Source organism: Myripristis murdjan, chromosome 17 (genome assembly GCF_902150065.1).
Source record: "Myripristis murdjan chromosome 17, fMyrMur1.1, whole genome shotgun sequence".
Lineage (NCBI taxonomy): Eukaryota > Metazoa > Chordata > Actinopteri > Holocentriformes > Holocentridae > Myripristis > Myripristis murdjan.
The window spans coordinates 31,495,699-31,617,636 of record NC_043996.1 but is presented as its reverse complement, the minus strand read 5'-3'; the positions used below and the strand labels follow the sequence as shown (position 1 = coordinate 31,617,636).

Sequence of the window (121,938 nt, the reverse complement as noted above, 5' to 3'; positions counted from 1 at the left end):
TTTGTTGTGGCTGCAGCTTCCCCTTTACGCACCGTCTCCGCTTCGCTGGAGCCGGATTCGCTTCGAACGCACGGAGAAGCCGCGCCGGTGCGCCCCGCCGCTCCGAGTCACGCCGACGGAGGCTCCGCTCGCACGGGATCGCCTGGGTGAAAAATCAAAGCTATACGCCGTGAGAAACAGCAGAAATCGCGTCGGCAGATCCAGAGGAAGGACGGAGGCTGAGGATGCTGCTGCTGCTGCTGCCATCCTGGGGAAACCGGAGCGCTTCCAAAGCTTCCTAAAGGCAAAGCCGGGCTGAAAATCTGGAGAAAAACCAGTCACACATTCACCAGTCCTTCTTCTTTTTTTGCTCCACCCCTTTGTGCTTCTTTTTTTTGATTTTGACTTTATTTTTTTATACACACACACACAGCACAGGCGTTTCGGGATTCATTTTCTCTGCGTGTTTGTTAACGCGCCTCCACCCGTGTGGGCAGCCGAATTGAGAAGCCAGTGTTTGGTGGTCGCTGGAGGAGCGGGGCTTGTCGTCTCCATCGCCGCCGGTATGTTGGTCGGAGGCCCGGGGAGGCGTCCCGCACGCCGGGCTGGAGGCTGCCTGGTGCCCGCCTGCCTGCTGGCGCTGCTGCTCTGCCTGCCGGGGACGCGGGCGTCCTACCCGCAGAGCGGCGAGTGCAAAGGCAAAGGCAAAGACTGCACAGGTAGGCTCCTTACTGTGTGTGTGTGTGTGTGTGTGTGTGTGTGTGTGTGTGTGTGTGTGTGTGTGTGTGTGTGTGTGTGCGTGCGTGTTGGGCTTTGCATGGCCTGTCTGGTGTGCGCGCGCGCTCTCACCGTTTAACCCGAGCGCAAAAATCTGCGAAACAGTCACTGTAAATCAATATTCTGCGGCTGATTAGATCAATAATCGACACATGGAATCATAGTTATGCTGTTTTTTCGTGGCCTGTTACGAGGCTAATATTGCTGTCAGTCTTTTATTGTGTTTTTGCTGCTCAATCATCAGTTACGTGCTCAACAAAATGCTCAAATATTTATATAGGCTAATATTCCCATTGGACTGTGTGTGTGTGTGTGTGTGTGTGTGTGTGTGTGTGTGTGTGTGTGTGTGGTAAATTATAAATGCTCTGGTCGTCCTTGTTAAGTTTAAAGTTGACCATTTAACTCTGTAATATTGAAAAGCCAATATCATTCAATATTCTTATAAGGTTGGAGAAAAAGAAAAAAAAATCAATATTGTGTTATGATGCGCGATGGGATCATTTCTTTAATCTCCCGGGAGATCGCTGATCATATCGCTGTGACGCTCCTCCGGGGAGCTCGGTAATGAGTTTACAGTGACCTTATTGTACTGTGTGCTATTTGTTTTTACTCCTGCGGTGTCACACTGATATTGCCGTAATATTCCTAGATTAGATTAGATTAGATTGGATTAGATTATGTGCAGGGGCGTGTTCGCGCTCTGCCACATGGAATAGTCTCACCTGTCACTGTGACTGTAAACTGACCGTTTAACCCTGAACGCAGCCCCTCTGCACCGCTCAGCACACACACACACACACACACACACACACACACACACACACCGTTCATGTGTCTGAGCTGCTCCTCTGTGTGTGTTTGCACTTTAGATTATTTTTGTAATTTTCTTATAGGCTCAGAATCAGAAGCAGAAATAATTTTTATTGATCCCTGAGGGGAAGCTGGTGACAGGGAGTGTGATTGGCGTGCTCTATTAGTACCTTTCTAATATTTACTACGACACTGTGGTACATGCCGCTCTCTTAAGTACACTTATCAAATATTTAAAAGAGGAAAACACACACACACACACACACACACACACACACACACACACACATGTAAATGAGTGTTCGCTGTCACTCTTGGCTTGTCTGAAATAACCTGGCTTGTTGATGTTTTATTAATGAGCAGGAGAATTGCCTTTTTGCAGTGCTGCTGCATGTTTGCATTAAAAATGAAGGGTGTTCATCATCGTAGATCAATGCACCGTGAGGCTGATCCCCGCTGCCGCACGGCGACCCGACACAGCCCGGCATAATCAAGGATTCTGCTCCGGCAAATGAAAATGTTCCAATTCACTAACCAAACCAAATACCTTGTTTTTTTTTTTTTTTTTTTTTTTTGTCAAGCCCCGAGGTCTAACTCACACATTGCGAGTCCATGCATGGCGGTAACCACGCTGCAGCGCTCTGTGCCTGGATACCAGATAATTGACTGTGCTGCTTTCAAAACTATTATTCCTCAGAAACGCGAGGCCTTTCAGTCGCAGTAAACAGCAAAATGGCTTTTGGCAGATTGTTGGAAGCGGCGGGCCGGCGAGGGAGCGGCGCTCACAATGGAAAATATCACCGTGGAGACGCACCGACTGTACACCATTTAGAGCACATTACCCTCTGTTGTTTGTGATAAAGAGGAACGTCTGGGTGCTGCTTGGAAAGTGCTCCACGTCGCTCAGTTAAACAGCGATGCGTTTGTCAGATTAATATCTCGGGCTAACGGCGGTAAAGCCATGAGGAGGCGGCGCTGTCTCGCAGCGGTGATGCTGCTCGTGGTCGTGTTTCTCCACGTTGAGGCCTCATTTGTCCTGGAGCCCCGTGGCTCCCTGCGCCCCCGCCCCTCTCCTGAAGAGGAGAAAAACACGTCGCGAGTCATTTTTCCATTTTTCACGCCGTCCACCGTCTGCCGCAAACTCTCCGTTCGCTCGTTGTGCTTCGTTATCGGCCCCGTGCTTTGTGTCGCTATTCTGTGTGAAGCCGTCTTCTGTCGTTCAGTATTTGATGTTCTGCTGCGCGTTTGAATTTCGAAAGAAGCTCCGTTTGCTCTGGAAGACCGGCGCCCTCTTTCCGTTTTGTGCCGTAAAGCAACGCGGCGGATTTCGAATTCGGGTTTCCAAATCGCCAGCTGCCGGTGAACAAGGAGGCGGCCAGAGGTCGGCAGGTGATGGACGACGGCCTCCTTTGTTTATTGAAGCCACATCAGTGTGTCATAATTCACCTTTTAAGGGTTTACTGGTGTTAAAATGGCGTCAATGAAACAAGCAAATTTAGTAAAAATTTGCTTGTTCCATTGGCAGAATTTGTTTCTTGTTTCTAGCAAATTTTAACTTGTTTCAAGTAAATTTTCACTTGAAACAGGTGAAAATTGTCTAAAAACAAGTTACTTCTGAGGTGATCATGTCTTATTTTAAATGTAATGAGATATTTTGACTAGAAATAAGACATTTTGACTTGAAATAAGACAAATAATCTTGGTAAGATTTGACTTTTTGCAGTGTGTTAGCACCTTTAGCGTAGCCAGAATTCCCCTGCATTCTCATGCCGTTTTACTTTATTCATCCCTCAGGAGTGCAGCTCTGTTCTGTGCTCGCCTGTGATTTTTTTTTTCTTGCTGTTGTTCTGTGATTTTTTGTTCTTTCTTTTGTTTTTTTTTTTGGCGTTTTTTTTTGCGTTTTTGCTTGGGATTGAAGCCGGGCTGCAGTCTTGATATGTGGCCCGGCTCTACCAGGTGATGAGCTTGTTTACTAATGAATGAATGTTAAATGAAGCCTGAAACTACAAACTGCCGGTGTCAGCTCGAGATAATATTTGGTGTCGTCTCACCTGGAGAGTAAATCCCTTCCTGTGATGCTGTAAGTGGACAGTAAAGCGGTAAAGGAACCTGTTCTCAGGTGCTGCAGGAGAACCTCGTCGGATGGGCTGCAGTCGCACTCATGAACATCGTCTGCCTGTCGGTTAGTCAGTTTGTCCAGGTTGTTTTGCGTTATGATATTCTGATTTATTGTGGTTTTAATTCAGTGAATCCTCCTCTAGTTTGTGTCTGTAAAGTCTGATGAGGCTGTGATTCTCCTAGAGGTCACTAGAGGTCATTTTCTCCAGCGACGTCCAGTTGGACAAAAGTCTCTGCCTGCAGTGAAATGGCTGCTATGGGGGCCAACATCATCACACAGGAATCAAATGTGGCTCATTGAATCCACAAGAGTCTCAGCTTTCCAGTCAAAGCCAACTGATGCAGCTCCAAGACTGTTTAGGCCCCAGTCTGCACACACACACCATTTTACAACAGGCCACGAGAACACATGTGGACTGCAGGCTTTGGGGCCCAAACTGCATGGGATTAGCAGAAGGTGGGCGTGTCTGCAGAGGGGAGAGAACCCATTTTCATTCACACAGCTGGAGGTCAGAGGTCAAGGGACCCTGCTGGAAATGACCAAGCTAGATATTAAAATTAATCCGGACTCTGGGGTGATGTTTAGCTCTCTGAACGGTTGCCATGTTACATTTCTGTTTGGACGTATCGGAGCTTTCAGAAAAACAGGAGAAAGCTTGTCGTGCATCTTCTCCGAGTCACAGCAGGCGGCATCAGGAAACAAACCCACCTCCTCTCCGCTGTTCACCGAACGGAGCCGCACACACTCCATCCACAACGAGCGGCTTCAACCTGTTAGCTCCTGTATTTCAAGCTGCTGCCGACACATTTACACTTTATTAAAGTCCCAGGCGGCGGCGGCGAGCGCAGGAGACGTGTGATCTCCCTGTGAAGTCCGTGCTGCCGGGGCGACTGAGGCTCCTCCGCGTGCGAGCCGACGTTCACACGCAGGACAGGCCTTCGCTTTGGGTTGGAAACATCAGCGTTGGCATCTGTTTCACAGCAACGTCAGCGGCAGCAGACACGTATCGGCGAGCTGTCGCGCCTCCGAGTCTTTAGACAGGAGTCATCCTCAGCTGCCTATTGATGTTCTGTCTGGGTCTCAGCTCGCTGTCAGCAAAATACACCCAGAAACAAATGAGATCGATGAATATGAATCTACATAAAACTCACATTTTTCTGTGTGTGTGTGTGTGTGTGTGTGTGCCTGTTCCGCTCAGTCCGTGCCCACCGCATGTCTGTCCTGCACATGTTGCCTGTTCCTGTAATCCAGCCCGGATGTTGCGCTGTGTAATTTTGCGGCGTGCGGAGCTTCATATTAAGGATGCAGGACTCCTCAGAGAAGAGGACCTGCTTTTTTCTTGTTTTTGTTGTTTGTGTTTTTGGAGGCTCACATGTGAAGCCAGACCACCTCCAGGCCTGGATCTGCAGGACGGAGGGAGGCCACGCCCTTTGCGTTTGGTTTCTTTTAGCTTGACGCTGCCGTGCTCCAGCTCCAGCTGATCCAGGGTCTGCAGACGAAGACGTGAGTCAGGTTTCCGTCTCGCCGGGTCAGAGGCCTTGGAGACAGCAGGCGACGTTATTATAGTTCACTAAAACTGACTAAAACTGGGTCTCTTAGTTAACCAAAGTAAATAAAAAACTGTACATAGATAGATAGATAGATACACTGCAAAAACGCAAAATTTTACCAAGATTGGCAAAATTTGCCAGTGGAACAAGTGAAAATTCACTTATAATAAACAATTAGCTAGAAACAAGAAACATTTTTTGCCAACGAAACAAGCAAATTTTCACTTGAAACAAGAGAAAATTGTCTAAAAACAAGTTACTTCTGAGGTGATCATGTCTTATTTTAAGTGTAATGAGATATTTTGACTAGTAATAAGACATTTTTGACTTGAAATAAGACAAATAATCTTGGTAAGATTTTGAGTTTTTGCAGTGTAGATAGATAGATAGATAGATAGATTTACTTTATTGATCCCAAACTGTGAAATTCCCACGTTACAGCAGCATCAATAAAAAACATAGAATAAAACATACATAAACATACATAAACTGTACAGAAAGTGTGTTGAGTGCTGCTGCTGCTCTGTTTGGTCACAAGCGTTTTCACACAACAATCAACGTTTTCACACAACAACAACTGAACTGGGACCAGAGAACCCACTCTGGACACTGAACTGGACTGAAAACAGAATTAAAAGAAAAACAAGTGGGTCATTCCGTGTCAGATCATCAGAATTTTCATTCATTTGTCACCATGACCTCAGGAATTTCTAAGAAAATCTCACATCTGATAAAGCCATATCTGAAATGAACAAATTCCTAATTTCAGCTATTTTTGACCAAAACTGAATTTCTGATGAATTTTTAAAGTGAGGCACTGCCATGAGAGTTTGGTCAGTTTTCAGTGAACTTCAGTTGACGACTTGCATTTTGGCACAACGTCAATGTGCTGTAACTTTATTAATTTTCACTCTAGAGTAATGAGACTTGGTATATTTCCTAAATGAAAGGTGCTAAATCAGATTTTGTTGTTGCTTTCTGTCTAAAATATAAACATCTGGAGCTACTGGGGACCAAACTTTGAATTTTCTTCAGGCTGTGCCTTATTGGGACTCCCTCAGAACCAAAGATATGTCAAAAGGTCAGATCTAGCATGTTTCAATTATTTATTTCCACCCCTAAAACTAACATAACTAGAAAGATTGTCTAATTATAGCTCCAAAACCTTATATTTTAGACAAAAAGCAACAACAAAACCTGATTTAGCACATTTCATTTAGTAAATATACCAAGTCTCATTACTCTAGGATGAAAATGAATAAAGTTACAGCTCATTGAAGTTGTGCCAAAATGCAAGTGACATGGCAGTGCCTCACTTTGAAAAGTGTTCATAAAACATGTTTTTCTAACTCTGGGATCGATGTCATTGAAATCTGAGTCGCTGCAGTGACACCCACCTGATGATGTGACTGACCCACGTGGAAAAACACCAAACCATGATCCCTCTGACGGGACGTCCAGTCAGATCTGTGTCTGACTTTCACATGACGGACGTTCGTGTCTCTCGGTCTTCGCTGCTCTTCCGTGTTTAAAACACGTTGGGGTTTACAAACGAACCCTCTGAGCAAATTCACACGATTTCTGTACGAAACATGAGGGGATTAGCAAAAAAAAAAAAAAAAAAAAAAAAAGACCTGGTAGGACAGAATCTGCAGAGTAAACACAACATATTTCAAAACACGCTGTCGCAAAATGCAGCTTATTACAAAATGTTTAACTTAGACTCACCAGATACACTGCAAAAAGTCAAAATCTTACCAAGAATATTTGTCTTATTTCAAGTCAAAATGTCTCATTACACTTAAAATAAGACATGATCACCTCAGAAGTAACTTGTTTTTAGACGAATTAGCTTGAAACAAGAAACAAATTTTGCCAATGAAACAAGCAAATTTGTCTAAAAACAAGTTATTTCTGAGGGGATCGTGTCTTATTTTAAGTGTAATGAGATATTTTGCCTTGAAATAAGACAAATATTCTTGGTAAGATTTGGAGTTTTTGCAGTGTATCTGGTGATTCTACATTAAACATTTTGTAATAAGCTGCATTCTCTGGTTTTGGGATGAGTAGTTAATGGGTCTGGTTGTAGTGTGTCAGCAGTGGAGAAAAGCAAGGAAACACTCGATTAATGCACTCACACACACACAGATATATTTATATTATATTTACACACAGATATGTATTTAACCACTTCGGCTCCTGAGTTGTTTGATTTGATGTGCAGCTCAGAAGGCTCATCTGAAGCGGTGTGAGGCGGCAGCGAGGCTTTATCAGCGCGCGACACAGAGTCACTCCTTTGTCCTTTTCTTCACACGGAGCGAGCGCCTCTCTGAAAGGGAAGCGCCGCGGCGTCGCCCGTGTGATCTGGCGCGTCGCCGGCCCGTTGCGCTCGCCGTCCTCGCCGAGATAAGTCGCACGGCGCCGCATAACGTGTTCCTCTGTGAGGCTCTTAAACAGCGTGCCTCGTGGGAGATCGCTTTCACAGTCTTAAGTTTGAAATCCTTCTTCTGCGGCGGCTGATAGTGCGCGGCGGCTCGTGCACTATTCATAAAGGTTCATTACCTCCCGTTGCGACGCCCCGGCTGAGCGAAGGCTCACGTGGGCCGCCAGATATTGCGGGGGAGCGGTCGCCATCAAGCCGCCATAATGTAATGGCTTTAATTAAAATTTCAGCACGGGCGCTGACGTGAGCCGCGCCGCAGATGAATATTGATGATCCGCCGTCGACGTTTAGGCTTTTACATTTTGTGGCGAGCGGACGGCGAGGAGAGGAAAACATCAGGATAAGCTTTAAAAAAAAAAAATCCCTGATGACAAATATGAGAAGCGGCTCATGTGGAGGGCGTGAGGAGGCCGGGGCGGGCCGTCCTGACAAAAGATGCTCCAAAGTCTCCCTGCGAGCCGAGTGAGTGACGTGCCGGGAGAGGAAGGAGAGGAAGGAGAGCTGCGAGCGGTGGAGGGGTTTTTTTTTCGTTGTTTTTTTTTTTTCCTCCTCCAGGAGCAGAACGTATTATAGCAAACAGGGGAGGGGGGGGTGAGGGGGGGGCGCCGGGGGGAAGTGAAGTTTTATGGCACCAGGACAGATGATGCTTGCCAGAGCCGTCGTTAGGCCCGTCTGGGAGGCGCAGATATACCTGGCCTGCTTACAAATAATTAGTTGTCATTCAGAGCGGGCTCTCGAGCACGCCCCTCGGGCTGCTGGGAAATCAGGAAGGAGCCAGGTAAATGAATGGATTTCGCAGTGTGTGTGTGTGTGTGTGTGTGTGTGTGTGTGTGTGTGTGTTTGGGACGGTGGCGGCGGTGCTTTCCTTCATCCTCTTGTGGCTTTGGGCGAAAACGCCGCAGGATGAAGTGTGTCGCTCGCTGTGGGACGAAACGGGGCTACACACACACACACACACACACACACACACACACACACACACACACACACACACACACACTCAGGGTGTGCACTGCAAAAAGTCCAAATCTTACCAAGATTATTTGTCTTATTTCTAGTCAAAATATCTCATTACACTTAAAATACGACATGATCACCTCAGAAGTAAATTGTTTTTAGACAATTTTCAGTCGTTTCAAGTGAAAATTTGCTTGTTTCATTGGCAAAATTTGCCAGTGGAAAAAGTGAAAATTCACTTGAAATAAGTGAAAATTAGCTAGAAACAAGAAACAAATTTTGCCAACGAAACAAGCAAATTTTCATTTGTTCACTTGTGTCACAAGTAAAAATTTGCTTGTTCCATTGGCAGAATTTGTTTCTTGTTTCAAGTAAATTTTCACTTGAAACAGGTGAAAATTGTCTAAAAACAAGTTATTTCTGAGGTGATCATGTCTTATTTTAAGTGTAATGAGATATTTTGACTAGAAATAAGACATTTTGACTTGAAATAAGACAAATAGTGTCCACGGGACCGGTCGCCTCCACGCGTCCCATCCATCGTCTATGCCAGCAGCCGTGCAATGCATTCTGGTAGCGATGCGTTTCAAGAGACGGAGTGTCATGTTGGCGTCTCCTCATTTGAATAAAGTCGAGATCGAGGCTACTTTATGCAAATGAGGGGCGTCCGGGGCGACTCGCCGCCTCTGGAAACTCATCAGGAGCTCCTACAGGAGCCGGCGTCGCTCTGACGGAGACGCAGATCAGCAGCTGCAGGAAGTCTTTTTCATGATTTCTGCCTCAAGCGTTTTGCCAGAGGATGTTTCCAGACGTTTGAAACCCGGGAGAGGACGGCCCACTGGTGAAGCGCTCGGCCAATCAGGTGCAGGGAGGGAGTGTTTGCAGCTGTCAGTCGGTGTGGGAGGCATAACATAATTCATCATTTCAGTTCAATTTTATTTGTAAACAAAACAAAAGTTCTCTCAAGGCTCTTTACAGAAAGCCAGCAGACGTCGGCCACATCCACCCGAGCCCGAGTGTGCGCCTCATTTCCTGTTTCGTGGTTTCCTATTGGACGTGGTGCTGTTGATCTGGCACCGTGCTGTGCTGTGATTGGCTGGGAGCTACACACACACACACACATTGTGTTCAGGCTGGAAAATGGTTTTGTCTCTGGCACGTTTTTCAGAGTGAACCAATCCTCCGCTCAGAGCCGCCTCACCGACACGTCGCCTCACCTGGACAGGTGGCAGCGTCTCGCAGCGTCACACGCCCGGCGTCAACACACCTGTAACACCTGCTTACATCTGGTTTGCTGCTGCGCTCCCATCCCGACAGAACAGCTCCCACACAGGCAGATCCTGCCCACCTGCCTCTGATCAGTGTGTGTGTGTGTGTGTGTGTGTGTGTGTGTGAATATTAAGGCTGTGTCACAATACAACGTGCGTTTTGTATCACGACTCTGAAATACAGCATGCGTCATAATCTGGGTGGACTAGTAAAATATACAGATTATTATTTAATAAACCAGGTGACAAACTGACTCAGAACAATGAAATTGAAGTTTCCCAATTTATTAACACAAATTAGCACAAAGCACGTATTTAACACAGAGCACTTACAATGTGGATGCCATAATATCCTGTGAAAATGAAGAATATAAACATACATTTGGACACAAGGGACATTAATCAATGTTTTTTTTTTTTTTTTTTTTAATAATGATGATTATTTTTGTTTCAGCGGAGAGTTTCAGTGATGACGGCCTAAATGCTGTTCCAGAGGGATTTTACAACCCGAAGAATGATATTATTAAATTTTAGAGACATATTTTGGCATGAAAATGGTAAAAAAAAAAAAAAAAAGCTGTTAATTATTGCCTTCATTCCAAAAACATCTGCCTCCACAGGCGTGTGTGAGTCAGCGCTCAGAGTTGAGTGAATAATAACCAGCACAGGAGTGGGCGGCGGCGGCGGCGGTGGCGGCGTGGCGTGGCGTAGCGGCGTACTAAAGCGCAGGTTAAGACGGCGGGACGAGGCTGTTTGTGCCGCCGGAGAGGAATTATATTTCGGGCGCTGCGGCTTAACGAGCGTCATATTCCTGCTAATCGAGCAGAAACAAACACATGATAAACGACGAGATGTTCTCCCTCCTCTCTGTCTCCCTCTGGAAAAAAAAAAAAAAAAAAAACCCTCTGATTATTCAAAACAGCGACAGCGGCACAACAACAGCATCAATCATGTTTGTGGCTGCGTGGCGACGCCGCCCTGCGTGTTCAGAGCTGCTAATCTGAGGGGTTTTCACACGCGAGTCCTGCTGACTGATCGCACGGCTCTTTCTTTAATCAGCGAGCAGACGTGTCGTTTTTTTTTTTTTTTTTTTTTGTTTTTTTTTTTTACACAGATATTGATGCCGATCAGTGGCTTTTTCATAATTCTAATAAGTGTTTTCTCGTAAGGCTGTGACGGTGTGTCTGTGTTACGGTGCAGGCGTTACGGTTTTAAAAAATGCACCGTTTTACGACGTGGCAGTGAAGTGACGTGGCAGAAACGGGGCGACGTGAGGAGCTGACCGATTTTCCCGTGAGCGTCCCGGAGTTTAAATCAAAGTCCAAACAAAACTTATGTTTGTTTTTAACAGGTTTGCTAATGTTCTTAGGTAACTGTAACCCTAACCGTAACCTTAACCTCACCTGAACCATCAGGTGAGCAGATTTCTCAAATGAAATCCAGGCACATTTCCAGCTTTGAGGTTAAAAAAAAAAAAAAAAAAATCTAATAATGATGAAATAAAGAAACGGGGACAATTTTAGTTTCATTTATTTTAACCAAATAGACCAGTAAAAAAAAACAAAAAAAAAAAAACGCCAGCAGGTGCCAAGAATGCATATTTTACACATTCTTCTGATCATCTAACAATCATCAATCACACATTAACCAGATAAACCTCAAATAAACGACGGTATAAAAAGCAAGACCGTGACCCTGAATTCGGTCAATAGTTAGCCACTGATGGAACCCCTGTCCACTTCAAAATAAAAGATCAACATCTCTATAGTTCAGTTACAATAATACAAGCCAAGCCAAGCCAAAAAAAAAAAAATTAAAAAAAATAAAATAAAAGGCATGGCAAGCGCGCTGTGCTCGCTCGGGCTTCCTGCGCACAGCGAGTCGTACGTTCATAATCTGCTTAAATCAGGGACGTTTCCGGGGACAGATTTTGCCGGGGACAAGTCGTCCAAAACGGGGAGTGTCCCTGGAAACCGGGGACGTCTGGTCACCAAACTGAACCGAGTATTTCAGCTAACACTGACGAGCTAAGAAGCTAATGTCCATTTAGCTAACAAGCTAACGGGTAGCTAACTGGCAGCTGAGGTGACGTCCAGTCGGCGCAAAACGTGACACCGACTCGCTTTCCTGTGGTGGACCGGCGGCTCTGTTACACACTCTGGCCTGAGGTCAGGTCGGAAGAGGAATGAAAATAACGAGGAATCAAATTCCACCAGGAGCTGCAGGCCGACAGCAGGTTAGCGGAGAGCGAGTCGTGCGCGGAAATTCATCAAACATGGCAACGCTGCCAAAGTACCTCAAATGACCGGATGGGTTTTTCTAGTCTTACCTGACCGTTGTTGTAAATAAGAATCTTAAAGGTGAACAATTAAAAAAACCCCACAAAATGTAAGTGTTTACCTTCTGTGAGGAAAAAGCTAAGTCGCTGAGATTTTACTCAAAGCCGCTTTGATATTAATGTCATATTTGCCTCCCCTGGCGAGCTGCACTTGATATTAAAAGTTTTGTATTTGTGGACGGTTGTAGGAGTTTTCTGAGGAGAACCTGTCTGATGGTCTGATGCTCGTTTGGTTTTTGTTCGAGGAGACTCTCCATTTCACTCCGTCAAACTCAGCTCGCATCAGAACGACCTCCCCGTGCTGCCGTGAGGCGTGTTTGATCGGCGTGTCCGTGACGTGCCACGTGATGTTTATGAAATTAAAAAAAAAAAAAAGAAATGACTCTTTTCCCAGGGAGCAGGGAAGCATAAGAGCCGCGAGCCTGATTCCCCGTCCACGGTCGGAGCAAGGCACTAACACCGCCCGGGCTCAGCGAGGCGTCCCCACCCACGCTCGAGTGGAAACACTGAGCTGTGTGCGGCGTCCGCTGAGGTGTCTATGTGTGTGTGTGTGTGTGTGTGTGTGTGTTAGCGGTGCTTTGCGGCGCCGAGCGTGGGTCCCGGCTGCAGTCTGAGGGGCTCCAGGAGGCCGGGCTCTGTTCTGCGTGTGGGCGGAGGAAGCTGGAGGAGCGTCGACTCGCCCTGCGGCGCCTCTTGACTCCTGCACCTCCGTCAAGGTCAGCGGCTGATTCCTCGTCTCCGGAGGCTGTGAGGTGTCAACCCGCCACCCCAAGGTTGTCAAAGTGGTGGGAGCTGTGGCAACAAAGTGGGAGAGCCAAACACCTCTGCAGAGCGCCTGCAGAGATCATCTCTGCACCCGTGAGACGATTATGACTCGGTGTCCGTTTTGCAGGCGGCCCAATGTTTGTGCTGCTTTGAGGAGGAGAGCAACTTCCTGAGCTCCACGCCTCGGCCCCGCCCCGCCCGGCGATGAGGCGGCCAGCCATTTGCATAAATCAACGTTTAACAGAGACATTAGTGAGGTCGCCGTCCACATGCTGTTACAGTGGTCCCTCGTTTATCGCGGGAGTTACGTTCTAAAAATAACCCGCAATAGGCGAAATCCGCGAAGTAGTCAGCTTTTTAGGGCCCGAGCGCTGGAACAGCGCGAAGCCCTATTTTTTTTTACAATTATTCTAGATGTTTTAAGGCTGTAAAACCCCTCACTACACACTTTATACACTTTTCTCAGACAGGCATGAACATTTTCTCACTTTTCTCTCTTGTTTAAACTCTCAAAGTTCAAACCTTCGTAGAAAAATAAGTCCAGTATTATAGAATGAACGCATTCTGTACTGTACAGGAGACACGGCACGGAGGAGACTGATTGACAATGGTCTACAGTCCCTTAGCCAATCAGGACGCAGAACACAATGCGCTGTAAAAAAAAAAAAAAAAAAAAAAAAAGTGTGATCTTAAATAATTTTCAGTCATTTCACGGTGAATGGAAACGCACGCTGATCTGCATTTTCAATAATGTGCTGAGACGATGTGGCTGGAAACAGCTGCAGAGGCTGGGATACATATTTGAAAAGCAGGATTGTAACTCATTTTTTTTCTGGCTGTGTGCTCTTTATGCATAAAATACATGCCACTATATGTTTTTTTTAAAGACTATAGGGACGTGCATTGAAAAAAAAAAAAAAAAAATCAGTATGTTTTAAATTGCTCTGTAACAGTAAAATGTGGGACCTGTATATTCTGCAGGAGGTCTTTGAGGTGGCTGCAGGCGTCGGTCCCTCTCATGTTACCTGCTCGCTCACGTTCAGTCTCAACATCCTGCAACATCGACGCCGCGATGCCGAGATGTGACGCGTGAGTTTGAGGGCGCAGCGGCTCGTCGTTAGCGCTGTCGGATCAGGATTCGTCTCCAGCTGAGGAGGAATTATCCGCCGATCAGTTTTACCATCTGGGTTTTGGGGCAAACCAATTATCTGCGGCGCTGCGGGGTGACAGACGGCTTTAATTGTTTTTCACGAGGCAGTAAACGGTGTTTGTCAACGCGCCGGATGTGTACTTTCTAAATCTGTCATGATTCTCAGAGTTTAATTAAACCCAGAGGATAAAACGGCCCGTAAAGTCAAGGTGTTCCTCTGAGAGCAGGACGGTTGTGAAGCGGTTTGCTGTGGTTTTGTGGGCCGACGGGTCACAGGTCCAACCTTCAGCCCTCATCCTTTGGCACTTTGCACCATGAAATCTGAGAAACACCTTGGAACCAGACCCGAGGACGGTCCTGACTCGACCAAAACCTCGTCTTAACGGAGTCCCAGCTGCTCGTTTCGAGGCGGTGCGCCGTGTTTTCTTCACGGCCGCCGCTTTGCACGGAACATGTCATCCAATGAAAGCTCAGACCCTGCAGATGAGCGCTTTAACACTGGTCCCGGCTCTGTAATTATCTGTATCATGAGAGCCTTGAATCATGGCGGAGAGATGTTTGTGTTTCTTGACTTTGGCCTGACCTCCGTGCTGGTCGTCTTCATTCACTGCTGTGATGCTGTCAGAGCCTCAACAACAAGTCTGAGTCCTCAAATCCTTTAAAATATCAACACCATAATGATAAAACCCTCCAGTAAACGTTCCTTCAGTAAAAGTACTGCAGTATTCTCAGTAAAATGCAGTTCAGTGTGAAAGTGAAAGCAGCTGGAGGCCCCGGGCCCCCAGCACAGGTGACCTCACCCTCAGGACTCTGATGTGAGAAGATGTTTGGCTTCATGTGAACGAATACGTTGTGTTGATGTTGTACTTGGAGCTCTGACAGATTCAGAGCGGTGAGATTAAAACGTAATGTCGAGATAATCCCTCATGAATTATCTTTTTCGTTTATCGTTTTGCAGCAATTTCTGGCCAATTAAAATACAGTGAGATTAACTCTCTGAATAAACCTGAGCAGGTTCACTTGATTTTGGAAATATCGGAGAAAAAAAAAGAAAAAGAAAAAAGCGATTAAAAAATTTGCAAAAAATGGCCGGAGCATTGGTAGAAATTTTGCAAAAAAAAAAAAAAAAAAAAAAAATCACAAAATTACAAAATATGCTTAATAAAAATAAAGCAATAATTATCTGAAAATTAGTTGAATAAAATAAAATAAAATAATAACATAAACTAAAAAAATGATAAAATGATGTTTTTAAAGGTGACATCGGTGATGCTGGGTCAGATTTCTCACTTGTGGATGGAGGCCAAGTTTTCCCTCTGAAATGTAGAAAGTCTCGCAGGACAGAAACACACATCACGTGTGTGTGTGTGTGTGTGTGTGTGTGTGTGTGTGAGGCAGCGCAGTAAAGTGATCTACAGCTCCCAGGTCAGCCGTGGCCTGCAGGCGCTCAGGTGTGAGCCCGAGCCCTGCAGCAGCAGCACACACACACACACACACACACACACACACACACCGCCCACCATAAAGTTACGTCTGCACTTCAAAAGGTCTAATGTTACTGAACCTGAGCCTCAGATCAGGTCCAGTCGTACAGTGTAAATCTTAATGCTGTCCGACCGCAGGTGTGTGTGTGTGTGTGTGTGTGTGTGTGTGTGTGTGTGTCATTCATCCACCTGTTTGATCTCTGTGTCGGTCTTGCTTTGCTTTTTAAGGCGTTTCTGCTCTCACAATGTGACACCTGACTTCCTGTGGAGGCTCTGCAGCTGCATGACTAAAAAAAAAAAAATCCATCTTAACAAAAGATTCAGTCTCAGTGTCAAAATCATGTTTTTCCTCAAACAAGGTCAAAAATCTGCCAGTGGGATTAGATAATCCCACTTGTCTCCAATGCAGTTTCACTCATTTCAGGATTTTTTCTAGAAACAAAATGAAATCTTGAAACCAGGAAGAAGAAGGCAGCTTTTTTTCCACGCTCCGTGATTCTCGTAGCTTCCTATTGGCTGCTATTGATCTGTCACTGTGCTGCGCTGTGATTGGCCGGGAGTCTCTGCAGACACACACACACCAACACACACTGCTAGTGGCTCACAGTCATGATGGGGAGGTTTGCTCCTAATCTGTTCATTTGGATGAGATTTGTAACGTGTGTGTTCTGACCTTCGCTCTAACTGGATGTGTTTGGTCGTGATGTTTCCTTGTATGTCACTTTGATGTTTTCTTGTTTTTGCTCCCTGCTTGGTAAACCAGATTTTAATCTCAGTGAGATTAGTCCCAGGCTGAGCTGAAGGTTAAAGGTGTTTGTTCCTTTGTCCTCGTCTGACTTCCTGCACCATAAGCCCCTCATGGGAAAATGAAAATGCTTTTTTTTTTTAATTTTTATGATACTGGCTTAATGTGCTTTCTGCCAATTATGTGTTGTAATAGTGTCCGTGTGGATGGCTCCGTAGATTAGGCGTGAATGGCAGCTTCATGAAACTGCGGAGGCGTCATCTGTCAGAGCCGGAGTCGCTCACGGCGCCGCAGCATCCATCAGGACGAGGCGGTCAGTCTGCACGCTCACTGCTCCTCACACAGCTTAAAAAATCTGCCAGTGGGATGAGATAATCCCACTTATTTCCAACGCAGTTTCACTCAGTTGAGTTAATTTTTCTGGACACAAAAGTGGTTGTGTGAAGATCGTGTCAGCATTGTTCAAGCAAACTGAATTATTTGAGTTTTCAACGTTAACTTGACCAAACTGGAGATGATTTTTTGCAGATCAGCGCTCACACACACACACACACACACACACACTGCCAAAACTCTGCATCCTCATGTTCAGCCCTCACATCTCATTTTTCTTCAAACAAGTAAAAAAAAAATCAAAATCTGCCAGTAGGATGAGATAATCCCACTTGTTTCCAGAGCAGTTTCAGTCTAAATGTGTTGAAAGGAGGCAGGAAGAGGGAGATCAGCCACCAGGATCAAGAAAATGATATTTGATTCAAGAAAATTCTGGAAACAAGTTGATTAGAGTTGGAAACAAGTGGGATTATCTCATCTCACAGGCAGATTATTGGACTTGCTGAGAGAAAAATGAGATCTGAACACTGAAGATGAGGTTGAGTGAATTGTCATGATTCATGGTTATTTTTTTGCAGCGCAGCCTCAAACACGACGCCATGTCACATGACTCGGCGGCAGCCAATAGGAGAGGATTATTTCCACAAGGGCACTGAAAAACATTTTATTTTTCTAAGGAAATGTTTGACACTAATTATCACGACACTTTGCTGAAGACATACAACAAACAGACGACATGTGTTTTAAAAAAATAAACTTAATTTATATAGCACCTAACAGAATGCAGAGTTTACACAGAGCTCTACAGGAAGATGTCAAAATAAGAGTTTTAGGAGAAAAATGAGGAGATAAATGCCTGAGTGGCTTTGATTAGATACGGGATTTATGTTTTATTTAATGGCTGGGTTTGTTATGTGTTTATTTCATTTGATTTGTTTGCACCAGTCATTCAGTCTCATCTTCAGTGTTAAAATCTTGATTCAGATCTTGTTTACCGAGAGATAATCCCACTTGTTTCCAACACTAATCCACTTGCTTTCAGAATTTTTCCTGAATCAAGGGTCATTTTCTTGATCCTGGTGGCTGATCTGTCTTATTCTGCCTTGTTCCAACACATTTAGACTTATTCCCAGACAAATTCTTGATACGAGTGAAACTGCATTGAAAACAAGTGGGATTATCTCTCTTTTTTTTATACCTCATTTGAAGAAAAACAAGACTTAAACACTGACGATGAGACTGAAAGACTTGCTATTATGGAGATTTGTTTGCGGTGTAGGATCACTGTGTGCATTTACAGTCCAGACGAGGTAAATTTTCACAACATCTCTCATCTCAAAATCTTTCAAATCTTGATTCAAACCTTGTTTACCTGGAGATAATCCCACTTGTTTCCAGAATTTTCATGCATCCAGTGTCATTTTCTTGATCCTGGTGCCTGATCTGTCTTATTCTGCCTTGTTTCAGCACATTTAGACTTATTCCCAGACAAATTCTTGATACGAGTGAAACTGCAAGTGGGATTATCTCTTTTTTTCACCTCATTTGAGGAAAAACAAGATGTGAACACTGAAGATGAGACTGAATGATTTGCTATGATGGAGATTTGTTTGCGGTGTAGGATCACTGTGTGCATTTACAGTCCAGACGAGGTGAATTTTCACAACATTTCTTTTTTATCATCTCAAAATCTGTCAAATCTTGATTCAAACCTTGTTTACCTGGAGATAATCCCACTCGTTTCCAGAATTTTCATGCATCAAGGGTCATTTTCTTGATCCTGGTGGCTGATCTGTCTTATTCTGCCTTGTTCCAACACATTTAGACTTATTCCCAGACAAATTCTTGATTCGAGTGAAACTGCAAGTGGGATTATCTCTTTTTTTCACCTCATTTGAAGAAAAACAAGATGTGAACACTGACGATGAGACTGAATGTCTGGTTAAGATGGAGATTTTTTTGTTGCAGTATTCACAGTCCAGCCTAGGTAAATATTCACAACATTCATAGTTTCATCGTCTCGTGCGGTTCTGCTCCATCGGGTCGGCGATGCAGATTTGCGACGCTGCAGGTCGTTTGGCCTGAAACGACAAACGGGGCCGTCGAAGGGTTTCGGACACCAACTTGTGACAAAACCTCCTCTCGCCTCCTCTCGTCGCCGCTGACGCTCGACTCCACCTCGGCCCAGAACTCATCAATGTTAATTTCACGCCGACGTCGCCTCTAATGAGGAAGATCGCGCTGATTAACGACGCTGCGATCTCTGTTAGAGTCCGCGAGGAAAAAGACCGACTCGGAGTCTCTGAGTGGCCGCTGTTTGGGATTTACTCTGCATAATAATCTGAATAAAATACCCCCTACCTTTGTGCCCGGCTCCTCTTGGTTCCTCGTCGTGTTAATGATGCAGGACCTGCAGCTTGTTCCCGCTCTGTGTTTGCGCGCCTCTGGAGATGTAAATGTGAGCGTACGGTGTGTGTGTGTGTGTGTGTGTGTGTGTGTGTGCGCTCATGTTGTTTATCTGCTTTGTGTGAGCGAGCGCTCGGCTGATGAGGTTCACTGCACCGTCACAGCTGGAGGAAACAGTGGTGACTAATTCATCTGCCGTGTGAGATACACGCCGCCTCCGAGCTGCGCCTTATCTTTTATAAGTACATGTTTATGTTTGATTACTTCTTTAATATTTTTTATTTATTTAGTTTTTTAGCCGTTTTATCTCATCCGGAGCGACTTATAATGAGTGCGACTGCAGCCTGAGCTCAAGTTTCTGGCGGGTCGGCGACACAAGTGAAGCGACCTGCAGGGCTGAGACTCTCCCGTCTCGTTTTGCTGAAGTCAATTTTCACCAAATCCTGATGAGAGGAGCTTCAGGTTTGATCTGGACCAGCAGCAAGAAGAAGCACCGCCTTTTAAGCCTTTCAAACCTTTAGAGCAAAACTGTGCACTCAACATTTTTTTTTTTTTTTTTTAGGAGGGAGTTAACTCTGTGGGATCAGCATGTCATACGATGGTTGAGTCTACATGGCTCTCATTGCCCTGGTGGTCTCATGGTCCTCGCTGCAGTTTTTCACGGTGCAGCTTTTATTGTGAAATTTGGAAAAAATGACAGAAAGTGGAACCAACAAAGCAGAAGCAGGTTCCTCTTCTCGTCTTTGCTGCCTGAGCTTTTATTGTGAAGGGTTCCACAGTCTGTCACTGATCATTTGTTTCTCTGCGATGGATCTGATTTAAAATGGAGTGAAAATACTCCGAAAAGTACAAGCACACAGAAAAGCCACTCAGTTGCAGTAACGTGAGTAAATATATTATTAGCCACTTCCACCTCTGCTGCAGAAATACTTTACATTATTAGTTTAAAGACTGTTAAATGGACTCTTACTTTGTTGATTTGATGTGTTTCCTGTTGAAACAGGAAGTTTGCGCGGGACGTGGTGCAGGGAAGGATCACTCAGAATCTCAGTTTGGCAGGGAAACATACTTTTATTTTGAAGGGACAGGTGACTGATGGAGGATGTTTAAAGATTTATGAAAGTTTTATTGATCGAAATTTTAACTCACAGCCACTGGTGCAGGATGATGACGTCACTGTTTAATAGTCGAGGTAATGTCATGGCGACTTTAAAGACGCTAACAGTAAAAATGTATGCAAACCTCAGCTTGACCCGCTTCAGTTTTGTTGAGTCGATGAAGCTTTTTTTTGTTTGTTTTTTTGGTTTCTTGAAGACTTATAGAGAGTAGAAATGTGATAACAGGCTGTGCTAAGCCTGTGATTTATCAGGCGTGGACAGAGAAATCTGTAGCTTTGGTAGTTTGTCATAATACAGATGTAAAACTCTGTGGCGTCGGTCCACTACAGGCAAACAAAAACTGGCATGGGGCAAATTTGTCGTTGCTCGTGGGATGACAAACAGGTGAGCACCGGCGCCGGGCTCTGCTGCTGTGGCCGTGAAGCCGTCTGAAGCTCAGACTCGTCACCGGTTTCTAACCAGCCGCTCCTCTTTTCCGACTTTTCCGTCTGCCAGCGCTGTCAAGGGAACGTTGCTATGGAAACAGCGACATCCCCGCTCCGTGTCGTTCTTCTCTGGGAACCGGCGGGTTAAACCACAGTGTCTTAACAACAAAGGGGAAGTCAGGCTGAAGGCCGATGATGAAATCAAAATGTCTGGGGGGAAACGAAGGCAGGAGCCCAGACACAAGGAAGTTTTTTTTTTTTTTTTTTTTTTTTGCAGGAAGCAACTGTTCCTGTTTTGTTCAGTGGAGATGTTCTTAAAATAAAGTGTGTTTGTTAACGTTCTTGCCATTGGATGCCGGCTCCTCTCGCTGAGAAGTTATTGTGCAAGACGAGCCCAGTGATCTCTGGCTCCCCGCGCATCAGAGAGGCCTCGGAAAATGCTAACAATGTTGAATGAGCCGGCGCCGTACAGTGCATTAGCCTAATTAGCTCGGCTGGTGTCGGTGTATCAGACCTGAACTCCTGCTGTGATTTCTGCAGGCGGAATCAGAGCGAGTCGGACTTTTAAAGAGGAATGCCATCTAATACCACTCAGTTTTAAGATTGCACGCCATCCCCGCAGCTTAAAAGCAGACGACATCTGCGACTCAGCGAGTTTCAGCCCGACATGAGGCGTCCATCATTAGGAAAATGATGCTAATCTCAGAAAATTACACTAATCCCAAGCATTTCCTTCAGATGGCATCGAATGGGTTACGATATAAATAAAATATAAATCACAATTACTTTCCTCACGCATGACCAGAGCCTTCATGATGCTGGAGGATCAGCAGGGGTCCATTTCTTACAATCTGCACAAATGCACCCTCAAAGGCAAATTATTGGACCTTGGGTTAATTATGTGAATTATTTTTAGAGCCAAAAAGGTACACATATGCACCATTTCCTCCAAATGTTAAGGACAGCTTTGTTAGGCCAAATACAATGAATGAACACATATGTACATAAATAAATTAGGTAAAGTATTCATTGCAACGCGTAGGCTGTGAATGAAATAGGTTTTGTAGATTTGTGGATATGAAAAATAGGTGATGCAGCTCTAGGAATACAGGGACAAGGTACAAAAGGTACAAACCACAAGGGAACCCCCGATGTGAAGGGTTAGGGTTAGGAAGTACTGGCACTAAAGATTCAGTTATGTACTCCGGCCATTTTACACCAAATGGTTCTTGGGTTCTGCAGACAAAGTGAGAACCAGAAGCTCATCAGTGTGTTTGTGTTTCCACCTGGAGAGCAGAGAACTGCATCTCATGAGGGGGAGGAGGAGGAGGAGGAGGAGGAGGAGGAGTCGAGTCCTGCTGAGAACAGTCAACGTGGAGGATGTTGAGGATTATTTACCGCTGACCCGCCGGGACGTTGCTTTTGGTCTCGGAGAGGAGACGCAGGGAGGGGGGAAATGAGATCGAGGACATGAGTGAGAAAAGCGAGAGCTGAGGAGATGAAAGTGCTTTTAGTAAAAGGAGTGGAGGGGATCAGCTGTGACGTGGCGTGCAGCCGCCGAGACCAGCGGCTCGTTCTTCCTCTCGGTTACCAGCAGAACAGTCGCCGAGTGCTGGAGAACGTTTTGGGGTCTTGACTTCCTGGTTCTTCATAATAGTTCCTGTTTTCTTGGGTTCGGTTCCCGTGGTGGAAAAGGATCCCAGCTGTAGTCTAAAGGACTTGGCGAGGGTTGAGGCAAGGGTCCTGCTTGTTTCCAGCGCAGTTTGACTTGTTTCTGGAATTCTCTCTGGGAATAAAATCTGTTGAAACCCTCAACGTTTGTCATTTCGAGCCAAACGATCTGCCGTGTCGCAAATCTGCATCACCAATCAGATGAAGCAGAACTGCACGAGACAATAAAAATATCAATTTTATGAACCTAATCCTTGTCTGGACTGTAAACACATACAGTGAGCCTACACTGCAAACAAATCTCCATCTTAACACATCATTTAGTCTCCCCTTCAGGGTTCACATCTAAAAATAAATAAATAAATGAATAAAAATGTAAAAAATCCACCAGTAGGATGAGATAATCCCACTTGTCTCCAATGCTGTTTCACTCGTTTGAGGATTTTTTTTCCAGGAACAAGTGTGAATCTGTTGAAACAAGGCAGATCAGCTCACGAGGATCAAGAGAACGACATTTGATTCAAGGCAGTTTGAAGATTAACACTGGAAACAAGTGGGATTATATCATCCCACTGGCAGATTGCTTTTTTTTCCTCCCTTACTTTGTTTGAAGAAAAACAACATTTGAACTCCGAAGATGGGACTTTATTTGCCTTGTATTAAGTATCTGTGCCTGCAGGTTGTGTAACCAGAAGGTCGCAGGTTCAATGCCACAGAAAGCGTGACCAAAAGCACTAAAGCGCTACCTGCTCATTCACTGTAAGTCTCTGTGTGTAATGGGATTAGCTAAATTCCTTAAATGTAAAAATGTCTTTATGTATGGGGATTTATTTACTGAGACAGGCTCCGTTTCTGTCGAGAGCGTACCCTTCATTTGAAGCATGGCATTGTGGGAAACGCCATGGCAACAAAAACCAGCCGATGCCCGCCCGGCCCCGTCTCCCCCGACGTCGCGCCTGCCTTTAGGAACTCGTCCTCTTTGTTTTTCCGTCTCCTGGTTGCACAAAACCGTGAATGCGAGTCTCGATAGTGGCATTCTGCTCGTATTAGCCACGCCGCCTCGACCGCAGCCGAGCACGTTTCCTTTTTTTAAAGCCTCTTCCCCCCAAATCATGCTGTGAAAGGGGCTTTCTGCCGCCACAACACAATGGCTTTGCTGCAGGAAAGTGTGTGTCCGAGGGAAAAGGCGGGCTGTGTGGAAAAGTGTCTTTGTTTCCAGCTGCTCTTGTTGTGCGAGGCTGTTCCTGCCCGTGCCGCGGGACTCTGAATGTCAAATTCAACAAAAACACTGCAAAGAATACCCGTCTTAGCAAGTTCATTCGGTCACATCTTCAGTGCTCAGATCGCGTTTTTACCTCAAACAAGGTCGGCGGGATGAGATTTCGCACTCGTTTCCAACGCTTAATCAACTTGTTTGCAGAATTTTCTCGAACCAAGTGTGATTTCTGCCTCGTTTCAGGATTTATTTCTGGAAGCAAAGTATAAATATGCTGAAACAAGTGAAACTGCACTGCCTTGGAGAGCTGCTGGGACCTGCATCCGTCTGGTTTTCGGAGGAGAGTCTTAGCGTCCCGTGATGCTCTAAATGCTGCTTTTCCACCTGAACGAGAGTAGAAATCTGTGGTAAACAGAGTATTGTTGGTGATAAATATGTGCAGAGGTAAAGGTCCCTATCAGAGACGGACAAGCCCTCTTATCAATCCTTCAGTCGCTCGGATTACGAAATATGCCGCAATGCAACGACACAGTTGTGTGTGTGCGAGGCATTTCTAGCATTTCAGTGCATCTAACAGCAGACAGCAGCCACACAGCAGCCTCCTCCGCCCCCCAACAAACACACACACACACACACACACACACATATATATACACCCCCACCTCACTGCCCGGCTTGTCGCTGCCGCTGCGCTCAATGGATTCGCCCAAGAAGTCGGTGATGCGAGACTAATCAGGTCCCATTCCAATTCTGGGCACAGCGGAGGACACGGGGCCTCGTCTCCAGGCTCAAACAGTAAACCAGCAGGTGACTCCGACTCGATGCATTTTAATTGGCGTATAAAGCGAATCCGGGGGGGCTCGGCCGGCTGCGAAATGCAACTCCTTCCCCTCTGCAGCGCCGGTTCCTGAACTCGAGAGGTAAGAGGAGAACGCCGGATTCCCGCTTCGACGGTTCTCCGTCGAAGCGGGAATCTGGCGTTCTCCTCTTACCTCTTCAGCGTTCTCCTCTCACCGGGAGGGAAGGTAAAACCTGAAGCCTGCAGCGGCTAATGGCCGCACAGCAAACCCTGCGGAGAATAGAAGCTGGGCGGTTCGATATCACAAAGGCCTGGGAGGATGAAAGACAGACGTGCCCCAGATAGCGCCGCTCAGCCACGGAAGCAAATACATACCAATAAATCCACCGTAAGCATGATATATGATTGGTGTAAAATTAAAACATGGCGGCACTGAATTATGAATTACCTCTGCCGTGAAAGAACGGGCTCAATCAATTGCTGTGGTGTAAACAGACGCATGGCCGGGCCTCAGCGGGTTGTTTTAGCATGCAGAATCCATCCCCTCTTCATCCTCGGGCGAAGAGAAACAGTGACTGGACATGAAAGACACACACACACACACACGCACATCGCACACACACCGCACACAGCCATCTGTTTCACACACACTTCACACACATACAGGGCATGTGCAAAACACAATGTGTACATTTGGAGCAGAACTGAGCCTGCACTGCAAAAACTCAAAATCTTACCAAGAATATTTGTCTTATTTCTAGTCAAAATATCTCATTACACTTAAAATAAGACATGATCACCTCAGAAGTAACTTGTTTTTAGACAATTTTCACTTGTTTCAAGTGAATTATTACTTGAAAATTTGCTTGTTTCATTGGCAAAATTTGCCAGTGGAACAAATGAAAATTCACTTGAAACAAGTGAAAATTGTCTAAAAACAAGTTATTTCTTAGGTGATCATGTCTTATTTTAAGTGTAATGCGATATTTTGACTAGAAATAAGACAAATATTCTTGGTAAGATTTTGAGTTTTTGCAGTGTGAAGTTCGTCTTTTTGAAATCTTGTTTGTCTTCAAATAAGATAAAAAATCCACTTGTTTCCAGAATTTTCCTGTATCAAGTGTCATTTTCTTGATCCTAATGGGCTGATCTGAAATTTATACTTGTTTCCAGAAAAAAAAAAAAAATCCTGAAACAAGTCAAACTGCACTGGAAACAAGTGGGATTATCTAATCCCACTGGGAAAAAAACAAGATTCTGCGGTGCCACACAAAAACAGCAACAATAAAAATCAGCAACAACTAAACTTACACTGTATCAGTATCGCAAAAAGACAATAACAAGCCAAATGTTAAGATCAGTAAAATAGCCAACACATGTAAATGAAAAATATGCAACAACAAAAAGCAAAAAAATTCAAACAAATTAAATAAACAATTCTGAAACATAAAAAGCACAATAAAAGCTATAAGAAATTCAACAGTTTTTCTTTCAGCAACTATTTAAAAGAAAATCTGCTTTTGCTCTGTTTGATATTAAAATGAGATTAAAGGTGAGACTGAATGACTTGCTAACATGGAGATTTTGTCTCTGTGTTATTAATATCTTTAATGTCCCACTTTGATGTATTTGTACTCCTGTCAGCTGTCACCAATGATTTGAAAATGTGCTGAACACTGCAAAAAAAAAAAAAAAAAAAAAAAAAAAAAAAAAAAAACCTCCTCTCAATTTCATGTTCAGTATTCAAATCTTGTTTTTCTTCAAACGACATAAAAAAAGAGAAAAGTCTGCCAGTGGGATGAGATAATCCCACTTGTTTCCAACGTTAATCAGCTTGTTTCCAGAATTTTTTTTTCAGTCAAGTCATTTTCTTGATCCTGGTGGCTGATCTGCCTTGTTTCAACACATTTACACAGATCAGTTTTTTTCCATGTTGGAAGAAAAACAAGATTTGAACAGGAGACAGAAAGACTCGTTAACATGGAGACGCCGTCCTCTTTTGTAACACTTATGAATATGAAAGCATTAATGCTAATAAAGCCCATTGAACTGAACTGAGAGAGAGGGAGAGAGACAGAGAGAGAGAGAGAGAGAGAGAGAGAGAGGATGGAGGTGTTGGACAGACGCTGTTTGCTGTGTTTGTTTGCTGCAGGTTTTGTTTGCAGTCTGTCTGCAGCTTCCAGAAAGCCACATTTTTAATACCAAAAACAATTTGGGATTATGTTGGCGTGTTTGGAGGAAGCCTGACAACAAACACAAACGCAAAATGGAAACTTTTATTAATTAACTTTTATGTGAATACTTGTTCCTAGAAAAATAATCCCTCACCCCATCGCGTGGGATCAATCTTTACCCTGTTGGAGGAAAAAAACACGACTGGAGTCTAAATGAGCAGTGGGAGTGCAGATTGTCACCACGCATGTCCGTTACTGCGCGTCGTCACTCGACTCATTTCCTCTCACACCAAACGAGCTCGTGCGACACCGTTCACACGTTCAGTTTGCAGGTGAGATTACGCCCGCAAGTAAATCAGCTTTGTTTTTCAGCGGAGTGGCCCTTTAACTGCGGAACGCTTCTTCAAAGACGTTCCTGCAGTGAAAGCCAGTGGCCAGCGCTTTTGTCCTCCTGCAGGCGGTTCTCAGACTGTTTACGGCCGCTCGGCATGTTGGGATTGTTTATGAGCGCCTGGTGAAAGAGGGTGGGAGGGGTGAAGGGGGGTTGGGGGAGGTGGGGGGTGAGGAGAAGGAGCCACAAGCATGCAAAGCAAACCAAATCCGTCCCAAACTCCCACTTCTCCCAAGGCGCTTGAATTACACTGATTGAATACAACTGTGCAGCAAACTGAGCAAAACAGATCCATCAGCTGCAGCCAATCAGCAGCAGATCTGGAGACTTTAATTAGAAACCCGGCGCTTTCGGCTTTGGGCTTTCTGCTTTTTGATCAACACAGCCTTCATGTCGAAAACGTCCGAGCGTGCAGAAGGCCGGACGGCGGACCGCAGCCTCACAGCAGGAGAATGTCACATTCCTGTCGGCTTAAGTGCAAGAAACAAACCATCTGCAGGATCGTCTTTGCGTTTTCAGTCTCTAGTTGATCTCATTTGCCTGTTTTTTTTTTGTTTTTTTTTTTACCCTGAGGCTGAACTCGCTGTCAAAATCTGTCTGCTCCTCTGCCTTGGTCTTTAACCTCGTCTTCTGCCAATCCATGCAGTTGCATAAATCTCCCAGCCATTGTGTGTGTGTGTGTGTGTGTGTGTGTGTGTGTGTGTGTTAAGGGCGCTGCGGAGATGGAAAATATTCTCACCCCGTATTGATTCTGTAGCGGCGTCACACAACCGATTTGAGCGCTGTTCGATTCGATTTTTCGACTCGGCCTGACAGGAGACATCGCTCTCCTCTGGAAGACAAAAGAGATTTAAAGTGGAGCTCTGAGACGCTCAAGACAAAAACCTCCTGCCGCAGTCGGGCCGCTGGAGGAGCGAACACTCGTCGAGTTGCAGTGATAAACAGCCAGCGGGCGGCCGGCACAGCGCAGACAGAAGGCAGCCGGACTGGACGAAGAGTTTTTTTTTTTTTTTTTGCAGTGTAGATGATGTTTACTGCTCACCCACTGAAAAACGAACTTCAGCTCAACCCGGTGCTGGAGAGCGACTCCAGAAAAGTTCAATATGACCCACACTCAGGAAAAAATATGTTCATTTCTTATTTATTTTTCAGCACGATGTACGTGATGTGCAGCCAGACGTTTCGGCCGCAGCCTTCCTCCTTGATGTAGCAACCGAGGAAGACCGGAGCTGAAACGTCTGGCTGCACATCAGGATGAAAAATAAAAGGTAGCTCCTGTTTGTGAACTCTGCAGAAACCCTCCATCTTAACATGCAATTCAGTCCCAGCTTCAGTGTTCAAATCTTGTTTTTCTGCCACTGGGATGAGAGATGAGATAATCCCACTGGTTTCCAAGGCAGTTTTCAGGATTTTTTTTTGAGGAAACAGGTATAAATATGTTGAAACGAGGCAGAATAAAGCAGATCAGCCACGAGGATCAAGGAAATGTCACTTGATTCAAGAAAATTGAGGAAACAAGTTGATTAGCGTTGGAAACGAGTGGGATTAACTCATCCCACTGGCAGGTTATTGACCTTGTTGGGAGAAAAACAAGATTTGAACACTGAACAGGAGATTGAATGACTTTATAACATGGAGATTTTCTGCTGTTTGCCATCCTGGGTGAAAAGTAATTAAAGGTTACTGTTTGAAGTTTGACTTAAAGGAGAATGGAGAGTTATTTAGAGTTGTACCTTTAGCTGGAACAGATGAGATAGATGAGATTAAATTACATGTTGGTGGGAATGTATAAAGGTTGGATTTGGAGGTTGTTTAATAGTGAGCAGAGGCTGATTACAGATGATTACAACTAAACTTTACCATGAATTAAAGACAGAGGCACGAATCTTTCCTGGACAGCCATTCACAACCAAGTCTGGCACGAAACAGAGTACAAGTGGAGGAGTGGATTATGGGTGAAATGCTTCTTTAGGACAAAAGCAATCCCCGCTCTCCCACTCACTTTCCGGTTTGAGTCAAGCTAGCGATGGAGGGAAGAAAAAAAAATAAAATACCACAAGACAGTGAAAACACGAGCGGCGTACAGTAAGCTGCTGTTTCTTCACGGCCTGTCGTGGTTTTGAGGCAAATTATACAGGATGAAGTTGCAGGGCTGTAATTATGCAAATTGCAGGAGGGTTTGCGGGGGTCGAGGGAGCTGAAGAGGCTGACAGCCAGCTGATCTGCAGCCAGCGCCGCCGCGACGATGATGCCGGTTCCTGGTTTACAGCTCCCAGATGAGAAACCCGGGCTGGAACATCTGGAGGAGGAGAGACTCTCATCCTGACAGGAGAGAGAGAGAGACTCACCTGCTCCGCTCGTTTATCTGTCAGATTGAAGAGCTCAGCTGTGTTTGGCTTGTGTTTTTCACTTGAATAATTCACATGGATTATTTAAAAATTCTGCCTGGAGAATAGTCGGTTTTAGGGTCAATTCATAATTGATGCGCTGCAGGGCTTTCTGTTCAGCCCGCCATTTATGTCTCAGTGCTGTTGATGTTTTGTTCGCTTTGGAAATTCACGACGGCACGCACCACGCCAGGACCGCTTGATGGAACCGACTTGACGTGAACCGTCTTTCCCAGTTCATCCTAATGTGAGACGAGTTGTGAAACAAGCATCCGGTGGCAACAGAAGTAGATCTGTACAGGATATGCAAAGAGGCAAAGGGGAGGTTTTAAAGTCAGTATGTTTACGTGCATGCTGATTTTCCACTCTTATTCTGAGTGTGACAATATTCTGAATTTGATACATGTCATCCAAACAGCATATTCCTTTTGCATATTCCAAATCAAGACACCACACTGTACAACACAGATCTAATAAACTTGGGTAGGACATCAGGTTTGATGTACGTCTACTGTGCGATGATCCCACCGACTGAATCTAATGGCCCTTTTCCATTAGTATCTACTCGGCTTGCCTCGGTGTAGGTGGTTTTCCATTACAGTTGAGTACCAGCTCGCTGTGGGTGGAGTTGTCATAGCAAGGCAGCGCACTGTCCAGCTCCCTCTGGATTCTTTGGGCCGCCACCAAGCACAGAAAAGTCTCCTCGTCTTCATTTGACCACGGTACCGGTTTGCTTGCCATTTTCCGACTTTGCCAACTTCAGTGATAATCAATGCACACGGTCGCTGTTGCCGTTTTTTTTTTTTTTGTTTTGTTTTGTTTTTTTTTTAAATTCCGGGTTTCATTTTCATGCAGGAGTCGCTCTCGTCACTCCCTGTCCAATCAGTGGCCTGCACGGCGTTTATGTCACATTTTCGGCTCGACTCAGCTCGCTTGGAACCCCGACTGAGTGGGTCCTAAAATGGGACCTGCTACCAGGAACTACCACCTAATGGAAAAGCTCTCAAACTGAGTAGAGTTGAGCCAAGTAGGTACTAGTGGAAAAGGGCCATAATTGGCTGTGATGTACGTCAATATACAAGACAACATCATCAGCGTACGTGATCCATCTGCATCCAACTGTAGTGGTAAACAATTGAGTTGTGTTAATATTAATTGTTAATATTAAGTGATATTAATGTGTTTGGACACAAATCGAAAGATGGGTTGGGTTTAGCGCCAGTGTCATGTTGATCTGTGTGTCATTTTACGCTGCGTTCCTATTGGTTGGTTTGCAGATGAAGGTCATAGCAGCCATCACAGTGTCACATGCGTCTCCTAAATTTCCGACCCTGTCATAGTTTTGTCTCAGGCCGTCTTTTAGCTTCTCTCACAGCACGACCATTTTGGAGCCTCGGCCAAAGACGTTGCCTGGTTTCTTCCATGTTGGTCGTCTTTCGTCTGGGACAGCCTGAAGTCACACAGTGTGTACTCGGCTTTAGACACGTGGGACATGCCGGTGTTCTTTGGTCATGTATACATTCAGACTACACGTGTCAAATGGGGTTTTTACTGCAGTTTGTGACGTCCGGCTGCCTGTTTACTGTCAGCTCTATGTGGGTCCTGTCCAGATGGTAACCAGGAATGTGGTTAGGATTCAGTTTTAGAGCTGCTGTTCCGAATCAAGCACTCGTGCAAGAGTTTCGCAAATCTAGGGTTACCTTCTACACACGTAAACAAACCAACAAGCTGGCAGTTTGAAAGGGTCGGGGTAGAGATACATTCATAAAAGAAAGGCCCACATTTCTGGTCGGAAGTGGAAACAATCCTCATCTTAAGCATTATGGAAGACTTCATCACAACATCGACTTTTTCAATAAAACGGCTGAAGGAATGAAAGAGTGAGGCTGCCTTTGTTTGCCCACAGGATTTGGTAAAGGTCTTTGGTAAAGGCTTCTAACTGAGCCTGTAAAAAATAAAACATCACCGCAAAACACAAAGCCCACAGATGTGTTTTGCAAAGTTGCATAAGACTGTTAATGTCAGCCTGTAATCAGCCAGATCTTACTCAGTTACCTATTAGGCTGAACCTGCTGTTCTTCTTGTTTCTGCACGGGGAGGAGGTTGACATTTTTTAGACAGGGATTATTTACTTTGAAAAACGAAGGAGGACAAAACCCAGCAAGTATCTGCTAACGTGATAAAAGCTGGGAAAGCATCTGCAGTGATGTAAACACAGGAAAGGAGCAGAAACCCCAGTCACAGTGAAGTGTCCTTTCAGATGTGGCCAGTGGAGAGAAAGTTTAGCTTCCTGCCCTCTGGGTTTTACAACAAAGTACAAAAGACAGAGAGAGAGAGAGAGAGAGAGAGAGAGAGAGAGATCCAAGCCAGCGAGCAGCGACCACACAAACACAGCATGAGAGTGTCTCTGAGTGTCTGCGGTTTTCCTTTTCCTGTACTCTCTGCCTCGCTCCTTGCTTTTTCTATGTTTGGTTTTCGGCTTGAGTGCATCTGTCTTCGTTTCGGGGTGTGTTTGTGTGTGTGTGTGTGTGTGTGTGTGTGTGTGTGTGTGTGTGGAGGCTGGGCTGCATTAGAGGAGGATGGCTGGTCCACAGGGACAGGTTTGGAGACACTCTCTGCTGCTCGGTCGCATTTCATCATGAAATCCATCACAGTAATGGAGAGAAGAGTACAGTCGCTGCAGCCGAGTCGCCGTCGCTCTGCAGCGGTGGTGGCAGAATGAAAAGAGTAAACCCCCCAAAACACCTTCAGCACCTCGACAGAGCAGCAGCCGGTCGTGTTGGTTGGTGTCTGTTTGTTCCGGCTGATCGCAGACGAGGTGGCGTCTCGTCCAGATGTGTCCAGCTGCTGCAGGCTGACATCAGGATCTGGAACATCAGCGGTAAACATGAAAGGTTTTGGTGTCAGTCCTTCAAAATCAAAGAGCAAGGCCTTTTTCTTTTTAAAGCTGCCAGTTTTCCACCAATGGTAAACAACAGTCATACAGGAGAAGCACGTAGACCAGAATGCAACGCTGCAGCCTCAGTAGACCAGAATGCACTGCAGCTACAATGCCCGTTATATTTAGATCAGTTGTCTGAAATAAAAATACAGCACCAGAAATAGTTTTTTTTTTTTTTGTTTCAGTGCAACATTATGGCATTGCTTGGGCACTTTTTCACAACTTTCTCACCACTAGAAAATCTCACGACACCTGGCGCTATCGAAAGGAATTCTGGGAAATGTAGTAAACTAAGAGACGAGGCAGCTTGAGGGAGCGTGGGTTCGCCAAAACTGTAAATTACGACATTTCTTGACAGAACAACTCCTGGAAAATGTCTAAGGGCACAGACTGATGACGTCAGAGAGAGTTTCTGAGGATTTGAAATCATTGTCTTTTAAAGTCGGTGGTTTCGGCCTGCAGACAAGCGAGCACCAGAACGCAAAAAAGTGAAATGAAGAAACGAGGAAAACAGGAATGTCTGCTCACTGTCCCAATGCTCCCAAACACAGGAAATATGTTGAGGTAAAACTTTCGACCAAACACGGATTTTTATCAGATAACTGTTAAGATGATCCGTTTCTTTTTTATTTATCAAGTGTTTATTAGCCGCTGCAGAAGCTCAATTCAAGCAGCTTTGACTCAGAAAAGTTGTAAATAAAAAGACGGGCAAATGTAAAAAAAAAAATCGGATCAATCTGTTCTCCTTTAAGTCAAACCTCAGGCAATATAATTATTTTTTACCCAGGATGGCTCATAGCAGAAAATCTCCATGTTACCAGGTCACTCAGCCTCGTCTTCAGCGTTCAAATCTTGTTTTTCCTCCAACAAGGTAGAAAAAAATCCACTAGTAGGATGAGATAATCCCACTGGTTTCCAGAATTTTCTTGATCCCAGTGGCTGATCTGCTTCATTCTGCTTTGTTTCAACACATTTATTCTTGTTTCCAGAAAAATTCCTGAATCAGATGAAAGTGCATTTGAAACAAGTGGGATTATCTCATCCTGCAGGCTGATTTTTTTCACCTTGTAAGAAAAAACGGATTTGAACGCTGCAGAGGAGCCTGAATGACTCCTAAAGATTCAGATTTTTCAATGGGATCCAGCGGCAAACAGGAAAAGCTCAGGGAGCGGCTCCAGCTTGGTGTGGTGGAGGTCAGGGTGCAGATGAGGAGGGACTCCCCACCGCCTGAGCCTCTGGACTGCACAGCCTCCTGAACGCCACGCCTGAACGCTGCCTAACGTTTGACCAGAGGGCCGACCTGCCGTCCTGCACCAGCCCTCCTCCCTCTTTCCAGCTTCCAACATCTGAGCCAAGTTTCTACACAGATACCCCCAAAAAAGCAGATTTGCATCATTATATTGGCAAAATGATCAACTCCAGCTGCTACAGTGTGCGAGTCTGACTGTAAAGAAATCCTCCAAAACAGCAGAACCGAGTCTCGTTCTCAGATTTAAACACGGCGGTGAGGCTCTGATCCGGAGTCAAGCGCCACATGATAATCCTGCGTTCAGCTGCTGTGAACGTTTGGAGCGGCACCGGGGTCACGACTAGAGAGCGCCGACAGAAAAACAAGTAAAACGCGCGCCTGATTTTCCTGGAATATTCATGTTTCATCAATAATGGAGCGGAGTTTGGTTTAGGAGCAAGAGCGAAGAAGCTCTTTCTCTTTCTTAGAAAAGCAGAACGGACTGAAGCCGCCGAGCAGAGACGTCTGAACACTTTTTGTGTTGCTTTAAAAAGAAGGCTGGCATCATAGTTGGAGCTTTTTATAGAGCAACACTCTTAACACGTCACAAAGTTCTTAGTAAAACAAAGTCAATAAAAATGGCAAAGGGGCGAAGGAGGCAAAGGAGGCAAAATCAATCTGGGTTAAATTGTAATGACGGAAAACGTAGACAAAACCAGCAGCAAAATTTAAAATGATAAAAGGAAACAGTACATATCGAAGCAGAGAGGCTGTCCTTGAGCAAGAGCCTGACCTCTGACCTCTGACCTCCGGGTGTCGGGGGACGACAGGAGAGACAGTTTTACCCGCAGGAGGAAACAGAAAATGACATGAGGCGTCACGGCAAAGGAAATCAATATGAATCATTTAGTTTTGAGAGCAGCTGACAGAGATCTGCCTCGTAGGAACGCAGCGCCTCGTCTGCTGAAAACTCTCTGACTGGCTGATAAACTCTTTGCTTTTATTTGATCGTTGAATCCTCTTTCAGAAGAGCGTCGTATGAAATGAGATTCTTGTTGTTTTTTATCCGTTGCCTCCTCGTCTCTCGTGGCGACTCGACGCCAAAATAATGGTGGGACCTGCTGAAAGTGGCAGCTGCAGGTTTTTCTGGAGGCTCTTTGACGTTCGGTTGCGTTGACCGGCAGGGAGTTTGAGTGCGATGGATACAGAAGAAGATGATGAAAAATCGCAGGTGTGACGTGTGTAGGTTTGTTTAAAAATGCGGGGACGAAGGTGGAAATAATTTGTGGTGAAGCGAGACGTTTGGTTGGCCAGAGCTGCTAGCAAAACCTGACTTGAACATCACATTGCTGCTTTCCAAAGGTCATATCGTCCAAGCTAGAAATCTAAATTGCCTCTATTGTGGACATTTTGATGTATAACATGTCTGTTTGTGTACGAATGTGAGAAAGAACAGAAAGAAGAGGCATTTAAAGCTAAAGTTTCTGCTGGAAAAGCCAAATACTGACATGGCGGAGCCGCCGTTTTGAAGCTTGTCACAGGAAAACTAGACGTGCAGTTTCTTCGACCCTGGCATCACCAGACTCAGCAGAAAACAGTGAAAAAGTAGATGCACATTGTGTGTATATTTGTTCAAAAATGTGGGAACGACCACAGACACAAAGTGCTTGTAGGACGTTCCTGAGGACGTAGTAGCTGCTAGCAAAACCTGTGAGCATGGCATCACCGTGTTTGGACGGTGCTAGCGCCCAAAGTAGGCGTCAGTTTGTTTTGGACTTGGCCTGGCTAGCTTCAGAAGAAGACACTGATCGGTTTGGTGTATGGTATGTGTATGTTTGTTTCATAAATAATATGTGTACTAGACATTTCTCGTTTGTAGTTGTTCATTTGGTTAGCCGGCTAGCTGGCCCAGCAGCTGGAGGACTGTGGTGTTCAGGCTGCAGGCAAAGACGGTCCACGCTGTTTATCTGCAAGGGATCAGATCAGATTTGTGACGTCCAGACATCGCCGACCTGTCGGCACAGGTTGCTATGGTAACGATGTAGGCGTCAGTTCCTGGGAGTTGGAGGCGTGAGGAATGAAGATCCACAGCCTCGCTCCGTCACGTCTCCGTCACATTGGACAGACCCAGAGAAACAGGAGGCTCAGATTAATGAATGTCTCCATGGCAACAGGAGCCGCTATCAGGCATCACTGGCGTCACTTTGACCTGAAGGTGTGCTGAGTGTCCGGACTGAGAAATCTGACTGGAATCACATTTCAAATCAACTCCACATGTGGTTTGGATCTGATGTGCAGAAAAAACTAAAATAAAGAAATATTCCAGCTGCTGATTTGCTGTCCAGACTCTCTGGAAGTAATCTGGATACAATCTGGATACGACAAGAAAACAGATTTGGGTTAAAGTCAGAACAAAGTCTCCAAAGGGGATGTTGTGGAAAAAAGTGAATACAGACAGACTGAAGTCTCTCTCTCTCTCTCTGTCTGTCTGTCTTACTCTCTGTCTCCCTCTCTGTCTCCCTCTCTGTCTCTCTCTGTCTCTCTGTCTCTCTCTCTCTCTCTCTCTCTCTCTCTCTCTGTTTCATCTGTAGCTTCGCTTACAGTTTAGTTAATAGGCGTCAAGGCATCCTCCACTCTGCGTGTCTTGTTTCCACACACACACACACACACACACACACACACACACACACACTTTACAACACTTTGTATGGAGCTGAAAGGCCTGAGGTCACCGAGCCTTTGAATTCCCACAGCACTTAAATCTTTCATCACGTCAAGCTCCTCTCCTCCTCCTCCTCCTCTTCCTCTTCCTCCTCCTCTTCCTCCTCCCCCTCTTCCTCCTCCTCCTCCTCCTCCTCCTCCTCCTCCTCTCTGAATCAGCAGCAGTATCACCTGTGAAGGTGAGCTGGTCTGGAGTGAGTGTGCAGATCCTCTGGGGTTTTTATCACATGCAAAGCTGCTGATTGTAATTTGTAAAGTGAAAGTTTTGGCACAAACGATCCTCCGTATGTATTTAGCAAACAAAAAGATGCAGATTAGTTCTTAGTAGTTTATAGCACGTTTTTTTTTTAATTTTCAACTTCTGTATGCCTGATTTCAGTTTTCCTCCTGTCACTGAGGAAGTGCAAAAACCAGAACAATAACAAGTCAGTCAGTCTCATCTTCAGGGTTCAAATCTGTTTTTAGTTAAAGTTAAAATAAAATCTGACAGTGGGATTAGATAATCCCACTTGTTCCCAGTGCAGTTTCACTTGTTTCAGGGATTTTTCTGGGAGCAAGGATAAACGTGTTGACACAAAGCAGGAAGGTTTCCTAAACTGCCCCGTCTGCAAACTAAACACAGAAGCAGGTGATTTGAACAGATTTTGGGTTTATTTGGCCTGACTGGGCTTTAGCTGATTTGGAGCTGATTTGGGGCTGATTTGGACTGATTTGAGCTGATTTGGGGCTGAATTGAGCTGAATTGGGCTGATTTGAGCTGATTTGGGCTGATTTGAGCTGATTTTGGGGCTGATTTGAGTTGATTTTGGGCTGATTTAGGAGTGTCGGTGGCAGTGGGGGATCACAGCGAGCGGCGGCCTGCAGGCTGATCTGCTGTGATGTGAGGAAAACGTGTGAATTGCAGTCGTGCTCTGCTCCTCTGACTCAGTTTCAGTCTGAGTAAACGTCACCAATCAGGCTCACAGCAGCAGTTGGGGGTGTTTAAAGGGCTAATCTGCACAATTCTCCTTTCTTTGTTTTTAGTGCAAAGCATGTGTTGCTGTTTGCAAAAAAAAAAAAAAAAAATCTCATGGATGATAAGTTCGCATGTTGCGTCTATTGGTCACACGGCTGCATCTCGTCCAAACAGACGCTCTGATTTTGTTTTGTTGGGAAGGTTGGTCGCTTTCTGCCCCGCCTTGGCCAAAAGGGGGCGTGGCCTATCTCAAAACACTCATAACTTCTGTGGAGCTTCACTCGTCATCACAAACCTCTGAGCAGGTCTGTCCTGATTCAAGGCCTGATTCACCTTCAGGGGGTCAGAGAAAAGTGGGCGTGGCCTATCACAAAAAGTCACACAACTTCCCAACGGATCAACATAAAACCTCAAGATTTTGGTGCAAAGTTTGTCCCGGGCGGAAGAACAACATAAGAGCTTCTTACACAGATTGTGCCACGCCCACTCCCTCCCAGGCCACGCCCACTTCTGTTTCTTTTTTTTTTTTTCCTTTTCAAACGGGGCCTTGTGCCGTGTCGTCCACAGCCGTCAGTGTACAGACTTCTTTATTAACAACAACAAAAATATTGAAGGCACTGAATCAGCGCAAAACATCAACACCAGCAGCCGTGTGTGTTGATATAACTTGGCTTTCTCCTCTGATTTATTTTTATTAAAGAGCAGCGTTTTAAACTGAAGCTCCAGAATCAGCTGGCCGGGGGGAAACTGAGTGAACTTTAACAGAAAACTCATTTAGAATAATTCCCCGTCTCGCGTGTTAATAAATGTCTGACCTGACCCGTGGGTTTATGAAAGGCACCGCAACATGAATTTAAAAAATAACATTCGCTCAAATATTGACTTTATCATGAAAACCACTGGGAGCGGGACGCTGCCACGTCCATGATGAGTTAAGCCCGGCGTCCGTTGTGTTGTTGTTGGTTATTAATCATCATAATTAGTGGAATCATTGGGATCATGAATCAAACCGTATCAGCCGAGTCGAGCGCTTCCACAGAAAGGTAGAAGAAGAAAATAAAGCGTCCTGAGCGTCAGAGGAAACAGAATCTGACAAACTGACGGCATCATGTGCACTGCAGCATCATGGGAAATATTCTCACGGCTAAACGTGATGTTAGGGCGTTGGAATGTGAATAAATGAATAAAGTTTATATTCATGTCTTATCCTAAATGACCTATTCTGTGTGGGATTATAAAATAAAATATGACAAACACAAAATACATCAAGTTTCTCGTTGACTCCCAATCTAATCTGAGAGCACAGAAATAATAAGAAATTATAATTATATTTGTAACTGAAATGATAAGAAACAAAACAAGAAGCAAGAAATATAAAATATGTGCATTCAAAATTTGTAAAAAAAAAAAAAAAAAAAAAAGTATGTGCATTAATCCTACTTGTGCGTTAATCTTAGTTGTAAAAAAGTATGTATCTTATGTATAAATATGTGCATTAATCCTTCTCGTGCATTAATCCTATTATGGGCATTATGTAGGCTATAAATCTGTGCATTAATACTACTCATGCATTAATCCCAGTTGTAAAAAAGTATGTGGATTATGCATAAATCTGTGCATTAATCCTACAGAAATATTCCCACATTAAATACAGGAATAAGAATTTGAGCATGTTTCCTTGCAGATTAACACTCGCCCTCACGGTTCCAGCTTTAGGGTTCAAATCTGTTTTTTCTGCAAAAAAGGTAAAAAAAAAAAAAAAAAAAAAAAAAAATCTGCCAGTGGGATGAGATAATCCCACCTTTTTCCAGAATTGTCTTGAATCAAGAGTCATGTTCTTGATCCTGGTGGCTGATCTGCCTCATTTCAACACATTTAGACTGAAACTGCACTGGAAACACGTGGGATTATCTCATCCCACTGGCAGATTTTTACAACAGCAGATTAGGGCCGTTGTTTTGCGAATTTAATCTGAGAAATGCTGGTGAATAAAGGCTGTAACAAAGGAAAGTTGGGTGTACCCAGTTAATTTGTGTGGAAGCGGTTGACAAATTATAATGATGTTAAACTAACCATTAAAAAACAAATTGGATTAAAATGTAATGTCTTAATGAACTGAACTTAAACTTGTTATTTCACTGCTACATGAGATTTAGGTTGAAAGGACAGAATCTGTAAAGTTTATTCTTTAAGTCGATACAAGTTCATTAAGTTAGATGACCGTAATGTTTTTTTTTAAACTTGTTTAACCTGATATGTTCTCGTGGAACTGGTCGACAAAATAAATTTAATTAAAGTCAGCGTTTTGTTTTTTTGAGTGCAACTTTGTGACTTTATATTCTCAGAATTTTCTATTTTTTTTTTTCTTGTAAATGTATAACTTCAAGCTTGGAAATTCTGAGTTTTGAGCTTTTTATCCGAGGAACGCCGACACAGATTTTTGACCTTTTTTGAGGAAAAAACAAGATTTGCAGACGTTTGACAGCGTTCCTCTGTTCCTCTGGAGCTCCATCCAGCCTTCTTCTTCTCCTTCTCCTTCTTCTTCTTCTTCTTCTTCTTCTTCTTCTTCTTCTTCTTCTTCTTCTCCTTCTTCTTCTCCTTCTCCTTCTTCTTCCTCTTCTTCTTCTTCTTCTTCTTCTTCTCCTTCTTCTTCTTCTTCTCCTTGCGCAGCAGATGAGCTCTGGCCGGGTTTGGCTGTGTGACCGTGTTGACAGGAGTCATGTCAGCCGGGGTCCGTCCCTCAAACTGGTCCCCCCCGCCGCCGCTGCTCTGATCCACCGCCTGCCATGAATAAAACATCAAAGCGGTCAGGTGTTTTTTTTTTTTTTTTTTTTTGTTCTTGGCGCTCTCTGTTTCCCAGGTGGAGATTAGAGTCAACAGCTGATGGAGGCAAAGCAGCCGTGTGTGTGTGTGTGTGTGTGTGTGTGTGTGTGGAGACGCTCACTGTGTCGGCCTCCAGGAAAACAACAACAACAACAACAAAACAGAAGGGAGGAAACAACGAGCTGCAAACCGGACAAATTAGTCCCGATGACAGAGGCGGCGGCGCGGCGGGGCCGTGATCAGGCCTCAGGACGGGCAGCCTGTCATTAGAGCCTGAGCACAACACGGCGCTGCAGGTTGTCGGTTTGAATCCCCGCCCCTCCCTCTGTTGTCGCTGTTTGTTCATTTTTCATGCAGCTATGGCCTTTTTTTCCTGCAGCGCCGCCTTTTGCTGTCAGGCCCCCCCTCCGCCGAACACGTGACGTGGAGTTTGGTTTGCCTCGGGCTTTTGACACGTTTTTTAGATTTTTAGATTTTCAGATTTTTAGATTTTTGGTTTTTTAGTTTTTTAGTTTGCTTCTGTTTGGAGCACATGCTCGCTCTCGTCGCTCTCCGAATAAAAAGCTGCAGAATTTTATATTTCAGTTTATTTTTGCTCTCAGGGGTGGAACAATAACAGCTTTCCAAAAAAAAAAAAAAAAAAAAAAAATATATATATATATATATATATATATATATAGATATAGAGATATAGATATATGTATATATATATCTATATATATAGATATATATGTATTTATATATCTATATCTCTATATCTATATCTATATATATATATATGTATATCTATATAGATATATAAATATATGTATATCTATATCTATATATATCTATGTACAGATATAGATATATATGTATATATATCTGTATTTTTTTACACTGCTGTTATTTGGCTGATTGTGAAATTTGGGACTTTATGGGACTTTATCATCAATACAACTTCCATATTTATCATTATTATTATTATTATTATTATTATTATTGTTGTTATTATTATTATTATCTGATCCTATATTATCATTATAATTATTATTTTATTGTTTTGTTATTCTATTATCTGTCTATCATCCTATACTATTTTTTCTATATTATTCTATATTATTCTATCATATTGTTACTGTCATTACTATTGTTCATTATTTAATTCCACACTATTTGTACTTCCTCCACTGGCACTTTTTTTTTTTTTTTTTTTTTTTTCCCTTTTGGTTTTTCTTTGCTACTGCTCTCTTACTCTACTCTACTCTGTCTATTGATTATATTTTTAATAAGTCCAGCAGGCCTGTCTGAACATGAACCTGCATGTTGGTATCAGCCTCAAAAAAAAAAAAAAAAAAAAAAAAAAAAAAAAAAAAAAAATCACATCGTTCCATCTCTGATTTCTCTGGTCAGCTGTCGGTCTAATCATCCTTCGTTCTTGTCTGATCTTACAAATATAAAATATATTTTTATTTTGTTTTTGCCGGTTGGATTGTGTCTTTGCAGTATCCTGCTGCCGTTCAGAAGAATTCAGACTCTTCGTTTTTTGACATTTTTGCACTAGCAGGGTTGTCGGTTCAATTCCCCCGCGCTGCTAAAGGGCACACTCTGTCAATATCAGCCTCCACTGAGGGCCTGATTTTTGTTTTTGCTGTCTTTTGCTGTAGATGAGTCTTTAACCACACGACGAGAACAGCAGGATAAACCATCCAGAAAAAAAAAAAAATGATGGACTTGAGTTTATTGCACCCAAATGTAAACATGCAAAATTGATTTTCAGCAGTAAGTGATGTCAGCGTCCCCATGTTGCCCGTGGCAACGAGGCAGCCAAGGCCGAGGTTTGGGTTTCATGTTTTATTCAGGCGGCGGCTCATTGGCTCGTGGTGAGAGCAGAGCAGAGAGGAGCCGCAGGAGCTCAAATTATTATTTTGTATTTTTTTTTTTAATAGATTCAACAAACATGACAGCAGCAGCCGGAGAGCACAAAGCGCTTTGTCATCGTTAGTGTGGCGATGACTCGGCGTCATCATCACGTTTCCCCGTCGGGGTTTTTCAGCTGAGATCAGCGGCCGAGAGGCTTTTCACATCCTCAGCTGCTCGCCACAATCACAGTGAATTAATAATCATCATCGCCATGGCGACTGCTCTGCCGCCGCGGCGCTCTGATGGTGACGACGCTCTGCTGAGTGATTCATGGGAAAGTCGTTCATTCGACTTCATTAACGCCGGTTGCGTGCAGAAGTGAGGTTAATGTTGGTGAGAAATGTGCCGACGTCGGGCCGCTTGAGTGAGAAAAGCAGCAACACACCTGCAGCTCTGCCCCACGGCGCCCCCTGTGGACACCTGTGGGAAAAACACGGAGATAATCCACTCGTTTCCAGAAGTTTCTTGAATCAAGTGTCATTCTCTCGCTGCTGGTGGCTGATCTGTCTCACTCTGCCTGTTTCAACACATTTACACTGAAACTGCACTGGAAACAAGTGGGATTATCTCTTTTTTACAATTTACATGAAAAAAATAAGATTTGAGCAGTGAGGTGAGGCTGAATAATCTGTTCACATGGAGATACTTTAGCAGCGATCAGTTGTTTGTGATTATGAGTCAGGAACTGTTATATTAAAATATTGTTTTATTTCTTTGTTGATTGTTTTTTTTTCACTTCTTAACTTCGTAATCTCGTCCGTCCTCACTGCGTCCTCTGCATCACAGCCAGAAATGTCACAGTCGACCAATCAGAGGCGAGCGTTCCACACACGCCGCCCCTTGGTAGTTGAATGAGTAAATCTTCTGTCGGAGGAAAGCTGAAGTTTCCCGCCGCCCGCGGTCCATGAACGCCTCGTCGAGCTCCGCCTCAAACCTTTCCAGAGTGAAGAAACATGTCAGAGTGAAGTCGCAGGCAGATGTTTTCCTGCGGGAGGCGGCAGCGGTGGCGGTGGTGGCGATGGGGAGTTTCAGGGCGTCAGACGTGACTGGAGGTCTTGTTGCTGCGGGGCGGAGTCAGACTGCGAGCACGACGCCGCCGCCGCCGCCACCGGGGCGTTTGGCAGAACAACAGACAGATGCTCTGCAGCGAGGCCGGAGTGTGAGCCCAGGGGCTTGGACTGGGTGTGTGTGTGTGTGTGTGCCATCATGGTGGTGTGATTGTGTGTGTGTGTGTGTGTGTGTGTGTGTGTGTGTGTGTGTTTGTGTGTGAGAGAGAGAGATAGTATCTGTGTGTTTGTGTGTTTGTCGGCTTGTGTGTTGTTGTGTGTGTTCAGTGTTTCAGTGTGTGTCCATGTGGTTCTGTAGATGTGTAGCCGTGTGTGTGTGGTGTGTGTGTGTGTGTGTGTGTGTGTGTGTGTTTGTGTGTGTGTGTGTGTTTGTGAGTGTTTTTGTTTGTCTGCATGTGCGTCAGTGTTTCAGTGTGTGTCTGCAGATGTATACCAGTGTGTGTGTGTGTGTGTGTGTGTGTGTGTGTGTGTAGCTCTACAAGAATGTGTGTTTCTGCCCGTGTTTGTGCACTTGTGTGTTTATGCTCGTTTGTATTTTTGTGCATGAGTGCCTCTGTGTATTTGTGTGTATTTGTGTGTCTGTGTGTTTCTGTGTGTGTGTGTGTGTGTGTGTGTGTGTGTGTGTGTGTGTGTGTCAGGAGAAAGGGGAAAGTTAAAACCCTCAAGGAAGTCATCCAGGAAGTCAGGCAGTCAACCGAGCAGCAAACACAGAGATGAAATTCTGTCTGTGTGTTTCTGAGTGTGTGTGTGTGTGTGTGTGTGTCGGTGTGTGTCGGCGTGTTCGATCTGTGGACTGTGACTCAGTGGCGGGGCGTGCGGCGGCGCGGCGGCAGGTGGAGTCGGCCTCAGATGAAGTAATTAGGCGGCGCAGCAGGAAGCAGCGGCTCGACAGGAAGAGGATTAAGACGAGGAGGAGAAGAAGAAGAAGAAGCTGTGAGGCGTTTGAGGAGCCTCCGTCACTTCAGCCGCCGCTCTGTTCCTCTGTCTGTGTGTCCCGTCGCCCTGCTGGGGCTTTTAAGGGCCCCACGTCGCTCCGTTTTCATGATGTTGTTTGTCAAATCAGCATCGCAGGAACGCGGCGCTCAGAGCTCGAGCAGATCGACGAGACGTCAACAAACAAACGACTCAACCCAGAAACCAAACGAAGCAAACTGTAACAAAATGTAACAAAACGTAGCAAAATGTGACAAAATGTAAAAATGTAACAAATTGTAGCAAAATGTTACCAAATGTAACAAAACGTAACAAAACGTAGCAAAATGTAACAAAATTTAACAAAATGCAACAAAACATAGCAAAATGTAACAAAATGTAACAAAATGTAGCAAATTGTTGCAAATTGTAACAAAATTTACAAAAATGTAACAAAATGTAGCAAAATGTTGCAAAATGTAACAAAACGTAACAAAAAGTAACAAAATGTAACAAAACTTAGCAAAATGTTGCAAAATGTAACAAAACGTAACAAGAAGTAACAAAATGTAACAAAATGTAACAAAACTTAGCAAAATGTTGCAAAATGTAACAAAACGTAACAAAAAGTAACAAAATGTAACAAAATGTAACAAAACTTAGCAAATGTTGCAAAATATAACAGAATGTAGCTGTAAAATGTAGCAGCAAAATTTGCTAAAAATGGGATGTAATTCAGGCGCTCTTTAGTTCAGCTGTGATGAGTTTCTTGATGTTAAAGTTTATAACTTAAACGGTAACACTTTACAATTAATGTACAACAATTAACGTTAGTTAACTTTAGTTAATGCCGTAATGGTTAATTAACTGTTATTTAATGATTATTATGGCATTTACTAATGTTAATAATATCTACAGTAACCCTTAAATAACATATAAATTAATACCTTAGCATGAACAGCATTAGTACATGATTCTTAGACACATTAGTTAACGGTTAGTTAAATGTTACTTAATGTTTATTACCTGTTACTTAATGTTTATTACCTGTTTCTTAATGTTTATTGCCTGTTACTTAATGTTTATTACAGCATTAACTAACGTTAATCGTTGTACTGTTATTGTAAAGTGTTACTACTAAAACATTTAAATCACAATCTAATTACTTATTCTAATTGTTGTTAACTATTCAAACAGCACAATGTTAAGTCTTTAATTACACATCGATACTAAATATATACAAAACGTTATTATTGGAGTTTGAGTTTTGGTGTCGGTCATCCTGCAGGCCGATGCCGTGGCATCAGTCAGCAGCCAGCGTTTAAACCCAGCGTGTGATTTCTGCACAGATGATCCAGCAGGTCCTGTCAAGTTTTGTTGGTTTAGTTCATTTAAAACATCACCAGCCCTGATTTTCCGTCTGAATCCTCGGCTGTTTAAAACCCGAAGCGGCTCGTGACGCTGCACAGAGCTGGCAAACGGCGTGTTTTTTTCAAAGGAACGGGTCTTTAAGTCCCATAATGCATCACTGATGGTGGTATTCTACATGAACGGCGCGGCGTCTGCCTCTCATGTTTCCTCAGAGGATTTATTCTCTGGGTTTAGAGAAAAAAAAATCAATACGCCACAGCAGTCCTTGAGAAGGTTGCACTTCAGTATGAAATGAAAACTTCACTGCAGACGGTCATGTTGTCTGTGTGTGTGTGTGTGTGTGTTTGTGTGCATGGCTGCAACATGAAAGCGCCCGTCTCTTTGAAAACAGGACATAATAGACATGACCAAACGCTCAAGTCGACGTCGGGCGTCCAAGGTCTCGCTTTGAGGCGGTTTGTTGGCGGCGGCCGAGCGGAGGTGAGCGAGTTCCCGGTGATTACACGCCGCCGAGACGAGACGAGGTGCCACGCAACACAAGATGTTTTCTCTTTGATAGAATCCGACGCTCCGATTCCCACTAATCTGTAGTCTGCAGATCGTCAACAGGCGCAGCAGTGAACATGGAGAGCGGCGGCAGCGGCGAGCTCTCTGCACGCCTCGCTGTATGTCTGAAATGTACAATCGGTTTTAAAAAAAAGTGGTACAAACATCATCTGTGGCCGTCGGTTCCATTTCTCCGAGCTCAGAGCTTCATCTCTAACGGACAAACGTGGGATTATATGACATAATCTGGGAGGGTCACTGCAGAGCAGCAGTTCTGTCTGTCGCTCCCGCTGCAGCTGCTGACGGCCTACGTTTCCCAAGATGCTTTTCTGCATCATCTCAACTGTGACGGCGTCTCCGGTTTCTCCTAAAGAGAAGGACGCTGTCGGAGCCGATCGTCTACAAATCATCGAGCTTTATTAGTTTACCCTCGACGACGGCCGAGCTCGCCCTCGTTTTCAGTTTTAGTGAAAATAACAAAAATAAGATCATTTAAAAAATAAAACTACCTGCATAAACACGGTTTTAAAGAGAGTTGAGTTCACTCATGTCCAAATCTGCTGGGATTAAAAATTAAAAATAATGATAATAACAATAATACATCAAATGCAGTGGAAAATGGTTCCAAATAGTTACAAATTACAAGGACGTTGTTTAATAATAAAAGGACGTCTTCCACAGTCGCCATGTTGTATTAATGCCGGGTTATTGGTGCTCAGCAGTGCCATCTAGAGGAGGTGTTGTGTTAACGCGCACCCCAACACAAAAGACGTACGGAGGTATGAAGGGTTTAGGATGGACAGATGGACGGATGGACGATAAAAGGGTCTGAACGGGCCTTTAAAGTGCCCACGGTGATGGACAGCGCAGCGTGGACATTATGGACATTATCTTCCCTCCTACTCCAGATCCAGGACACAACACACACACTGCTGCCCTGTGGTGTGTGTGTGTGTGTGTGTGTGTGTGTGTGTGTGTGTGCAGGTGTGACAAACAACAGGCTTCCACAAAGCTAACGGCGAAAGACAGCCGTGCTGCCTTCACTGACCGAGCGGGAGCCGCTCCTCCGGACAGACGAGGCTTGAGTTTAAATCCAAGGATTCGTCTGGAAGGCGGAGCAGAGCTAAACAAAAGCTAAAAAAAAAAAAAAAAAGTCATGCGAAAGTTTCCTAGTAACTTAGGAACTTTTTGAAATCTATGAAAAGGGAAAACAGAAACGAAAGATCCTGCTTTTTTTTGCTCCAGGTAGTTAACAAACTCCAAAGAGATTTTATTGACCTGAAGCTCATCTGCTATTAATCCGAATGTTAATTTTTATGACACGAAGCGCCCGATCCATGTAATCTGCACATCACATGGCCTCTGCATGACTGAAATATGAGACGGCAGTAACACACGAGAGCTTATGGAGTTTATGGAGGTTATTGGCGAGGCCGCCGATTATAAAAACGTTTCCACCGTTAACCAAACCCATTACAGGAAGCAGCAAAAATATTCTATTGATTAAACACTGAACATTGTCTCAGCAGTGGAAACAGGGCAGCGTTTGGGGCTCAGTGGTTTTTTTCCAGTCACTTGGAGGGTCGAGGGAGATAAATGATAAAATCGTCCAGTGAGATCTGGATCTGACGTCCCTGAGATGCACTTTGAGATGCACAAACTGGTGAAGTAACTGGGAGCTGTAAGTCCACTGGCTTCCACCTCTCGGCTCTCTGCTGTGTTTGTGTGTGTGTGCTGAGGCTTTGACCTTTGACCTCACTGCACCACCGTGGATCACACTGCATTCTAACAGCATCATTACTGCTGCTGCTGCTGTCCAGCTCTATATTTAGACTCTGTTCATTCCCTGCAGGTGTGCGTCTCTCAATCGGCTCAGTGCACATTTGTTGTTTTGTTGTTTTTGTTTTTTTTTGTAATTCTCTCTGTGACAGCAGCCTGGTATCTCCAGAAGTGTCTGCTGCTTTCCAGGAACGAAGACAAACCTCTTGTCTCGTCTCATTTTGAGTTTAGTGTTCAGCGTTCTCGGCTTATCGCTTGAGATTTGAAATGCTGAAAGTTTCCTCAGACGTCCTCCAGTCCTCCAGGTTTGACTGTGAAAATCACCAGAAGTGGAGTTACAAGGTTTTTCACGTATGCTTGTGTTTAATATTTCTATGAACTGACTGACAGAGCTTCCTATCGGTGCAGTCAGTCAGACTGACGGGTGGATTGCATGGCAAAAAAAAAAAAAAAGCAAAGCGACACATTTCCTGCATTTTGGATTCCAATTTTTTCAATCCTGGGTCTTACTGTGACTCTTGGGCCCCTATCTTGCGCCAGACTCCCTAAACCTGTTATTTGCGGATTTAGGGTCGCGCAAGAGGCGTTCCCCCGTAAAAGTTGCTATCTTGTGCACCTCCCGCTATCCGCAAAACACCTCCGCTACCCGCTATATTATGCATAGGCGTGTTTTGGGCGTTACGCCAGTTAAACCAATCAGTGTGCCAGGTGCCATTGCCTTTAAGGGCAGGATGCGCTATCCTAAATCCTAAATCCTAAACCCGCGATGGAGAGAGGGAGGTAGATTTTCTCAGGGCTTCTACTGAGGCTAAAGCAAGTTGGCTTTATATACATATTATATATTATATTATAGGCGAGTTAATTCGGGAGGTGGAGCCACATGTGTCCAAGTGGACGTGTCACAAGGTTGTACTGATTGAGTAAAATCCCCGGGTCACACCACACACACACAAGAGGCAGAGGTGGAACTATGTGTAAACTAATTTATTGACAAAGTAGACTGAGCAAATAAAATATTAAAAATAAAAATATAGCACAGCTGTTGGCTTATGATAAAACAATAAAACGTGCTGGCGTAAGTGTCCAATTAAAACAGTCTTTCCTCTAAACCGTCTATATGAGTAATATACTCAGTCCATTCCGGCGGCGTCCCGGTATCAGTCCGACCGTGTGCGTGGCGAGGCTCTGTCGGGGCGTGCATTGAAGCCGCCTGGGCGCACTCTCCTAACAGCCCAAACTTTAGGGATAGCGGATAGCGGGTGGTCCTGCGCAAGATAGCAATTTTAGGGATAGCGCATGAAACACACCCACGGACACACCTCCAGGCGCAAATGACGGAGTCGGCATAACGGAGAGCGGGTAGCGGGTGGCGCAAGATAGAGCCCTTTGTGTCTCCTCTGAGACAGTTTGTGTTACTTTTCAACATGGAGATACAAAACATATTAGCAGAACACGGGTCTTGTTTTGAGAAGTAACACAGATGTAACGGGGGGTCGGGGTTAAAGTCCGAGGAATCGTGCTCATGTTTTCATCTTTCAGGGCTAATCTCAGCACGACGTGTCGGTTTTCAAATACGACATCTAATGACATCTAAATTGTGTGAATTCACTTGATTTCTTTCAAAGACACATGGAGGAAAAGACCGTCAGCAGTCTGGTGATGCTGGATCGACTTCAGGTTTCTTGTGTTTCGATGCTTTAACAGCCACCATCCAGGACATGAAGGCGCCGTGTGGCTCAGCACAGAGTCTCCTCCATGTTCACTGCAAAAACACAAAATCTTACCAAGATTATTTGTCTTATTTCAAGTCAAAAATGTCTTATTACTAGTCAAAATATCTAATTACAGACGTGATCACCTCAGAAGTAAATTGTTTTTAGACAATTTTCACTTGTTTCAAGCAAATTTTCACTTGAAACAAGAGACAATTGTCTAAAAACAAGTTACTTCTGAGGTGATCATGTCTTATTTTAAGTGTAATGAGATATTTTGACTAGTAATAAGACATTTTTGACTTGAAATAAGACAAATATTCTTGGTAAGATTTTGAGTTTTTGCAGTGTTGAGGCTCCATCACTCTGAGGGACACTGAGAGAAACACTCAGAGCCGACATGCAGAACCACATCAGATAGAAAAGATCTGCATGTCTTCATTATTTTAGACTCATTTCCCTGGAATAAAGCAGCTCATGTTTGGGATCTTTGGAAACCTCCGGATCTCTGCTAGAATTTAAAATAAACTTCTGTGGGTTTGAATGAATCTGACACTGCTGCTGTTGCTTGAACGCTTCACTGAACGGAGCTGAGTCTCTGTGTTGTCGTCGTTGTTGTGGCGTCAGTCGTCAGCGGGCGGCGGCGGTGAAGGGGTTAAGGGCTCTGAGGAGCCTCGTCTGCCTGACACACACACAAGATGAGGTATTGACGTGCAGCCGGCCCGCGGGCAGGCTGGACCCAGATAACGAGTCGGGAGGCCGGTGGCGAGGCGGGCGTGACGGCCCGGCGGGGCTCGGGGGATTTGGGGGGTCGATGTGCCTCCGGGTGGCGGCTGCCACGCTCCGCCGGGCGCTTTCGTTCTGCTCGGGTCCAAAGGAGGGAATTATGTGCATTTCAAATCCCCGACTCTGTTGTAAAATGCATGAGGGCGAAGAAATCAGAGCAAAAACACGGCCAGCCAGGGTTGGCTGCTACCACACACACACACACACACACACACACACACAAATAAATACATTTGCAGCAACAAACGAGCTGCTCTTCAGACGAGGCGTCGCAGAAACACGTGAGCTGCAGTCACACGCCGCCGAAGTTTCCGTTTGTTTGTGTTTGGTGTCAGGCTTCCTCCGAACACGCCGACATAATCCCAAATTGTTTCTGGTATTAAAAATGTGGCTTTCTGGAAGCTGCAGACAGACTGCAAACAAAACCTGCAGCAAACAAACACGGCAAACAGCGTCTGTCCAACACCTCCATCCTCTCTCTCTCTCTCTCTCTCTCTCTCTCTCTCTCTCAGTTCAGCTCAATGGGCTTTATTAGCATTAATGCTTTCATATTCATAAGTGTAACAAAAGAGGACGGCGTCTCCACGTTAGCGAGTCTTTCTGTCTCCTCTTCAGATCTCGTGTTTCTGATGAGATAATCCCACTTGTTTCTGCCGCGTTTTCACTTGATTTCTTTTTTTCTGTTTCTGGGAACAAGAATAAACGTGTTGAAACGAGGCAGAATCAGGTTGGATTAGCGCCGGAAACAAGTGGGATTATCGCATCCCACTGGCAGATTTGTTTTTTTTTTTTTTTTTTTTTTTTTTAACCTCGTGTAAAGAAAAACAAGATTTGAACACTGAAGATGAAATCAAAAAGAGAATTTTTTTTTTTTTTTTTTTTTTTTTGCAGTGTTCAGTACATTTTCCAATCATTAGCGACAGCTGACAGGAGCCCAGATAAATCAAACTAATTGAGAAATTCAAGATATTAATAATACGTTAATAGGATAACAAGCACCTGTGTGTGTGTGTGTTTGTGTGAGGAGGAACAGAAACAGAGGTGTATGGGTGTAGTGTGTGTGTGTGTGTGTGTGTGTGTGTGTGTGTGTGTGTGTGTCTCAGGCTGATCCCTCCAGGCTCTCTGTCTCTGATGGATGAGGCTCGAGCACCGCCACACACACTCCGGACGCTGCAGCCCCGGCACACACACACACACTCCGGACGCTGCAGCCCCGGCACACACACACACACTCCGGACGCCAGATCAGGCTCTGAAGGCGACACGGAAACAAACTGGATTATAGAAGCTGTTTTACACCGATATTCAGCAAACCCCCCCCAGAATAATCTGAGCGTCGTGCAGGATTATGTTCCTGTGGTCAGACCGGCCAGTCCCTTGGTAGCATCAAACACTTTGCGATAAAAGACTCAAGTATTAATTAAAGATCAAACTCCTTTATTAGGATAAACCCGTTGAGGTGTATCACCTCGTTTTTGAGGGGGGTCTCAACATAAATACATACAGTATCTCAATCACTACATACAGACAGATACAAAGTAAAACTGAACATACAGTTGTCCCTCGCTGTAACGCGGTTCACCTTTCACAGCCTCGCAGTTTCATGGATTTTTTTTTAGTGCAATTTTGCATGTTTTTTTTTTTTTTTTTACTGGACTTCTTTTTCTACGAAGGTTTGAACTTTGAGAGTTTAAACAAGAGAGAAAAGTGAGAAAATGTTAATGCCTGTCTGAGAAAAGTGTATAAAGTGTGTAGTGAGGGGTTTTACAGCCTTAAAACATCTAGAATAATTGTACAAAATAAAGCTGACTACTTCGCGGATTTTGCCTATTGAGGGTTATTTTTAGAACGTAACTCCCGCGATAAACGAGGGACCACTGTACATCCATCAAACATAAACAACCGATAACATACAGTAACCAATGAAAACCTTCAAAGTACCGGCTGGTATAAACTGTTTCAAACACAATAATCAATAAAATGGGTTTTAAACAAGGACAGAGTGAATGGTAGCAGGTAAGAAGACAGAGCACATTTGAACGTTTTTAATGCAGTAATGGATCGAATGTTAACCAGTAAATGACTCCAGTCAGATGGAGCTTTAAACACACAGTGTAAGTGGGTTTACCAGTTGCCTTGTCAGCACCAGGAACAGAAAAACACACCCGAACAGAACGTCTGGTCTGATAAGTTGAAGTATGAAGTTCTAGATATTGTCTGAGATTAGGAGGGGAACTGGAATAAAAGCATTGAAATACACAGTGTCTATGTCTTCTTACTGTTAGGGATGTCATATGTTGTACAGTGATGAGTGTGAAAAGGACATCCAAGGACAAATCTGCCCAGTCTGTTATATATATGCTGTGTTAAGTGGAGCAAAATAGTAATAATTAAATGTAAAATGTGAGAAAGCAGCATTATACAGCGTTAGAGCTGCAGTGTTTTGTAGAGAGAGAGACGCTCTGGTCTGCAAATCCTGGCAAATCCTCGTCTCCAAACATGCAACAATCAACATTTTAATAAATACTGAGTGGAAATAAAAATTAGGACGCAAAAATGAGCATTTCCACTAAATCATATCGCAACTGGAATATCTACCATTTTTCTGTTCAGCGTTAATTTGTAATGAGAGACGTCTGATCCCGTTTTTTTTCTTCAAATGTATTTTTACATCTTTCAGCGTGGTGTCGCAGGCAGGGACTGTCAGAAAAATGTGTTTACACTCTTAGAGCAGAAAATGAGCCAAATGCTGAGACACAGCAACACAGGCACGGAGCCAGGGCCCCTGGAAAAATTTTTGGTTATTTTGGCGGGTGCCCAGCCGTCGCTTGGACTCCGCCTCCTCCGCCTCCTCCGCCGGGTCGGACGCGCCGCTCCGAGCCCCGCTGCTGCCTGGGAAGACGAGGGGAAAAACGAAAAGCATCAGGACTAATTAGAGAGGCTGTGACAGGACGTTAGCTAACAAGGTGAAAGAGCCGTTGTTCAGATGATGGTCTTAAAGGGTTAAAGGGAAACTCCACCCAATTTAAACCTCCCTGTTATTTGTGCACTCCAGCACAGTGTAGTCAGTCCTGTTTTTGATCTTGTACTCTTTCCTAAATCTATAAATCAGAGGAAAAGCCCTTTAACTTGTCAAGTGACTGGGATGTAAAACCAGCTGCTGCCTTTTTTTTTTTTTTTTTTTTTTTTTGGTTTTGTTTTGTGGAGCCTTGAGTCGTGGAGTTCGTGTCTTAACATGCACGGCTATGGAACAGAAGTGACACGGCGTTTGTCTGCAGGCACTCGGTTTACATCCCAGTGGCTCAGTTCTCCAGCTTTAAGGAGAAACTGGTGCCCACTCCCACTCTCAGGTACTGACCGGACCGTCCTGGGACGCAGGGAGACTGTGAATTTTTTTTTTTACAGTGGGTTGCATTCCCATATAGTCCTCAAACTCCCCCCTCACAGAGCTAATGGGGGGGGGGGGGGGGGGGGGGGGGGGGGGGGGTGGCGCTTCCCAAACAGGAGCCTGGAGGCCATCAGGGGTCTCCAGGAACACAAGCATTTTTTAAATTTGATTTGAATCAGCATGAATTAAGATTCCTGCTGACATCGCGGCATCATCCACAGCTCGCCGGCCTGGTTTTAGCCTGCTTTAGCCTGGTTTTTAACTGGTTTTAACCTGGTTTAGCCTGGTTTTAACCTGGTTTAGCCTGGTTTTTAACTGGTTTTAACCTGGTTTAGCCTGGTTTTAACCTGCTTTAGCCTGCTTTAGCCTGGTTTAGCCTGGTTTTTAACTGGTTTTAACCTGGTTTAGCCTGGTTTTAACCTGCTTTAGCCTGCTTTAGCCTGGTTTAGCCTGGTTTTTAACTGGTTTTAACCTGGTTTAGCCTGGTTTTTAACTGGTTTTAACCTGGTTTAGCCTGGTTTTAACCTGCTTTAGCCTGGTTTAGCCCGGTTTTAGTTCAGTTCAGGAAACTTTATTTATCCCAACAGGGCAACTAAGTTGCAGCTTTTCCACATGCTTCCCATACAACAATCAGATCCAAGGAAACAATAAAGCACATGGCACATAATAATCAATTACATAGTAAAATTAGTGCTCAGTAAAATCAATAGAATCAGTCGTAAAATCCAGTAAATAAAATCCCATGAAAAAATAAGACCAATAAATAGATAATCCTCTAAGATATAACAGTTTCATCTAAAATGAGTAGAGTCTGTGTTTAAAAGCTTGATAGCCTGGTTAACCTGGTTTTAACCTGTTTGTAACCTGGTTTAGTCTTTCACCTCTTTAAAAACAGACAGCACTGTGTACTGACCCTTCACTGACTGACTGTCAGTTGTGTGTGAAGCGAGCGCTCGCCCCCAGAGAGCCGTGGGGCTGCGGCTTGTCCATTTTTAGGAGCAGTGGAGGTCCACAAAGTGTAATTACAGGCCATCACATGGCTCCTCAAAGCCCAGCGAGCCGTGGCCCGTGACACACACACACATGCACACACACACACACATGTACACATGCACTGTTCTCGACGTGAATGGGCAGGAATCCCAAGCTTTTATCTGGATGGAAATGCGGCTAATTGAAGTCGTCTGTAGGTTTGAGGTCTGTCATTACAGCAGAGCCTCGCCCGCAGAGTCTCAGGCTGCAGAGTCTCAGGCTGCAGAGTCTGAGGCTGCAGAGTCTGAGGCTGCAGGGTCTCAGGCTGCAGAGTCTCAGGCTGCAGAGCCTCGCCTGCAGGGTCTCAGGCTGCACAGTCTCAGGCTGCAGAGTCTCAGGCTGCAGGGTCTCAGGCTGCAGAGTCTCAGGCTGCAGAGTCTCAGGCTGCAGAGTCTGAGGCTGCAGGGTCTCAGGCTGCAGGGTCTCAGGCTGCAGAGCCTCGCCTGCAGGGTCTCAGGCTGCACAGTCTCAGGCTGCACAGTCTCAGGCTGCAGGGTCTCAGGCTGCACAGTCTCAGGCTGCACAGTCTCAGGCTGCAGAGTCTCAGGCTGCAGGGTCTCAGGCTGCAGGGTCTCAGGCTGCAGAGTCTCAGGCTGCAGGGTCTCAGGCTGCAGGGTCTCAGGCTGCAGAATCGTGGTTCTTGGTCGGCGGACGTCGTGACAGCGCTGCTGCGTGGACAGGAGTTCCAGGCCTGGGCTCCGAACAGGCTGTGCAACTCAGTTTCCAAAGTTTTGTTTCAGATCCAGTCAAGCTGGATGGACATGAAGACCTCAAACTTCAAACCCTGCAAGCTGGCCTGATTGGACGGATTTCAGTGGTTCTTTAGTGAGGGAGCCAATCGGGACCGAGTCCTGATGTGATGCGTTCGAGTGGAGCCACTTAAACACAGCTCAGTTTTAACTGTCTTCATTAAACTTCTTCAAACATGAATTTAATTTTTCACAACAGAGGCTCTTCAGTCACTGGCTGTCATCTGTGTTACAAACTGTAAAATGCCAAATGTCCCAGTATGTGGCATTTAGCTGATGCTCTTATTCACATTAGTTTACAGTGAAGACCGAGAGTTGCAGTGCAGTTTGTAAATACCAAATTCCATAGAAAAAAAAATTATATGCACCTTATAGACATTCACTAACTGCACAAGCAGCAAAAACACCATTCATTTTAATTATTTTACCGGCTTTTTAAAAAATGAAATTAGTGTTTCATACTAAAACAGTTGGTAGAGTGGACAAAATGAATAGTCAGTCAGTTTTTGAAGGTGAAGTTGGATATTTTTTGCAGCGGCCGTGAGCAGCAAACAATCATCTCTCACATTTTCTCTCGGCTGGCAGATGTGTCCATATTTTTCCCGACAGCGCTGCTATCTGTCTGCTTTATTGTTCTTCGACTCATAAAACTGTCCTTTCTTTATTTCCAGTGCAGGTGTGATCAGTGTTCAGAGCAGGTATCGCTCTAACTCTCGCTGATTTACCTCCTGTCAGCCTGTTGAACTCACTTCCTGCCCTGTTTGTGTCTGTCGCTGCAGATCTGTCAGAGAAGAAGAGCGACCTGAGGGTTTGTGACGACTCCACCTGCCGATTCGGAGGCGTCTGCCGAGACGACGGAGCTCAGCTCAAATGTGTCTGCCAGTTTCAGGTGAGGCGAGAGACGAGGGCGTGGGGGCTCCTGTGGTGTTTTATTTTGTTTTAATTCAGCCTTTATTCATCCAGACTCACTGGATATAAGAGAACATAACATCAGCATCAGCCACGTTGGGTGATTGACAGGTGCACCACATGAAATGGGCGCTTAGCAACAAAGGTGACGAGGAAAACGAGCTTGGTGCAGGTTGGGGGAGATGGCGTTTGTACATTTCAATCTGAGGGTGGCGCTAGAGGAAAGATGACCAAAATTGACAAGGTTCACTGTCTGAGGAGCATGGATGAGCTTTTCAAATTTCATCGAACTTCATCCAGTGATCTACTCTGTGGTCATCAAAATGAAGAGGGATCTTCCTCAGTGGAGTGTCAGTGCTTCACCAAGTATCATGGCAGTCCCCTAATTAGATCTAGTGTCTTCTTTGTGTTGAAATTTGAGTTTTGATGCTATAAATTGACAGGATTCATGGAAGAGCTTTTCAAATTTCATAAAAATCCATGCAGTTATTTATCAGCATCATCATCATCATCATCTTGTGTATAAATTTGACTCTTTGATGCTAAAGAAAAGGTGACGTTGACACCATCCTGAACAGGGTTCACTCTCTGGGGAGCGTTAGTACATTCAGCAGATTATTTGGCAATCCATCCATTACATTTGCAGATATGTTGTGTACAAGTCAAATGTTTGGCCTGAGGCTGGGGTTGGAGGAAAGGTCATGAGGTCACCAGAACTGGCAGGGTTCATCCTCTGGGGAGCATGAGCACGCTTTCCAAATTTCATAGTAATCAACCTCATTACCATACGGCATCATCAAAATCAAGAGAAATCTTCCTTTATGAACGAAGTATCAATACACTGAAGAAATATGACAATCCACTAATTAGAGTAAGTGATATGTTGTGTATAAATTTGACATTTTTATCCTGAGAAAAGGTCATGAGTTCACCAGAAGGAGCATGAACATGCCACCAATTTTCATGGCGATCTGCACAACAGATTTTGAGATATGTTGCCTTGGAGTGTTGAACGGACATAATACCACTTAAAATATTACTAAATCCAAATTTCAGATGTAAACCATGTGTAATTTGCCTTAAAAAGACAGCAAGTGCACGTAGTGAAGAGGAAGCTCATGGGTTGGATCCTTACCGCTGCCATTCACGTGTCTGCCTGCTGTGAATTCTTCGTTGTGAATGTAAGTCACGCATTATCAACGTCCAAGACATTCTCACAGTGGTCAGAGACGATGGAAGGTTTGGACTTTCTACAGAGCTGTTATAAACAAAATAAGCTCTTAAAAGTTTTAACTCGCTAACTTCCTGTTGTACATGCCAATCGTATCGCAGCGAACGGTTTTTGGAGCTAAGTGTGACATTTAAAGGAAGGATAACTTTGTGTTTATCGCTGATTTGGAGGCGATGTTGATCTTCATTGCACAGCATGAGAACTGTACATTTTATTTCAGTAACTGACAGTCAGTGATCACAGCTTGTAGTAGTAAAATCGTAAACTTTGAGAAGCAAAAACAGAGACTTAAGAGCTGTGATTATTCATGTACGGTTTCTTTGTGCTTTATTTCAGAAACTGCCATCGATATGTACAGCCTGTAACCGCCTGTACTTACGTTTCCTTCTCACAACAAAGTAAAGACGCTGAACTTATGCTGGTGACTTGTGTGCTCTCTATGCAGCTTTTTAACTCAAGGCTAAAAATTAGGGATGGGCGATACCACACTTTTAGGATTCAATGCGATACAAATACTTTTTCTTGCATTTTCATCGATACCGATACCGATACTGATAATTTCTTATTGGCAATTTTTTTCATTCAAAATATTATTACATTTAAGACAAATTACATGACAAATACAGACCATTTATACCATATTTATTATGGTCAATACATAATAAAACTAAAATTAAAATAAATAACGTAAATATGAATGAAATAAATTAAATATGAACAAAAATTTGCACATTTTCACTGTTATTGTTGTTTTCTTGCACTTTTCTTGTCAAAAAAAGAAAAAAAAGACCGATCAGCCATTATTTTCTGTGTGTTCTGGCTCCCGCATTCGAGCCACTCTTGCTGGCTGTGCTGTCGGGCCATCACGTGACACGGGCCAGCTCAATGCACCGCCAGGCTCAGGGGTGTGTCGGCACACAGTAAGTGAAGGAAGCTATCTAAAACAGCCGAAAGTTATGCATGCACCCCCAATTCTTATTTGTTAGTATCGATATTTGTTTAAGGAAATTGATGCCAAATGAGTAGCGTGTGAGTATCGATATATCGATACCACAGGATCGATACGCCCATCCCTACTAAAAATCCCAAACGCTGTCTGTGCCACAGTGCCTCAGAGCAAAAATAATTCCCCCCGTGGATCAGTGAAGTACTCCTGATTCTGGTTGTGAAGACACCCAGTCTCATCGCGCCAAACAGATGCTTCTTCTTGAGACATTGAGATGCACGATGTGTATGACATCTTCATTTCTGTCTCTCTGCTTGATCCTCTCCACACTCGGTCTGGTAGAATATCACTGCCTCCGCTTTCCAACTGAGAGCAAAAAAAAAAAAAAAAAAAAAAAAAATCATTAATTACGCGCTTGGCGGCCTTTGATGAGCGTGTTTGTTCTTTTTTTTTTCTTCTTCTTCCGAGTTGTTTTTCTTCTCCGAGGCGAGCGGTTTCGAAGGCTGCCATATTTCTCTCTAATGTGAGTATAATTGCAGCAGAAGGGCGGCAGGTGTGTGTGCGACGGTGGCAGGATCCCGCTGAGAGAGAGAGAGAGAGTGTGATGTCTGAGGCGGGACGGGGAAGCCAAACACCCCTCCGCCTCCTCCTGCGATCTGTTCCCATTATCAGATGAAAGACAGGTGGCAGGAGCCCGGGTCACATCTCGGTCCCACTTGTTGGATAAAGAGAGGAAAGTCCGCTCCGTCTGTCCCGGGGCCGGGGTTCGCTCCGAGGTCGCGGAGGTCACTTGTAGGTGGTTCCTCCCGACAGCTGCTCGCGCTCAATGATGAATGAGCGCACGGCTAATGGAATATAGATCGCTTATCAGTGATACGTGGCTTCGACAGCCGCGATGGATGGTGCATGTCTGACGGCAAAGTCGAGTTATTTTGCGCTAACCTTCATACCGATCGAGAAACTGAAACTGGAGAATGATTCACACGGCCTCTCAGCGCTCACCGACTTCATTTTAGTGTGCAAGCGAGAGCTAATTATCACCTTGAGAGAGATTAGATCGGCTTTCAAAAAACAACAACAACAAAAAAAAAAAAACACCTCACATCCCACACAGGACAGAGGAAAGGTTTGGCAGATTTGGGTTTTAGTAAACAAACAGTTTCCTGGAGGGAGAGAGAATCTGATTGGAGCAGGTTTTCTTCTCTTACTGGGGTTGTCTGCGAAATAAAAACCAATTCCGTGTTAGAAATGTATCCAAGTAACATCCCGGGATTATTAATTATTAATTATTAATGAAAGGGGTAGTTGTTAGTTGACAGTAGCTGCCTTATTCTGCCTTATTTATTCTGGTTCCCAGAAAAAAATCCTGAAACAAGTGGTTGGAAACCAGTGCAGTGATTCTGATGAGACTGAATGACTATTAGCCTCCTGTTGATGTTTCGATGGCTGCCTGATTAGCTTTCTCTCAATACAACAGTTTAAATCCAAGCTTTGATAGACCTTTTACAAGTGTCCTGCACATTTTTGCTCAAAGCACCTCTGACAACAGAATATGAGACTTCCAGTTCAAGGTTTTCAACATCCTGACGTTGTGTCTTAAACCAACGTGTTTGTGGTCGTTCATCAAATCCAATAAAGTGATAAATAGATAGATAGATAGATATACTTTATTGATCCCAACCAGGGAAATTCTGGTGTTCCAGCAGCAACAGTAGAAACATATAATAAAGTTAAATAAAATAGAATAAAAGCTAAATATGTACAGTAAAGACTATAAAGGCTAAAACTAAAAATATACAATAAGGGCTAACCTAAGAAAAAGAGATATGAGATGTGAAATATACAGATGGTAATGAATATGAAATATACAGATGGAATTGAAGTATATACATGATTGTATAGATAAGGAGAGTTAGTATGAAACCACGAAACCAAGAACCAAGTGGCAGAACCTGATGCCCGGTACTGGGATTCAGGAACTAACCGACTTGATCCGACCTCTTAAGGAATCATCACTTCCCCTCCAGTCTGAAAAAAAAAAAACAGTGTGAATGTATATTAACCTAGGATGTAATATATAGATATAAAGGGCCACAGCAGAGTCACACTCAGTAATATGAGCAAACATGCCACGCTTGTGTGTTGTATTTTCAGAAAATTACCCTTGTAAAGCTGCTGCTCGGCCTTGTTTGGGTGCATTTAGCTAACTGGGGGAATATTACTGAGGTATTCATGAATAGACTGCCCTACATACCAACGATCCCTTTAACTGTAACTGCATTTCATCCGGAGGAGTAAAATGAAAAGCGGGACTATGCTGCTATGTTTGCAAAGTCTGCACACCCCGCTGCAAATCCCACAATCCTCTGCAAACTTTCTGCGCCTGCTCTTGTTTCCTCTCTCACAGAATAAGCAGCGTTCAGGCCTCGCTCTGCCCACTCAGGTATAAATCACCGCCTCCTCTAATAGGCTGTAATTCTCTCAATGAGCCGATTCTCAGATTCTTCATCTGGGTCAAGCCCTGTTCAGGCCGGTGGGGTCGCTGCACTCAGACTGAAGTGTTTACAGGAGGCTGGTTAGTTTGCGGTGGAAACACGAGCAGCACAGCCTGGACGGACAGGCGGCTTGTGTCGGTGGGCTGCCGCTTTATGGAAGCCCCTCAAGACCTGAGCGCTGCACTGTGAAGCCAGATTAACGGGTTAACGAGGTGTGCCGAGCCTAAAGCCAGAGTCTGCGGTGCCACGAAGGCGGCTCGTTTTGCCTCATCGCCATGGTAACAAATAATGCAACCAAGGTTATGTTCAGAGTTATGGCTTTAAATTTGACACTGAATATCATCCACAGAATACAAGAATAATAAACCATGCACACATGCCACTCTGAATGATATTTTTATGCTTGGTCTTTATTTGCTGCCAAGTTCATTTGACGCTGCCAGTGTCACCTCTAATAAAACACCAAGTCTGTCACACAGAGGCCTAATATTATATCAGTTAAATTTATTTCACTTGATACTGACAAAAACTACTGTGATTTACATGTATCCTTCGTTATAGGATGCAGTTCTTGAGTGTAATGTTGAAATAATAGAAATAAATTGGAAGGTTATTTGAGAATTTACACGACCTGCAGTTTTCTGCCAACGCTCTTCTCTGGACTTATTTGCAGCAACAGCAGGGCTCGAAATCCCCACCTGCAACCTGCAATTTGCAAAACAATTTTTGAGATTGCAGAAAAAAATCAAAACAACTTGCAATTTTGCAGGCAATAAAATCCAGGTAATTTTGTCCTTTTCCACCCAATCTGGCTTGTAATAGGTGGAATAAAGAATAATGATGGTTATAAACAGTTTTCAGTGTGATGTCTTCTTAAAATCTGGGAATAATCGTAAAATATTTTGTGCGGAAGACGCCAAATATGGAAGAAGCCGCTAAACTCAACATAAATGCATTGAAGTCGGCGAACATCGGAGCCCTTCGGAAACTCGCGGCTAGAAAATAAAGTCCCAGATTGCCAGCAGCCAGAAGCCAGTGAGGCCTGGAAATCTTTCCAGCAAACAACAACAGGCCAAACACAAACAGCCGTCCATGTTGTCCTTTCTGTCTCGTACTCGTACCGACGACGAACCCACGGCTGCTGTGTCCTCGCCGGAGGTTTCCACCGAGGACGAGTCCGATGGTTCTGGCGTGGTTCCTCGGGAAGAGGACTCAGTGGCTGCTTCGTCACAAGAGCCACCAGCGGGGCCGTCCCGGGCCCAAGGAACCACAGCAGAACTACCCGCCTCATCCTCAGTGGATACGTGACATGTAGAAGATAATGCAACTCTCAAGTCTTTGTTTCAAAGGGTGAGCAATAAAGCCCAATAAAGCCCTGTGCATACAGACTAACTTCAGTTAACATATCATGTTGATCCAGTCAGTAGCAGACCAATATTATTTTCAGAGTATCAGGGTGTTTATTTAGAGCAGTGGTCCCCAGCCACCGGCCCGGTGTTTGACATTCCAGTTGACAACTTGCAATTTTGCAGAAAACAGAAAAAAAGTATCTCGAGCCCTGAACAGTAATAATTTTTTGTCTAGCTCTCTATAAAGACAGTTGGTTCCATTTTGTGAAGGAGAAGAGTCACATGACCAAACACCATGCCTTTTAATGTGAAGGTGAAGAGAGCCGAGCTTCACAAAGCGACTTGATCACCACCGTCCGGATTGTAGTGATCTCTAATCGTTGCTTCAGGTTTTGTCGAACAGAGAAAGCCTGGCTCTGTCGAAGTGGCTTCGCCGTGCAGCCCTCAGACACACTCGTTATTTATTCTGTTTTCCTGTGATAACAATTCATTTTTTCCCTTGCATTGTCATATTTTTACAAGATAATAAATCTTGTTTTTCTGAGATAACAGGATAATTTTCCTCACAGCTCGAGATAACAATAAATGTCGTTTCCCTAAGACAATGACATAATTAACCCGAGATGTCAAGAAAACAAAACACTGTCGCCTGAGGTAACGAATGAAACGTGTCTTTCGTGTCTCAGTATTTCCATCAAACGTGACCTGTTGCATGGACCGACTGAAGCCCTCAAATAGCTCACGCAAGCAAGCCTGTTTCTACATTTGATTTCCACACAGAACGATGACGCTGTACAATTATGTTACCTCAGGAAAACAGTTTCATTATCTCGACATCTTGAGAAAATTATCCCGTTACCCTTGGAAAAGAACATTCTCCTCCTTATAACAACACAAATTATGTGAGATTTTGGCCAAACAAATAAGATGAGCTTGTTATTACTGGGAAGAAAGAGTGTTGGCTGTTCTTTACTGCCGTCATGAAAGCAGCAGCGATGCGGTGATGGTTCGAGATGCTGAGTTCTTCCAGCAGCACTGAAGTAACATTTGATCCATGTGGGTTGCTGATATTTTGGTTTTGGAGCAACCGATAACTGCCGATGTGCCAATGTTCAGTATATTTAAATTTTAAAAAGTTGAAAGTTTCCGTCCTGGCAAAGTGGGAAAAAGCCTCTGAAACATTCAGACTGTCACGGAAGCTAAAACGTTGTGGATGACACAGACACTGACGTCCGATATTTCATAAAAGACCAGTATAAGTTCCATCATCAGAGTAAAGAACGTTGTCAAGGGCATTGAGGCTTTTACGCTGCAGTTATGATTGCTTTCGTCAAACCAACAAAAAAAAGTTTTCTTCAAAGTAGTTGGGCGACAACAGAACAAATGGCTCAGCAGTTCCCTGGTCACCCAAACTTGGCTCACGGTCCGTCCCGTGCGCTCTGGGTGTTATAAGTGGGTCTGGCGTTTGTCCAGTGTTCGACCGGTTGCATTGCCTGGCTGAAACACAATTATCTTTTTCACTGTGTTTGATTTCCAGTGCCACAAAAACTACATCCCTGTGTGCGGCTCCAACGGGGACACCTACCAGAACGAGTGCTACAGGCGACAGGCGTCCTGCAAACAGCAGAGACTCATCTCCCGGGTGTCGGACGGGCCGTGCTCCGCCGGTGAGTTCACTTACAAAATGTTGCCAAAATATTTCCTTTGGGTCATGAAACACTTTAATGCTTATTTCAGAATCACTGGATATCAGAAAATGTTTCAGTGGTCTTAAACGTCAGTGGTAAATGTCAGGTTTTGGTGTCAGTACCTCCAAGAGCTTTCTTTTTTCTAGAGCTGCTTTTTTGTCAAACAATCATACAGGAGCAGCACAGAAGCATAAAAACAGACCCAGTCTTTGACTTAAATATAACTTTAAGTCAGACTTGCTACAGATACTTGGATTTACCTGAAAGCCTCCCCATGAGTTACTAATGTCAATCAATTCTACAGCCAAAAATGGACTCTACAGATACACCGTATGGACAAAAGTATTGCGCCACACCTCTTAATCACTGAATCCAGGTGCTTCATTCAGTCCCGTCCCCACCGCTGGAGGTGTGTAACCTCCAGCAGCAGCCATGCAGTCTGCCTTTACCAACATCAGTGACAGAGCGTCTGGTTCTAAAGAGCTCACTGAGTTCCAGGTGCTGCTGGAATAGTGATGGAACAGGAAGCCACCGCTGCAACAAGTCAGCTGCTCAACTTTCTTCCCTCCTAGATATTCCACCATCAGCTGGAAGTGGGATTATTGCAAAGTGGAAGCGTTTAGGAACCACAGCGACTCGGCCACCAGGGGGCGGCACCACGTAAAGTCACAGAGCGGGTCGCCGAGCGCCGAGGCTCATAGTGCGTAAAAGAGTCCAACGCTCTGCCGCCTCAGTACCTGCAGAGCTCCAAACCTCCTCTGGCATCAACATCAGCACAGAAACTGAGCGCCGGGAGCTTCATGGCTTCACGCCAGCCTCACATCACCGAGCACGACGCCGAGCGGCCGCACGCCAGCCTCACATCACCGAGCACGACGCCGAGCGGCCGCACGCCAGCCTCACATCACCGAGCACGACGCCGAGCGGCCGCACGCCAGCCTCACATCACCGAGCACGACGCTGAGCAGCGGACGGAGCGGCGTAAAGCACGCCACCGCCGGACTCTGGAGCAGCGGAAACGTGTTCTGTGGAGCCACCAATCAGGCTCCTCCATGTGGCGGTCTGATGGACGAGTCTGGGTTTGGGGAACACCAGGAGAACGTTCCCTGCCTGAGCGCATTGTGCCGACTGTGCAGTTTCCTGGAGGAGGGATCACGCTGTGGGCTGGTGTTTCTGGGCTCGGCCTCGGCCCCTCAGCTCCACTGAAGGGAAATCTGAACGCTTCAGCTCACCGACACATTTTGGACAATTCTTCTAGCTCTGTGGGACCAGTTTGGGGAAGGAAGGCCCTTTCCTGTCCCAGCATGACTGAGCCCCAGTGCACAGAGCAGCTCCATAAAGGCGTGGCCGGCTGAGTTTGGGGTGGAAGAACTTGAGCGGCCCGCGCAGAGCCCCGACCTCAACCCCATCCAACACCTTTGGGATCAACTAGAACAGAGACTGTGAGCCGGGCCCTCTGGTTCAACATCAGAGTCTGAGCTCACAAAGGCTCTTCTGGATGAACGGGCAGAAACTCCCACAGACTCCCCAGAAGAGTGGAAGCTGTTCTGCTGCAAAGGGACCAACTCCATATTAAAGCCTCTGGGTTCAGGATGCTGCTCAGAGAAGCTCCTGCAGGTGGAAGGTGGAGGTGGACCAATACTTTTGTCCATATGGTGGATCTTACTAGGAAACACACAGACAGATGGGTGAAAACATAAATACTTAAGTAATATTTTTTTAATTATACCTTTGAAACTTAGTGTGCCACAGCTTTTTTATGGCGTTGAAGGTCCATTGTGATTATCTATCGACTGAACACCGAATGCAGACCGGTTGCTCAGTTGTCCTTGATTGGCCGGGCTATTCTAGGACTCTCTCTCTCTGAAGCATCATTGGTCAGATTGATTTCTGGGAAAGGCCTGGTTAATCAACCCCAGATCAATTTTAATTAGGAGCTGTGGATGAGAGGTGTTAAAACCCACAGCTGAGTGCCTCTAAACCGGGAGTCCGAGGCCTTCAGGGTTCCTCGACGGGGTCCAGGGGTCCATAGTGAAATAAATATTAGATTAATTTTCTCTTACCATCAGCAGTTCGTCCCATGAGAGAGTGCATGAGGAACATTCTGATCAGAGGTTTCACTCCCACATTAAATGCAAATAGACAACAAAAATCCGGGATTACCTGAGATAAAACCTGAAATATACGGGGCTCTGAGGTTTAAAATATCTGTGGAAAGAGAGGAGAAATCTCTGTTGTAACTAAAGCTCTCGCCCACATCTCTCACGGTCGAGACAGATGTCTTTTCCAGGTTTCTTCTGGGAGAGTGAAACTGAAGATATTTAAGTTTTAATAAGGTGTGCAGCAGAGGCAGCAGCGAAGTCACCGAGCAGCTCAGCGGTGATGTGCGCTGTTTCAACCCGCTGGAGGGTCCAGGCCAGCCAACACCACCTCAGGAAAACACAATCATGGAAAAATTTACCAGAGCAGCTTTCAAAAACCTTCCTGCAAGTTTCCAAACCTCCTGGTGCTCATGTTGTCCAGCGAACAGAATAGAATACAATGGAACAGAAATTTTGTTCTCGACCAGTTACAACAATAATGTATATAATGCAATACAATCACTGAATGGGTTGAGCCGGCGTGGGTCTGAGCTGGTTCACCGCAAATCAGAGCATTTCTGGCCGGTCCCCGTTGCCATGGCAACAGCTGTACTCGTTCGAGTGATGTCACGGCGCCGGCAGAGGAGTTTGTTTACGTCGAGAGAAGTGTTCGCACGGCTTCTGCTTTCACAAGGAAATGAAAAAAGACTTGTGAACATGAGTTTGAGGCTCCTCAGTTTGATTCAGTTTAAACAACAACAACAACAACAAACAAACAAACAAGCAAACAAACATGTTGGTTTTGGGAGGAGTTGAGTCTTACCTGGTTGTTTGGGCTTTGCAGGAGCATTATATATTCAATAACTTTATTAACAACAACACAGCTAATTAGGATAAACTTAGCCAACATCTAAATGACTAATATTAACGGGTTTTTTTTTTTTTAATATATTTTTAAATAACTTAACAGCACGTGGATAATTTCAATTAATTTTGTGCGTTAACTTTAAGTTTCCCCTTCGTTGTTGCTGTGACACCATGACAGCAGCTGCTGCTAACGTCACCGTGGACGTTTCAATAAAGTTATTCAAACAAACTCACCTGGAAATATTCTGATTGGTCGAGAAATAAAGGGCCACGCCGGATTTGCTCATTTCTGATTGGCTGGAGGCTGTGGGTTAAAACCACAGAGCTCAAACCGGAATGCTGCCTTGCTCATTTGGCCACTTCAGAATAAAGTGGTGATTATGGTCAGGTGCTCAGTGATAACACACACACACACACACCCTCATACACGGTGAAGAGCTGCACATCACACAAACCTACAGGCACTCAGGAGCAGAATACCGACGGCACATCAAAGAACTGACTCGCTGAGGAAGATAAACTCCAAGAGCATCTCATGTCGCTTCATCAAACTTTTACTGAGAGTCTGTTAACCTTTGAACCTTTGAACCTTTTCATTTGTGTGCTGGTTCACTGGATTTCCTGTGAATCCTCAGTGACACTGTGAAGGTCTGCTCAGGGATCACAGGAGACGAAGAAATGACCTGCGCTCCAGAAATCAGGAGGAATAATTCACCGGCCGGATCATGTAGTTTTCAGGGAATTTCCAGCCATGCCCTCAGGTTGGCGCTGTCACAGGTCCGCACGGGAAAAAAACTGCAAGGCGAATTCGTTCCTTCCTTCTGCTGTCAGGCTGCTAAATTCTTTTTTTTCTATAGACTGAGGTCTGATTTCTGATGTTCTAACCCGCTGATCTGGTATGTCGACGTCTGATTGCTGCTGCTAATGTACTTATTTATTTATTTATTTATCTACATGAATGGGATAGGCTGTAGAAATCAGTGGCCCTTTGGGACTAATAAAGTATTCTGAACTGAACTGAACTGAAATCAAAATCAAAACCAACGTAGCCTGTATCAAAAGTGAGTGAGTGAGTATGAATTTTGCAGTGCGATGCATACAGTGAGTCCTGCGGCGGCACCGGTGTCAGAGACAGATGTGCGGAGAGCTAAATGAACTGCAGAGGAGTGTAAGAGCAGCAGTGGAGCGATGAGGAGGACAAAGGCACGATTATGTTGTTCTGTTCTGACAAACACCGGCATGAGATCGACTTTATTTCCTGCAGATTTAAGCCTTGAAACCTGCTGATTGAACGGCCTGATCCCCGAGGCGGAAATCAGCCCGACGCCCAGGAAGAAACAAAGCCCACGGCAATGACACTCAGGCCCCCCCGCCCGGCTAAGACGATTTAGCCCTCAGGACCCTCCGGGCTCCTCCGGGCTCCTCCGGGCTCCGGCTCTCAGGAGGAGAGTCGGGGAAGCGTACAGCGGCGGCACAGCGGTGCAGCGGTCAACTCAATCTGCAGGGGCAGCGGCCTGATTTCCCAGGCGGCACAGCCCAGCGCTCTGCTCTTATTACCCGTTATGTGGGAGCACAGCGCTGCGATTCGCCCTCGCCTCCCTCCTGTCCTCTCTGCAATTTCCTCTCCACCAGATTTATGCTTCCTGTAATTGGAGTGTTTGGCGGCTGCGGGCCCAGGCCACGCCGCGGATACTCAGGGCCGCCGGCTGAGTTTATTTCCCCGAGTGGACGAAAAGGAGCGGAGCTGCAGGAAAATGTAGCGTTTTGGCTTCTTTTCAGACAGCAGAGCTCTTCGGTCCCTCTGGGGAGGGAGAGCGTACGGAGGCGGCAGGACGTCGCAGGTCTGGGATCGAAGCAGAGAACGATCTGCTGGGATTTGATCCTGCGCCAGCGGGAAATGTGGCTGTTAACCTCCACATAGTCCCTGTTTTTCAGGCATCGGTGGACAGCTGAAGTAGAGCGTGACAGCGAGGATGGGGAGATAAATAGAGCTGATTCGACAAAGGGCTCTATTTTAACGATCTGAGCTCCCGGTCTGCAGGTCAGGGCAGGTCCAAGTCCACTTTGGCTGTTTTAACATCGGAAAAAGGCTGTTTGCTCCAGGCTCCTGGCTCTAAAGGCTTGTACTGAGTCTCTTCATTAATCCTGGCTGTGTTTTGGGCGTAACATGCAGTAAACCAATCAGAGCGCCGTCTCCCGTCCCCTTTAACAGCCAGGTGTGTCTCACCTTGGTGGGCTGCTGTTCTAATGGAGGATTCTCCAGGTAAGAAGGAAGGAGACGGAGTGAAAGCTCCTGAGAAGATCAGGACTCCATCTGAGCTCCCTGAGGTGAAGCAGCGTCCCTGTGTGTGGGACAAGCAGAGCGGACGCTCGCCGGCGCCCCCTATGGAGGCCACCATCACTGTCTGATAATGAGCTTCAGACAGCAGAGAGACCTGCAGCACTGACCTCAGAGCTGCTGTTTGCTGCTGCAGGTCGTCACCAAGCTAACAGTCAGAGGTTAGCGACTGTCTTCCATTCACTTATAATGGAGGGTCCAGTGCAGAGGCCTTGACGCCGCTGATACTGTTGACTAATTGTCAGTGCCTGATCTCTGGCACACCTGTGAATCTAACCAACATTAGCCTGGCAGGGTTTTACTCTTCTATGGCTTTTGATTTTAAAAGGTAGCAAACTCACAAGAGTGCTCTGGTGTTAATTTGCACTATAATATTCCAAAAATCATAATGATGTAGCACTAAGTGGCATACTGAACGCGGTGCACATAAAATAAACCTGTTTACTGTAAAGTTAGTCGCTTGAATTGCTTCTGGTTTTTCCACCAAAACTGAGCCTAATTTTTGGAGCAGTGTTTATCCCCCTTGCTGACAGCGTGCATGACTATTCAGCAACGGATTCCTGAAGTCGTCTGGTTTCATATCAAACCAGTGCCTTTGCTCTAGCTTCACGCCTGAGCCGGCTGCAGCCTCTCAGAGACAGCATTTCGGTGCTCTGGGGGCCTCTGGAGGCCACGGGGCCCGAAACAGGCACCTCGTTGGGCCGGCCCTCGTCCAGTGGCTCCATATCTCTGGAACTGAACTTCCCAGCAAGGAACCTCTATGACCAGATTGGTATTTTCTCAGTTTGAATGCATGCTTATGCTCCTGACAACAAGAATGATAAAGGTTGAGGTCCTGGGCGTCACACGGCTGAACCAGCAGAGAGTCCCGGCATTTCCTTTCCGCTGGAGGAGCCAGCAAACCGGCTCGCGGTGAACAATTTCCTCTCTTTTAATCTTTCCTGTCTCTGCCCGCTGTACGTTATCGAGCATTATTACTCGGCCTTGTTGAACTCTGATTGACCATTGAATGCTTCCTGTCTCCTATTATTTCTGCATAACAGGCAGCTGCATCATATCTAATCAAATCACTCGAGCAGTTACGCAATCTGGTTGATTTTGCCGATCGCTAATCACATTTCACTGGTGCCAGTCAATTGGCTTGTGCCTGGATGGCATTACTGGACCGAGACACGGGGGAGGGTTTTCCTGTCTTCGTTTTAAGTGTTCCTTTTCTTTTTTCTTTTCTTTTTTTTTTTTTTGCTTTGAGCCCTGGTTAGCGTCTGAAGCGTCTGCAGGGAAACGGGATGAGAACAGAGGACGGGGTCAAAGGGCACGAGGAGCCGGACGAGAAAAGAAACGAGCAGAACGAAAGCAGCAGCCCCGCTTTGTGCTTTCACTCTTCATTCACTTCACTCAGGGTTTATTTTGCAATAATGACCGGTTCACTGTGCATCAGAAGCACCAAGGGGGCAAAAAAAAAAAAACCCCGACAAAAAAAGCGTAAAGAGTATTTAGAGTTTGAAACAGCATAATTATTTACACTTATTGATTTCAAAGCAGTGCAAGTAGGGAGGCGTGGTGGAGTTTATTGGGCAGAGGCTCGCTCTGCATCATTTAACAAACGCTCGGCTGTGTTTATTTCCCTCAGCAGGTTTTATTGACTGGAGCTGCAGCTTTTTTTATTCCATCTGTCGGCGCTGGCTGCTGTCGGAGCGGCAGAAAGGCTTTTTATATTCCTGGTTGAAATTTGCTGACCGTGCACGCTTTGGCTCCGGCCCTCGTCTGATCACAGAGAGGATGCTCCTCCATGAACCGTCTTTACGATTTTTGCCAACAAAGTTCATGACAAAGCCAAGGAAAAAAAACAAAAAAAAAACAACCATCCTGTGCCATGATGGTGTTTGAATCTGTGAATGCGTTTCTTTTTTTCGTGTCGGTGAACAGATTCAGACACAGCAGCAGGTGTTTTGTGTCACAGTAATCCGCTCAGATTTTAGTCTCCGAGCTGCTTTTTTTTTTTTTTTTTTTTCTCCTTCAGCGTTCAGAAAACTTTTCTGTCAGTGTTGGATTGATGCACATGACTGATATCATCCTTCTCATTGATTCACAGTTCATTTTCTGAGGAAAAGCGTAAAGTTCAAAGACAGAAAAACAGGAAAATGTTGATGTATCCAGACTAAAGCAGTGAGTTGGACACATTTTCACTGGCTAACATAAGGTTTAATGTGGTTGATTCATTAAATTTGACCAACATACTGTGACTAAAATATGACAACATGTAAAGGCTGTTTTCGTATTTCTGACGAAATGTAAGTTTTATGGAAATTAACTGCCTCGTTTCACATCTATACGTCTCCACTGGCAGCTCGGAGCAGCCAGCACATCAGGTCCAGCGCTACAAAACATCCAATAACATCCACCTGCTTTGTGGATTTTTCAAAAACAGTGGCACAGCGGGCACTGGAACTCAGCCACACCAATTAGGACTCAAGTGTGTAGGTAAAATAGCAGCATCTGAAAATAGTCTACACGAGATAGGGAAAAAAAGTGCATACTGCCCTTACCGAGATGAAAAGATGCAGCATCATCACCACCCTCAACCACAATGACATCATCATCATCATCATCATCACATTATCAGCAGCAAAATAAAAATAGGAAGAAAGGTAAGAATAAGAATACCAGCCAAGAATAAGGATAAACAGTCATGCATTCAAAAAAGAAATGGCTGTAGGGATGAAAGATGCGAGTGTGTGTGTTGTGTGAGCTCCTAAAACATCGATAATACACACTGAACATGTGGAGCCTTGCCCAGTAATGCTGTGGCAGGTCTCAGCTTCCACCTGCTGTTGGTGTCTGTGACGCCGGCGAAGAGGCGGAGGATGGACGGAGGCCAGGCTTCATGAGAGGAGCTCTGCACACACAGGAAACCTTTTATTTTTTTTTCATGTATTAATCCTTTATTTAGCCAGGAAGGCCCCGCTGAGATACAAGCTCGACACAATGAGGCTCACATGAGAAAACAGTTTGACACGATGGGAGACAGAAACAACACAGGGGAGAAACTGAAAGCAGAGACTTTCCTGAGCCCGACTGGAGCTGCCAAATCTGATATTTGAACTCGAGCCTTATGCTGTTTTTTGCAGTTATGCCTATTCCATATGAATAAATAATAATAAACTTTATTTGTATAGCACTTTTCAAAACATAGTAACAGAGTGCTTTACATAACAAGTAAAAATGATGCACACCGTCAGGTTAAAAATGGAAATTAGAAACATAAAAAATAAACATAATAAATCGTGGAACATGACGGCGTATTAGTGCCATAGAAGGAAGAAAAAAAATACGGAGCTGGGGGAGGAGGGGTTAAAAAAAAAAAAAATGTTTTAAAAAGAATTTATGAGATTAAAATGGTAAATTTTACAAGAAAAAAAACTCACAAATTTATCAGAAAAAAACTCAGAAATTCTGATATTAAAGTGGTAAATTTATGACAAAAAAAAAAAAACTCACAAATTTATGAGGAAAAAAAATCTGAGAGTATAAAGTCACAAATTTACAAGAAACAACTTGGAAAAATATTTTTTATTATACTGTGGGATTTAGTAACAATCCTGTATTTTTCTGTCTTTATGGTTTTATTAATTTCCTTTATTAATTTCTTATTTTAATACCTTATTTAATTTTTTTTGATCTCCAGTGTGTTTTCCATTGTCGTCTCAGCTTGTTTGTACTGTAAACTCCTCCGCCACCACTGGAAAGCTCTTTGGCTCGACTGCTGCTGTTTTTCAATGAGCCTTAGAAATAAAAGTGACTTGACTGAACAAGAGAGCGCCCTGACACAGATGTAAATTCCACGTATACAAAATAGATTTTAGTCGTGACAAAACCAAACCCTTGGACGCAGACTGAATTTGTAAGGCACATATTTTCATAATTCATACCTCTATTGTCTTGTGAATTAATCCCTCTCCTGAGAACTGAGCAACTGTAGCTGACCCAGTTTCCTCTCGGGGATTAATTAAGGATTTCAGATTTTTATTACGGCCCCACACCCCGGTGCATTGTGGGACCCCATCAGGCTCGGGTCGGGCGTCTGTACCTGCTGGAGTCAAAGTGGTTTCCGTTGCAGGGAGTGACATTTCATTTTGAAAGTCCAACATTTACAGTGAGCACTGCCTCAAGTTTGATCCTCTCATTAGTACAAGCCCATTATCGACGCCCACTAGAGGTTTTTTTTTTTTTTTTTTTTTTTGACAGCAGGTTAAAGCTGGAGTCCACCTGCAGTTTTAAACACAGCTCTTACATTTAGTCAATAACAGCCCGACAGCGCCATTAATATCGATGGCCACTTTTGGCCCCTTTTTATGAAAAACAATCTAATCATGACATTGTAAAGCGGCGCAGCAACTCGAGGTGAAATTTAATTGAACGCAGCAGCCAGGATCCATTTCTTAATGCAGCGCCGCCGTGCCAGGACCTCCGAGCCGGCGTCCATTTCCTAATGCAGCCGCGCCGTGCCAAGATTTACACCGTCAGAGTCCATTTCCTAATGCAGCCGCCCCGTGCCAGCAGGGCCGCACGCAGCCGCTCAGCCACCACTATTTATAACAGGTACACTCATTATTACCAGCACGGCCATGCATCCCGGCTCACACAACACACACTCGCATTATCTGTCCACCCGACATGTGACAGAGTCAAACACGGGATAAAAAAGGCTTTAAATCCTTTTATCGAAGTGCAAGTATCAACTCCGTAATATAAAAATACTCCATTAAAAGTGCATTTCTTCATATTCCTTCAGTAAAAATGAAGCAGTATTCAGAGTTCACTATTTCACGAGTAGTTTGATGTTGCAGCTCTAACTGTTGGCTAGTTTATGGAAATAACAGGTTAATATTTCTTTTTTAATAAAAGGAAATACAAAAAAGTTCTGGTTTACGATAATATGATGCAGTTTCATTGATATCTAGGCCATGTATTGTAAAGTTGATCAGTTCTGCATTGGATCTCTGTGAGAAAGCCTTAACCTGAGCCTGACTGTAATGAGAGATTTTTGAACATGTTTCTTATATTGTCATTATTCTTGTGTTTGTCATGAGAGATTTGCAGTCCTCTGGTGGTGTAAATGCTGATAAAGAAGCTTTTTTTTTTTTTTCACTTTTTCTGGGTTATTTTGCATGAAAATCATCGATGAAAATGATCAAATCTAAAGCACAACATGTCAGGTGTCAGCAGCCTCCGGCGAAATAATGCTGGCATCAACATTATAACTTTGACAAAACCCAAAAGAGTTACATAAGCGCTTGCTTGGTGTTGGGTGAGTGTGCAGAAATAGCTAACGTGGTGTTGCTGTGTCTCTGCTCTCTCCACAGACGCCGGCTCCGGCTCCGGAGATGGAGAAGGTAGGAGTTACTTTCCACTCTTGGTTATTTAAAGCCGACATCTGCAACCTTAATTTCCACCTTCACTCGCTGTTTTGTTTCAAGACACGCAACATGAAGCGCTCGTGCTGTGCTGCAAACACGGCTCCACATTAACACCGCCCACCTCGCCCAGCGCTGTCATGGCATTTTCTTCAAAAACAACCCTGCTATTATCTCTCAGCTCAGTTTGACTCCATTCACTGTGTAATGTGTCTAAATACATGATTAACACCGTGTTTCCCATTGTGTTGGCACTGACAGACTATAATATCACATTTATAATCCTCAGAAAACGAACCCTCTGCTGTACAGCCCTCACCTGACAACACCACACCTGTAGTAACACAGCACACACCTGTAGTAACATAACACACCTGTAGTAACATCACACACCTGTAGTAACATAACACGACTGTAGTAACACATCTGTAGTAACATAACACACCTGTAGTAACACACCTGTAGTAATATAACACCTGTAGTAGCACTTGTAGTAACATAACACACCTGTAGTAACACACCTGGAGCAACATAACACCTGTAGCAACACACCTGTAGTAACATAACACACCTGTAGTAACACACCTGTAGTAAGATAACACACCTGTAGTAACACCTGCAGTAACATAACACACCTGTAGTAACATAACACACCTGTAGTAACACACCTGTAGTAACATAACACACCTGTAGTAACACCTGCAGTAACATAACACACCTGTAGTAACATAACACACCTGTAGTAACGTAACACACCTGCAGTAACATAACACACCTGTAGTAACATAACACACCTGTAGTAATATAACCACACCTGTAGTAACACCTGCAGTAACATAACACACCTGTAGTAACATAACACACCTGTAGTAACAGCTGTAACAATATAACTATACCTGTAATACTATACCATAGCCCTGTAATAACATAACTACACCTTTAACACCTCTAGTGATAGGTGTTAAAGGTGTGTGTGTGTGTGTGTGTGTGTGTGTTGGGGGTTCTTTACTGAGTTCAAAATGACATTGACTTCAATTGGTAAAAAAAAAAATGTCACTACATTTTGAAGGTAAAAGGAGGAAGAAGAAAGAAAGAAAGAAAAGGAAGAAAGAAAGAATCTTTATTGTTTGTTGTTTACAAAGGGCACCTGAACTAATTGAATCATCTCGGTGTGTATTTCAAATCCACCTGATCCACAGTGTAACTCAGACAGCTTCAGAGTCGCTGGAAGGTTTATTTTTTTCAGGCCAGGCTAACGACTCCCATAGACTTCAGGTCTTTATGCTAAGCTAACAGGAAATGCTACCCATAGGAAGTGAGCCGCTGGACGTCCAGAGGTGGAAATGGTGTCCAACATCTGGTCTCAGTCTGGGGATTTTGCCCAAAAACGTTGGAGTATTCCTTTAAAGGACCTAAATGTCCTCACATAGTCATGTCTTACTGAGGTTTATGCTTGTTGCTATGGCAGCCAAACACAACAGCAGCTGATGAATTGCCACAGAGCTCCTGGTTACATACAGTATGAGAGGCTTCATGAGTGTATAAATGTTGAGCTGTTAATTCTCCGGCTGTTATTGTTTGAGTAAGAGCGTCGGAGCGTCTCGTCGTCCGGCTCAGGTCAATATGCGGCTGAATCAAAAACCACCAGGGAGCTGCACCGCTGCCTTCCACCGTCTTTTATCGTATTTCATTGTCTGTCCTCTGCAGTCTCTCACCTCCCAGGCAGAATATTAAGTCCTTCAATAACAGGCTTGGAGGAGCTTCCCTGTCCCTGCATTAACTCCTCTCTGGAGCAGGTATTGATGTTGTGTGTCCCACGGGACCCGAGCCGAATGCACCACCGAGCCTCGCCGCCAACTCTGGCAACAGAGACATTTTGAGACCATCTGTATGCGGCGGACGCGCTGTTTGTTGTTTAATATGGCTGCTGGGGGTTTTTAATTGGAGGCAGCCGCTGGGGAGAAGCTATCTCCACCATCTGCATGTGGCTCGGCTTCAGCTGACTCGGCGATCCACTAATTCCCCCGTGGGCGAGCGGCCGGGCCGCCCAGATAAATTATCGGATGTGATTTGAGCTCAGTGTTCAGAGGCCGCGCGTGTGTGTAGTGTGTTTGTCTTCTTCTGTCCAAATGCATGATATATCAGCCAATTTTCTTGCATGATAAATAATTATTTTCTCATTTTGGCGCATGTATTTGGGAAATTTGCCAGTTGGTTTGTAACAGGTTTCAGGGGTTTAAAGCCCTATTCACACGGGACTAATTTTACTTTAGGATGTCTGGTGATTTGTAATAATTACAGAGATTCATAGTAATTTTAATCCAATGGAAATCTGCTGTGTCTGTCATGTGTAAGGGAAAAATTCCTGCTCACATTACATCCTGTGTTTTGATGAAGGCAGAGGAGCCCTGGTGATATAAAACATTCTGATTTTCCCCTAAATATTCCCTTATTCCCTTCAAAGTTGTGGAAAAAAAAAAAAAAATATATATATATATATATATTCTCCATATTGCAGGACAGAGTCACATCCATATTGTGCCTCTGGTGGCTGCAGCTTCACTGAGGCTCCATCACTCTGATACAGAGGGAAATATTCAGAGCCAAGATGCCGTTGTTGTATGGCTGCAGAATCACATCACACAGAAAAGATCTGCATGTCTGGTGCATCATTTTAGACACATTTCCCTGGAATTCAGCAGCTCATGTTTGGCATCTTTGGAAACCTCAGGATCTCTGCTAGAATTTAAAATAAAGGTCTGAGGATTCGAAAAAGCTCGGCCGATGAAGAAACCACTTGGAGCGTCAGGGTTGAAGATAATAATAATCAAGTGAACTTATATGTATATTTGGGGAATTTTTTGGCATCTTGATTTCCACCTGACAGAATTGGTTTTGTTTACTCAGCACAGGCGTCAAAGGGTGGTCAGGTGCCAGTTTCAGACCAGGGACTCAAGTTTGGATGTAAATGATGTAAATGATGTTTGCTAGTACACAGGTTTGTGTTTCTGTTGACAGGAAAATGCACCTGTGATTGATGATGTGTATTTTGGTGTCTGTTTTCATACAGCAGACACTGTGATGCCCAAGACAAATTTCCTCTGGGACAATAAAGTCTTTCTTATCTTCTGTGCGTGACAAACAGCCGGGCTCCTTAACGCCACAAAGCTGCGGGGTAACACTGAACCTCTGAACTGAAGCATCAGAGCTTTCAAGAAGCCCCTGCTTGACTTCTAATCGACCCGCTTTCTGTGCAACACTGGTGTTGTTAGAGTTTCAAAAATCACACAAGAAAATAGTTGTTATAATTATACTAATCTCCTTCAGCTGACACCTCATTAGCCTTCTGTGAGACCCCGAAGTCCGCCGGCTTCTCCAGCGTTGTGTGTGTTTCTCTGTGTGCGACTGGATGTGCATGTGGCTTTGTGTGAATGCATCAGAGGCAAGGAGGAGGAATTGGCTGCGTTTCTAAGAAATGATATGAGCCGAGGCGCGAGCTGTGCAGCAGAAAGCGAGCGTCTCCGATCAGCATGCTCGGTTTGTAATTGAAATGATGGAAACGATGAGGCGATGAGATCTCACAGCAGAATTAAGCTTCGCATTCGGTTCTGGTCGACCAGTTATCTGAAATTAGGTGATTCTGGGGGAAATGCCCTCGTGCCGGACATTATCCTGAAAATCGTGAGTTTAGTGATGCTCTGTAACTAGCTTGAGCCTTGAAAAACAGATTAAAAGCGATCTCGGGGGGAAAGTCATGCTGTGATAATGTAAGCGTGCAGAGAAAAGCCTCTGCCTGGATGACGCACAGCATGAGGGAACAAGTCCAGGCTCAAATGTGTCACGTGTCAGAGGTTGTTTTTTTTTTTATTCAGCTGTGCATGTACATCAATGCCAGATGCAGATGTGCTTGCCAATTACCAGCAACAGTCACACAGATAATGTATGCAGCGGAACAGAACGAGCGTGCAGGTGATTTTATGCGCATAAGTCAAACCCATTTGACGATAATATCAGCAGGTACAGAGTGTTCTGTTCTCCAAGTGATATTTTTATGTCTGATTATATTATTCAGAGGCACTGTTTCCAGAGGCCTGTGAGGGGTTTTCAGGCATCCTTGAGGTAGTTCCAGAGATCTTTGGGGAGGTTCCAGGAGTCCCTGAAGGGGTTTCAGAGGTCCTCAATGGGACCCAGACAGGTTTCAGATCTCCTTGAGTGTGTTCCAGGGGTCTTTTAGGGATTTGGGGTGTCTTTCAGGGGGTTCCAGTCGTCCCATATGGGGTTTCAGATGTCCTTGAGCTTGTTCTAGGGTTCCTTTGGGGCACGCCAAGGGTCTAGGCAGGGTTCCAGAGATCCATGAGTTTGTTCCAGGGGTCCTTGAAGGGGTTTCAGAGTTCAAAATGGGTGTCACAGGTCGCTGGGGTTGGTTCTTTGGGGGTTTCAGGGGTCTCTGATGAGATTGCAGAGGTCCCTGAGGGGGTTTCAAAGATCCTCAATTGTGTTCAAGGTGTCTAGACAGGGTTTCAGATCTTCTTGCACATGTTCCCAGAGTGCTTGAGGGATTCTAGGTGTCAGGGGGTACAGGGGGTTCCAGTGGTCCTTGAAGGGGTTTCAGAAGTCCAAAAGGGGTTTCAGCAGTCCATAAGGTTTTGAGATTTTGAGTTCTTAAGGGTATTTCAGGGGGCTTTGAGGAGGTTCCAACAGTCCCTAAAGAAGTTTCAATGGGCCTCAAGGGTGTTCCAGGGGTCTTGACACAGTTCCAGGGTTCTGTGAGGTTGTACCAGCTCTCCTTGAGGGTGTTAAGGAGGCCTCTGGGAAGGTTCCACAGGTCCTTCAGGTTGTTCCAAGGCTCCTTCATGTTGTTCCACAACTTAAGGGTATGATACCGAGTCTTTGACTGGGGCAGCTGACAGATGTGTGTGAACAACAGAGTGAATGTGGAAGAACGCGATGCTGAAAACAAATTTGAATGTTCTAGAAAACTGTTTTAGAGACACTGCCAGTAACAGCGCTAGAAAGATCTGAATCTAGAAAGATTTCATATCATGGTGGTACTGAATCCTGAAGTATATACTGTATTGTGTAATGAATTGCATCATGAGATGAGTGCATCATCTCATCCCAAATTTTTAGGGTTTGTTGAGGCACTGCAGAAAATCTCCATATTACCAAGTCATTGAGTTTTATCATCAGAGTTCATTTTTTTTCCTTCCAACAAGGTAAAAAAAAATCCTGCCAGAATTTAGAATTCAAATGTTCTTGATCCTAGTGGGCTGATCTGTCTTATTTCACCCTGTTTCAACATATTGATATATGAATATGTATAAATATATATACATATCCACTTTAAAGATACAAGAAAGATATATAGACTGTTAGAATGGGACACAAACAACCCCTTAGAGACAGAAAAAAAAAATCTCACTCCAAATAAAATTTAGTTATTTCACACATTTCAGTTCAAATTCCAATTGAAAGCAAAACATTATTATCATATGCAAATAAACAGACATGTCACACATTCTATGAACACAAATCTTTTACTGTCCCCTATCCAGAAAATGAGATAAATAACTAATAATCCTTTCTTGGCCTGTTTTTGGTAGAAATAATAAGATATACTGTACGTAAACTGAATACTAGTCATTTGGATTTGGTTCTCTCTCTTTGATTTTATGCTGCCAAATCATTCTCTCCTTCTACTTCTTGAATCATGAATCTTGGTAATCACATTTGAAGGTACAAAAATCCACAGGTGAGAGGCAGGTTGAAGCCGTCAGCAGCCAAACGTGGCGTGGCGCCGGCCAACCCGCTGCCAGGCGGGAGCGAGCCCGCCGCAGACCCTCGTCTATCGATCAGCAGCCTCACGGCGCTCTGCACGCCCGATACATCCACACCCAGCAGGCCAATCTGTCAGCCAGCACGCTCACACACACACACACACACACACACGCAGGCTCACACTTCCACTGCAACAAATGTTCAGCCTCACAAGTCACTTCATCACACTGTCACTCTTAAAATGTTGTTTTTCCCTGAAACAAGTGAGAGGAAATCTGGCGACAGGGTGAAATATGTCTTCACTTAACTTAATTGTTATGCAACTCCGCTTGTTTCAAGGGCGTTGAGCGCGCATCGTTTCAAGAAATTATTTATTTCAGAGGATATTCATGTAGCAAGTGAAGTTGCACTGGAAACAAGGGACTTTCTCATCTATCTCATCCAGCTGGCGCATATTTTTTCACTTGTCTGAGGGGGGGAAATGAAAAAAGGCAGAGGATTTTAAGGCTGAATATGGGATGAAATGACTTGCTCAAATGGACACTTTTTGCAGTGGGCAGGCTGGCTATTTCATTTCATGCCATTTGATGTGGATTAATTGCAATCCCCCCTGGTAGGAGGGAGCTTTTCCTCTATTACATTACGAAATTACACTTGATGAATCATGAAATGGACCCTTGATGAAAGGCGCCCAGTCATTTGCACATGGATAATTCCTGCAGCTCTCTGATATTTGATTTCAGGTTGTGACCGCCTTTGCCACCGGAAAATGAACGTTCCCATGCTAGATCGTATTAAACACATCCCCAGTAATAGCAGTGATAATAATAGTCATGATCGTAATGTGTTGCTTTGTCTCTGCCTGGCTGATACGGTTCAGAAATCACATCCGGCCTCGGCTAATACAGCGGGTGAGCGAGCCGTGTCGCTCGCCCGCCCACCGCCGATGGTCTCACTGTCAGGCAGAGCATTTTGGGAAATGGCGTTGTTAGTAGGCGTTTGTTTAAAAATGGTACGCTGGCACACAGCGGAACCAAATCACACGGGGGGGAGCTGCATGTTTTTGGAAATGAAATCAGCGTGTGAGCCAGCGTGAGAGAGGAGAGTGAAAATAGAAGAAGAGACGGTGTTATGTGTGGCAGGGAAAACTTTGTGTGCGACATCTCGTGGTTAGGAGAGCGGAAACAGTGCAGGTGCAGCGAGGAGATGGGATTAAAAAAAAAAGAAATTTTAAAAAAGTCAAAAGAATGAGGAGTAATCACAGTTGAGCCAGATGGGAGGGGGGTATTCTCTGAGATTAAGGAAGCAAATTTACCTGACAAAAAAAATTCTGTCATATCTAACTCCAGCTATAACTCCAATGGAAGTTATATATCTATATCTATATATCTATATCTATAGATATATAGATATATATATGTGTGTGTGTGTGTGTGTGTGTGTGTGTGTGAATATACACTCCTGATCAAAATCTTAAGACCAGTTGGGAAATTGCAAGAATTTACATTTTGCACTGTTGGATCTTACGAAGGTTCTAAGTAGAGCTTCAACATGCAAAAAGAAGAAATGGGAGTGAGACAAAAAAAAAAAAAAAAAAATTGAGTTAGCAATTTACTGTAAACAACCATTAAACTGAAATAGGCTGTTCATCAGCTGATCAAAAGTTTAAGACCACAGCCTTTAAAAGCCCAAATCTTGGCAAAAATGTGGATTCAGTGTCATTTTCTGTCAGGTATCCACACTGTCATGACCTCCTGATGGCAAAGGCAAAAAAGATTTCTGTCTTTGGATTGTTGAGCTGCATAAGCAAGGCCCAACAACAAGGCCCTCACAGCGTGCCATTGCTGCTGAGGTTGGACGCAGTAAGACAGTCATGACTCAGTTTTTTTTTTTTTTTTTCTCACTCCCATTTCTTCTTTTTGTATTCTGAAGCTCTACTTAGAACCTTCTTAAGATCCAACAGTGCAAAATGTAAATTCTTGCAATTTCTCAACTGGTCTTAAGATTTTGATCAGGAGTGTATATAAATGTTGATTCCACTACAGGAGAGACTTTATGGTTTCTGCAATCAGGTAAAAAAAAAAAAAGTGCATACATTGGCATATATCAGCATCTGCAATCGGCGCATCGAGTATCGGAAAAAATCCAGTACCGTGCGTTCCTAACGATTACCCACCTGTTAGTTCCTGTTGTGCTGTCTCCTCCTGTAAAGTGGGGCGTCACAAGGTGTTGTTACTGGATCATTACCAGTTCATTACGTACCGAGGTGGAGTCTGCTGGAGACTGAATCACCGCCTCATCATTACCTGTCCGTCAGCTGCTCGTTCTCTGCCTCCTCAGGTGAAAAGGTGCGTCGTACCGAGAAACTCACAGAGCAGACAGAACGGAGCGGGACACTTTAGGCACAAAATTGGTAACTAATGCACACTTAACGGTGGAATAATGATGCAGTGCTCGGTAACACCACCTTATAATGCACAAATTGACTTTAGGAGACAAAAATAGAAACTAATAGGCGGGTAATAATGAAGTAATGAACTGTTATTGGTTAAGTGCCATTTAACACATTATTTTGAAGTAATCAACAACTGTGCCTTAAGTAAAGGAGCATTTTAAGGCTTCACAGATAACCATGAACAACTATTTACATATTAGTCCATTAACATAATATCTCACAGTGGTTTCTCCATTAACTAATCATGAGCTGCTTTATTAAATTTGATTAGGAGTTACACAAGAACTGCCCGTTAACTAATGTTTTCACCAGCAGTTAGTTCCTCATTTCTTCCCTCAGAAAACATGTCAGTATTTTCAAAACCATGCAAATACATGTTTTATTTGGTTGCAATGCGCTGTGAAGTACTTTTCCATTACCTACACTTCAATTTTCAGAACAAGGAATTCCTAAGAGGCTTTTTGTTCACCTGTCAAGAAGTAAATCAGAGCCTTCAGTCAAATAGAAATGCACTTCAGAAGCTGCACTTTGCTGAGATCTCAAGGTGGAAACTCGGCCTCTGCGGAGATTTTGTCCTTTAAAACAGTTTCGCTCTGAAAATGACGTTTGATCCATTTGAAGAAAGGAACGCCTTGCTTTCCAAAATGATTGACAGAGAAACATTAAGAGAAAATGATGTTGCTTTTTCAGGACAGAAAGCAGCGCAAGTTGACAAGATGAGACAGGACTGGGTTATTTTCTCCAAACGCTGTCCGTGGATGTCACAGTGTAAAGGGAAGCATTCGTGAGACACTGTGGACTGATTGATTCATCCTTCAGTGTGTTGTGTGTGGTCCAACGTGACAAAGTGGTCACACACACAGCGACAGCACAAGTTGTGTGAACAAGCCCAAGCGTGCTTAAAGGGCTAAAGGCTGAGCTAACTTCCCCTCAGGAAGTTTTTGTTCCCTAGGATGGTGATGGAATGAAGTGACCGTCCCAAATGTAACACTGGTGTCCTAGGAAAAAAAAACCTGTCCATCACCAGTGGGTGAAAGCCAACCCCAGATTGTCCACTTGGCATTTTACCAAGTGGACAATCTGCGGTTTGTGATTTTCATAGCTTCCTATTGGATGTCGATCTGGCACCGCGCTGTGCTGTGATTGGCTGGGAGTTCCACACCTGCTGCCCAAAGGCCAATGCGCAGAAGAGTCCCGAGCTCAGCAAAACAACAACATCCAGGCAGAGGGCGGGGACTCTGCAGATACACACACCAACACACACACACACACACCAACACACACTGCTAGTGCCTCACCAGTCATGACTGAGAGGGATTATTTTTGTATGTGAGGCTACACATTTTTTTTTTTTTTTTTTAGGAAACCCTATTTACTCTGCCTTTATAGTGGTGGTTACTCATCAGGAAATGTGCACATTCCTCCAGGCACCGCCGTGTTTTGGGATGCAAAGCACCTCGGTGAGCTGTGATCAAACTCCCCCCCCCCCCACAGGATCATCGTAAGCTGAGGGTGCGCTCCATCTGGATGTGTAGGCGTGCCGTTTCTTATGCAGCGGTGAGGGCGGAGCACAGTGGACCCAAAAGCAGAACCCTGAGGCGAGGTGGTGGGATTAAAGTAGGTGGTTTATTGTAGAGCAGTGGAGTCATGGTCGGTAGAGTAGCGGCAGGCTGGAGGTGCAGCATGTGGTGCAGGAAGCCGGGCCGAGCTGAAGGCCTGCGGGTCCTGAGGTGGGAGCGGCAGGCGGGAGCGGCGAGGGCCAGCAGGGAGACGCAGCAGTGAGTCAGCAGGCACGAGGAAACACTTGGAAATGACTCGTGTGGAGTTTCTTCGGCAGCTGAGCCTTAAGCGGCCCGGAGAGCCGTCGCCACGTGAAGAGGCTGGGCAATCTGGCGAAGCACGGAGGGAGCGCCGGGCTCTGATGCTGCCGAGGAGATGAGTTGATTGGAGTCAGGTGTGATGGTGAAGCAGGAGCCAGGGAGCGGGAGTGAGCCACGCCCATGCCACACACACACACACACACACACAAGTAGAGGAGATAGAGACACAAGGGAGGCAGGACACACAGATAAAACCCTGGGAGATAATTAGAGTCGCAGCCGGAGCCGTGACATCCTGGCTGTTCCACCGACTGTGTGACTGGAGCTGTGAAAACAAACAGTGAATGAGGATTTATTGGCTCCTCATCAAAGCCAAACTTCACAATCCTCCTCATGCTGCTGCAGCGTCGTCATGGTGATCCAACGGCAGTCTCACCATGATTTATCTAGAATATGTGCGGTCGGGTCGGGGCGGCAGGTCGTGTGCCGGTCAGGATTTGGAGCGCGGTCGATCATCAGGGAAGCGACGAGTTTAATCCCACATGGATTAAAAATCCAGATAAAAGTGAGCTGTGAAGCTGAGCCGTGCTCAGGTGCTCGGTTCTCCTCTCAGCTCTCTCTTCAGGTGGTAATTTCCGCCTCTGACACATTTTAATTGTGAATTGTATCACAGTGGTGCCTGTCAGCTCGCCCCCTGGTGGTCTTAGCTCCACAGATGCATGCTTTCAGGTTTTATTTAGACTGCAGGCAAATCATTATTTGTTTCTCAGATCAGATCAGATACTGTCCACACTGTTATTTGAAAGTGATCAGATTTGTGTGTCCACGCATCACCAGTGTGTCTGAATGAGTTGCTGTGGTAACGATGTAGGTGTCAGTAATTACGTACGCTGATGATGTGGTTTTCTATTTTAGTGTCTGTTGCTCTCGGTGTTGCTCCTCCATGTTGCAGCAGGGATTCTGCTCAGCTGATCTGATGCACTTTGTCGTTGTTGTGAGTTGCGTTCTCAGTGACATAAAAGACACTTTGACATCCAATTTGAGCAGCCAGAGCGTCTGGACTGAGGTGCATCGGTAGAAATGATTGGAATCGCACTTCAACCCACCTACGAATGTGGTTGGGATCTGATCTATAATATTGCATTTCATGTCTTGTTGTTGTTGTTGTTGTTGTTTTTTGTCGTCTAGACTTTCTAAAATCCATCTGTATACAACCTGGATATGAAAAAAAAAAACAAACAAACAGATTTGGGCAGGCAGTCTGAACAAGGCCTTATTTAGCTTTTCACAGCACGGTGCAAATAAAGAGTGGTGCTTCACACCTGTGACACTGTTTGTCCTTGTTAGTTTGTCTTGTTGCACCGATGTTACGTGTGATGGGACTAAAGCACAGTTGGAGTGCAGGTCAGTGACCCACAATGCAACACGTCCAAAACACAAGGTGTGTAGTTTGGAGTAGACACACACCTGCTGCTGTTGAAAATATCTGAAAAAAAAAACCAAAACAAAAACAAAACAAAACCTGCAAGCACATTCAAAATGCATCCGTGGTGATTACAGCCTCAAACTGTTTAACATGCCCAGTATTGTTTCTGCTGGTAAACCCAAACGTCCTGCTCATCTCATCTCATCTCTCGGTCTCTCTTGCAGAGTACGAAGGCTCAGGCTCTGACGTCGGGAAGAAGTTCACCAAGTGCGGCACGTGCAAATACGGAGCGGAGTGCGACGAAGACTCCGAGGACGTCTGGTGAGCCTCTGACCTTTAACCCTGCTCTCATTACAAAGTGAACATGCATGCAGCTCCCTTGATTCAACAAAGGTGGGTGCACTTTGAACCGGCATTTACCTCGCTGTCAGGATGGGGTCAGATCGAGAGTGTCTGTCTCTACAATGCACTCTCTAATAATAGTCCAGTCATTTTATGAAAAAAAAACAGGACAGATTGCAAGAGAAGCAAACTCAACTGATTTTGTATCCTAAGTTTGTCCTGAGGGAGGGAAAAAAGTCCCAAGGAATCCCATTGGTGGAAAGTTTTGAAAATCACCTCTATATGACCATATAATACCAAAAAACACCCTTTTTAACACACAGGTGAATGGAGTTCAAAATTTGACTTTCAGATATCACTATAAAAATTCACAGGTTGATTACACACACAAAGACAAGAAAAAAAGTCAATTACAAGTTCTTTGAATTCACTGTTATATAGTAGCCTAACCTTTTAATTCAAAGTTACTATATATATAGTAACCTTTTAATTCACTGTTTAAATATCTGTTTTGGCATTTATTCCAATTAACGCATATCAAATCAGATAATGTGTGATATGCATGTGTAAACAGAATAATTCGAAGAGTTTGCTTCTCTTGCAGTTTGTCCTAGGTTGACCCCAATTTTGGCCTAAAATTACTGGACTATAAAGTCACAACACCTTACAAAAAAAAAAAAGATTTTGGTCAGCTCTCTGTGAAAAATAAAATTGATGAGTTTATATGTCCAGAGGTCGTTGTGAGCGCGTTTTTGTCGGCTAATGATTCGGTGCTGATGCTGATGAGCGCTGTCGAGCTGCTGAATGAAGACACAGTGCGCTCATTGTCCTGCCTGTTTTCCTCGTACATCTTCCCGGTGTCTTCATTAGGCCTCTCTTTAGTTTTTGGGTGGAGCACCTCCAGCTCCGGGTTCATGAAAACAACCTTGAAAAATGACTCGTCTCCCCAGGTGCATATGCAACATCGACTGCAGCGGCCACAATGAGAACCCCGTGTGCGCCACGGACGGGAACTCGTACAACAACCCGTGTCTGGTCCGGGAGGCGTCGTGCATGAAGCAGGAGCAGATCGACGTCAAACACCTGGGAAGATGCCCAGGTAAGACGCAGCTCTGCGGCCGCGGCTGATCTAAAGCTCTCAGTTTAATGCTCATTAGCTGCAGGGAGGTTAAAGCTGCACCAGGCAAGGCTTTTCTTTTTAAATCACCCGTCTCCTCTCTGTGAATTGCAAAGTGGAGCTGCAGCAGAGGAGGAGGGAGGCCAGTCCCTTGTGAAGTGAACAAGTGGCCTGGCTCTGACTGCCGAGATTAGGTTGCAAAATTAAAGTTATAAGTTAAATCCTGACCTGCCTCCTAAACTGAGCCGGCAGCCGAGCTTCTCGTCAGGAGTTCACTTCAGGTCAGACCTCAGTCAGGATGTAAATCCCGACCTGAACAACATCACATCCTCAGGGTGAGCTTGGTGCCTGCAGGAAGAAGCTAAAATAAAAAGTGTGCGCATCATATTTGTTTAAGTGCTTCATAAACTCTATTGATTCAGTTCCTGCCACAAACAACAAAAGCTGACTTGTTTTAGTTCATTTTCTTTAATGAAATGATCCACAGGCAGAGGGTTCACCAGGTCTGAGTTGAAATGAATGCGGCATCATCATCACACACACAGCCACACACACACCAAAAAATGTCACACCTTTGTCCCCATTTTGTCCACAGCTGTTTAAGCTACCTGTTTAACTGTTTTACATTTCATTTGATTTGATTGATTTTATGTTGATAATATTAGCTTGTTAGCTAGTTAACCAGCTAACCATCTCTGTCCTCAAATCGTGGTATGTGGACCCCTCGAGGTACATTGGGGTACTGCAGGGGCTAAAAAAAAAACCCCAAAACATTTATTTAAAAAACATGACTCATGTAAATTATTATTTCATAGGCTAAAACAATTAGCCTTTGCAATAATAGGTTCAATAAAAATGTTGATGTAAGTTTGATAAACCGTATTTTAGATTCGGTTCCCATTTGTTCACTATGAGAACACAAATCCAGAAAGTGGATCAGTGGTTGAAGCGTAGCAGCGATCCAGCTGGAAACAAGGAGGAAGAAGAGAAGAAGCAGAAACACAAACAAGAGAATCTGCTCAGCATCAGGTTGTTGGTTCACACTGATGGAGCTGGACTGGACCACATTATAGTTTTTTCTACTATTTCTTTTTTTTCACTTGTCAGCAGTTATTTGGCTGAAAAATATTTCAAAGGGGGTGAATTGTTGAAAAAATGTTTGAGAACCACTGACAGAGAACGTTACTGAATGGACCTGCAGACTCAGGACAGCATGCTCCACGATCAGCTCACACACTGACACTCCACCAGACATCCTCCAGTGCTCCTCCAGTCCTCCTCCAGTCCTCCTCCAGTGCTCCTCCAGTGCTCCTCCAGTGCTCCTCCAGTGCTCCTCCAGTGCTCCACCAGTCCTCCAGTGCTCCTCCAGTGCTCCACCAGTCCTCCAGTGCTCCTCCAGTGCTCCTCCAGCATTCCACCAGACATCCTCCAGTGCCCCTCCAGCATTCCACCAGACATCCTCCAGTGCTCCTCCAGCATTCCACCAGACATCCTCCAGTGCTCCTGCAGCATTCCACCAGACATCCTCCAGTGTTCCTCCAGTGCTCCTCCAGTGTTCCTCCAGACATCCTCCAGTGCTCTTCCAGTGCTCCTCCAGTGTTCCTCCAGTGCTCCTCCAGTGTTCCTCCAGTGCTCCTCCAGTGTTCCTCCAGACATCCTCCAGTGCTCCTCCAGTGTTCCTCCAGTGTTCCTCAAATGCTCCTCCAGACATCATCCAGTGTTCCTCCAGTGTTCCTCCAGAAATCCTCCAGTGTTCCTCCAGTGCTCCTCAAGTGTTCCTCCAGTGCTCCTCCAGTGTCCCTCTAGTGCTCCTCCGGGGCTCCTCAAGTGTTCCTCCAGTGCTCCTCCAGTTCTCCTCCAGTGCTCCTCCATGATGGAGAAAGTTGGCTGCTGGTGAATAATTGATGCCACTGCAAAGCCTCCAGTCTGAGGCTGCTGACTGTAAACCTGTAATTCCTGCCGTGTAATTGGCCCGCTGCTCGTTATGCATCCATACATGTTGACAAGGTGTGGATAACTGTCCCGGTTAATCCAATCAAAACGCGGCTCCTGTGGAAACCGACGACGTGCTTGGTTTGCGGATTAATTCCCTAATGGAAAACACCGGTAATTAGGCGCATTAATTGGTCTTACATGATTTCAATAATTACAGTGATTTATGGAAGAGATGAAGCGGTCACACACATGCGGCGTGCAGTCAGCAGTGTTTGTGCCTCTCTCTCTGGAGTCGAGGGGGACGCTTTAAGAAGTGACACGCTCGTCTCAGTGGATCAGCGAGCTAAAGCGCACGCCGTCTCATCTCAGAGCCACGGGTTCAAATTTAAATGATGACCTTCGCCGCCGCGCCGTGATAATGTTCAAGGTGGAAGAGGAAGCGACGGTGATGAATCAGCTCGGTGCTCCGCTGAGGGTTTAAAGGAAGATTTAGGCTGCTTGGGAAAAGAATCGCCTGCATCCCATTGCATTTATTTCAATTTTGTTTCATCACCGGGGAAAAAGAAGCCAATTAGTGTTCGATACCTGAAATTCACGAGTATTGAATTGGTTGCTGGCTTGTTAGGTTGATTTATAACCCAGAAGTCACAAGTTTGCTGCAGCAAACTCTGTAAAACTCTGCACTCTGCAAAACAATCTCCATATTAACAGGACATTTAGTTTTATTTTCAGTGATCAAATCTTATTTTTCTTCCAAACAAAGTAAAAAAACTGGATTCAACAGATTTTGTCCTAAAAAAAAAATCCTGAAACACCTGAAACTGCTGTGGAAATAAGTGGGATTATCTCATCCCACTGGCAGATTTTTTTCCCACCTTGCTTGGAAAAAAAAAAAAAAACAGGATTTAAAGACATGCAAAATTTAGTGGCAAGTCATGAAACTGAAATCCTCTACTCCTGCTGCTGTAACTGCAGTGCTGACCTACATAAACTGAATCATATCAGAAAGAAAAGGGCTTTTAAAACCACAATCAGAATAGTTAATGTTTCCAATGAACTGCAACTTAATGCATTGCTAGTGTGGCTCAGTGACTTGGTGTGACTCGGTGTGTGACTCGGTGTGGCTCGGTGTGGCTCAGTGTGACTCAGTGTGGCTCAGAGTGTTGCTCGGTGAGTGACTCAGTGTGGCTCGGTGTGACTCGGTGTGCCTCAATGACTCGGTGTGACTCAGTGTGGCTCAGGGTGGCTTAGTGTGTTACTTGGTGTATGACTTGGTGTGACTCAATGTGACTCGGTGTAGCTCGGTGTGTGACTCGGTGTGGCTCAGTGTGGCTCAGTGTGTGACTCAGTGTGTGACTCGGTGTGTGACTCAGTGTGACTCGGTGTGGCTCGGTGTGTGACTCGGTGTGACTCGGTGTGGCTCAGAGTGTTGCTCGGTGAGTGACTCAGTGTGGCTCGGTGTGACTCGGTGTGCCTCAATGACTCGGTGTGACTCAGTGTGGCTCAGTGTGGCTCAGGGTGGCTTAGTGTGTTACTTGGTGTATGACTTGGTGTGTGACTTGGTGTGACTCAATGTGACTCGGTGTAGCTCGGTGTGTGACTCAGTGTGGCTCAGTGTGTGACTCAGTGTGTGACTCGGTGTGTGACTCAGTGTGACTCGGTGTGGCTCGGTGTGTGACTCGGTGTGGCTCGGTGTGTGACTCGGTGTGGCTCGGTGTGTGACTCGGTGTGACTCAGTGTGACTCAGTGTGACTCGGTGTGGCTCAGTGTGACTCAGTGTGGCTCAGTGTGACTCGGTGTGGCTCGGTGTGTGACTCGGTGTGGCTCGGTGTGTGACTCGGTGTGACTTGTGTGACTCAGTGTGACTCGTGTGACTCGGTGTGGCTTGGTGTGACTCGGTGTGACTCGGTGTGGCTTGGTGTGACTCGGTGTGTGACTCGGTGTGACTCAGTGTGTGACTTGGTGTGACTTGGTGTGGATCAGTGTAGCTGGATGATGGATTGTTTGCTGCTTTGCACTTTGCAGGCTGTGTTGTGCACTGAGCGGCTCATTTTATTAATTCATCAGTTTATTTATTTGTTTTCTATTTGGCTTTACAGCCCTCCCTCTGTAACGGCCACGTAGTGCCGTGTTTGCCTGTCCTGTGCCGCTGACCGGCTCCAGCGGCCGCAGTGCGAACGCCTCGGGATGACACGGCTTCCTGAATGCCAAAACCGTGAGGATGTAAAATCTTTCATCTGTCCCAGAGAAACGGGGCGGCCCGGCTCCCCCGCTCACATCGCAGAGAAAAAAATATGCGAGCGCCGATTGAAAAGCCATTTGTGTATCTCGCAAGGTCCATAAAGTGGTTTTGGTTTATAGGGCAGTTTAACTGAGCTGGAACTGGCCTCTGCCATAACTCACCCGCGTTATGGCGGCCATTTTCTGAAGCTCCCCAAGCCCCGATGGTGGGTTTTCCAATTTTGATCCGATGCAGGAGCGATAGAGGCATCAGACGGCAGGTTCATCCCTCTGGGACACAAGCGGACAGCGGGGTCGAAGGTCAAACTCCCTGCAGAGCTGTCCAGAGAGGAGGACGCTGACTAGCTTCCACTTTATTTGGACGTATAAACAGGAAAAAATATGTGGCTGAGACGATCTGCGATAAGAGAAGGGCTTATGAAAGAAAATCTGCACAAAAGAGAGAAAGAGAAAAAAACAAATCCGGATGACAAACAGCAGATATCACATCAGGACGTCCAGACAAAAACAAGCTCAGCGCATTCTGTCCTAATTAAAAAGAGCTTTTTACCTGAACGTTTATTTCAAGTGCTGAAAACGAGACAAAACTCGACTAAATCTTCAGGACGTTTTGTGCAGCCACATGAAAAGGTTTTCTTTACAGGTGAACAAGAAAGAGAGTAAAGACGAGGAAGAAAAAAAAGAGAATAAAATCCCACAAACGTCAGATCAGAGTGGATGTCAGCTGCAGGAGGAGAATTAAAATAAATAGACGTGCATCTGAGTTATTGTGTCGTGAGCGTCCACAAACAGGAAGCCGTGGAGATCATAAGCAAGGCATTGTGGGTGTTGGAGTTTTTTTTAGGTGATCACAACACGACAGAGGATCAAATGTGTTTTTTCAAACCTCCACATGTGAGTTGGCAGATCTTTCAGATGCTCCCGATCGACGAGTTTCAGGCGGACGGATCACTTTGTCACAGTCAGCTGAGCGTTTTGTTCAAATTAAAAATAAAACGATTACGTGATACCCTTTTTTTTTTTTTTTTTTTTTTTTTTTTTTTTTTGGACAAATCCCTTTAGGTTTTTTAACTTTAAGGAAAAGCAAGAAAAGTGTATTTGGACCGAGCATGCCATGCACAACGGACATTTAAAAGCGTCGATGAAAAGAAAAAGAAAGAGAAAATAAAGTGACACAACAAATAAAACCTCCGTCTAATTAAAACTACAGAAGAATCCAAAACCTCGATCATGTTTCTCACGTTGGATCCAGTTCCTGCGCCTGCCAAATCCATCCAGGTCAGTCATGACAGAGGTGGTTTTCAGGAAAGTTTAACTCGATGCACGGTCGATGTTATTACTGGACCAATCAGTTCCATTCTTCACATCTGTGCCTGAGTTATTAGAATGAATAACAACAATAATAAGGATGATAATCTGACTTATTAACATTTTGAAGTGATGCCGTCACTTGGCCTCGATGCTCATCACTGATCACAGGTTACAGGACCGCCATTCATACTGACAACAGGAGTGTCCAACAGGAAAAATACACACACACACCAAAAAAAAAAAAAAAAAAAAGCTAAAACACACACCGGCCCTGCTGTGCCAGTGAGTCCAAAGTGTGTTTGAAGAAGCTGCTGCTGGGAGAGAGGAGAAAGCAGAGCGTCTGAGAGTGGAGCTGCAGCCGCTCTGATTGAGCGCTCGATGGCTTTTTGTAGGACAGAGCGGCCATGGGGAGGAGGAGGAGGAGGAGGAGGAGGGAGGTGAGGGGGAGGCTGGGGATGCGAGAGCTCATTTGCAGTCACAGCTTGCCGTCTGATGTTTTTGGAGACTTTGGTCGACTGCAGCCGGCAGCCACAAGCTGTTTCTGAAGTTCATCCTCAAAGTCCATCTTCTCCGATCTGATCTGCCTGATCCACTCCCCTGGAATCACAATCACTGCACACAGCCTGTCTCTCTCTCTCTGTCTCTCTCTCTCTCTGTCTGTCTCTCTCCCTGTCTGTCTCCCTCCCTCCCTCCTGGCAGCAGACGGTAAGCAGGGGAGGATTTATGGATTTCTTGTCAGTTGTTGGGCCTGCAAGGTGGATGGTGTTGTGACAAAGCGTCTGATTGGCTCAGAGGGGTAGGAGGGTTCAGGGTGTGTGTGTGTGTGTGTGTGTGTGTGTGTCTGTGTGTGAGGTGAAGAGCTACCTGGCCTCCCTCCCTCCTGCCTCCCCGGGCCGTCGCCTCCGTCTCCTTCCTGTAGATGAAGCTGTGGAGGGCGGCTCAGGATGTAGCAGATGTCATGTCAGACAAACAAATTGTTTTCTGAGTAAACACAAGCCCAAAGCTGCGTTCACTGCCAGCACGTCCAAACAGCTGCTGATAAGTGGAAGATTTTTTTTTTTTTTTTTTTTAATTACATTGCAGTTTGTGGCATTTCTTGAGAAGCAGGTGCATGTTGTGACATCGAAAATCAGCCGACAAGCTGAGGGAGTCGGTTTTATTTGAACTTTAGATTTACTGTCGACTGCAAACCTTTACCCAAATCGGTATTTTGTAAGATGTGATGCCGTGTGTTTAACGTGGCGTCTGCATCGTAAGCATCTCACACAGTTTTCACTCGAACGTCTAAGACTGCAATAAATATTTTTGTCGGAAAAAAAAAAGAATCGTGTGAGAATCGTGATCTCAGTTCTTAGACGTAAAAATCTTGATTCGCATTGTAGCCCGAATCCTGCAGCCGCTCCTCCCGTTCCGTCAAACTGCAGAGCTCCTCCAGCTGCAGGCTCCGCTCCTCCAGATGTTCCTCCTCCCAGACACACCAGCTCCTTCCTGCCGGCCGCCGTCAAACTTCACCGCTCCTCCCCTCGGCGCTGCGGCACGAGACTCAGGACTCGAGCGCCAAGGGACTCGAGCACCGCGGAACTCGGGACTCGCCGCGGAACTCGAGCGCCGCGGGACTCTGGACTCGCCGCGGAACTCGAGCACCGCGGGACTCGAGCGCCGCGGGACTCGAGCGCCGCGGGACTTGAGCACCGCGGGACTCAGGACCCGCCGCGGGACTCGAGCGCCGCGGGACTCGAGCACCGCGGGACTCAGGACTCGCCGCGGGACTCGCCGCGGGACTCAGGACTCGCCGCGGGACTCGAGCGCCGCGGGACTCAGGACCCGCCGCGGGACTCGAGCGCCGCGGGACTCGAGCACCGCGGGACTCAGGACTCGCCGCGGGACTCGAGCGCCGTGGGACTCGAGCACCGCGGGACTCAGGACTCGCCGCGGGACTCGCCGCGGGACTCAGGACTCGCCGCGGGACTCGCCGCGGGACTCGAGCGCCGCGGGACTCAGGACTCGCCACGGGACTCGGGACTCGCCGCAGGACTCGGGACTCACCGCAGGACTTGAGCACCACGGGACTCGAGCGCCGCGGGAATCGGGACTCGCCGCGGGACTCGAGCGGCGCTTTACGACCTGAAGGCTTCTCCGCTCCTCACATCATCACATCATCCCTTTCTCTCTGCCTGTCTCACTTCTGGTTCAGCCCTGCAGTCGGCGTGGAGCAGCAGGGTGTAAATAAAAACTGCACAACGTGTTTCATTTGATTTTCTTGCTGATGTGACGCCTGAATCCCCTCAGGATGAAGAAAATGTGCCTTATTTTTAAATCTGAAATTCGCTCCGTCCAGCTGACCCCCCCCCCCCCTCCCCGTCACAGTCTGTGATTTCAGCTGCCGTTTCAAAACTTGGACGTTTTGATCGGCGTGTTTCTGGATGAGTTCTGCCGCCGCCGTCCAGCCGGCTTCGTGACGGCGCTGACAGGAAGCGAGCGCCGCGGTGCCCGTCCGGCACGCCGCCGGCTGCTCCGCCAGCCTCTCTGCCCGGGAAACTCACCACCAAATCAGTCCTGCTGCTGCCAGTTAGCAGCTACTTGTCCATTTGCTCGTCCAATCTGTTCTCCTTATTAAAAAACGACAAAAAAAACAAAGTATCAGGAGGAGGAGAAACAGCACGACAGCAGCTGAACACTTTTTGTTTTTTAAAACTTCATTGATTGTGTTCAGGCTTAAAAAACACTCCATTTCTTTTCCCTTTCTTCATATAAAAACAATAATTTGTTTTGTCAGAATTAGGAAGAACTGGTCATTTTCTCCCACAGACGATTGATTTTTTTAAAAAAATCCAAAATCTTGAAAATGCAATAAATCAGAAACAAATAACTTCTGTTTTTTTTTTTCTTTTTTCAATAAAAAGTGGATCCACACAACGTTTTTCATCCCCAAAATCAAATCAGAAAAAAAAAAAAAATTAAAAACGCTCGAGTAAACCGAAGACACTCCGACCCCATTTGTTCAGAATCAGCAGCTTTTAATTTGAAAATTCACTTTTTGCTTGTACTCATTTGCTCAGCAGCCGACACGCAGACGGTGACGCCTGTGAGCTCAGTCACAGGTTTGTTTTTAGTGAAACTGAATGAAACATGTTCTGTCCGTCAGCGGAGATTTGGTCCGTTTATCTCACTTTTTTTTTTTTTTTTTTTTGGTAAAAAATGAAACTCGTGTCAGAATATTTTCACAGATTTACAGGATTAGACGACCGACTTCAGGGTGAGGCTTTTATTTTTCCCTGCTCGGTGTCTTCCTGTCAGATCGATCGCCCAGCAGAGCAGAGAGAGAGAGGGGACAGGAGGAGGAGAGAGAGAGAAAGGGAGGGAGAGGAGAGAGAGAGAGAGAGGAGAGAGAGGAGAGGAGGACAGAGAGAGGGAGAGAGAGAGAGAGGAGGAGAGAGAGGAGAGGAGGAGGAGAGAGAGAGAGACAGAGGAGAGAGAGAGGGAGAGAGAGAGGAGAGGAGGAGAGAGAGAGGAGGAGAGAGAGGAGAGGAGGAGGAGAGAGAGAGAGACAGAGGAGAGAGAGAGGGAGAGAGAGAGGAGAGAGAGAGGGAGAGAGAGAGGAGAGAGAGAGAGAGAGAGAGGGCGAGTCACAGTGTCAAAAACAAACAGGAGAGAGAGTCTGTCAATATTTCCGCAAGAATGATGGAGCATTAAAAATGGATGAGTGTGTGTGTGTGTGTGTGTGTATCTTTGCAATCGTTGTGTGAGTGTGTGCATGTACGTATATGTGTGTGATGCACATTTGTGTGTGTGTGCTGCTTTGTGCATGAGTGTGTGTGTGTGTGTGTGTGTGTGTGTGTGTTTCTGTCTTGTGTTTTGTGAATGTGCACATGTGATTGTGCATGTAATGCATGATTGTGTGTGTGTGTGTGTGTGTGTTGCTCTGTGTGCATGTGTTTGGTGTGGATTTACATACGCGCGTGTGTGTGTGTGTGTGCGTGTGTGCGTGTGTGTGTGTGTGTGTGTGTGTGCGCCTAGTATAAGTGTGTTTGTGTATTTTTGTCTGTCTTTGTGTGTAATAGTCTCTGCCTCTGGATATAGCAGTATGAGGTGTGTGTGTGTGTGTGTGTGTGTGTGTGTGTGTGTGTGTGCACTCGCTGCTTAGCATTCCTCCTCCTCCTCCTCCTCCCTGCACCCACGGGTGCCGAGAGAGACAGATGAGAGCAGCGTTGCGTCAAAAACATGAAGCCGCCTGTCGACTGTTTTCGGAGAAATACTGCTGCAACAGACCTCACACACACACACACACACACGCGCACACACACACACACACACACACACACACACACACTGCCTCTCAGACAGATTGACCCTCTCCACCTCTCCAATTGAATCTCAGATGGCAAGTAAACACCATCCTCCACTTCCTTTAGCCTGTACTGAAAATCAAACATCCTCCCATACACACACACACACACACACACACACACACACACACACTCACACACACACACAGCTCACCCGGCCTCCCAGATAAACAGATTACAAGAGAAACACTCTCTGACAGCAAACAGGCTCTGCAGGTGAAGCGGCTTCGCGCTCGCAGCTTCGAGAGAAACTCTGACGCAAAGTCTGATGGCAGGATGATGCAAGAGCCAGGAGGAGGAGGAGAGGAGGAGGAGGAGAAGAAGAAGAAGACACCAAGAACAGTGGAACCATGACGACAGATGTAGCGTGCTTCATTTTTTTTTTTTTTAATATATTTTATATTTCCTCCTGCTCGTCTGTGAGCTCCCTTCAGTGAATCCAGACGTTCAAACACTCGCCGCATGCAAACACTTTGCTCAGACACACAGAAGTTTATTTTAAATTCTAGCAGAGATCCTGAGGTTTCCAAAGATCCCAAACAAGAGCTGCTGGATTCCAGGGAAAGTCTAAAATGATGAAGACATGCAGATCTTTTCTATGTGATGTGGTTCTGCACGTTGGCTCTGAGTGTCTCCTTCATGCCCCTTTTCCACCAAAAAACTGGTTCCACCAAAAGGTGCTGGTTTGGAGCTGGTGCTAGAGCCGGTGCTTAACTGGTGCCAACAAAGAACCGGTTTGCTTTTCCACCGGTCAACAGCCAAGCGGAGCCAAGTCAGAGCCACGTCATGACGTCATCGTAAAGCGTGATCATGTGGGTGTGCGAGACGCTCGCTCGGAATCACAACAACCAACATGGACAACCCACCGTAGCGATGCAAATACTGCTCGTGTGTTTACAAGCCTACATTGCGGTCCAGAGGCGAAAAACGCAATTATTGCCGGCTACCCGTCGTATTCGTGGTCGGAACGAACGGTGACTATGTTTAGCTTTACGTTTATAGCGATCGCTGCTCCCGTTTGAGTCTGCCCACCAATGACGCGGTGGGCCGTCTACAGTGTACTGTCAGCTAAGTGTACTTACAGACAGTGCACTAATGGAAGTGCACGATTTGAGACACACCAAAAGACAACATGGTGGAAAACATGAGTTCATTACCGAGGTCGGAGCTGGAATCTAAAGGGAACGTGGCCCCCGGTCGCAAAAGTGAAACCACACGGCTGCTCACACACTCCTCATCTTTTTATCCTCCTGAATCCAAGTTAGTTTGATTGTATGAAAATAATTAGATTTCTGCAAGATTAACATGTCGGCCTCACATCATCATCATCATCATCATCGTCATCATCATCATCATTGCCTCCTGCAGTCTTTAGTTTTGTACCTTCTCAGGGCTGCGTTTCCTCACGTTACTGTAACTGAGTAGCTCTTTGGTGTACCTTTGCAGTATTTTTTAAAGTGTACTTTAGTGCTGAAGTATTGTACTACATTTTAAATCCCACCTGCTCTCTGGCTCTCTGGAATGTCCAGTTCAAAGAGTCCAGAATGAGATTCAAGCTGTTTCACAGAAAAAAGATCAAATCTGACAGATTTACTGTTTCTAAAAGCATCCAGACACTTTGGACTTTTACTGCAGGAGATTTTTACTGCACTACTTCTACTTCTACTGCAGTCACATACCAGCAGAGGAACAGTACTTCTACTTCTACTGCAGTCACATACCAGCAGAGGAGCAGTACTTCTACTTCTACTGCAGTCACATACCAGCAGAGGAACAGTACTTCTACTTCTACTGCAGTCAGATACCAGCAGAGGAACAGTACTTTTATTTTGATTTCTCCTCTAAAGCATGACAGTTTTCAGAGACAGGTTTTTTGACATGGTTGTACTAGATTTTTTTTTTTTTTTTTCAGAATCTGAATCTTTTTTTCTATCTTTTTTTTGTTGATTTTCCATGTATGACACACACACACACACACACACACACTGTAACAACAGTACATTAATGATAACAAATACAGAACACGCCTCGACCAAAAAAACAACATACGCTATATATAATATAATATATATATAATATAATTAGTATTCCTATAATAATGCAGACATGAATGAGTAAGTACATGATGATAGTACACGTTACTAATAAAACCAAACAAAGCCAAAAAAAAATGAGAGAAATATCTGAATCTGAGTTGAGCCCTGGCGTGCTGACTCCCATGATGCAGTTTGTTTTGGGCAGTTACGACGTCCTGACCGAACCCACCAGATTATCCAGAGCTCAAAGTACGTGCTCCCACCCCTCCAAATGAACCAGGCTAACGAAATAAACGCACCTCGGTTTGATGGACCACACAGAGGACGAGTGACATCACCCCTAAAAAAAAAAAAAAAAATAAAAAAATAAAATAAATTTTAAAATCTGCCGGTGGGATTAGATAATCCCACTTGTTTCCAGTGCAGTTTCACTTGTTTCAGGCTGTTTTTTTTTTCTGGGTAAATGTGTTGAAACGAGGCAGGATGAGGCAGATCAGCCACCGGGATCAAGAAAATGATTCAAGAAGTCAAGAAAAGTTGATCAGTGTTGGAGACAAGTGGGATTATCTCATCCCACCAGCAGATTTTTGAGCTGGATTGAAGAAAAGCAGGATTGTGAACACCGAGGATTGAGACTGGATGACCTGCTCACCGGTTTGTTTACAGAGCAGAAACAGATGGGACGTCTTCATCTGGTTTTCAGGCTTCAGCTTCCTGTTTTGTTTCCACAGAGACGAACCTTGTTGTCGGTTATTTTGCTCACTTATCTTCATCTGCTGTCTGTGTCTCTGTGTGTGTGTGTGTGTGTGTGTGTGTGTGTGTGTGTGCGGTGTTTAAGTGCAGTTTGTAAACTGTGTGTTTTCCCGTGTGACGTGTCGGCTAAACAGCACGTGTCTTTCCTCCGCAGCCGATAAAGAGAAACTGGGCAAGAAAGACGACGGCAGTCCTTTCAAAATCAACATCCTGGGTAAGAAGCTGATTCAGCCACGCAGACACACACACACACACACACACACACACACACACACACACACACAGCAGTACACCAGTGTCTTTTATGACGCTGCTCCTCTCATTTAGAGCGAATCTCAAAGTGCTGCAGGAAAGCACAGAGAGGAGGATTTAATCAGGTCGAACCCATCAGCAAAGAGAACAAAATGTAAAGCGCAGAAGAAGAAACAGGAACGAGGCAACCTGCAGCCGCTCCGAACTGTGTGTCCTGAAGTGTGTGACCTCGACTCGACGCACTGTGGAGGGGTGTGTGTGTGTGTGTGTGTGTGTGTGTGTGTGTGAGGCCACCAGGGTCTGGTCAGTGATGGAGAGACTAACTACAAACTGCCATTCTAGTAGAAGTAGAAGTACTGTTCCTCTGCTGGTATGTGACTGCAGTAGAAGTAGAAGTACTGTTCCTCTGCTGGTGTGTGACTGCAGTAGAAGTAGAAGTACTGTTCCTCTGCTGGTGTGTGACTGCAGTAGAAGTAGAAGTACTGTTCCTCTGCTGGTGTGTGACTGCAGTAGAAGTAGAAGTACTGCTCCTCTGCTGGTATCTGACTGCAGTAGAAGTAGAAGTACTGTTCCTCTGCTGGTGTGTGACTGCAGTAGAAGTAGAAGTACTGCTCCTCTGCTGGTATCTGACTGCAGTAGAAGTAGAAGTACTGTTCCTCTGCTGGTATGTGACTGCAGTAGAAGTAGAAGTACTGTTCTTCTGCTGGTATGTGACTGCAGTAGAAGTAGAAGTACTGTTCCTCTGCTGGTATGTGACTGCAGTAGAAGTAGAAGTTCTGTTCCTCTGCTGGTATGTGACTGCAGTAGAAGTAGAAGTAGTGCAGTAAAAATCTCCTGCAGTAAAAGTCCAAAGTGTCTCATTTCAAATGTCCTGGCAGTAAAAGCAGAGGAGACTCAGTAAAATGTTTTTTTTAAAGCAGGCGTCTGGAGCAGTCGGCCTTTTTTCCGCTGTTAAATAGTGAAAGTGGACTTGGACTCACCCTGAACACACCTGCACCTGCACCTGCACCTGCACCTGCACCTGCACCTGCACCTGCACCTGCACGCCTTTCAGGTGCAGGTGCAGGTCCAAGTCAAATCATTAGAACAGAGTCCAAAGAGTTCATGAAATAAAAACGAACACAAGCAAAATGTTGTTGTATTTTGGGTATGACGGGGTGAGACGGTTATTTTCGTTCATCGTTCTTTGCCGCATCATATCCAGGTGAGGTGCCGCCTCAAAGGGGCTCAAGGTGTACCGTCATACCTCAGCAGTTTTTCATGGAAAAAAACTTAATCTGAATCAGTCATTTTGATGAGCAGAGGTGATTTTGCAGGGGTTTGATCGATGGCTGGGGGGCGACTCTAATTGCTAGAAATCACCTTTCCATAGAGATCAGTCCCGTCTCCCTCACCTCTCATCTGCTGCAGCCATTTTTAAATAGTTTTCATTCATTTTCACATTGACTATATTAGGTTTATATAGGTTTTCATACAGTACATGTGTTTCTTTCACTTGCTGATATTGATTGTGTATGTTGTATAAGCGGATCATTCATGCTGACGCTGTCTGGCTGCAGCCTTCAGCTTCTCTTCCTCTCTTCCAGCTGCTCTCACTGCTTTTCTTTAGATCCAGTTTCTCCTCAGGAAGGGAATGAAACTTTGAACGTTCCACTGCATCTTTTAACAACGAAAAAAAAAAAATTCTGAGATTACATCATTCTTATGAGATGAAAGTTTGAACCGCCGCTGTCAGATCCAGACCAGAATCTGTTTTTTTTTACTGATGAAGAAACGAGTGTGTGTTTTCTGTTCAGCCTGGACTGAGTCTCTGTTCGATCCTGATACCGACACCACATGTCCTCTTTTACACATCAGCCAGGAGAGGTCTTTGTGGTTTCTACTGTGGAAACGCTCACACACCATCAAGATAAGAATGGAGTGGAAATTAAAAACATAAAAAGTAAACCTGATAAAGCTGTGACGGCGTGTTAGGGCCATTTTAGAGAGAAAAAAATGACACAGCCTGAGGTTTAGGGCTAATATTCCCAGAAAAAAACAGCCTGAATATTCTCTGAGATTGAAGTGGTAGATTTACAAAAAAAAAAAAAAAAAAAAAAAAAAATTGTGAGATTAAAGTTGCAAATTTATGAGAAAAAAATATAGAAAATTCTGAAATTCTGAAGATGTAAATTTACAGGAAACTTGTCTGTCCGTCCTCGGTCGCTCTCCTGAGGTTTCTTACTATTTTCTCTCCTTGTTAAGGTTTTTTTTTTTTTCTTAGGGAGTTCGATGTGAGGGTCTAAGGCCAGAGGAAGTTGTGTTGCTGCGAAGCCCCTTGAGGCAAAGTTGTAATCTGTGCTATTGGGCTGTACAAATTAAAATTGACTTGACTTGATTTGAGAAAAAAAACAACAGTGAAACTAGCTGTTCTCCTCCTGTGGGATCCAGTCAGGAGGAAATCCTGCTGGTTTGAGTCCAGAACCCCAACCTCCTCCTCAGCATCTGGACTCTGAAGAGACGTTGCTGTGACTTGGGCCGATTCAGAAGAAAACAATCTGCTGATTCTGGGCTCAGATCAGCAGGATCTCCTTGTTCCTGAATCCCATGTCAGAGTAGAGTTTGCAGCAGGAGGCGGCACATGTGGAGCCTCGGACATTTGGCTCCTTTTCGTCCCTGCAGTGGCCCTAATGAGCCGCCATAGAAAACTGATCAAACTGAGTGAAAATGAATCCCCGACTTCGTGAGGCGGCAGGCGGTTTGGACGCGGCGGTGAACTCTTCACACCTCATACGAACGCCGAGCATCAGCAGAATCGGTCCAGCGCTCCAGACGGCGTGCGCGTGCCTCTCTCTCGTCCTCATTAAGCAGTGGCGCGGCGTCGGGGTGTGATTTTGTGCAGGTAAACACTCAGGTTAGTTAACGGCGCCGACTGGCAGCGTTTCCCGCCCAGGAGTGGAATTTGGAAGCGGCTGCAGATCAAAGAGGAGATGAAACAGAATCCAGAGGGTTTTATTATCTGCACTCACTCTGCACATGGATATTAGCAATGAAATCTCTCTGGGGAAATATCTGCTGCACACACACACACACACACACACACACACACACACACACACACACACACACACCCTCCCCCTAACCCTGCACGCGCTCTGTTGATGCCTTCATTTTGCATTTAAAGCTTTCCGCCTTCACCCTGCGCTCTCGTCCGTTTACCAGCCAGCGCCGCAGCACCGCTTGTTTTTGGTCGTCACGGTGACACCGCGTGGCAGAACCACAACTGGAAACACTTCCCTGACGCCTGAGGGGAAGCCGGGTCGGCCGCAGCTGCTCAAATTCCCCAGAGAAGAATTAAATTGTAAGAAATACAAAAAGGAAAACGAGATATTAACATATGTGCCTTACAAATTTGTAAAAAAATGATGTGTAAAGTTGTATCAAAAGGATGTGCATCAAGTCTGAAGATGTGTATTAATCCTACAAAATATTATATTAAGAAACTGAGCATATGTAATTACTGATTATGATTTGTGAGACAAGTTTGTAAAAATGTATGTGGATTATGTGTAAAGTCGCATCAAAAGCGTGGGCACAGAAATAAGGAATTGAGCATATGGAAATAAAAAAACAAATATATATATATATATATATATATATATATATATATATATATGTATGTATGTGTGTGTGTGTGTGTGTGTATATATATAATATAATATATTATATAATATAATATATAATAATAGTATAATAATATAATAATAATACATGCAGCTTTTTCTACAAAAAAAAAAAATCTTTCTTGGTAGTAGGGTTAAGACAATTATTTTCTTATAATTGAAATCTTCTCCTTAGAATTTGAGCCGCTGACCCGGCCTCCCCTCAGGGATCAATAAAGTTTCTGATTCTGATTCTGATTAATAACAGGGATGATGGAGAGAATAGATCTGAACCTAAATTCATCTCAAAGCCAGTCTGCATGAGAGCCGGAGGAAAAGTCTGATGATTTGAAATGAAATGACAGTCTGGCAACAGGCCAGATGTTTTTCAGCGGGGAGAGGCGAAGAAGCAGAAACAGTGGAATTCAGTAACAACAGAAGAAGAAAGAAAGAAAGAAAGAGAGAGAGAGAGAGAGAGAGAGGGACGGGCAGGCGAGATAAGACGAACACTAATGAAGGCACTTAGCTGTCCTTGGAAGTAATTGTGCCTTGAAGTTCTGCCGCCGTGGAGATGTGAAGTGATAAAGACGACTCGTCACGCGTTCATCTGGCGTTTGGTCTTAAATTACAACAAAAAGGAGCCGAGGTGATGTTTCGGCTCAGGAGGCGAGCAGCACAGAGCCGCTCTCATGCTTTTATTATGGAAAACAAAAACACAACAGAGATGGCTCCTTATCTTCGCAGTAACACACAGCGAGAACCTCAAGAACCTTTAGCACCGAACCGAGAAGAACCTCAGACCGCCTCTGTCGGATTTGTGACTTTACCAGTTCGTTCACGTTCTCTCACTTCGTAACTCCAACTTTTGACTTCAAGTCATGAATAAAGAAGCAAAGTAGGCAGAGTTTTACTTTAAAGACCCCATGAAGGAGACTCTTACTTTGTTGATTTGATGTATTTCCTGTTGAAACAGGACGTTTGGGCAGGGAGGGATCACTCACAAGTGGAATCCCAGTTTAGGAGGGAGACACACTTTTATTTTGAAAGGACAGGAGAGAGGATGTTTAAAGATTTGTGAAGGTTTCTTTGGTTGAAATTTTAGTTTACACCCAACTAGAGCAGGGTGACGTCACTGTTTAAGGAAGTCGAGGTCATGTGAGGTCGTTTCATGGGACTTTAAACTAAACGCACAGTAGTCGCGTTTCCATCCAAATGTATCGCAAATTTTAACCAAATTTTCAGAAAAACAGCAAAACAAAATCTGAAGTTATGCGCATTTCCATCCACTTCTGTGAATATTTGGAGTTGGTTCATCGAGGTGAGCAACAGGTGGCGCTAATTCTCCAGCCGGGTGACACTAGATTGTGGCATTTCTTTGTAGTTTGCATTAATATTGTTTTCTTTAATTAGTTGAAGAAAAGTTCAAGTCTCTTCTTGGGTCCAAACAGATCGGCTATTGTTGTCGTCTGTCCAGTGTGATCATGAACGTCACCATTTATTCGCTAAACCTGTTTCCATAGCAACTTATTTGCATTTTCCTTTAATCGATACACCAACTTCTCCACCTCCCTCAATCGTAAAAACTTTTTTTTTTTTTGCGATATTTGGAGATTTGTTTCGAATTTTTTTCGAGTTTCCATTCGGGTTTTTAATGCGCAAATTGATGAATCAAAGAATCAAAGGATCAGCTGGGTAAATAATCCAGAGTGCGGTCATGTTGTGCCCGTTTGGTGACTTTTTATTTATTAATTATGGTTTATTTGAGAGGGACTAACAGCTGTCCAGTGCGATTATCATATCGTTCTGAGAGGGTTTTTCTGAAATGCAATAAAAGACCCATTTAACACAAACAGAACTTCAGAAAATTAGAAAAGGACATAGTTGTAAACAGGGTTTTTATGTCCACACAGTTTTTCTGCTGTTTGTTGGTACTGAGGATTCAGCTGGCTTTCAGACTTTAGGAAATGAATTTTAACTATCATAACCTCACCCACTTTGTAACTCTGTTGACTTACGATGATTTTTAAAGGAACAGGATGCGGCCGCGTTCATCCCTGCCGTTTTGCTGATTTTTCATTCCGCCTTTACTCGAATCGTGGGATTATAGGAGTAATCTCTAAGAAAGTGTCATGTATTTTTTTAAATTTTGACATTTTGAGACAGGAAGATTTGATCCTTCAGCACTTCTCAAGTTTTTTTTTGGGCTCGCTGCCTTCGAAATCAAAGCCTTGCCGACTGCAAACCTTCTGTTCAGGATATAAACAAGCCACAGAGTGAACTTCACCGCCCTGCAGGCGGGATTAGCATTGTAGGATTAGACGGGTAATGTAATTTAACACAATGCACGTCGGTGAGTTTAATGAATAATCCAGGCAGCATTATGTATTCCTGCAGTACTCCCACCGATTATTGAGGAAACATATCACTCCTGTCAGATTCCTGTCAGGCGCTCTGGAATATGGAAAACAGGGATGTGCGCAGGTTTGAAATCACTGAAACATCTGGACGTGGCTTGAAACACCAAACCAAACCAAATTTGTAATCTTTCTCCTGGCCATTTTATTTGCATAATATTTGCGACGAGCCAAGACGCGGCAAAAATTCCTGATTCCTGAACAGGACGCCGACACACGCCGTCCTCTGAAACCATCTGACAGTTTTTGTACCTGCAGGTTTTTTCTTTGCAGTTTTAACAGCCGGTGACTTTCTGATGTCCTGTCTCAGAAACCAAAGGCCTGGATCACGGTGACGGATTCTACGCCGGCATGCCATCCCCTGCGCCGACAGCTACGCCGGCTTCTGCGTCCACGGGAAGTGTGAGATCAAGTACAACATGGCCACCTGCAGGTCAGTCGCTCCTCCGCTCACGGCTTAAACATGAAACTAACAAAATGATGCCTGTTTTCAGTGTCCTGGACATGTTTTGTACACACATAGCTGTTTCAATCTAACCTCCAGGGTATTTTAGCTGTAAAAAACATAGAAGAAATATCACTCATTTGTTTTAGGTGTTTTGGACACTGAGGAGCAAGAACAGGGCATTCATAATCTTTCTTGAATCTTTCTATAATCTTATTTAAAAGGCTATTTAGGTTGCCAACACGAAACATCAAGTACCAGACACTTAAAACTTGAGTACTAATTTTTATTATTATCATTTTATTAATTGCTGATGGTCAAATTGACGCCAGTTGGTAACACAAAGTGTAAATTTGAAGGTAACAGGAGGGTTAAAATTCTTGTTTTTCTTCCGATTCTTCTGATTTTTTTCTGGAAGCCAAATCAAACTAGAATAATGCAGGTCAGATCCCAGGATCAAGAAAATGAGGCTTGATTCAAGAAAATTCTGGCACCAAGTTGATTTGCACGACGTTAGTTTGATATCAGTATGACTCAGCCCTACTGCCGCTGCTGTTGTACCGTACTGACCCCTGCTGGCCCTGTGCTGCAGGTGCGATGCCGGCTACAAGGGTCCGCAGTGCGAGGAGCCGCAGGACTTCAACATTCTCTACGTGGTTCCCAGCGGACAGAAGCTGCACTACGTCCTCATCGCCGCCATCATCGGCGCGGTGCAGATCGCCATCATCGTCGCCGTGGTGATGTGCATCACGAGGTAAGTCGGAAACAGAAACTGAAGGGCGTAGATGTTTGATTTGCGGCTTCCCGAGCCCAAAGCGTCCGCAGGAGGACGTGCAGTCAGGAGGAAGCACGTGATGAGGAGCATCTCACATCACAGTAGCTTCAATGTAAAAGCACACAACTGTACTGTGTAATACTGCGTAATACTATGTAATACTGTGTTAAAATCTGCCGAATGCACAAAGTGAAGAGACCATAGAAACTGAACAGGCAGAGCCGGCGTGGGCCCGTGTTTCTTGGCAAATCGGAGTATTTCCAGGTGTCTCACATCGCCATGGCAACACGCTCAGCTGATGTCCATTTGAATAACTACGTCCATGGTGACGTTAGCGGCAGCTGCTCGTGGACCTCTGTAGGCGTTTCTCAATACCAAGTTAACCAAGTTGGGACTTGGCGAACTTTGAAGTTGGGACTTGTCGAGGTCGACTCTGGAGAACAGACTTGGAGGACGGACGGTCGTTCAGCAGCTGGAACAGCAGCAGCTTGATGACTTCATCTCAGCTGACTGGGCAATATTTAATATAACCAGATCTCCTGTAGTGTTTATAATAATAATCACTACTCTGCCTCCTCCGTTTTCATAAATAAATTCCATGTAATTTAGCAAATTTAATTTAAATAAATGACAGCCTACAGCATAGAGAGGTACTATTGATATATATTTGAGTTCCCTGATTTGATTTGATTGATTATATGTTCTAATAATTACTACAACTCTGCCTCGTTCTTGTCTTCATGGGTTAATTTATCAGTTTTACAGTTAGGAGTTCTCTCCTCCGGTGCTGCCGCCATCACCGCTGGTTGGTGCAAAATGCATGCTGGGATACCTGGTTGTTCCAAGTCCACACAAGTCACCAAGTGATGCATCCTCGCTCAAAGGGGCGGAGCAAGAACACATCAAGGAATTTGGAACGAACTTGGTTTGATGCGAACTTTGAATTGGAACAGGACTGATGACGTTTCACAAGAAGACAAGAACAGACAAGAACGCCGATTGAGAAACGCCCTCTGTCATGGCGTCGCAGCTCGCAGGTTGTTGTTATGGTTATTACCATGGTTACCACAGTAATCACAGGCAGAGGTTGTAAAAGGCGCATTTACAGTAAAAGGTGATGTTTTTGGTGGGAAAAATAAATATTCGCTGACCAGACGTCATCACCACGCTGCACTGAGGGCTCGGCTCTGTGACGTAGGACTGCTCTGAGCTTCTTAGACGGTATTTAAAAATAAATGAACACATGTAAGGAGCCCTCTCTGTGGTCTTACTAACATGTCCGTTGAACATACTGTACTAAATCACTGGTAAACAGGAAACACAATGTCACTACAGACCTTTTAAAAATAATAATGAACCGACCCATTTTTATTAGCATTATTAGCAGCTGTTTTATGGGCATCAATGTGCAAATATAAGCAGAGATTTTCATTAAGTGGTAATCTGTGATATTCTCTCTTTTTTTATATTGTATTCTTTGTGTTAAGCTGTCATTCTTCGCCGCTCGTGCTAACGACACACTTCCTCTTCTTCTTCCTCTCCTTCTTCTTTTATTCCAAACAAACTGGAAACATCAAACGTGTCACTTCCTGCAAACAGGAAAGCTTCACAAACTGAGTATTGGAAGAACCAAAGCTGAGAAAACACATACAGGATTTTTTTTATTTATGTTTTTTTTCCCTGATCATTAAATTTCTCCATATCTTATGTAATTACAGCACTGCACTTTCCTTTTGGTTTACACACAAGTTAATACTCTGGAATCAGATGAATCTTTTATTATCCCCTTCAGGAAAGTGGGTCAGAGCTCCAGCGCCGAACACAGGGAAGACGGGGGAAAGAAAATGAAAAAGAACAAATACAAAAAGAAACATATTGAAGATGATAAAAGAAGTTGAACCTCTTGAAAAATCCAGATAAAGTGTCTTTGTCATGCTAATTTAAAGTGAGGTTATCGTGAGCGAGGAGGGCGGCGCTGCGGGTCTCCTGGTGGAGGAGGAAGACGTTTCTCTGACAATATTTGGAGTTCAGATGACAAAATGAGGCGAAGTGAAGGACGGAGGGAACGCGGCTCCGAGTGTTTTTCTCTGTTTCTCCCCCTGTTGCTTTTTCAGCTTCCAGCCTCATCAAATGAAAAGTGTACATGGGAGAGGACGGCGCTGGAGCTGACAGCCGAGGTGTGACGGGCTCAAAGCCAGAGAGAATTAAACACTGTTTGAGTTGGACTGCCTTTTTCTTCTCGGATTGTCACTCAGGCAGCGGTCCAGCTTCCTTCAGTCACTCCAAGGACATAATAACATCCAATAAAAAAGTCCCTTTTTCTCTGCACAAGTTGCTGCCAGACATTTGACAGAAAAACAAGCCGGTCGTTGCATAAAAGGGAAATGAATACATCTGCAACCCGCGGCGGCTCGGGCGCCCCGCCGCCTGTCGACAGCGAGGCCGCCGCCAGTCAAGAGCCGTCCACGTTATTTAAATTCCAACTCAAAGCCTCGGTTTATGTCCTCTGCAAACTTCCAAACGCCTGTCAGACAGCCGGAGAAAAGGCGGAGAAGCAAAAGGAAAAAAAAAAACGTCGTCACTGAAGACGCCTCGTTTCACAGCGCCGTACCCGCCCTCCTCTCCACCTGCGGCTAAGCGTCGACGGCGCCGTGCGTTTGGAAAGGTTTCTCTCCAAAACTAAACATCCGGATAACATCTTGAAACCTGCTGCTGACCGGAAACGTTAACGAAGACGGAAACATTAACGAGAACATTCAGCTTATGAGACTGTGGATCCCCGCTTCACTGCTGTTCATCTTATTTATATCAGGTCACACAAACTCATCAGTTAGCTAGCTTGTGAGAAATTGTAAAATTGTGAGAAATCATTTTGCAAGTACTTTCACTAGTTGTAGTGGAAATGATCATTTTTGCATCAGAACTTTGGCTCTCAGTGGAAAAAAGTCCAGATTTCTGTTTATTTCTGGACCACAGCACAACACTTCATTCATTTTACCTTCAGTAAAAAGTTGCAGCTCCTATAATTTGGGTATTTTGATGAATTATTCAACTCTAGTTTTAACTCTGACTCAGATTCTCCCTGCCTCTGTGGTTCAAATTCACCTTTTCTCGTTGGAGGGAGTTTAGTGATGTTGAAAAAGCAAAAGTGAACTAACAGCAGCTTTTATTTACAACAGTCAGCAGGTTCCCAGGATGCTGTGACTCGGTTGGTTGAGGTAAAAATACATTTTGACTTGGAGGGTCCCGTCTTGATGGTAACCCTAGATTTGCAGGTCTGGGTTGGAGCTCGGACGGTCATGGTGAAGGTTCAAGACTCATCAAACAGGATCTTTATTATTTACCCTCTTTGATCTGATGTCTTTGGATGTCAGTTTGGGAGAGAAACACGCTTTTATTTTGAAGGGACAGGTGGATGAGAGAGGATGTTTACAGATTTGTGAAGGTTTTATTGGTTGAAATTGTAATCCACAGCCACTGGTGCAGAATGATGATGTCACTGTTTTAAGGACCTTGAGCTCATGTGTGAGTGTGCCAGAGTTTCACAAATCCAGGGTTACCCAGCTTCAAACTTTGTGACGGCTTCGATTCTTCATCTTTTGGATTCAGCGTGGACGTCTTTATCTGTGGACATCATGGTTTAACAAATTTAAAGGACAAAATGACAGACCACCACCACCAAAACGAAGAAAAAGAAAGAAAGAAAGAGAAATGGGCGTGGCCTGAAAGTCCATATTAAAGTTTATATTAAACATGCAAGTACACCGTCGAACCAACTCTAATATTTAATGATAAATATCGACGTATCAGCAGAAGTGCGCACATGTTCCTGTAGGGCTGACAGAAATAACACAGTCCAGACGTCCACTTCAGGTGCCGCTCAGGAATAATGAGTACTGCATGCTCTGAGAAACACAGGGAGCTTCAGCGTCTCGTTTTCAGAGAGCGAAGGAACGACTGAATGTCCACGTGTCTTCTGTTTTTAGACTCGCCGCTTAGTCCTCTATGAATTTTGACCAAATCTCTCTCTCTCCCTCTCTCTCTCTCTCTCTCTCTCTCTCTCTCTCTCTTTCGTTCATCACAGGAAATGCCCGAAAAACAACAGGGGCCGCCGGCAAAAACAAAACCTGGGACACTTTTCCTCGGACACTAACTCCAGGATGGTATAGCCGTGTTTTTTGATAAGTTTTTTCTTACGGCGTGGGAAATACCATTTTTTAACAGTAGATGTGTCGTATTATTATGATTATGATTATGATTATGATTACTATTATTATTATTATTATTATTATTTCTTTGGAAAACATAAAAAAGAAGAATGAGAATATTTATTTCAGGGGCCTTATTTTTATTTTATTTTTTATCAAATGGAATCGTAGCGCACCAACCTGCGCTGTCGCAACTATTTTTTTTTGTTTTTTTTTGGGAAAGCGGCGCCAGAGCGAGGGCGAGGAGCCGACTCGACACAAACCACCGACACTTTGCCATCGTAGCGTCTCTGTTGTCTTAAGTCCTTCCTTTTCTGAGTTCTGTTGAACGCCTCACAGATGTGGTTCCTTTGGCAAACGGAAACGTCCGCCCCTCTTGGAATGTGCTGTTTATCGGAAATGCTGACGATCATTTCCACGCCCCCGTTCTGTTTCTATTTCTATCACTTTTTACAAAATGATGTGCAGCTGATCACCAAATGCAGTTTTTTTTTTTTTTTTTTATTATTTGTATTTTGTTTTTCATGGGGAGGGGGGGCGAGAGCGGTCCAGCCAGCGAGACAGATATGTTTACACTTATTCTTTGATATGAAACGCCATGTAAAGAATTCACTGTGTTTTAACAAGCTAATAATTTATTATTGTTACTATTTTCTTTTGAAATTAGCTATCACGGCTTTTTTTTTTTTTTTTTTTTTTTTTAAATGTCGATTTGACGAGGATGTTTGTTCGTTTTCTAAATTCTAGCTCCTGTATAGTAGCATGACTTGTGAAAACTGTGTACCGTGGTGTAGTTCTAACTTTTAAACAGAAGAAGAAGAAGAAGAAGAAAAGCTGACGGCCTCAGAGCCTCCTCCGTCTCAGCGCCGCCGCCGCCGCCGCCGCCGCCGAGATCTGATTATCCCAGCACATTACCGTGGAAATCAGCGGGTGTGGTGGACGGCGACGATGAGGAAGGAAGGAAGGAAGGAAGGCGGGGAGGGGAGGGGGGGATTAGTCGGTGTGTGAGGAAGGAAAAAGAACAAAAAAAGAAAAAAAGCGATGTGTAATGTTTTAATACGAGTCTCCTGTCTTTCTCCCTGAAAAAAAAACAAAAAAAAAAAACAAGAAGAAGAAAAATCACACTTGTAGACTTCATTCACAGTGGGAACTTCAAAGAACTTTGGTGAAACCACTTTTGCTTTGATGAGGGACAGACTCAGATGGACTGTAAAGCTCAGAGGCAGAGGCTTTTTCTTTTTTTCCATCTCAGTCTTTAAAACTGAGGTGCAGAGGATTGTAAGGGACGGGGTGCGAGTTTTTTTTTTTTTTTAGGGACGGGGTCGGGACGGGCGGGTGGGGTTGTTATTCGATGTACTAGAGACGCTGGAGTGAAAGTACTGCACACTGAGGTACTCCCAACTCTTAAGGAAGAAGTACTTGTCACGTACCTGAAAACAGTCTTGGCTGACGGATGTGATCAAGGCTTTTCTTTGAATGTCAGAGTTTGGTTTTGTTTTCTTATTTATTTTTTTTTTTTTGTCTTTTCTCTCTTTCTTCGGTTTAGTTTTGCATTTTTTTTTCTCCTCGGCGAGACATTCCAAGCACAGAGCAAACCCTGAACAAAAGAGCTAAACTCTCAGTGGCCGCTTTATCAGCTCCACCTGTATAATCTAATCTAATCTAATCCAGTCCAGCTGTTGTGTCATAAAATTTCCTCTCCCGCTGCCTATAATGCTCAGCTTGTCTTGTTGTCACGGTAACAGAGGTGTTCATTCACTTCTGTGTTTGTCATTGAGCTCATAGTTAGTGCTGCTGTTGGACTGGACTGCACTTTACTGACAGCTGTTTCCAATATTCTGTCCCCCCTCATTGTATGTAAATAGGGAGGACAAAAAATCAGAAACCCCTCTCAGTATAATGCAGTCCAGTAGCAGACCTCTGCAAACTACAACCTCAGTAATAAACAGAGAATTAAAGTGACACATTCTGCACAATGTCAACACAAACTGAACATTATAAACTTTGTTAAAAGATAGAGTTTATGGCTGCTGAGCTGAACTGCATCAGACTGGACAGATGGAGCTGAGGAAGAGACGCTGAGTGTGGTAATCCTGTAGTAAATATTAGAAGGATATTAGACAAAATGTCAAAAAAAAAAAAAAAAGAAAAGAAAAGAAAAACGCTGCAGCATTCCCCAGAGGAACATTTTGGTCACACCACAGGAGATGAAACATAAAGTCCAATCAGCTCAGTGTAAACTCACTGCTGAGAGCCACAGACGCTCCACAAGTCCTTGTAGTTTTATTAGAGGAAGATTACAGTGATTTTTTTTGTTCTTGCTTTGTTCCTTTGGTTGGGGGTTTTTGGAAGATTTCACTGATTAAACACGGGCCTTTCGGCTACTTGCTAGCCACGTTTCCCCCTCTAGTAATGAAGCATTTGACTGTCTTTCATGAATGAAGACAAATTATGTGGAAGTGACGGCAGACTGACCAAAAAAAAAAAAAAAAAATTCGGTTCACCGACAGTCTAAAAAATGTGTCGATGGGAATTAAGGAGCGTGTTACCCCGGCAACGTTGTCAGGCTGCATCAGCATCACATGGGAATCAGGACGACTTGGATGTGGGAGATCGGGTCCGTGTTCTCCGCGTTCCCAGGGTTCTCCGAACTGAAAACAGCCCCATGTTCCCTCACCAAGCCAAGAGGAACGTCCACACCTCGAAACTCTGATTTCCACCTTAAAAATCCCCTTATTATTACACACAGGCCAAAAACTAGATCCATCACTCTGATACTGAGGGGAACATTCAGAGCCAAGACGCTGCTGTTTCATGGCTGCAGAATTACATCACATAGAAAAGATCTGCATGTCTGGTGCATCATTTTAGACCCATTTCCCTGGAGTTCAGCAGCTCATGTTTGGGATCTTTGGAAACCTCAGGATCTCTGCTAGAATTTAAAATAAACTTCTGGGGGTTTGAACAAAGCCTGGCTGTGCGGCGTCGGTTTGTAACAGCGAACCTTTCAAGGCAGCTGCAATGGGACGGGACCTTTCAAGGCAGCTACAAACACGGAGTAAATGAAGTCAGGGGTGGGCTGGCTTTTTTTTTTTTTTTTTTTTAGGGTCTTAATGGGTCATATTGTATTTGTATATCAGTGAGGACAGGAGTCATGTGGGTAGCTGATGTTACTGCTCATTACAAGCTGGTAACCCTAATACTGAGGTCAGTTTCAGGTCTTGGTCTTGTTCCCGTTCACCACGCAGCTCTTTCAGAGAGCAGACCCTTGCTGCTTTGCATTGTGGGTAGTTTTCAGATGGAGCAGGATGCACCTGCAGATGCTTTGTCCTGGGAGCTCCGGTACAGTGGGTTTGAATCAGAGAGGATCTTTGCACGCTGCTCGTCCCTGAACGCCGTTTCAGTTCTTATCTACGGAGCGAACGTGCAGATTATTCGTTCTCATCGCTGTGCCTGAGGTGTGGACGCCATTCTTCTTTTTCTGCTGAGGGAACATGACTCTGTTTTCAAGAAAATGGAAAAAAAATAACACACTGAGAGATCATTGGACTTTAGGGAATAAAGACACACTTCTGTTAAAATCAGCGACTTGTAAGGTTTTCCTCAGATCGATCAGCTTGTTCACTCGGTGACGATGCGTTCAAGTTCATCTTAGAACACATCTGTAAACTTGAGAACATGACTGGCGGTAGTTTGCTCTTGTCATGGCGTTTTAAGGGCTGCGATCACAAAATCAAAGTGTCTCTTTGTTTCGGCTCAGCCAGTCAGAGAAATCACAGCCCAGTGAATATTTACCACTCGAAAGCTGAGCTAAATAACATCCAGTAGCATTTGCCACCTGAGGTTATTTTCCCTCAGTATTTACACCTTAATGCTGCATTCACGTCTTATTGGATTTACCACAAATACATTCTGCAGGTGTATTGTGGGACCTGCAGGTGGAATTTTTGGCATCCTGTGATATTTCCCACAAAATCACACATGACTGCAAATTCACTGCTTGCAGCAATTGTAATGAAGAAATTGTAAAAAAAAAAAAAAAAAAATCATATCAATAACTAAGATTGTTGTTCATCCCGTTCTTTCCTATTTGACCTGAAGGCAGCATGAGGTGAGCGCCACCGACAGGAAACAGAACAGTGAGAGCCATGTGTCTGTGTTTTCCCATCTGATGTGAATGCAGCATCACTTCCTCTGTGTGTGTGTGTGTGTGTGTGTGTGTGTGATCATGGGCCGAGGAGCTGGAGCTGCACTGAGGTCCAGAGCGAGTTCAGGAGGGAGGTTTGTCCTCTCCGTCCCCCCTCCCTCCCTCCCTCACCCCCCCAGACTCTGGGGTTTTTTTCTGTAACGTCTTAGTCTGCGTTCATCAGGTCGTAGGTCCCCCCCCACCCCCTTAAGCCCCGCCCCCCTCCTGCCCCCCCACCCCCACCCGCTGAGCACCGTGTTTCTCCTTGTCGTCGACCATCGCAGCCGTGACTTCTCTCTCTAAATGTGACTAGAATGTGTTTGACATGTTGTTAATATTCTGCATGTAGGACTTTTGGAGGCTATTTTTGGTCTCGGCAAAAATAAAAAGGAAATGTTTTTTTAATGTACGCCGGGCTGCTGATGTGTCATTTGAGTGATGTGTTTCTTTATTCTTTGCTCTTTATTTTGTCTTTATCTTTTTTTTAAAAAAAAAAAAAAAAAAGATTGCCGTCCTGTGAGATTTCAGCTGGAAGCTTTGATTTGTCCTTCGTCTGAAGCTGCTCTCATTTTACGACTCACTCTGTCTGCTGTGATGGATTAACAACACTCTGTTTACAGCGACCACGGTGTGTGTGTGTGTGTGTGTGTGTGTGTGTGTGTGTGTGTGTGTGTGTGGCCGCCTGTTTTGTCTTCATGTGCATTTGTGAATACCTGTTTTTGTCTTTCTGATGTTGTGTTTGCATCTGTGTGTGTGTGTGTGTGTGTGTGTGTGTGTGTGTGTGTGTGTGTATAAATTCCTATGTCTGTGTTTATCTGTGTGTGCATGGGTGGGGAGTGTTTGAAGATGTGTGTATATGTGTGGATCATCTTCCTCTGCAAGTGTGTGTGTGCATGAGTGTGTTTTTGTGTATGTATATGTTGTCTTGTGTGTGTGTGTGTGTGTGTGTGTGTGTGTGTGTGTGAGCCTGCAGCAGCGCAGATGAATGGGATGACCTTCAGCGTGTCATGTGATCGGCCTCAGGAGGCTCCTCAGCTCAGACAGCAGACAGCCTGTCGGTGTGTGTTTTCCTCCTCCACAGCACAGAGAGCCTCCTGGTGGCCCAACCTCCGCCGCCGGCCTCGCTGGAGGCCGCCGCCCTGCGAGCAGCCGGTCGCGTGTCTAAAACCCAACACACACATGCAGCACATCTTCACACTGCTCTCAGTGATCCGGTTATTCTCAACGCAGAGCCGCCGTCCTAAGAGAAAGCAGATCAGCACAGGTGGATTTCTGCTGGAATAGAAGAGAATAGAATAGAATTTATTGCCTTTTGTACAAGTTTAAAAAACAACAGGTACATTGAAATTCTTGTGCACATCCACAAGTCAGTAATAATATATGTATATAAAAATATAGAATAAAAATAAAACAGTATTAAAAGCGAATGTTAAAAGCAAATAAATAAGCAATATATGAAAACAGATCTTTCAAATACATAAGCAATGAAACCCGATCACTGTCAGAGAGTTATTATAGTTTTGCGTTTTTTGTGTATTTTTTTTTTTTTTAAATTTTTATTTGATTTTTATTTTTTTATTTTTTATTTTTTATTTTATTTTTTATTATTATTATTATTTTTTTTTTTTTTTTCAGTTCTGTTTAGGTTCAGTTTAGTTTCCAGAGTGGGTTTGCTCATTTCAAGTTTGTTTTTATTTTTGCAAAATCATTCGTTTTAGTTTAGTTTTTATTTGTTTCAGTGTTAGTTTAAGTTTAAGTTTTTTGTTGTTTTTTTGTTTTGGTTTTTTAATATAAAATAGGGATATTTGTCAGGGTCAACATTTATGAAGTTGAGAATAGGTATTACAGTATAAACACAACACTTTGTGAAGGCCACTGCTTGTGTTGAGAAATTTGACCAAAACTGAAGATTAAAACTACATTTTCTGTATGTTTTGTTATTTTATTTCAGTTTGTTTTTTTAAGAACACAATATTGTTGTGGTTAGTTTTCCTTTTGTTGAGATTTTATTTTTATTTCAGTTCACCGAAAATAAAATGTTTTTTCACACCCAGTTTTAATTTTTATTTTAGTTTTAGTCAACTATAATAACCCTGGTGTGAGCACGGGCAGATAAGGAGACAGGCAGGATAAACACAACGCTTCATAATGTTACTTCGTAATTTTATACACGAGGGCCATCCCAGTGATTCTGCCTGTTTTAGCCTAATATCTACAAAATGCATAAACTTCACGTTCCTCTGATCTCCTCCCAGAGCGAGCAGTGGGGTTTCAGAGCTGCCACATCACTCCTCCTCCCTTTCCTCCAGCCGCTGGTTTCCATTCATTCCACTACGATATGAACATGAACTTTCAGAGCCTTCACACTTTCTTCACTCCAGTTTTCCATCAGCGGAATAAAGTCCTCCACATGAGTTTTCCTAAAAGCAGCAGCACTGTTGGCTTTTCAGGACTTTTTCAAACTGAAACGCTCCCTCCTCCTCCTCCTCCTCCTCCTCATCCGCCAGGGAAAATAGTCCCTGGGGAAGCGTTTTGCTTTCCACAGCCAATTATCAGCTGTGTGGTTTCTGAATGTTGAGGACTTTGTTCGCCGCAGAAGCAGAACATTATGAGGCGGCTGCTTCAACCACAAACTCACATTTTGACTCTGATGTGAAATCTGTAGTTGCCTGCAGAATTTGATAAATGGTTTATTGATATGGAAAATGTGGAGGAGCTGTAGTGAACGGGTCAAACTTTCTAAATCAGTGGGATGGAGGTTTTGAATTCTCAGTCTTATGGGGCTAACGTATCACTTAAAAAATTTCTCAGATCCTTTAAAGCCTTTTTGACACATGAGGGCACTTATAACTAGGAACTGGGGTTCATAACCTATCAACTGCCAGATTTGGGAGGGGGTGGGGGTGGGGGTTCATGGGCTCCAAACACACACACACACACACACACACCCGGCTGGACACGCCCCTGAATGTGTGGATGGATGTCTGACACAGATTATTTAAAAGAACAGTGCAGTTCACTGCCTGCGGTGTTTCCAACATGAATGAAAGCAAATGTAACGTTTGCATGTTGACTTTGGCTTTTCATCAGGGGCATAAAATGATCAATTATCAAAGGTTTTTATGGGGTGTACATATCACTGCTGACTGGTAAAAAAAAACAAAAAAAAACGTGACTTTCATTCATGTGGTTTTGTTGCTCAAATTTAACATTCTCTCGATTTGTTAAACTCCTCTGATGCCTCTTGCGACCTGTCAAAACCTGCAGGCTCACGTGAAAATCATACGTTCTTTTATGAAATGTTTTTTAGTGCCACAATAGAAGCATCTGCTGCAGAAATAAATAAATAAATAAATAAATAAAGGCTCTAACAAAAGCAGAAATCTTCCCCTGAAGTATCAGCACCCCCCACCCCCGGTTACAGACGCTCAGCAGGCGAAAGGGGATTTGGGGGTTTGGAAACCGGGGCAGACGGGGGGTGAACATGGCCTCCAGCGTGTCATGATTAGTCCCCGCCCACCTCTCCTATGTGCCCGAGGGGGAGGGGCCAAATCGTTAATTGGTGCTCCGGTCTAATTAAAAACCGCTCGTCTGCAGAAGCCAGAGCAGGAGCAGAGGTCACCGCCTCTCCACAGGAAAATGAGCCAACATGTGTGTCTTGTCATACATTTCTGCCAGGGGCGGCGAATCAGGCGAGCCACCCTGGGGTAATTATAGATTTGGGGGAAGTGTGTGTATGTCTGTGTGTGTCTGTGTGTGTGTGTGTGTGTGTGTGTGGAGGGAGTGATCCATGAGCAGCTGCTGGCTTCAGTCGAACGGATTCAGCAGCCAACCCCAGCAGAACACTGCAAAAAAAAAAAAAAAAAAAATCCTCTGTCATGACTTCATCCTGATGCGAGTCGTCGATGCGAGTCTCGGTGTCGACGGGACTCGACGCGGGACTCGCGTGCTCCGACTTCCCCACAGTTCTGGCGAAAAGTGACACTATCTTTAAATACGACAGAGAGCTCAGCGAGCATCCGGCGATGAGTCACAGCCAAAGGAGTGAAGCAGCTGATTTGCACTGGAAACGAGTGAAATGATCTCCCGGCAGCAGCAGATTTCTTTCAGCTCCTCCAAAGATAAGACGTTAAGACTCAGTGGAGGGTGGAAGCGCATTGCTCACTAATTAGTTATTTATTACTTTCCCCAGTAGCAGGTAGTTATGAATTATTATTTCAGCCTCCTCTAAATATGAGATTAAGGTTGAATCATCCTAGAAACTTTTTTTCCTCCATCCCCATCTGCCAACCCCTGGGACTCAGCCGATTTCAATTTTTAAAAAAAAAAAAAAGAAAGAAAGGGCAGAGAAGTTTGATTTCTCTCACTATTTCAGATTAGATATTATGTGAAAGTCAGAAGGTTTTTCCAATGCAAATAGCATGCGTTAAGTCTCCTGAAGCACCCAAGGCTTTGACTTTAACATGCAGTCAGTTTCTTCATCACCACTGAAGTCTGACGTGAATCAGCCGTGCAAACACCTCGGGCTGCCAGGCTGACCAGCGCTGCCGAGTCAAAAGTCCAAAGTGGCTGAATGACATCGTGCTAATTTGCATGTCAGTAAACCTGCTTCACCTGTTTCAGTGGAGGGAGGGAGGGCTTCCTCTGCTGGGATCATCCGACCTCTACATGAGACAGAATCGTGCAAAAAAAAAGATGTCAAAATCTGACAAAAAACCATGTTTCCAGTAATTTAGCCAAACTTTGCTTATTTACCACACAGGTAAAATAAGTCGCAGCTGGAAGAGAGTGTGAGTGTGTTATTCCTGTCTGTGTCACGGACAAAAATACAGGAATAAACCTGGCAGGTTCAGACATGTCATTGAAACGAATTAACCATCCAGTCCACAGCTGCTGCAGGTTCCCTACAAGTCATCGACTCTCATCTTAAGTGTTCAAACCTTGATTTCTTCAAAAAATCCACCAGCGGGATGAGATAATCCCACTTGTTTCCAATGCAGTTTGACTTGTCTTGGATTTTTGTTTTCTGGGAACAAGTCTAAATGTGTAGAATCGAGGCAGAATGAGGCAGATCAGCCACTGGGATCAAGAAAATGACACTTGATTCAAGAAAATTCTCGAAACAAGGCGATTAGCACAGGAAACAAGTGGGATTATCCTGTCCCACTGGCAGATTTTTATCTTATTTGAAGAAAAAACAAGATTTTAGCAGTGCAGATGAGACTGATTGACTTTTTACGATGGAGTTTTTTTTTTTTTTTTTGCAGTGCATTGTCCCACTTTCTCAGCCTGTGACCCAACAGACATAAGTTGACAGCACACGGTTACCAGCATGATGCAGCACCGAAAATCTGCAGGCCTGAAGATTCACAGTAAATCACTCCAGCGGGTAATACCAAGTGTTGAACATCTAGTGCACAAGTACTGCTTAAAACACATAAAACCCTCACTCCAACGGCTATTCACATAAGTGAGTGCTGAAATAGCGGCACTTTGGCACTTCTCGGTGCTCTGGCATTGTCAGCTGTCTTTATAAAAGGCCTCTGATCTCAGTGCCAGTCAACGCCTGGGCCCCGCCGCCCGGGGGGAAGTAAAAAGGGCAGAGTCACAATGTTAAATCCCCTGAAAACATTCCAGCGCTGTGTAATCAGGCCAGGCAACCGAGGCCGCTCTGCATCTGTCGCCGTGCGTTTTTAAGAATGACTCCTAAGCTGCTGTTGATGTACACGAGCCACAGCTGCTAGCATGCATGGACATATGTGCAAATAATTACGCTGCTCACTAAATGGAAAATTATGAATTGATCTCGGTGGGTCTGACAAAGTGGAGTGGAGCGGGGCTGTGGGATGGGGATTTCCATCATCCCCTGCTTTGGATGGTCCCAAAATGTCCAAGTGTCACCTTACAAAGAAGAGTATTTTT

The 121,938-nt window shown here is 44.6% G+C and overlaps 1 protein-coding gene across 1 annotated transcript; it reads left to right on the top strand.

Annotated features, from left to right (window-relative positions):
• The first annotated feature begins 511 nt into the window (after positions 1–511).
• tmeff1a (transmembrane protein with EGF-like and two follistatin-like domains 1a) lies at positions 512–112,323 on the top strand. Its single transcript, XM_030075159.1, is given in 11 exon segments — positions 512–698; positions 55,997–56,106; positions 63,685–63,814; positions 74,485–74,514; positions 86,239–86,335; positions 87,307–87,455; positions 100,250–100,309; positions 106,713–106,754; positions 106,757–106,835; positions 107,440–107,601; positions 111,707–112,323. Coding segments are annotated over 11 exon segments (1,098 nt in total). The 5' UTR covers positions 512–544; the 3' UTR covers positions 111,792–112,323.
• Positions 112,324–121,938: the final 9,615 nt, after the last annotated feature.